We start from the raw sequence: 144,179 nt of genomic DNA, 5'->3' as shown, positions 1-144,179 counted from the left end.
TATGTCCAAACTTCTCCTTAACTGTAGTCATAACCCTTATTTAGTCCATCAGCCAGTTCCATACGTCAAATAACTTTAAAAAGTGCCAGTGCAGAGTGAAATTTTAAAGTGCTAAACAAAAAAAGAGTAGACTTTTTGTTTTGCACATTATTGAATGGAATTAAATTGTATGGAATTAAATTTATATTTTTGCATCTCGGCCTCCTTAGCTCCTTTTTATGCGTTTTTGTTTGTGTGAGTGTTCAACTATTGTGGAACCTATAACTTACCTATCTATATCTATCTATTTCTTATTTTAACTAATTTAAAAGAAACATGAGTTAAAGTATTTTTTTTCAATAAAAAAAATCGATTTTCTTTTGCAAAATAGTCTGAACAGCTGCCAGTAAGGCAGGCAGCAGTTTTCCCGGGCCTTGACCCTGGAGGTCTGATCTGAGGAAGATCTCACCTTCTATCTCAGGTAGCTGTGAAACGCCTTCCAGTCTGAGACCTTTGGCTTTGTCTCAGCAATAGCCTTGCAGCCCTTACTCAGGGGGGAGGCCACGGTCGCTGTCTGTACCTCGTCTTTGCTACTACCATGATGCTGGAGGTAGGCCCCGATAACGGGACTCTTCCCTGCAGGGAGAACTCCTCTTTGCATATGGGGAAAATAGTAAAAGGCGAGTAGTCTCCACAATAAGAGCAGGGATCATCAGCACTGGCGTACTGGGGGCCCATGCGCCTGTCATCGATGTAAAAAAAAAAATGTATACATTATTTTGACAGTAACCCTCCAAAAAGTAATTCATAAACCTTTTTAATTTCCATATGTACTTGGAAGTTATGTGTTTATTTCTTGGGCTTCAAAAATGTGACTGAAAAAGTACCTCAGGCCTTGAAAATTAAAAAATGTAACTGATTGAAAGTATAAGGGGATATTGGTGAACATGCAGTGCATTTAGACCCCTTGACTTTTTCCACATTTTGTTAAGTTACAACCTTACTCTTAAATGGATTAAATAAATGTTTTCCCTCAACAATCTACACACAATACCCCATAATGACAAAGTGAAAACAGGTTTTTAAACATTTTTGCAAATTTACTAAAAATAAAAAACAGAAATAACTTATTAACATAAGTATTCAGACCCTTTGCTTTGAGACTCGAAATTGAGCTCAGGTGCATCCTGTTTCCATTGATCATCCTTGAGATGTTTCTACAACTTGGAGTCCACCTGTGGTTAATTCAATTGATTGGACATGATTTGAAAAGGCGTACACCTGTCTACATAAGGTCCCACAGTTGACAGTGCATGTCAGAGCAAAAGCCAAGCCATGAGGTCAAAGGAATTGTTCGCAGAGCTCCGAGACAGGATTGTGTCGAGGCACAGATCTGGGGAAGGGTACCAAGAAGGTCCCCAAGAACACAAAGGCCTCCATCATTCTTAAATGGAAGAAGTTAGGAAACTGAGCAATCGTGGGAGAAGGGCCGTGGTCAGGGAGGTGTCTCTGAATGTCCTTGAGTGGCCCCGTCAGAGCCCGGATTTGAGCCTGATCGAACATCTCTGGAGAGATTTAAAAATAGCTGTGCAGCAACGCTCTCCATCCAACCTGACAAAGCTTGAGAGGATCTGCAGAGAAGAATGGGAGAAACTCCCCAAATACAGGTTTGCCAAGTTTGTAGCGTCAACCCAAGATGACTCGAGGCAGTAATCGCTGCCAAATGTGCTTCAACAAAGTATTGAGTAAAGGGTACTTATGTACTTATGTAAATGTCATAAAAAAAACTGTTTTGGGTTAGTCATTATGGGGTATTGTATGTAGATTGATGAGGGGGAAAAAACAATTGAACTGTAACGTAACAAAATATGGAAAAAGTAAAATGATCTGAATACTTTCCGAATGCACTGTATGCCGTGGTTAAGGCTACGACGGCATACAGTGCAATGAGTGGAGCTTACTCAGGTGTTCAAAAGTGCATATAAGACCAGTATAGGTTGCTCTGGGGACAGGTCATCTGGATACTGGACAGCCAATAAATTGTCCAATGCATACAGATTATCATCTTTATCGGACAACAGTTTTTGAGGGCTTGAAGATTTCATTCATAGGATAGTGGAGAAACCGGTGTTTGAGTTGTGTGGTTGCAATATCAACAGTCCCTTATCTCTGCTATATACTGGCATGCATCATTCAAGACTAAGTTTAAATTGTGTGCAGCGCAATCGACATATACTGAACAAAAATATACATGCAACAATTTCAACAATTTTACTGAGTTACAGTTCATACAGTGGTTCCTCCTTTAAAAGTTGTGTCATACTGCAGCACACCTTGCGGGCTGCTGCAGCATTCTGTGGCACGTTATCTATTTGTCAGCCATTTTTTTCTGTTAATGCAAGTTATTGCTAGTTTGACCACCAGAGGGCATCTTTGAGAAGCATTTGATAGTCTTCCGTATTGGCATTAGCAGAGAATTTAAAATATTTTTTGTAATAACATAGTATATGGGATTGATTTTAAGAAATTTTGCTTAATTAATTTGATTAATATGTTGTTTCTATTTAGAGAAAAACAGAAAACAAAACCATCAGGGTTTCCGTTAGGTTGGGAATGGAGAATATGGCGCTGTACAACGGGAGGAAGGAGTAGGCTGTCCTTGTAAATAAGAATTTGTTCATAACTGACTTGCCTAGTTAAATGAAGGTTACACTAAGAGCATAATATTTCTGCACCCTAATTTTCGTCTAACCAATACCCAAATGGAGATGAAGTGAAAATTAAAATCTCATTGATTTATCAAGACCAGTCCCCATGCTTGTGTCAGAGCAGAGCGAAACGGTGCTAAAATAGTTGTAGGCTTTTGCTTCAATATGCTCTTTAACCTCTACTTAGTACCGATCCCGGATCCGGGTTTGAAAATAGACAACATACGGTGATCGCCACAAATAGTCATATTAAACATTCCTGAAAATAAAAGTGTAAGACCTACACCATTTTTAACAGAATATCTAAAAATATTTTTTTCAATGATGTGACTCTCCATCAATAATTACATTTTGAGGATGGAGGACTCTATATTAATACCTAAGGGGCATTTTCCGTTAGGATCTGTGAGAATATCTGACAATATCTAAGGGGCTTTTTTATCATTCTAAATTCTAAATTAATTAATAATAATCGCTTTGTTTAAAAAGTGTTACGTTCGTCGTTGAAAGAACGAGACCAAAGCGCAGCGTGGAAAGTGTTTATGATATTTAATACTGAAACATTGACAAAATAACAAAATATAAACGAACGTAAAGTTCTGCAGGGCTAGACAGCTACTGTGCAAAAATCAAGATCCCACAAACTAGGGTGGAAAACAGGCTGCCTAAGTATGATTCCCAATCAGAGACAACGATACACAGCTGCCTCTGATTGGGAACCATACCCGGCGAACAAAGATAACTACAATGCCCACCCAAATCACACCCTGACCTAACCAAATAGAGAAATAAAAAGGCTCTCTAAGGTCAGGACGTGACAAAAAAGTTACGATATTTTGGAGATTTCGTTTTCATTGAACCTGGAGTGAGCGAGAAAAAGGCAATTCTTGAACGTGGGGTGAGTCATTCTCACTAATTGTCACGACTTCCACTGAAGTCGGCTCCTCTCCTTGTTCGGGGGGCGTTCGGCGATCGACGTCACCGGCTTTCTAGCCATCGCCGCTCCATTTTTCATATGTCCATTGGTCTTGTCTTGTTTCATACACACCTGGTTTTAATTTCCCCAATCAATCTACTTGTATTTAACCCTCTGTTTCCCATCATGTATTTGTGTGTAATTGTTTCATGTTATTGTGGTGTTTTGTTACGCGCCTTACTTTTGTTATGTTCCGTGTTTTGAGCGCGTTTGATTTATGTAGTGCACTCGTTTTGGAACAAAAATAAAAGTGCGCCTGTTGTCATTACTCTGCTCTCCTGCACCTGACTTCGCCTCTAGTACACCCCTTGACACTAATTTGTAAATAAAGCCAGTTTGTTACTTAGAATTATTTATTTCTGGAGAAACATAACTTGATTATTTAGCAGACATCACTTGCTTATATTCAGTCAACACATATCTTAAGAATATCATGGAATATTTGAACATTTTCGTTTCTCCATGCTTGTCTAAGAGCAGCGCGAAACGGTGCTGAAATAGACGTCCACAGTGGGAAGGCTATGTATTCTGTGCCCACTCGTGGTATCTCTCTTCGGTTACACATCCTTGGAACAGCAGAACGGTCCGGGCGGCCCTTGCTGTGCCTGGTGAGCAGTTGGTCAAGTTCTGTTGTCAGAAGAGGAATGGAAATGTCAGGGTGAACCGACGACCTGACGAACCCGCCACGTATGTTGACTCTGACTGTTGCAGGTGGAGTTCCTGAGCTCACAGGTGTGCCTGGCATGGATTGTGACTCCATCTCGTTCCTCGCCCTTTTCAACGCGTGAGTGAGTCAATGACTATTCAAGCCCTTGAATCACTGACGAATGAAGATGATGAGCGATCGGTAAAGGCCATCTGTAATCTGCTGGCATCACGGCACAACATCAACATCGCTCTAATCACAGTCAGAAGACAGTTGAAGAAACTTGCGTGGACTTATAGAAAGGCTCAGTAAGAAATGTTTTATAATATATATATATATAAACTCAGCAAAAAAAGAAACGTCCTCTCACTGTCAACTGCGTTTATTTTCAGCAAACTTAACATGTGTAAATATTTGTATGAACATAATAAGACTCAACAACTGAGACATAAACTGAACAAGTTCCAGAGACATGTGACTAACAGAAATGGAATAATGTGTCCCTGAACAAAGGGGGGGTCAAAATCAAAAGTAACAGTCCGTATCTGGTGTGGCCACGAGCTGCATTAAGTACTGCAGTGCATCTCCTCCTCATTGACTGCACCAGATTTGCCAGATCTTGCTGTGAGATGTTACCCCACTCTTCCACCAAGGCACCTGCAAGTTCCCAGATAGTACCCGGACAAGTTCCCGATGATGCTGTGACACACCGCCCCAGACCATGACGGACCCTCCACCTCCAAATCGATCCCGCTCCAGAGTACAGGCCTCGGTGTAACGCTCATTCCGTTGACGATAAACGAGAATCCGACCATCACCCCTGGTGAGAAAAAAACGCGACTTGTCAGTGAATAGCACTTTTTGCCAGTCCTGTCTCGTCCAGCGACGGTGGGTTTGTGCCCATAGGCAACGCAGTTGCCGTTGATGTCTGGTGACTTTACATGTTGCGTTTATATTTTTGTTCTGCTAGTCTCAAGAAAGACTGTCCGGCAGTGGCGACCCGTCATTCAGAGAAGTTGGGGCAGAGCCCCAACAGTTTTGAGCCCCATATTTTTAGCAACAAAAAAAAAGATCCCAGAAATGTTTGGGCTTGCCTGTTTTGCGTGTTATTTTGGCATTAATACGTGTTACATATCAGTTCGCTACCAATGTAAAAAATATATATATCATTGAGTCTCCAAAATGCAGGTGTTTCAGCTTAGCTTAGTGCTTTCTGTGGTGGTGGGGCAAGCCAGCAGAAAATACAGAGCGTTGCGCCGTGATTGGCTCAGTGTTCTGTCACTCATGGGGACCAGTGGAGGCTGGTGACTTGAAATATTGAGGAGGCTACTTACACCGTGTGGGAAAGGGATCACAGCAGTGATTGAATGAGGGTATGAGGCATGCGTTGAGGTGTTCAGAGGCTTGACCAGTGCAAGACAGGATTTGACTGGGAAGACAAAAAACAATAACACAACACAGTTAGACAACAGAGCTAAGAATGAGTTAGTCCAAGCAAGGAGTAAAATCATTGATGTGTAATAATGTGATTGTGTATGTGATTGACTACATACAGGAATGAGAGAAAATGTATAGGGGTACTCACAGTGCATGGAGGGTAAACATTCAATGTGCCAGTGGATGAGCGGGCACATGAGACGTCATGGCTTCAGTTTATGTCAGGAGAAAGTTGACAATGGTAGTGGAGTAGTCATCACCTCTTAATCAGGGAACTGGAGGGGACTTAGCTGTAAAATACAAATAGCAGATACATTCCATTACAGCTGCACCATCGTAGGTTTGGACAATGAGTTTCTCTATGAACTTAAACTCAGAAATTTAAACTTAATCTCAAAATTCATAAAGTCAAACACAGACTGCGCATCTCGCCCACTTGACACATCAAAGTATCCCAAGAAACGTTCCCGAATAAAGCTCTGATCATCCACATACCTGACGATGACTGACAAATGCAAGCAGACTGGTGCCACCATAGGTCCCAGAGCGGCGGGGCAATTTTTACCCCTGGGGCCTGGAGTTTTTCCTTATATGTTAACCTAACTAGGAAAACTCTGAACTCTGAACTAAGGTATGACAGTGATTAATCAGTTGTAAAAAGTTTTTATATGGGCTATGATGGGACCAGTTTTTAATAATCAGGTCACATGGTTTTAAACTCCTGTCAAACTGCATCTACCTTATATTTATTCATATAAATTATATTTAGACTAGATTAGGAGGGGGATTTCCTCTACCCAGACACATAGACAACAACTGATAGACAATATAACTCACAGGGCTCAGCTTGCTTTATGCATGTTCGTGATGTCGCCAGAGGGGATGGCTGCGTCTTATCGGTTCTTAACCAACCATGCTATTTTGTGTGTTTTCGCATTGTTCGTAACTAGTTTTGTACATAATGTTGCTGCTACCGTCTCTTATGACCGAAAAGAGCTTCTGGACAACTGTGATTACTCACCTCAGATTAGACAAAGAGTTTTTCTTCAAAGAGTCGGACAGGAGGGATATACTACTACAGACACCCGACCAGGCCCAGATCCCCGTCATTCGCTGGAGAAGGAAATTTAGATTTTTGCGGAAAAAGACCAGGGTGCCTTGTGAGGATCAGGCGACAAGTGGCTAATCAGCCTTTGCCATCCGTCCTGTAAACAACAGCTGGTGCACGATATCTAAGGAAGTCTCAAGGTTTTGCTCACCTGAGATAGTGTGGTCTACAGCTTATCATGAGATACTCTATCTACCTAGAGAGTTTCCTCTGTATTTTTCATAGCTGTCTACATACCACCACAGACCGATGCTGGCACTAAAACCGCACTCAATGAGCTGTATACCGCCATAAGCAAACAGGAAAATGCTCATCCAGAGGCGCTCCTAGTGGCCCGGGGACTTTAATCAGTTTAGCCTCATTTCTATCACCATGTTAAATGTGCAATCAGAGGGAAAATTATTCTAGACCACCTTTACTCCACACACAGAGATGCGCACAAAGCTCTCCCTCGCCCTCCTTTTGGCAAATCTGACCATAATTCTATCCTCCTGATTCCTGCTTACAAGCTAAAATTAAAGCAGGAAGCACAAGTGACTCGGTCTATAAAAAAGTGGTCAGATGAAGCAGATGCTAAACTACAGACTGGAATATGTTCCGGGATTCTTCCGATGGCACTAAGGAGTACACCACATCAGTCACTGGCTTTATCAATAAATGTATCGAGGACGACATCCCCACAGTGACTGTACGTACATACGCCAACCAGAAGCCATGGATTACAGGCAACATTCGCACTGAGCTAAAGGGTAGAGCTGCCACTTTCAAGGAGCGGAACTCTAACCTGGAAACATATAAGAAATCCCGCTATGCCCTCCGATGAACCATCAAACAGGGAAAGCGTCGATACAGGACTAAGATCGAATTCCTAAGATCGACGCTCGTCGGATGTGGCAGGGCTTGCAAACTATTACAGACTACAAAGGGAAGCACAGCCGAGAGCTGCCCAGTGACACGAGCCTACCAGACCAGCTAAATAACTTCTGTGCTCGCTTTGAGCCAAGTTAAACTGAAACATGCATGAGAGCACCAGCTGTTCTGGACGACTGTGGGATCACGCTCTCCGCCCAGTGATTTCCAGGACGTGTACTCCAAATATGCGTTGACCAACTGGCAAGTGCCTTCACTGACATTTTCAAACTCTCCCTGACTGAGTCTGTAATACCAACATGTTTCAAGCAGACCACCACCCTGTGCCCAAGAACACTAAGGTAACCTGCCTAAATGACTACTGACCCGTAGCACTCACGTCTGTAGCCATAAAATGCTTTGAAAGGCTGGTCATGGCTCACATCAACACCATCATCCCAGAAACACTAGACTCATTCCAATTTGCATACCGCATCAACAGATCCACAGACGATGCAATCTCTATTGCACGCCATACTGCTCTTTCACACCTTGGACAAAAGAAACACCTATGTGAGAATGCTATTCATTGACTACAGCTCAGCGTTCAACACCATAGTGCCCTCAAATCTCATCACTAAGCTAAGGATCCTGGGACTAAACACCTCCCTCTGCAACTGGATCCTGGACTTCCTGACGGGCCGCCTCCAGGTGGTAAGGATAGGTAACAACACATCTGCCACGCTGATCCTCAACACGGGCGCTCCTCAGGGGTGCGTGCTCAATCCCCTCCTGTATTCCCTGTTCACTCAAGACTGCACGGCCAGGCACGACTCCAACACCATCATTAAGTTTGCTGATGACACAACAGTGGTAGGCCTGATCACCAACAACGATGAGACCTATTTGGAGGAGGTAAGAGACCTGGCTGTGTGGTGCAAGGACAACAACCTCTCCCTCAACGTGAAAAAGACAAGGGAGATGGTCGTGGACTACAGGAAAAGGAGGACCGAGCACGCCCCCATTCTCATCGAAGGTGCTGTAGTGGAGCAGGTTGAGAGCTTCAAGTTCCTTGGCGTCCACATCACCAACAAACTAACATGGTCCAAGCACACCAAGACAGTCGTGAAGAAGGCACGAAAAACCCTATTCCCCCTCAGGAGACTGAAAATGTTTGTCATGGGTCCTCAGATCCTCAAAAGGTTTTACAGCTGCACCATCGAGAGCATCCTGACGGGTTGCATCACTGCCTGATATGGCAACTGCTCGGCCTCCGACCGCAAGGCACTACAGAGGGTAGTGTGTACGGCCCATCATTGGGGTCAAGCTTCCTGTCGTCCAGGACCTCTATACGAGGAGGTGTCAGTGGAAGGCCCTAAAATGTGTCAAAGACTCCAGCCACCCTAGTCATAAACTGTTCTCTCTGCTACCGCACAGCAAGCGGTGCCGGAGTGCCAAGTCTAGGTCCAAGAGGCTTCTAAACAGCTTCTACCCCCAAGCCATAAGACTCCTGAACAGCTAATCAAATGGCAACCCGGACTATTTGCATTGCCCCCCCCCCCCCCTCCCCCCACCCTCTTCTACGCTACTGCTACTTTCTGTTATTATCTATGCATAGTCACTTTAATAACTCTACCTACATGTAAATATTACCTCAATTACCTCGACACAATGACTCTGTACTGGTAAACCCTGTATATAGCCCCGCTATTGTTATTTAATGCTGCTCTTTAATTACTTGTTATTCTTAACTCTTAATTTTTTTGTATTTTATTTGTGATTTTTGGGGGTATTTTCTTAAAACTGCATTGTTGGTTAAGGGCTTGTAAGTAAGCATTTCACAACACCTGTTGTATTTGGCGCATGTGACAAATAAAATGTGATTTGATTTGATCATGCAGGTCTATGCAACTGTAGGCCCTACAAAACATTTACTCACATCCGTCATCACTACTATGTTGATTGGTTAATTCCAGTTAATCATTATGGATTAAAAACGTATAGGCTGCCTAGCCAGCCCAATTTTGAATATAAACTAAATTTGATCACATTGACATTTTCTCCTTACACACAAATGGTCTATAAATACATAACGTTACCAATTACTTTACCCTGACCAGATGGACCAGGCGCATAAGCTGTATGGAGCTGCTATTGTTAGTAGCTGACAGTTGATCACACGGGAAAAAATGCTAGTTTTCATCCCATACAGAATGTCAGATTTCTAATGTTTAGGTGTAGCCTAAGCTGCTGCAACATTTATATCATGAGTTTTTGCTCCAGCGACGATCTCCAGTCCGGAGCCTCTGGCGACTGTCCCCAGTCCAGAGCCTCCGGCGGCGGTCCGCAGTCCAGAGCCTCCGGCGGCGGTCCGCAGTCCAGAGCCTCCGGCGGCGGTCCGCAATCTAGAGTTTCCGACGGCGGTCTGCAGTCCAGAGTCTCCGGCGGCGGTCTGCAGTCCAGAGCCTCTGGCGACGATCCGCGATCCGGTTCCTCCGGCAACAATTCGCGGTCCGGAGTCTCCGGCGATGATCCACGGTCCGGTTCCATGGAAGCGGAGGGATCAGCTTGCGGAGTGGGGGCTACGTCTAGCCTTTTTATTTCTCTATTTGGTTAGGTCAGGGTGTGATTTGGGTGGGCATTCTATGTTTTCTGTTTCTTTGTTTTTGGCCGAGTGTGGTTCCCAATCAGAGGCAGCTGTCTATCGTTGTCTCTGATTGGGGATCATACTTAGGCAGCCCTTTTTCCCACCATTAGGTTGTGGGATCTTGTTTTCTGTTTAGTGTTTCTGCCTGACAGAACTGTGCGCTTTCGTTTTCACGTTTGTTATTTTGTTTGAGTGTTTTTGAAATAACAGAATCATGAACACTTACTACGCTGCGCCTTGGTCCACTCTTCATACCACCAACGAGAGCCGTTACAACAAGGTGGTATTGAACGCCCTCACCCTTTCATCCTTCTTCATGAAACTGACCTCAGGCAGAGGTCAACCCTCACTTTTAATTCACAACCTTTCCGTGTACCCCAGAGAATGAAAGGGGTTCTTCAAAAAAAGACCACAACATTTTCGGCAGTGTTGGTCATTCTGGTGCAGAAAACTGCACACTCACGTTAGTGCAATTGATTAACATTTTCCTTGCTAACTGGGCACAAAAATAAAGTTCTAAAACAATTTATAATATACCTCTTCAGTCTCCTGTAATTTGAAAAAACAAATTTGAATTGAATAATATCAAAACAATTCTCAACTATCACGTTTCACTCAGTATCGCCAAGCTTCTCAACACATAGAACCCCCATAATGCTCTGTGGCACAATCCCAATATAACTCAATATGTTAATTATCTGATCCTAATTCTATGATTGGATGGACAACATGTCAGTTCATACTGCAAAAGCTTTGATTGGTTGGAGGACATCCTCCGGAAGTGGTCATAATTACCATGTCTGTCTATGGAAGGGGGTGAGACCATCAAGCCTCCTAGGTTTTGTATTGAAGTGAATGTAGCCAGAGGAGGACGGAAGCTAGCTGTCTTCCGGCTGCACCATTGTACTACCCCAGACAGTGCTGTTGAAGTTACTGTGGACCATCATTGCAAAAAAGCTTTATATAATCAATTATTTGGTGACATATGAATATATTTAATATAGTTTTATCTAAAAAGGATCACTTTTTTAATGTTTCAATATTTTTATTTTTATGAAATTTCACTAAGGAGGATGGTCCTCCCCTTCCTCCTCAGAGGACCCTCCACTGATGGGGGACACTACATCACCGCCAAGTCTAAGGGTAGAGCTAGAAGATTCTAGCCCTGTGGGTGCTGCCATAGAGTTACATTAGAAGTGCCCATCCAAGAAAGCTCAAGGTCATTGGCGTCATACTTTCAAAATCTTAGCTAGCAGTCATCATCATGAATCAAGTTGACAATCTACTGGCAAATCCTTTTTAATCCTTGTCACATGAAGAGAAATAATGAAGAGAAATTATAGATAAAATGTGTAATGTGTAATGTGCTCACCGGCCATTGGACATAAACATTACACAACAAGTTGGAAATCGCAAACTCAATAATGAGTGGTTTGGAAGGAATCAGTGACAGTGGAGTGGCTGTGTGGTCCCAAATCTGCGATTAAGGGGCTCTTTTCCAAGTTTGAAATGATAAACATTCAACATTGGCCATGCTGTCAATGAAGCATCATTTGTGCCACGCTCAAAACCACTGTGTCATGATTGTCGTCGGGAGAAGGAGAAGAGGACCAAAGTGCAGCGTGATAAGTATTCATAACACTTTTAATAAATATGAACACTCGAACAAAAACAACAAAACGACAAAACAAACAGTTCTGAAAGGTGCAACAAAAACACTAAACAGAAAATAACCACCCACAACTAAAAGTGGGAAAACAGGCTACCTAAGTATGGTTCTCAATCAGAGACAACGATTGACAGCTGCCTCTGATTGGGAACCATACCAGGCCAAACACAATAGAAATAGAATTAGAAAACATAGACATACAAACATAGAATGCCCACCCACATCACACCCTGACCAAACAAAAAATAGAAACATACAAAGCAATCTACGGTCAGGGCGTGACACACTGTTAACTCGGAACTGCTTTGAAAGTACCACAAATCCAGAGAATGCCAGACAGAAATATCGCCATGCCACCTTCCTGTTCAAGTGAGCACAGCACAACAAGGTGAGTCTAAAAATGTATTGTATGCTGCTGCATAAATTATTTAATATGCCAGGAAGATATGTATACTCACCCTAATAATTTGGTCTGTTTTCCCCTCTTAATTTCACGTACTGTTCTGATTTGGTGGTGCACACGTAGCCTATAACCTGTTTTAGATAAATGTAATCATTGAATATTGTAAGAGCTTATATGCCCCCTTTTTATCCTATGGTTCTGACTTGGTGTACAGGGAGAACACCGTAAGAACGGCCCATGTTCTGAATTCTGTTGCTGTACATTTCGTGCTAAACTAATGCTAAACTAATATTGTGCTAAACTAATATTTATATTGACTACGTCCATCCTAGCGGATTGCCACTTATCCGCTTATCGTCCCCTTATGCCATAGTTTGTGCATCTCAGTTGTCATCAGAAACCACATTTGTTTAAGCAAGTCAGCCATTTCAGTTATGTTTTCTAAGGCAGTAAATGAGGCTGTGTCACGGATTCCTCCAGTACTGCTGCTGCTCATTCCATGCACCAGTTCCGGAGGTCTACGTCACCGGCCTCTAGGCGTCACTGAACTGTCTCATTATGCACACCTGATTCCAATTCCCCTGATGAGTAATTGTATACATGTGCCCTCTGTTCACCATTGTCTGGTCGGTTATTGTTCCCAAGTCCGTTGGTCTGTGAGTACCTGTGCTTTGTTATTTTGGCTTTTGTGCTGCGTGTATTGTGAACTTGTTTTTACGTGTCTCACCCCGTGTAAAATATTGCGGGTCTCATCCTGTGTATTTACTAGAGGTTTTACCTCGCTCTTTTGTTTGGGTTACATCCCTGTGTTTTTGTATGCGTGTTTGTTTTGTGCATCGTCCCCGTGCCATTTCATGGCATGTTGTATATTTTGGGTGGAGTGTTAAACCCCCCTATTATGAATTCCTGCACCTGTCTCTAATCATTTATACAATGTGACAAAATAACCGACCCTACATGGAGAGAGCGGGAATGGCCCATCCGACACCACTGCGACTTTGACTTTGACTTCGACGCAGCTGCAACTGGCCCGTCCGATGCCGCCGCAATTTCGGCAGCTGCAACTGGCCCGTCCGACGCCGTCGCAACTTCTGCAACTGGTCCGTCCGACGCCGCTGCAACTTCGGCAACTGGCCCGTCCAACGCCGCCGCAACTTCTGCAACTGGTCCGTCCGACGCCGCTGCAACTTCGGCAGCTGCAACTGGCCCGTCCAACGCCGCCGCAACTTCAGCAGCTGCAACTGGTCCGTCCAAAGCCGGCGCAACTTCGGCAGCTGCAACTGGCCCTGACCAACCAACACCGCGTTCCTGTGGTCCTCCTCAAGGCCGGTGTCGTCCCGCTGCTGGTGCAGCGCATCAGGGGAGGATGCTTCACTGACCAGGGATTTTCACCATCGGCGCCCTGACCGACCCGCAACGCATCCCTGTGGTCGTCCCCGAGGCTGGTGTCATTCCACTGCAACAAGGGGGGTACGGTCACGGATGCCCTGGTACTGCTGCTCATTCCATGCACCAGTTTCGGAGGTCTACGTCACCGAATTCCTGTGCCTGTTTTCAATCATTTAAACAACGTGACAGGCTGAATGAACTGTTTCGCTGCCAGACAAGGCTCCGCTGATAGCCAGGTGTAGCAGTGCTTTAGGTAGGCCGTTTGTCACCGTTATAGTGCAATTAATGTATTGTTTAGTGTTGTGTTGTGTAGTGGCTTTGCTGGCATGCTTTCGACTTGTTTAATTTTTTTGCACCCCCCCCATGATTTACATGCTAAAATCGCCACTGGTGTCTGGGTTGGCAATACTCAGTATAGAAAACAGTTTGGGTCGCAACCTGGACGTTGTCTTACGGGCATGATACACTAGCACAGGATGCTGCGTGATGAAACACCGCTTCCCATTCATTTCAATGGAAGGAAAGCGGTGAGAAGCGGAGAAAGCGGGAGACTTTTGGGCGGTGCGAAGGTGGTGTGGGAGGCGGTGAAAAGAAACTTAGCCCACTATATATAGCTACATATTGAACTTCTATCCTCTCAGGTAAGAGGCACAATGTATGAATTTATTGTTGAATCAGAATCTCCGTTATAATCATTGGCCAGTACAGAGAATTAAGTAGTCACAAATCCAAATCCCTATCTCAATCCATGGGTTAATTTAGGAAAGGGCATCACTTTCCTCTGAGGCATTTTACTAGTGACCATATGTTGGCTGCAAGCTGAGGGTCTAGTGGACTGGCACACATAATTATTAGATTTATAATAACTATCAAGGTGCTACCAACAACTGTAGAAGTTGCAACAGATGTTGAATGACCTTAACCCAGTTTCAGGCCCTATTTAAATTGCGAAACGTCATAGGCCAAAATTAATGACAATAATGCATGTGTTACAAAACCATAGAGATCCTATTAAATTATTCTAATTCTATGAGGAAAACATGCCTTTTCAATAGCGTGACGTCAAATGCCAAAATGAATGACTAACTTAACTTGCATACTTTTTTTTTAAAGCAACACATGTAGCTTACCGGAATGCCGAAATAATACGGGAGAAACTGTTACATGCGAAGGGAATTTTGTTTAACATATCAGACCAACTTTATTTAACTCCCGGGAGGTTAATGTTTTAAGAGCTGTATTCGCAATTTAAGCTGTCCAGCAGGTGAAATAAATGATGGTAATTTTAAGCAAAATACAGCTAGTCTAATGTGTATATATATTTTTAAACAGTTCATGGTCATTTTTCATCGTTTCGGGGTTCATTTGGATCATTGGGGGTAATATGTTTGGGTTGATGAAATAGATTCACCCCGAACGCTCAAATAGTTATGTGCGCCAGTGTCTCCAACAAGCCTAACCAATGTAACAAAATTGCAACCTAACGATCAACGAAAAAAATGTTGACGCGATGATCCAGCAAGGTTTTGTAAAACTTTTTGCAGCCTATGCTTCGTCATATGAACATTACTTCATGCGTTACATCAATCATCAGACATGTTTTGCATCACATTCACGAAACACGTTGAAGTAGCTCTAAGACTTTTTTGAATGAGGAATCTCAGTGAGAATATGAAAAATAAAAGTATTCAATAATCGAAGCAGGATATTAATGAATGCAATATTAATCGCAAATATAATGATTTCATTATGTTGAAATTTGACTGAGGATATTTGGTCTTCTTGTAATGTGCATTTCCCCCAGTAGAGGGCAGAGTTGTCCTATCAGACATTCACACATATCTAAAGTATCAGCACATGTCAGAGCCGCTGTTTAAACAGAAGTACATGCCTCATTAATTGGAGAATTCTGGCTAATGGCAAAATAACAGTATCTTGTTTGTATACGATATTGTGTGCATTTTCATGACTTCATGAGACATAGCCATAATGAAAATGCTTATGTCTCATGAGTAGTATTAACGTAGGGGCTGAGGTAGAAAGAAATGAAAGACTTTCCATTTCTAAATGTCTTACTCATAGCCACTGACCAACCAAACACTTGAGTCATTCTGTGTCCTGGTGTGCCCTAATTGGAACACACACACACAGAGACAGACAGACACACACATACACACAGACACTGTTTTCTTCCGGGTATTACATCACCATGCAATTCCACTTACCCTTTAACATTGTTACCGGGCACAGTATAATATTCCACACAGACACATGATAACTCTTTGCATAATACTAAAACCATCACTCTATACCACCAGCCCTCCAATCACAGTGTTCGCTAACCCGATTAACCCTTTGAGTGGGTGGCAAGAGAGGGCATGGAAACAAATGCTCGGCCAAAACACCTTTCACTTCTGCTGACGTAATGCCAAGCACAGCAAGAGACAAGCTATGGCCAAATCTGCTATCGATGAGGCAGGTGGTTACCATGGCAACTCCTCATACATCATCTGTCATGGCAAGCTGATGTACTGTGTGCGTTGGTGAGAGTAGCAAACGACAGCAGGGAAGCTTGAGATGTGTGGAGGACAACGTACACGAATCATTCTAGCAGAGGACAACTGAATATCAACTCAGCTTTTTCAGCTGCTCGGTCAATAATATGAGTGAGACTCCATACCCTCCTCATTAAGCAAATGTCATGAGTAACATTGACCTAAGCCTATGATAGGATTCGCTTACATCAACCCATAGCCATAGGATCATGTGATGTATAGTTGGTGCTCTGCTAGGCATTCCCTTAGGCTTGTACTACTGTCGCAGTGCACAGTACGTTAAGTAGAGAAGCTCAAAATCGTAAGTTGATTTGCCTTTCGGATAAGATTTCCAGTCATCCCGGACCCGGGAGAAACAGAGATGCGACAGAGATAAGTCTACAGCATTAGGAGCCCTTAGCCCAGCTCTTCGTTTCAGACATATCTCTTTGTTTGAATGGGGTCAGAGGACGGATGGATGGAGGAGAAGGAGAGAGAGCTGCCTCCACCGCCTCTGTCTGTGTGGACTATCCAGTTAACGTGGCTTGTCCAGTCACTTAGACTTCAATAGAGGAAGAACTTACCAAGGACACAGTCAGTGCATCATGAATTGAACAGATCCTGTCTCCCATGTTTTACAAGCAGGTGACACAGCAGCGCTGCTGTGAGTGAATGGTATCGAGGTATCACTCTCGGCCACTGCGTTCTCATGTCACAGACGCGTAGTCGCTGGTGAATTCACCGCCTAGCAGCTAGCCACATTGACAGACAGACTAACTTCACCTCCCTCGCCTCTCTTCCTTCTTTCCATCTCTCCCTCCCTCATTTTCTCCACGAGGCCGGCTCAGTCTAACTTTATTACAGAGGCGTGAATGGTGCACTGTGAGACGACGGAGCTAGGGCGACCGGGGAAGAATCGATTAGACGCGGCCAGGCCACTGAGGCACAGTCTGGGTTGAGGGCTGCTCTGTATTGAATCTCATTTGCTGCATGGCTTTTTGATTTGAAAAATAGAACAGAGCAGGCCTGCAGGTTATTCTGACTACGAATCATGAGCCGACTGTTTTAATAGAAACCTGGAAGAGCCTCGAATGAACCTCTACAATCCTACACTTTGTGTCATTGTGGGACATAACATGACACATTCCTTCACTGTCAGTAAAGGAAAGATGGAGGAGAGTCAGAGGAAAGGTGAAGGAAAAGTGGGGGTGAAGGGTTCACTCATGTATTGTGTCTTTACTATGTAGGATTCTCTTCCAACTATAGAATAGCCTGAAGGGGCCTCCTTGTGGCCACTTACTATTATGAGTTCCTAATACAGGTCACCACTCCAATAGAATACACTTGCACACACATTGTTTCCTGGCTCCTGCAGTCATCTTTGTTTCATTACAGTCAATACACTCTCACTAACAACCTTGCTTCCACCTCTTGCTAACAATCAGCTTTGTAACATACTACTGATTATATGTCTGAGGTCATTTACGTGTTCGCTGACAATGCTATCATTCATTCACTTTCTTTTTCTGTATCATTGACATTGACTTTAGGGTGAAATTTGACCTTAAAGCCATGCAGTCTTTGTAAATGTATTTTTAAATCATCACTGTGTGTGTTTACTTAATGAAAATAGAATATGCATTAATTTGATATGCATTAATTTGGCCATTGAAATGCTCAGTCTGTGTGGGGATTAGGAAACAAATTTGAAGATATTTAGATACACAGTCCTGATTGGCTGACAGAATGGTCTTAGAGCCCACCCCCTTACCCAAATGAACAGTCATTGGTCTATTATAAACAGATCACATTATGATGTGGGCCAAAAGTTCCATCCCACCTGAACAGGCCAAAGTTCCAGCAATTGTTTCAAACAGCGCTTACACAAAAAATGTAAAGATGTTGACCTCATGGTGTGGAATTATCATTTAAAAAACAGAAAAATCACGTTTTTAACTGCACTGCCCCTTTAAAGCCAACATGGAACCTGTTTGGATAATTCGTCATCATGGTTGATGTAACTAACTAATATTAGAAAATAATATTGCTGCCAGAATATTGCCGTCTAGTTTTGGAGGTGTCACCCAAGTAACATCCCATAAATCTGTTGTTTTTCAAATGAAATGGCATGCTTTGCCCGCTCAAGAATCTCAGAGTGAAGCTATTCGTCAGCCGAGACAGCTTGGAAATTGGGAGGCACACTTGTTTTCTACATCTGAATCATATTTTTTTGTCTGTGGGATGATATTAGGCCAAGTTCAACTGTTTTTCACGTGTACCATTTCTCATTCTTGAATGGCAGGCTATCAACCTCAAGAGGCATCTCATGGGGAGCAGCTAGGAGCAGTTCCCATCTATAACGCAGCCAGGGAGCTTGTTGAAGAGGCAGCCATGCTTTTAGGAAGTAAAAACACAGCATCCCCTTCAGGGGCTGACATATACTGCTAAACAACTGATGTCTTTGTTATTCTCAGGTAGATGTGAGTATGTGCATGATGAGCTGTTTGTTCTCTCTGAGCCAGAACTTTCTCCAAGTTTTTACAGTTAAGTATCTCAATGGGACTGGAAAGGTTGCATCTATTGTGCAGATCCAGCTGTATGCCTCAACCACAAATTGAAAAGATAAGATCGTCTAAGATCTGGAAATTATATGTTGCTTACCGCTTTCATTAATTTGGGTTTGTGGCATACAACTGGATCTACACAATAGATTGCCTGGGATGTGGACGTATCTCACCAAAATGCCACTTTTGAGGTCTGACAAGCTTTGTTTCTTAATTGTAATGTCCCTTAATAATAGTAATAATTTATTACATTTGTAAAGTGCTTCTCATTATACAGAATTATTTCTAAGTCTACAAAATAAATGCTTCAAGGGACAAGGACACCAAGGAGCACAGCTATCAACAGAAAGGCTTCATAAAGAGAAAGATATTTAGGCTCGTTTTTAAAGGAGGCCAGAGTCCGTGGTGACTTTCACATTCCAGAGGCGTCTTCCTACGCTCTTAAAAAATAGGTGCTGTCTAGAACAGAAGTGTTATTCGGCTGTCCTCATAGGAGAGCCCTTTGAATAACTAGTTTTGGTTCCAGGTGAAATCCTCTCCACAGAGGGTTCTACATGGAACCCAAAGGGTTATATCTGAAACCAATGGGTTCTACCAGGTACCCTTTTGGAATCTTTTTTTCCCAAGAGTGTAAAGTACTCCTAACTAACATTACCTTTTTTTCTTGGATGATTGATATATTGCAAGAATATCTTGGCATGTTGCGCAAGCCAGAGTCCATAGTCTCACATTGTCTGCCTTCTACTACTTACAGTGCTGTAAATCTGGCCAAGTGAGACTATAGTCAATGTGACACTCTCAGGCATACACACTTTCAGAGCAAATGTCACCCCTTGCCAGGGTTAAGACAGTTGATACCCACATATTAACACCAGAGCTAATTTGGCTTCCTGCCCCCTTCAACACCACTTTGCATAACCAAAAGCTGTCTGTGTTAAAAGGAAATGAACAACGCTTTGGTGAAATTGGATTAATATTACGTTGCCATAGAAACACGGTTTAATAGAGCAATTATGCAGGTGCCTTTTAATAACACTTTTATTTATTTTTAACTTATTGCTACTTTTGTAATACAGGATTGGTCAGAATACAGAGATATACTGTTTCAATTTCACCTAGTAGGTCTATTCTCCACTTGTGATTGTGATGCACAGCCGCATATGATGTGCTGTTCCTGAGGTTGTAGCACTGTTAGAATAGGTAGAGCTCAACAGAGTCATTGCATGCATGTTCCTGAGTAATGGGCTACTGTTTAGCCCATTACATTGTTAAAAGTCCCTGCTTTCACACAGAAACATTTAAAGGGTTTCTAACTCTGTTTGCAACATTGTAGTGCTTGTAAAACAAGAGAAATATTCTGTTAAAAAGACTCAAAATAATAAACTAGACGACCGGATCTCTTGAAAAGCAATGGAGACAAAACATCCTGTCTCTGTGTTTTTACATGCAAGTGATGTTTGTCAAGTTATTATCATTTTGATATTATCATTTGGTAAGTTGCTAACCTTGGCTTTTCTGTAGCTTTTTTTTTTAGCTTTCATTGTAATGCAGATGGGCAAGGCAAGTGGTTATTAATGCTGGAACTTGATGTGCTTGCTTTTCTGATTCCTCTTGATTTCCATCCTGTATAACAGACTGTGCCACCAGATTAAGCTCTGCACTACAATTCACACTATCTGCATGAAATTGGATGCAGCATTAAAAAGCACATTGCAAAATACGTGTTTCTCAGAACTGCGGCATTGAGGAAGGTATTCCGCGACTTGCCTCAGCTTACATAACAAGAAGAAGCACAATTGTGAGTGGTTTGAGATGATTGGAGGCCTACTGTGTGAAACCCCGACAAATTGCTTGAGCCGACGCATGGAATGGGACTCCAATGCTCTCAGACAGACATGTCTGTTTCAAAGACCCATTTGGATGGTATTGTGGTACCACGAGCAGGCCTCTTTACCTTCTCAACCTCAGAGCAGACACTGCGTATCCCTTATGACCCAACAGACACATGGATGATTATGACTGTTTTCAACCTGATGTTGCTCACTACCGATGACTGTGAATTTTTGTACTTTGCTTAAGAGCCTTGGGAAAAGGGGGCCTTTTCCCCCTTTTTCTACCTATTTTTGTACACTTGTGAGCCATGACAAATAAGTTATGAACCTCAGATTGTTTACTAGATTTGAAGTCCCCGACCCGCCATCTTGAATCTTTGTATGCTAGGCCTTTGCTGAGTAAGCACCTGCAGACTATCTCTGTCTCGCGGCGTGCCTCTTTTTAAAGAACTCACGAAAGCCAGTCAACAAGGAGCCATGAAAGACAGAGAAGAACAAACAGACACTCGCGGCTCTCTCTCTCAGGAGACCGAAGCAAGTGAATCTGCCATGCCCAGCCTACATCTGCATCCAAAGCAGCTCGTTTTCATCTGGGCTGTGACAATGGATGCCATTGAAACTATCTTCACGGCATTGTTTTCCATTGGTTCAAAGGTCACACTTTCAGGATTTTTTTGGAGGGTAATGTGCCTGTTGTGGAATATGCAGGCATTCGTGATGAATGAGAGACATTGTCTCTGGCTGAATTCCTCCCCTTGGCTCTGAGTTGCAGCAATAGCACACATATGCAGTGGTTTGTCTGTGTATTATGGACCTAATCTGATTCTGGTTTACCTGCAAGGCATCACACCATCACTCTTTCTTTCATCCTTCATCTGCTTCTCTTTATCCCCCTCTTATCTCTGTCTCCATCATCTCTCTATCCAGGCCCAACGTTAAGCTGGCCCAAAGCTTCAATTACCCACCAATGTTCCACTATGAATATTCTTCCCATTTTCTATGTGACCCAATGGTACTGTACATCTGTACATTGACTGTGAAAGTTGATAGCCTTGTTTATGGTACTGGTGTGTTATACCACACTGAGGCAACACAGATGTTGCATTGTCGGGAAGTGAGTTGAATAAAACCATATTTTAGATAGGGTTATCTATTTCATTCTGTTCATATCACATTCTTCATAACATCTATTCATATTCAAGGTTTCCGAAGATCACTTTTCAAAAATGTGTATTCAATGACCCTGTTTTTCATAGGAAAGCTACTTCATTCTTTTTCAGGGTAAAATGCAGTGAGGAGAAATTTTCAAGGGCAAGGAATCTGTGTAGGTTGGCTTGAAGGATGTACCTAATATAGATATAACAGCCAAGTACGCAACAGATGCTGTATTCCAGCAACGTGTCAAGAATACCTTTTTTATTTGTATTTATGTCAGTTGAATACAACGTGGTGTGCATTGTAGTAATAAGTACTGTTATAATACCCACATTAGTTTTCCCTCCAGGGATGTAAACTGCCCATGAGTCTTTTGTGTCTCATGGAACATATTGTGATGAATGTGTTTGATATTGCACACACAAATACATGTGGCAGAATCCAATATTATAGCATTTCAATCAACCAATCATTCAATCTATTGATTTCCAATCAATTGTATCACAGTCAATTAAACAACTCACCCATTTCCTCTGTTGATGCCTGCATATCTAAATAGCACAGAATAAAAGCTGCAAACTGTACTATCCAGAGAACAACTATACCTAGGTTACACAATGATTTATGGTGTACTTTTGTCTTTGCTGGGGGACAAATAGTGAGGAGAACACATACATCTTTATTAATACCCATGCCTCAGCAGAGAACCTCCAAGGGCAATAGAAATATCACTTCACATTAAAATTATTCATCTTCACAATCGCAGTCTCTCTCCTGTCGACAAGACAACCCACCCATTCCATTCTCAGAGTCAGGGACAGGTATCATGCAACTACTTTATGTGCAGCTTGGCCAACATTGGAATCACGATCAAATCCACACAGTAAATAATTAAAGAAACAACAATTACTCATTTTTAAGCGGATATAAAAATTATATTGTAGCCCCTGTAATAAATTCATTTCCAGGATTTCAACGTGCATATGTAGGTTCTGACATTCCATTGGTAGATAAATCGGTCTGTCATCGTAGTACTTGCGCGGGATTGGTTTTTTAACATCCAACGGCTCAGCAGTCTTTGGCTCCTGTTGTACCTGTCGTTCTGTGAGAGGCTGTCGGTGTTTCCTGTTGTTCCGCCCATTCCCTCCCATCACCAATCAGTCAGATCGACTGTTGCGAGAGCGTGCTGTATGTAATGGTGGTTGTCACTGACAAATGTGAATAAAAAGCCGGTGGATTTTACAGCGAAGATAAGGAGAGAAAACCACGTCAAAATATAGGGAGTTGAACTGGAGTAAAAGGAGATAGGGAAGCGTGCTCTTTCAAACCACGCAGAATATGGCGGAGCACCACACAGCCACTGACGGCAAGCACAAAGCGTCCTTGAATGCCGGGGGCTCGCTGCATGGTAACAGCCGACCTAACGCCGCGTGTGGAGGAGGGGGAAAAGGAGGCCTCTCTGGCGGACTGGCACAGCCAGCAGGGTGGCAGTCCTTACTCTCCTTTACCATTCTTTTTCTGGCCTGGTTGGCAGGCTTCAGTTCAAGACTTTTTGCAGTGATCCGGTTCGAGAGCATCATCCACGAGTTTGATCCATGGTAAGTAGTTAGCTAACTCATTTCCAGTATTAACTAGCTAGCCCAAAACTATCTTTGGTTGCGTTGTAGTAAATAGGCTCGCTAGCCACGAGCGACTCTTGCTTGCTGCTGTTCTAGATGGGTTGGTGCCTCGTTTTATTGACTGCACGGTGATGTCTAGATTTGTCTCCCTGGCCGCATAATGCAGTTTTCTTAGTCATCTACGGCATCATGCACAACTTCACCGGTTGTAAAACTTTTACCGGATGGTTTTTCAAATATGATGAGTAACTTTAGCTAGCCAATCGAATAGCTAACTAGCTAGCGTTGTAAAACTAACACCGGTCAACCTGCAAAGCAACAATATGCTCAGTGTTATAAATAGGCTGACTACTGTAACGTTAGCTAGGCAAGCAATGCCCCGACGTCAAAACACCCTTGACATTTCCTCATGGGGAATAGGCCTAGAACTTTATTGTTCTAGTTGATGGGCTCTCCAACCCTGGTCCTGGAGAGCTGCCGCCCTGAAGGTTCACTCCGACTCTAATCTAGCACACCTTATTCTAATAATTAGCTGGTTGATAAATTTAATAAGGTTAGTTACAACTGGGGTTGGGGAGCTCCGTTCTAGTCATTCATTCATCGATTCACTCACTCATCCAAGTTGAGTATCTTAGCCAAAGTCAGTTATCGTGGCTCCAAGAGGACAGTCAGTGCCACTTCACTTTGGGTAGGACATGGTCAACTATGTTCTGCATCTCAGGTTTTAGAGTATAATTTACAATCCCCAAAACATCCAAGGTTGTGGAAATGATTAATACTATAGAATAGGCATGTAAGTGCTGCTCTACACAATGTGTATTGTCCTCCTAACATTAATGTGGCCACTGGACAGCTTGAATGTAGTTGGACACTGCCAATTTCTAATACAAATCAAATAGACGTGGCATTTCTTATGACGGCAGGATTAAAAACCGGAAGCCAGGGGCCATGTCTCCCCTCGATTTGTTCTTGGCCATTCCTTCACACCGTACACAGGCTTATTCTGCTATTGTTTATCTGTCAAAATGGTTCACACTGTACTGGCCGACTGGCTGCACTGCCATTCGTTCTTGGGACTGTTATCAAATCAGTATGGCAGTGTCCCATTCAAACAGCACTGCTGATGTGCTGTTACTGGAGTGACACCATTAAGTATTGGCTAGTAGTGTGCATGATTGCACAAGGTGCTAGCAAGGCTGTCCCTGCAGTTAAACATCTGAAATTGGTGCATTATCATCAATAAAGTGCATCTTAATCTGCCCAGGCAGTTGTTGGTGTGCACTCATTTTTTAAAGGGACGTTTTGGCAATGAGGCCCTTCATCTACATCCCCAGAGGCAGGTGAACTTGTCGATACCATTTTCATGTCTGTGTCCAGTATGAAGGAAATTTTGCTAGCCAATGCTAACAGACGTTAGTGCAATGATTGGAAGTCTGAGTGTTTGCTAGCGTGCTATGTTAACGAGCAGGGATAATTGGTAGATCCTGGGCTGACGTTGCACTTTTCACACAACTACTAATGGTCCTCTCCTGTTCTAAGCACCAAGCTTTGCCCAGACCTAAGTGCGTTGTCTGTATGAAGTGCCTTCAAGTAGAGCACCAGAGAGCCTCCTCAGCAAAATTACAAGGAGACTCGATGCAGAATTGCACTGTGTGAGTCCCAAATGACACCCAATGGGCCCTGGTCAAAAGTATTGCACCATATAATCAATGGCACCCTTTTCCCTATTTTGGCCTATGTCTGATATGCTGCCTAACAGACTACCTTGGGTGGTCACATGGTTTCCCAGCCGTTCTGTAAGGTAAATCGTTTGTTAGCTGTGTGATGTACTAGGTGACCTGAGGAATGTGGGAAGCTCATTCACCCATCTATCAAGCTCTCCCAGATGCATTAACCAGGTGTGTCATATTTGATGCAGCAGGTGATTTGTAACTCGTGCTGCGGTTCGGATTATATTCAAAGAGCGTTCCTCAAATCAATTCTCTTTCATGACATTGAGTTTGTGTTGAGCCTTGGTCTGTTTAAAAAAATATGTTAATTCAATCGCTGTTAATAACGTCCAAATGCTTGTGATCAATGAATCAAGGGTTTTACTTGCCAGCGAGAATAGAATAGGCTAGATGATGGCTATAAACAAATGTCATGCTGATCTGAGGACTGAGTTGGTTATCTTGGTGAGCCTCCTCTCTATGAAACTAACCATTATGTTGAACAAGCAGGCAATTTGAAAATGCGAGATTGGCTCTGTCGGCAGTATGCCAAGCTAATATTGAAATAGGCAAACATTTGTCTGTGATGGAACAGTGAGTGGCATGACAAGCCTGTTATCTTTAGCACTGCTCTCTACGATTGTATTCTCCCCACCTCTTGGACTTTTGGAGAACAGTTGGGGGTATTACAGTAATAATATAGCCATTTTGATTTGCCTTATTTGGTCGGTGGTCTGTAGGTTACTCGTTTCAAACACAAGGCTAAGGTAAGGTTTTGTGTAGAAACTCATGTCTAACTTTAGCATTGATCACCATGGCCAAAACATCACTTGGATCATTTAAACAATTACAGCACATCTCATTCGTCAAGATGCTGCATTGACTGACTGAAGGGATTGCAAACACGTCATTGAGATGACAGAAATTCATACCACAAGCTTGAAATCCAAGCGATAGCCTACACACCTTTTTGGGGGGAAGTGACCCCCTAAATCCCCTCTGGCAAATTTCTCTCTCTTTGTTCAATATTTGCGAAGCTGCTGATGGAGCCATTCAATATAACTCAAAGGAGTTGATTTCCACCCATGTATGCAGTAACATCTGTCTGGGTTATTGACTGAGAAGAAAGTGGATTCCATCCAGACAGTGCACATCTAGGGAACTTGGACTCAGTCTATCCTCCAGTTATCCCTGGTCTATCGCACATGTACCTTGAACATGTATCAAGGCAGATTACTTGAAGCAAGGAAAGTGCAACTCACTGCACTTACTCCAAAGCAGGATGTGGAAAAGCTCCAATTCTCATAGATATCTCTAACAGCGGCTTGGCTGAGGAGTATCCCAAAACCTAAGTTTATTCCCTGCAGCATCTGTCGCAGCCATCTGTCCAACAGCTAATGAAATATTCAGTGCAGTCTGGTGTCCAATTACCTGCAGTGGGTGGCAAACTTTGTAAAACAGAGTCCCTATAATGCATTGCTCGGCACACACAGCACAGGGCACAAGGCTCGATTTGATCCAATCCCCCGCAATGAATTGTGCTTACCAGTGCTTTGGCTCCATAGTTCCAATTGCATTTAACCTATGTCATCAAATGCAGGCCCAGGCCAGAATTGCAAGTACCTCAAATGGGTAATTAACCAAGGAGATGGAATGTTTGTGTGATTATTTTTTTTTTTAAACAAACAAAAGCAGCATTTTAAATGTACTCTGGCTAGTGAGTGCTCATGTTGAAAGAATCTTTATCTCGTTAGTGTTCTCTCATTGGATCACTCTACCCACCCTCTTGGAAGTGACTCATCGATTAGAATCACAGATTCATCCTGATGATCATTGAATTGACATGTAAAAAGGAACCTTTGTTGGGCTCCTGCAGATGAGGAAAGGCAGCTGTACGATGATGGCTCCTGCTAATTAGCCAAGCGTCGAGGAGACCCGTGAGATGAGACCAATCATTGTGCATTTCTTTTGAAGCACATTTTCAATACCAAAGACGCTGATTGTGTTCGGTTAGACTCCGGTTAGACTCCGCTCTCCAGTCCCAGGCGTAACAGATTTCGTATCACGCCCAATACAGAGGGAACGATCACTCGCACCACTTTATTCTCCTGTTGTCTTCAATCAAGGTTGTTGATGCTAAGCTCACGATTATCTTCCATTTCCCGCGTGCCCATCCCCAGGGTGCAGAGGCAGTGGTGGAGGCGATATGGCCGCCGCGTGCTGTTCCTACCCTGGGCACCTGCAGCACGCGTAGGAGCCGAGCTGGCAGGAAGGAGCTTAGAGCCGAGGGGCCTCTTTTTATAACCGCTGTGAAAATGTTACACTAAATATCTGTGTGCCATTTCTGAAAATACTTATTTATAAACTTGGGGCATACCATACATATGCACGTTTCCCCGTTATAAATCAGACCGCTAAAACTGCGTGCGTGAACGAGAATTATAACTGCGCCTGAGTGCCCATCCTTCGCCTTCTATGATGACAACGTCCTTTTTTGCTGTATAATTCAGAACTATTATCATTAGGCCACGGCATACGGAAGACATTGTTGTTCAATATTTAGTTTATCAATAGTTTGGATTTCTATGTCCTGGTATAGTCTGAGATTAAATAGGCAATGATGTCGCGCTCATATCGCACAGTAATACTGTGGCCTAAGCCTTCCCATACTGTCTAATATTTTACATAAGTTACCTGTCTATTTACTGTGTTGGCTAGCTAAATGTGCAAACAAAAATAAACTAATTGCAATCTAGCTCAAAGTTATACATGCTGTATATAGGTAGGAGCTACCGAAATGTAATTTCTGGTGAGTTTGGACGTTTACAATCAAACGTGAGAGACTGTACAAATGAACAAAGTTTTGACTCATGCTTGTCTGAAGGAAGAATGGTAATGGCTCTGGAGCAGTATGTGTACATGCTGTGTCTGTGGAGTCTGGAGTCACTCGGGCAACAGGCCTGCCTGCTCTGAGAAGATTGGGTAAGAGCAGATGGGCTGAGAACGGAGAGGAGAATGCAGCCAATATGCATATTAAAAACTGCAACAGTCATGATTGTCGTGGGGGTAGAGTAAAAGTCAGTTGGTCAGGTCTGTACAGCATTGGTCCGACCAATCAGAATTCACGCTCCAAGACTGTTTTGATCACGTGGGCTGGAGTATGTTATGGGTTGCCTCTGGAGATAACATCAATGAATATGGTGACTCAGTCAAAAAAATGATGTGATACCGTTAGTTTTTTCAACATGTTCCTGACTCATCGTGGATTGATGGAAACCTTGTAGGAAAACTTCAAGCGAGTGATGCTGCTTATAAACAGGGCAAGGTTGCCGGGGACAATAGGTTGGTTAAACAGTACAAATACGACCTATGCAGATCGATCAAGATGGCGAAACACAAGTATAGGGGAAAAGTGCAGGAGCAATTCAGGTGTCTGTGGCAGGGAAAAATACAATTTTTCTCATGATTCGAGCACAATGACCATGAGCTGTCAAGGAGAGCCCCCGACGACAACGTAGGCTACACACACTCCATTGAGGACGTATGTAAGTCATTCAAACTTGTTAACCCTCACAAAGCTGCCAGCCTAGACGTCATCCCTAGCCGTGCCTTCAGAGCATGTGCAGACCAGCTTACTGTTGTTAGGAAATGTATCTGGCTACATTCTTTCTATGATAAACATTATAAATATGATGGCCATGCATCGTTTTTTCCCCCAAAATGCCTTTTCATTGTACGCACATTTTCTTGTGGCTGCCAGCCAAATAGTGTTGCACTTCTGTCATCTGATGAAAATGAAGCTATTTACTGCCGGATGTGTTGCAGTAATGTATTTCCTGAGAAGGGAAAACTATAGTTGCATGTCCCTCTGATCACTCTATTGAAGCCAAAAAACACTGACTTTCAATATAAAACGTGACCCCTGTCAATACACAGCTCAAGCTTTCTCCCGTCGTGCTATTCCCAAACCTTGTCTCATTGCTGCAACAGGCTTGGGAGACGTCACGCGTCCTCTGAAAAATTACCCGCCAAACCGTGCTTCGTAGCACCTGCTCGCTTAATCCGGAAGCCAACTGCACCAATATGTCAGAGGAAACACTGTTCAACTGACAACTGAAGTCAGCCTGCAGGTGCCCGTCCCACCACAAGGAGTTGCTAGAGCTTGATGAGCCAAGTAAAGCCCCCCCCCCCCCCCAGGCTTTACAAACCCTCACCTAACCCGGACAACGCTGGGCTAATTGGCCGGTAATGACATCGAACTCTAGGCTGTAGTGCTTTAGACCACTGTGCCACTCGGGAGGCCCTACGGTAGGTTTCTTAATGTGCCAGGTGAAGTGAACACGATCTGCTTGATCTCCCAACGTATTGCACAAATTGACTTCAGGTATTTACTTAAGTAGCTACAATTCTAAACATTTTTATATAGTTTTGACAGTATTGAAAAACCATCCCGTGGCTATTCCCAAATACGTCGGTATACTGTTTACCGGTTAAGGGGAGGGGGGGGGGTGTGTTTATATACACTCGCACTGTAGAAATAAGCACACCTAAGACTATAAAGCACCTGCATTCCTGTTTATTTATTTCAATCGGTTTCATTGAGATGGACATTTTCTTATTTTTGAATTATGAATGTGAATGGTGTTCGAGCAGGTTTTGCAGAGTCGTTGGCGTCTGCAGCAAAGCGCAAGGCCCTCCTATACAAACGGCCCTCATTTCATGAGGATGGACAAAGCTATGCACAGCTGGGAAGAGGAATGTGGTTGAGTTTACTCGCACGGAATTGGCAATTGCTGACGTTCCCCTTTTCAGCCCAAATTAATTCTACATCGGTGTGATTCTGAAAGTGTGCTACGAGGCTGCCTAACGAGAGGTTCTTCCTGTCAGCAGCCCAGAGGCCATGCAGCAGCACCGTGATAAAGGGCGACAGCGCGCTGGAGTATTTGTTCATGTGATTAATTGCTTACCGCTAAGACCCCAGTGGCCTTAAATATCAATGTCTTCCTGAAGGAGGCCAGCATCCTGGGGAGTGGGAGATAAAGCCTAATGATTTTTTAGAGGTCTCTGTGTGAGGCTGTGTATGCAGGGGGATGTTTGAACTAGCGGAATGGTATAAAACGTATCACTTGCTAAACCTGTAGGGTAGTATTCTGCCAATAAACCCTAAGGCTTTTAAAAAAAATGTTATTTTACATCCTCTCCCTCGGACTACACACAATTGCTGCACTCAGCCTACCACTTTTAACTGACATTAAAACAGCCCACAATTGCTGTTCTCAGTCAGTTCTTTCTCCCGCTCTCTCTCTGTATAGTCTGCCTACCCACATGCACTTGGATGCGGTTGTTGTTCCATGACCGGCAGAACCTATCCATCTTGCAATAACAGACGGAACAGTGACCTCATCGTAGGTATCATCTCAGAATGATTTCTTTGTTTCGGCAGTGTGAGCACCCGCCTGGCTGTCAATGTTACGCTTCAACTTTCGCCACCCCCCTCGCTTTGGCGTTCCATCTCGGTGAACAGAAACGTCAGGAGTCTAGGGCGAGAATGTTGGTCAGAAATCTAAGGGAACTAATCTGCTGATGCACAAAAAAAGCAAGCCCCTCGTTGCCAGGTCCTGAGATTTCATTCTCACTTCCCTCCCCGAGAGGATGGTTAGTATATACGCAGTGCTGAATAACTAATGTAGTGGTGGATTGATGGCCACAACCTCCTTTTCCCCCTCTTTTTTTCTCCCCCCCGTTTTTCTTGTCAACTTTTAGTTGGCCTTTGATCTCTGGGATATCGCCTATCTTTCTGGGATGGATATCAGGGGCGGAGGCTGGATGATGCTAGAAGCTGACAGCAAATGGTCGGTGGGAGCCAAAGGGGGGGGGGGGGGCAAACCTTCACTTATCTCACACCATGGCCTCTCATGAGCGAGAGAATCAATTGTCCAAAAAATGCATTAGCCTCTCAGTTTTTCATTGGGCAGGGAATCTTGTGGGGGTTATTTTCCATTTATAAGACTAATGTTGAATTTATTGTGAGCCAGATGGGGTTGCTTAGTGGGAGCAGAGCTGCTTTAATAAGATCAACTGCTTAATATATTTTAGTGGAGAAGTTCAAATAGCCGAGCGCTTGAGTGTCAGTTTTTTTGTTTCTGTCTTTCAACTATTTCCATATTAGCCTACCCAAGCTCTTCTGTAACTTGTTTTTACAAACTTGATAGTGGAAGTCCTTAACTTCTTCGTGATCCCTTCGCGCTCGGATTGATTTGACAACACCCAGTGAACATAGCAAAAACAGAAATACTCATAATAATAAATCATACATAAATCATGTTATGCATCGGTTTAAAGATGAACTTCTTGTCAATCCAGCCACAGTGTCAGATTTGAAGAAGGCGTTACGGCGAAAGCAAACCATGCGATTATCTGAGGACAGCGCCCAGCATACCGACACATGAAAATCAGATTTCAAACCGCCAGGCGGGACACAAAAGTCAGACATAACGATATAATTCATGCCTTTTGAAGATCTTCTGTTGGCACTCCAATATGTCCATTAAACATCACAAATGTTCCTTTTGTTCGATAAATTCTGTCGTTATACCCCCAAAATGTCAAATTTTTGGGCGCGTTTGATTCAGAAAATACACTGGTTCCAACTCGCGCAACATGACTACAAAGTATCTAATAAGTTACCTGTTTGGATCAAGTTTACATTTCAAACAACTTTCCTAATCCAACTTTAGGTATTTTTAAAAGTAAATAATCGATAAAATTTAAGACTGAATAAACTATATTCAATGGCGGATAAAATGAAAGTGGAGCGAGCTTCAGGTTGCGTGCCCCAACCACCACAGTACACTTAGCCATTTCCTTTCTGGGAGTAGAGCCACTTCATTCCTCAAAGGAAAAACGTGTAACCAACTTCTAAAGACTGACATCTAGTGGAAGCCATAAGAACTGCAACCAGGTCCCTCATAAATCTAGTTCCCCATAGAAAACCAATTGAAAAGAGTGACCTCAAACATTTTTTCCCCCTGGATGGTTTGTCCTTGGGGTTTCACCTGCCAAATAAGTTCTGTTATACTCACAGACATAATTTTAACAGTTTTAGAAACTTTAGAGTTTTGTATCCAAATCTACCAATTATATGCATATCCTAGCTTCTGGGCCTGAGTAGCAGGCAGTTTACTTTGGGTACGCTTTTCATCCGGACGTGAAAATAGTGCCCCCTAGCCTTAAGAAGTCAAGCAATCAAAGGGCTGTGAAAGCAAGGGCTATTGTGAAGGTTGGCCCATAGTCTGCCTCTTGTGGGTTGGAAGAATCATTTACTAGATGGCTACTGATCGGTGTTTCCAGTGAGCTCATCTGGCATATTCTGTTACTGGTGTATTTTGCTAGCAGATTGGCTGGCTGATTCTTTGGGGTTGTTAGTCCCTTTTGGCTGGTTACCTGGCAAGCTGATTGGCCAGCTGGCCACTTGGTGTATCTGGTCCTGCCGTCCAAGGCAGGGCAGAGACGGGGAGTTTTATTTTAATGGGTCCTGATGTATTGTTCTCTCTGGACATGGGCACCGTCTCAGTTTCTGCTGCTGTCTGTTGTAAGCACACAGTGTCCTCTTGGCACGGCTATAGAGGCGCCTTGCCCATTTTTAGATATGCTGCTAGCTTGTGTTCAGTCCGACTGCCCCCATGTTTGCCTGCTGCAGATGCTGCTATTGTTCAAGCAGTGTGTTCCAGTTCATCCCCCATTGCAATGAAAAAGAGATGGCTTCATCGCAACCCGTGACATTATAGAACGGCGGCTCTCGGGCCACATTTTGTTTCAGGTTGGCAAATCATCGACAGCCACTCAAGGACACGGTTACCCAGGGTAGTCACCGTAGTGCAGCGACATTCAGGCGGAAGGCGAGGTGAAGGGCAGTGGGTAAAGGATGAAGGGAGAGAGGGGTGTCTAAGAGTGACAGCTGGAATGGATTGGCATTCGGTGACAGCCAGAGAAAGACGGGCCTGTCAGATTACTGTCAAATCCCCTCACTCATCACGCCTTGCAGTTGCTAGTGCTCTGACAGGTAGTCTGCGCAGGGTAGCCATGGAGAACCACAGGAGGGGACGAGAGGGGCAGTCTTAGCCCCCTGAGAATCAAGTGAGCCTGACGTTAGGACAGCCCCTGAACTAAGCCTGATGGAGGTAAAAACCTGAGGTACAGCAGTATGATTGACGGGTGCAGAGCATACTGATCATGCATGCATTCAGCATAGTCAGGAAGCCTGTTTTGGCAACAAGTAGATGAAGGTTGACCACAGGGTCCTTCTGTGAGGAGTGGAAGTTATTGGACATTAAAATGGTAGTGCTTTTTTTTGATGTGACGCAAGCAAGCGAATCAAACATGCAGATTAGGCCTAGTCGAAGTAATGGGTTATTCTAGCATCTGCTTCTATCGTTCGTCTTTGTGTAGTGAACTTTTATATTTTAGTGTACTTAAGTGCAGAGCTGGTCATGATCATTAACACTGAAGGCGAGCGCCTCAAATCCATTAGAGGCTATTTAATATCCAATTTGAACGTATTCTTTGATAAAAAATGTAATAGCATACCCTCAAGGATATATCAATTTTTTTTCCCCCCCATGCAGTTTTGTACATTTTACTATCGGTTAGTTCAGACTGCTGTATAAACATTTTTATTTCTCCTTTGATTTTCATCGGCCTCTTTCTTGGCCTTTTTGAAATTGTGTAGGTTTAATCATAGGCCTGCCCTGCCACGTTTTCTCTTCTCCAGTCCTTTGAAAAGTAAACAAAGTAAATTTTGCGAGATGTGACTTGCTGCTAATGATTGTCAGTGCTACTGAGTTCAAGGATCTTCCATAGTGTTTACAGCATGCTGTGTTAGGCTAATTATCACCAAATATGACCACAAATCAAATAGTCTAGCTTTCAATCAAAAAAATGATTTGTTCTATTTTTCTCTAGGTTTATTTATCATAACTGAGTTTCCCATGACAGAACCCTTTAAAATCCAAGAGATTTCATTCTAACAGTCTTAGTATTAAAAGCAGAGATTCCTTTATCCTCTTGCCCCTTCCTCTCCTTGGCCTCAAATTGTTTTTCAGAAATTAATATATAATATGAATTTTTGTTTTCAGCAGCTCTTGAATTTAATTTGTCCTTGATGTGAAGCTTGGTGGTTGAGGAAGTGAGTGGCCTTCCAAAATGCAAATCAATGTCCCACGTTTCATAATACCCCCTGTCTGCATTGATCCCTTTAGTCTCCAACTCCATAGGACGGACTGACCCTTTCGGTTTGCTGAGGGGGGGGGGGGTTCAAGTGACTTCTATGTATTGTGGAGTCATTCTATAAGTCATTTGTGTTTCCATTAGTTAGCCTAATATTTGGTCTAACATAGGCTATATACTATTTATCAGTTAACTGTGTGCCATACCACAAGCTGTAGCAGTGTCACTTAGTACATGTCAGTAAATATTTTTTATTTTGAACCTTTTTGTTTTAACTAGGAAAGTCAGTTATGAACAATTTCTTGTTCATTTTACAATGACGGCCTACACCGGCCAAACCCAGACGACGCTGGGCCAGTTGTCTGCCGCCCTATGGGAGTCCCATTCAAACCAGGGTGTCTAGCACTGAGATGCAGTGCCTTAGACCGCTGCACTCGGGAGCTCACTCGTTAGTGGGTACGGCACTGATGGAGCACTTTTCACCAGTATTTGCCATGATACCATCCATTCTGACAATATTGAGAGATCTGGATTTGTAAAGATATTGCTGATACGCCTCACCAGTAGCAGGAACAGGAATTCCCTCAGTACCATTGCTATGCTAGTGGGATCAAAGCACTCTGCAGAAGCCACGGTACGCTAACCAATTGCAGGGTGTGGCTACTGTATCACACGGTTGTGCCCTCAGAATTTAAAGCCTGACACCTCTGACCTGACCGGTAGAAGGATGCCCTTGTCTCTTCTCGTTCTTTTGAGGGATAGTAAGCATTTTGTTAACGTGCTCCGTCATGCATTATTATTTTTTTATCAGTGAAAGACTCAAATAGAAAGGATAGCGATAGGACTCGCATTCAAGGTTAAAGGTCAGGTGCTTTATCCTTCAGCACTGTTGCTGCTAAGTCACAGTAACAGTCTGGTGACTGGACACCTAACAAAACATTGACAATTGCTTCTGACTTACAAGCATCGTGGAGGTAATGGAGATGCCATGTCCTTACTCTCGCATCCCATCAGTTTCTCAGTTACTGGGGTTATTGAGTTTGAGTTGTCCACTTTTCAATTGGATCATAAATCTGTCACTAGATTCCTTACCTATTTCCCTCCCCCTGCAAATGGGGAAACAAATGAAGATTTGTTTAATGAAGCTGGGGATGCACATCCTAACAGACATGCATGCACAGTGAACAGAACACCACAGGCTTTCTGGAGTTGTGCCAAGCCCATTAATGTTCTCTCGTACTATTGCTCCACAACTGGGGGCCAGTGAATAATTACCTCGCAAAGAACACTTTGCGGTTTATTTTGATAGAATGTTGGTTGTTAGGGTCTAGAGTTTTACAAAGAACAGCTTGAAATAAGAATCCATGATAAAACTGTGTACACTTTATTATTTGTGAAGTAAAAATTAGTTGGCATCTGTTTTTGCACCCATGGACCAGGAAATGATTTGTTATTCCAGAAAGCCAAAATGACGGATGGATCAACATTGCCTTAAGACAGGGTAGGGATTCGGCAAGAGGTTGTGCTCGTCTCACCACCCTGGACCCCAACATGTCACGAACAGTTCCTCAGATAGACGGGACAGAAATACAAATCCCAGAGTCCATTGTGTCGTCTAGTGTTCGCTCTTTTGGTTGAGTCTGTTATCAAATCGACTTTGATTCTTTAGAGAGCCAATTTCAAGACTAGATTTTGGTTAAGTTTGGTCTCGATGTAGGGCCAAGGCTAGCCTAAGCTTTAAAGTGTTCTTTGCATTCTCAGTCTAGACACTATTTCAGAAAAACCTGTCATACCGTCATTATTGACAATCGTTTAGCAAGAAACATGATGCTGGGATTGGTTTGTACCGATATCTTCCCCACTGACAGTGTTCTTTTGTTAAGTAACTCAGCCAAAACAGATGCTGCCGCAGTGTCTTTGCCCTGTGCGCTAACCGGGTTGACAGCAGAGGTGAGCTGAACTTGGTGAGTGTCTTTGGAACGACCTTCATTTCCTCAAAGGCTCTCTAAACGATTTCGAAGACTGTTCCCGAAATGACCAACGAAGACAGCAGTAGTTTACGTGGTTTCTTTTCCCCACTCATGTCATCCCTGCATTTCTGCCTAACTGATTATCTAATCAAGTATGGTTTAATCTGATCTGACCATACTAAAGCGCTGCTCTGCCTTAACAACAATATCAACAAGGCAGGTCCTTCAGGCCCTAGTTCTGTTGCAACTGGACTACTGCCCAGTCATGTGGTCAGGTTCCACAAAGAGGGACTTGGGAAAAATGTACAACTGGCCCAGAACAGGGCGCCACGGCTGGCCCTTAAATGTACACGTAGGGCTAACAATAATAACATGCATATCAATCATTCATGGCTCAAAAGTGAGATTGACTTCACTACTTGTTTTTGTAAGAAGTATTGACATGCTGAATGTACTGAGCTGTCTCTTTTTTTAAACTATTGGCACACAGCACAGACACCCCTGCATACACCAGAAGACATGCCACCGGAGGTCTCTTCAGTCCCCTAGTCAAGAACAGACACACAGTACTATAGAGAGAGGCACACAGTACTATATAGAGGGGCACACAGTACTATATAGAGGGGCACACAGTACTATATAGAGGGGCACACAGTACTATATAGAGGGGCACACAGTACTACATAGAGCCATGACTACATGAAACTCTATTCCACATCAAATCATGCAAGCAGTAAAATCAGATTTAAGAGGTAAATACACCTTATGGAACAGCGACAACTGACGAGTCACACACAGGTACACACACACACTGGTACACACACACAGGTACACCTGAATTGTGTTTTGTAGTGGCTCAAAGGGCACACCCTTAATTTATTGTGTAATCTGTTGTAAAATGTATTTTAGTGTTTTAAAAGTGGTATTATATATATATATTACTGCCCTAATATTTGATGGACCCCCAGGAAGAGTGGGTATCCATAATAAATAGGAATAGTCCAAGTCAACTCTGTCTCCTGAATTATGTGGTATAAAGCCCCATTGAAACCTTAGTTATTATTAATTTGTATGATCCTTGATTACATAATCTCGTGTTACGTTTTCAAAAGCAACATTTCCCCTGGTTTCCTTTTGTTGTTTTGTTGGTGGCTCCCTCCTCCCCCTAGCCCTTGTAAAAAAAAAAAAATTGCTGCATTCAAAGGCTGAAAAGCCCCTGTGGCAGTATTATCTTCTCATCCCATTGTTTTTATCCCAAGTGAAGCTGCGACCTTCAAAGTATATTTCTTGAGCGACTGATGTGGTGCTTTTTTTTTCTCCGAGATCAAGGGAGATGTTACAGCCACTTAGGAATTAACTCCTCTCAGATGATGACGGACCACTTTCATTATTAAAAAGAACTCCTCTGCTTTATTGGAATATACACTGTGTTCAAAACATTATGATCAACTGCTCTTTCCATGACAGACTGACCAGGCGGTTCTAGGTGAAAGCTATTGACGTCGATCAGTGTAGATGAAGGGGAGACGAGTTAAATACGTTTTTTATTTATTTTTAAGCCTTGAGACATGGATTATGTAGGTGTGCCATTCAGAGGGTGAATGGGAAAGGCAAAAGATTTAAGTGCCTTCTGAACGGGGTATAGTAATAGGTGCCAGGCGCACCGGTCTGTGTCAATGCTGCTGGGTCTTTCACGCTCAACAGTTGCCTGCGCGTATCAAGAATGGTCCACCACCCGAAGGACATCCAGCCAACTTGACAAACCTGTGGGAATTACTGGAGTCAACATGGGCCAGCATCCCTATGGAATGCTTTTTGACACCTTGTAGAGTCCATGCCATGACGAATTGAGGCTGTTCAGAGGTTAAAATGGGGGGGTGCAACAAATGTCACCGTTTCACTTTACTGTGGGAATCAACTGAATATTAGCCACTTTCAATGCAATAAACCGAAACAAAACTAACTATGCAAGACTTGGTTGTAGGCAGAATGCATCAGAGTAGGATTCTATTGCATTGACAGGCACGCCTCAGGCCTGTACTCTACACAGACCGGTGCGCCATAACCAATCAGAGCTGCAGTAGGCCTATATGCAGATGGCGACGTGTGCACATTTGTTAATTTTTTCATATCCTTTGCTAGTTAGTGAGTTATTAGCCCAGTTCTAGATCATTTGTAGTCAGCAATGGAGCAGTGATTGCTTCCTACAAGAGCACAAAACGTAAAGCTTTAAGAGGCAGTGTTATATTTTGAGACGGGCTTGAATAAACTAAGTGGTCAGAGGGTAGCTTCATTTGTCTGCTTCTCTGTAATAATGCTATGGGAATAATCCTGCATTTTATTTTGTAAAGTGCTTTCTTGCATCAAACATTTTCAGTCACCTCGTCTGAAGGACAAGTGGATAAACAGGTTAAAGTCTCGTGGAATGTAGGCACTGAGCACCACACATTGTAGGCTGAATGATAGAACAGCTACTTCCATGTTAAAATGCTACGGGGTGCATTTTCTACATAGTTTTTTGATTGTAGGACTACATTATGATCAAATAGCCACAGGGTAATTGACCACTGTTCAAAATAAATTAAAGCGGGTACAGCCTCAGTGTTCACAGTAAACGTGCGCTGGAAGTTGTACAGAATTTTCGCAACGCTCCAGTATGCGCTCAGCAAATCTGAAATTTGCTCAGTGATGAAAAACATTTACGGGAACTTTGGGTGCACCTCAATATTAAGGTGTTTCTAATATTAGGCACTATTTATTTTCTTTTGATGGGAAGAAGTAACTTCAGACTCTACGTTTCCCTTTCGATATAAGTCTTTTCAATAATCAAATGTATTTATATAGCCCTTCTTACATCAGCTGATATATCAAAGTGCCGTACAGAAACCCAGCTTAAAACCCCAAACAGCAAGCAATGCAGGTGTAGAAGCACAGTGGCTAGGGAAAAACTCCCTAGAAAGGCCAAAACCTAGGAAGAAACCTAGAGAGGAACCAGGCTATGAGGGGTGGCCAGTCCTCTTCTGGCTGTGCCGGGTGGAGATTATAACAGAACATGGCCAAGATGTTCATAAATGACCAGCATGGTCAAATACTAATGATCACAGTGAACAGGTCAGGGTTCCATAGCCGCAGGCAGAACAGTTGAAACTGGAGCAGCAGCACGGCCAGGTGGACTGGGGACAACGAGTCCTCATGCCAGGTAGTCCTGAGGCATGGTCCTAGGGCTCAGGTCCACCGAGAGAGACAATTAGAGAGAGCATACTTCAATTCAGACAGGACACCGGATAAGACAGGAGAAATACTCCAGATATGACTGACCCTAGCCCCCCGACACAAACTACTGCAGCATAAATACTGGAGAGGTCAGGAGACACTGTGTCCCCATCCGATGATACCCCAAGACAGGGCCAAACAGGCAGGATATAACCCCACCCACTTTGCCAAAGCACAGCCCCCACACCACTAGAGGGATATCTTCAACCACCAACTTACCATCCTGAGACAAGGCCGACTATAGCCCACAAAGATCTCCGCCACGGCACAACCGAAGGGGGGGGGCGCCAACCCAGACAGGAAGACCACGTCAGTGACTCAACCCACTCAAGTGACGCATCCCTCCTAGGGACGGCATGGAAGGGCACCAGTAAGCCAGTGACTCAGCCCCTGTAATAGGGTTAGAGGCAGAGAATCCCAGTGGAGAGAGGGGAACCGGCCAGGCAGAGACAGCAAGGGCGGTTTGATGCTCCAGTGCCTTTCCGTTCACCTTCACACTCCTCGGCCAGACTACACTCAATCATAGGACCTACTGAAGAGATGAGTCTTCAATAAAGACAAAGGTTGAGACCGAGTCTGCGTCTCTCACATGGGTAGGCAGACCATTCCATAAATGGAGCTCTATAGGAGAAAGACCTGCCTCCAGCTGTTTGCTTAGAAATTCTAGGGACAATTAGGAGGCCTGCATCTTGTGACCGTAGCGTATGTGTAGGTATGTACGGCAGGACCAAATCGGAAAGATCGGTAGGAGCAAGCCCATGTAATGCTTTGTAGGTTAGCAGTAAAACCTTGATCAGCCCTTGCCTTAACAGGAAGCCAGTGTAGGGAGGCTAGCACTGGAGTAATATGATCCATTTTTTGGTTCTAGTCAGGATTCTAGCAGCCGTATTGAGCACTAACTGAAGTTTGTTTAGTGCTTTATCCGGGTAGCCGGAAAGTAGAGCATTGCAGTAGTCTAACCTAGAAGTAACAAAAGCATGGATACATTTTTCTGCATCGTTTTTGGACAGTTCTGAATTTTGCAATGTTACGTAGATGGAAAAAAGCTGTCCTTGAAACAGTCTTGATATGTTCGTCAAAAGAGAGATCAGGGTCCAGAGTAACGCCGAGGTCCATCAGTTTTATTTGAGACGGCTGTACAACCATCAAGATTAATTGTCAGATTCAACAGAAGATCTCTTTGTTTCTTGGGACCTAGAACTAGCATCTCTGTTTTTGTCCGAGTTTAAAAGTAGAAAGTTTGCAGCCATCCACTTCCTTATGTCTGAAACACAGGCTTCCAGCTAGGGCAATTTTGGGGCTTCACCATGTTTCATTGAAATGTACAGCTGTGTGTCATCGACATAGCAGTGAAAGATAACATTATGTTTTCGAATGACATCCCCAAGAGGTAAAATATATTTAGTCCGACTGATAAGATCTAAACCAGGCCAGAACTTGTCCGTGTAGACCAATTTGGGTTTCCAATCTTTCCAAAAGAATGTGGTGATTAATGGTATCAAAAGCAGCACTACGGTCTAGGAGCACGAGGACAGATGCAGATCCTCGATCTGACGCCATTAGAAGGTCATTTACCACCTTCACAAGTGCAGTCTCAGTGCTATGATGGGGTCTAAAACCAGACTGAAGCATTTCGTATACATTGTTTGTCTTCAGGAAGGCAGTGAGTTGCTGCGCAACAGCTTTTTCTAAAATTTGAGAGGAATGGGAGATTCGATATAGGCCGATTTCTTTCTTCTTTTTTTTTGTAAAAAAATAAAAATATTCTAGGTCAAGATTTGGCTTTTTCAAGAGAGGCTTTATTTCTGCCACTTTTAGTGAGTTTGGTTCACATCCGGTGGCTAGAGAGCCGTTTATGTTCAACATAGGAGGGCCAAGCACAGGAAGCAGCTCTTTCAGTAGTTTAGTTGGAATAGGGTCCAGTATGCAGCTTGAAGGTTTAGAGGCCATGATTATTTTCATCATTGTGTCAAGAGATATAGTACTAAAACACTTGACAATTATCATTGTCATTACTCATTTACCACGACTGCTTATCATACTTGGTTGATCTTATTTAATGTGAAGTCCACTTAATTCAGTCATGTTAGCTTTTGCAATTATCAGTCTGTTGCTTTCAACATTGTCTTTCAAAAAAGGCTTTTTAACTCCAAGTGAGTCTCCTCTTGAACTTTGATATGACTGATGGCTGGCCCTCACTTCTTTCCATTCTTTTGAAAGGAGATGGAATTGTAAAGGCTCTTTATTGCTCTGTCACCTGGCATCCCGCTGGTTTCTGAGAACCCTGTCGCCCTTCTGTTGTAGTTGAATACGAGTGTCTGGCACCTTATTAGACCTCTGTGCCCTATTACATGCCGAGGTACATGACTGTATGCGCGTGTGTCTGGGTGCGTGTGTGTGCGTTTTGTTTGAGCTTGGCCTCAATCACAAAAACCAACAGACCAGGCCACTACGGTCATGGGATCCCATTAAAAATAACCCCATTTGAGGTGGAATGAAACACTCTCACTCTGTTGTAAATTCAATTGCTTCGTCTTCCTCTGCCTTTTGTAAGCTCCCTAATAAAATGTCACTTTTGATAAGACACTTAAATTGTGTCATAGTTTTACTTACTATGCCTTCAGAAAGTATTCAGACCCCTTGACTTTTCCCTCATTTTGTTACGGTACAGCCTTGTTCTATAATGAGTTAAATAAAACAATTTCCTCAAATCAATGCACAATATCCCATAATGACAAAGCAAAAACAGGTTTTTAGAATTTTTATCTTGCAAATTTAAAAAAACTAACATTTTATTTACAACCGTTGGAGTCCACCTGTGGTAAATTCAATTGATTGGACATGATTTGGAAAAGCACACGCCTGTCCATAAGGTCCCACAGTTGACAGTGCATGTCAGAGCAGAAACCAAGCCATGAGGTCGGAGGAATTGTCCGTAGAGCTCCGAGACAGGATTGTGTCGGGGCACAGATCTGGGGAAGGGTACCAAAACATTTCTGCAACATTTGAAGCTTTTCAAGAACACATTGGCCTCCATCATTCTTAAATGTAAGAAGTTTGGAACCATCGACACTCTTCCTAGAGCTGGCATCCTGTCCGAACTGAGCAATTGCAGGTGAAGGGCCTTGGTCAGGGAGGTGACCCTGACAGAGCTCCAGAGTTCCTATGTGGAGATGGGAGAACCTTCTAGAAGGACAAGCATCTCTGCAGCACTCCACCAATCAGGCCTTTATGGTAGAGTGGCCAGACGGAAGCCACTCCTCAGTAAAAGGCACATGACAGCCCACTTGGTGTTTACCAAAAGGCACCTAAAGGACTCTCAGACCATGAGAAACAAGATTATCTGGTCTGATGAAACCAAGATTGAACTCTTTGGCCTGAATGACAAGCGTCACGTCTGGATGAAACCTGGCACCATTACGGTGAATCATGGTTGTGGCAAAGTGCTGTGGGGATGTTTCTCAGCGGCAGGGACTGGGAGACTTGTCTTGATTGAGGCAAAATGAATGGAGCAAAGTACCGAGCTCCTTGATGAAAACCCCCTTAGGACCTCAGACTGGGGCGAAAGTTCACCTTCCAACAGGACAATGACTCTAAGCACACAGCCAAGACTATACAGTAGTGGCTTCGGGACAAGTCTCTGAATGTCCTTGAGTGGCCCAGTCAGAGCCTGGACTTAAACCCGATCGAACATCTCTGGAGAGAACTGAAAATAGTTTTGCAGCAATGCTCCCAATCCAACCTGACAGAGCTTGACAGGATCTGTGGAGAAGAATGGGTTGAAACTCCCCAAATACTAGTGTGCCAAGCTTGTAGCGTCATACCCAAGGAGAATCGAGGCTGTAATCGCTGCCAAAAGTGCTTCAACAAAGTACTGAGTAAAGGGTCTGAATACTTATTAAATGTGATCCATTTTTTTTTTATATTTCTTTTTATAAATTAGCAAAAATGTTTAAACCTGTTTTTGCTTTGTCATTATAGGGTATTGTGTGTCGTTCGGGGGGGGGGGGTGGGCGCGCGTGTTGATCAATTTTAGAATAAGGCTGTAACAATGTGGAAGGTCAAGGGGTCTGAATTCTTTCTGAAGGCACTGGATACTACATTTTCTTCTAAAATGGCAAGTGAGGGTGGAAAAGCTATTTGAATGCCTGACATTTTGGCCTTATTAGAAGAAACGCAACCGATCGGAATGAGTCAGACATGAATGTCAGTCTGAGAATGCCTAAATGGCATCTTGGTGCCATTTTCCCTTTGTATAGGGGTTGTTTGTGGAGCTGTGTTTATTTTGGCGCTAGTTTTTAGATGTAGTCATCTCGGTCATTTTGACAATAACCACTAATTATTCACTTGACAAAAATGTGACTAACCATGTGCTTTTAGTCAACAAAATGCCATTTAATTTTAGTCACATTTTTGTCACATCACCTTTGTATTGCCCCAGGCTACCTAGTGGTTAGTGTTGGGCCGGTAACTAAAAGGTTGCTGGATCGAATCCCCGAGCTGACAAGGTAAAGAGATCTGTCATTCTGCCCCCGAACAAGGAAGTTAACCCACTGTTCCCCGGTAGGCCGTCATTGTAAATAAGAATTTGTTCTTAAAGATATACTTCTCCTTAATGCAACCGCTATGTCAGATTTCAAAAAAGCTTTACGGAAAAAGCACACCATGCAATAATCTGAGTACAGCGCTCAGGCACCAAAACAAGCCATACAGATACCCGCCATGTTGTGGAGTCAACAGAAGTCAGAAATAGCATTATAAATATTCACTTACCTTTGATCTTCAAATACTTATTTTCCACCATAATTTGCAAATAAATTCATTAAAAATCCTACAATGTGATTTTCTGGATTTTTCCCCCTCATTTTGTCTGTCATAGTTGAAGTGTACCGATGATGAAAATTACAGGCCTCATCTTTTTAAGTGGGAGAACTTGCACAATTGGTGGCTGACTAAATACTTTTTTGCCCCACTGTACCTATAAATAGTAAAACCAGAGAAACTGTTAATTTTGCAGTGGTATTTAAATTTTTCCCAGAGCTGTATGCTGAGCACTTTGTTTTGCTGCTGTTCCTTCACTCTGCTGTCCAACTTATCCCAAACCATCTCAATTGGGTTGAGGTCGGGTGATTGTGGAGACCAGGTCATCTGATGCAGCATTCCACCTTCTTGGTCAAATAGCCCTTACACAGCCTGGAGGTGTGTTGGGTCATTGTTCTGTTGAAAAACAAATGAGCGCAATCCAGGTGGGATGGCGTATCGCTCCAAAATGCCCAGGTAGCCATGCTGTCATTTTAGGCGCAGATGTTTAAAAAAAAAAAAATAATGAAAGGGGAGAAGAGAAGGGGGCGGATCCTTAAGAGGTTTAATTGCGCCTTGAATGCTAAATAAATCACTGACAATGTCACCAGCAAAGCACTCACACCACCACCTCCAAGCTTCACGGTGGGAACCACACATGCAGAGATCATCTGTTCACCTACTCTGTGTCTCACAAAGACACGGAGGTTGGAACAAAAAATCTTACATTTGGATTCATCAGACCAAAGGAAAGATTTCCACCGATCTAATGTCCATTGCTTGTGTTTCTTGGCCCATGCAAGTCTGTTGTTATTGTCCTTTAGTAGTAGTTTCTTTGCCGAAATCGACCATGAATGCCTGACTCAGTCTCCTCTGAACAGTTGATGTTGAGATGGGTCTGTTTACTTGAACTCTGAAGCATTTATTTGGGCTGCAATCTGAGGCTGGTAACTCTAATGAACTTATCCTCTGCAGCAGAGGTAACTCTGGGTCTTCCTTTCCTGTGGCGGTCCTCATGAGACCGTTTCATCATAGCCCTTGGTTTTTGCTACTGCAAGTTCTTGAAATGTTCCGAATTGACTGACCTTCATGTCTTAAAGTAATGATGGACTGTCATTTTGTCTTTGCTTATTTGAGCTGTTCTTGCCATGATATGGACTTGGTCTTTTACCAAATAGGGCGATCTTCTTTATACCACCCCTACCGTGTTAGTTTGTGGAATTGCATTCCTAACTTTGAACAAGGCACACCTGTTAATTGAAATGCATTCCAGGTGACTACCTCATGAAGCTGGTTGAGAGAGTGCCAATAGTGTGCAAAGCTGTCATCAATATATTTAGATTTTAACACTTTTGGTTATTACATGATTCCATATGTTAATAGTTGATGTCTTTTTATTATTCTACAATGTAGAAAATAGTACAAAAATTAAGAAACCCTTGAATGAGTAGGTGTCCAAAGTTTTGACTGGTATTGTGAATATATGAGAATTCTGGCCATGTAAATTCCTAAGTCAGCCAACATGGATATTGCATATTAAGTACCAAACAGACACACAAGCGCAGGGAGAGGGGGGGGGGGGGGGAGCGTAGCACAATCACCAGATGGGTCCACAAAGTATTCTGGGTTGCACCTTCATTACGCTGTCGTGTCATTGTTGTCAAGGTTCCACAGAAGTCACAGCCACACTAGTGCCCAAAAATAGAATGTGGGGCTAATGACGTTGAACGGGAGCTAATGACTGACCTCACGCAGTGATGTAGTCGAGTCACTAAACCAAGAGGCCGAGTCGCGTTCCCTGTGCTCGAGTCACCAATGATCGAGTCAAGTCCCTATGGCTAAAGCCTGTGTCCCAGTGCTCGAGTCCTGGTCCAAGTGTCCCTAGTCTGAGTCACTGCGTCCCCGTTAACTCAAAATAACTTGATTTACTCTGTCAGATCGTATAGTGGTAAGAGGAATTTGGTCAAATTGTTTGTTTTTCCTTTCTGTGCCACCAAAGGTTTGTATATATGCTATTGGTAATGTTACCAGGCCCACTTTCATTTCCAAAACGTTCACAAACGTTGCAGATAGAAATTCCATGAATAGAACCAACGTTATTCCTTAATCAACATGTCAGAGGCATGTTATTTTTTACATGGCATATTTCTATCTGAATGTTCCAAAAAGTCGCATCCTGCTGTATGCGCTCCCCAGCTTGTAAGCTATAGCTAGCTAATGAGGTAACATAACTGAACAAGGTGTAGCCTAAACAAATGGTTAACGGTCCGGTTGGCAAAGAGCCTAGTTGATATCATTGGCCACTTAATACATGGAACACTAGTCACTTTAATAATGTCACTTTAAGGATGTTTACATATCTCACATTACTCATCTCATGTGAATATACTGTATCCTTCACCATCTATACTTTACTATTTATTTCATCTTAGCTGCTCATCCATATTTTATACTTATATATTCTCATTCCTTTACTAGATTGTAAAGGAATGGGATTCTTCTGTGGTCTCCAACTGCTAGTAAAACGCATGCTCTTCAACCGATCGCTACCCGCCCGACTAGCATCACTACTATGGACGGTTCTGACTTAGAATATGTGGACAACTTTAAATACCTAGGTGTCTGGTTAGACTAAACTCTCCTTCCAGACTCACATTAAGCATCTCCAATCCAAAATTAAATCTAGAATCGGCTTCCTATTTCGCAACAAAGCCTCCTTCACGCGGTGTTGTTGTTTACAAAATAGCCTCCAACACTCAAATTAGCAAATTGGATGTAGTCCATCACAGTGCCATCCGTTTTGTCACCAAAACCCCATATACTACCCACCACTGCGACCTGTATGCTCTCGTTGGCTGGTCCTTGCTACATATTCGTCGCCAAACCCACTGGCTCCAGGTCATCTAAGTCTTTGCTAGGTAAGGCGGGGCTTTATCTCAGCTCACTGGTCACCATAGCAACACCGACCCGTAGCACGTGCTCCAGCAGGTATATTTCACTGGTCATCCCCAAAGCCAATTCCTCCTTTGGCCGCCTTTCCTTCCAGTTCTCTGCTGCCAATGACTGGAACGAATTTAAAAAATGATTGAAGCTGAGACATCTCCCTCACTAACTTTAAGCGTCAGCTGTCAGAGCAGCTTACAGATCGGTGCAGCTGTACACAGCCCATCTGTAAATAGCCCATCTGTCACGTTCCTGACCTGTTTTCTGTTTTGTATGTGTTTAGTTGGTCAGGGCGTGAGTTGCGGTGGGTAGTCTATGTTATGTGTTTTCTATGTTGGGTTAATGTGTTGCCTGGTATGGTTCTCAATTAGAGGCAGGTGTTGGACGTTTCCTCTGAGAACCATATTAAGGTAGGTTGTTCTCACTGTTTGTTTGTGGGTGATTGTTCCTGTGTCTGTGTATACCACATGGGACTGTTTCGTTTGTTCGTTCGTTTTAGGTAGTCTGTTCCTGTTCGTGCGTTCTTCGTCTATATTATGTATTCATCACCCGCTGCGCCTTGGTCCGTTCATTCACCACAAGACGAACGTTACACCATCCAACCAACTACCTACCTCAGCCCCGTTTTTGTTTTTCTGCTCTTTTACACACCAGTATTTTCTACTTGCACATCCTCATCTGCACATGTATCACTCCAGTGTAAATTGCTAAATTGTAATTACTTTGCCACTATTGGCCTATTTATTGCCTTTCCTCACTTAATTTTGCACACACTGTATTAGAGGTTGACCGATTATGATTTTTCAACGCCGATACCAATTATTGGAGTACCAAAAAAAGCCGATACCGATTAATCGTCCGTTTTCTTAAAAAATATATATATATTTGTAATGGTAATTACAACAATAAGTGTTCATTCAGTATTAACTTAATATAATACATCAATCAAATCAATTTAGCTTCAAATAAATAATGAAACTGGTTTAAATAATGCAAAAACAAAGTGTTGGCGAATAAAGTAAAAGTGCAATATTTGCCATGTAAAAAAGCTAACGTTTAAGTTCCTTGCTCAGAACATATGAAAGCTGGTGGTTCCTTTTAACATGAGTCTTCAATATTCCCAGGTAAGAAGTTTTAGGTTGTAGGAATTATAGGACTATTTCTCTCTACCATTTGTATTTCATATACCTTTGACTATTGGATGTTCTTATAGGCACTATAGTATTGCCAGCCTAATCTCGGGAGTTGATAGGCTTGAAGTCATAAACAGCGCCATGCTTGATGCACAGCGACGAGCTGCTGGCAAATGCACGAAAGTTCTGTTTGAATGAATGCTTACGAGCCTGCTGCTCAGACTGCTCTATCAAATCATACACTTAATTATAATAACACATGTCATTAATATGGTCAAATCCGGAAACTATCATTTCGAAAAATATGTTTATTCTTTCAGTGAATACGGAACCGTTCCGTATTTTATCTAACGGGTGGCATCCCTAAGTCTAAATATAGCTGTTACATTGCACAACCTTCAATGTTATGTCATAATTATGTACAATTCTGGCAAATTAATTACGGTCTTTGTTAGGAAGAAATGGTCTTCACACAGTTCAGCCCAAACTGCTGCATATACCCTGACTCTGCTTGCACAGAACGCAAGAGAAGTGACACAATTTCCCTAGTTAAAATAAATTCATGTTGGCAGGCAATATTAACTAAATATGCAGGTTTAAAAATATATACTTGTGTATTGATTTTAAGAAAGGCATTGATGTTTATGGTTAGGTACACATTGGTGCAACGACAGTGCTTTTTTCACAAATGCGCTTGTTAAATCATCACCTGTTTGGCGAAGTAAGCTGTGATTCGATGATAAATTAACCGCAACGATTATACCGCAACGATTATATGCAACGCAGGATAAGCTAGATAAACTAGTAATATCATCTTCCATGTGTAGTTAACTAGTGATTATGTTAAGATTGATTTGTTTGTTATAAGATAAGTTTAATGCTAGCTAGCAACTTACCTTGGCTCCTTGCTGTACTCGCGTAACAGGTAGTCAGTCTGCCACGCAGCCTCCTCGTGGAGTGCAATGTAATCGGCCATAATCGGTGTCCAAAAATGCCGATTACCGATTATGAAAACTTGAAATCGGCCATTCTGATTAATCGGTCGACCTCTACACTGTATACATATTTTTTTATTGAGTTATTGACTGTACGTTTGTACGTTTTTGTCGCACTGCTTTGCTTTATCTTGGCCAGATCACAGTTGTAAATGAGAACTTGTTCTCTACTGGCCTACCTGGTTAAATAAATAAAATATTGTATTAGGTTTTGTTGTGGAATTGTTAAATACTGCTGCACTGTTGGATATAGAAGCATAAGCATTTCGCTACACTCGCAATAACATCTGCTAACCATGTGTATGTGACCAATTAAAAATATATTTGAAAGTGTTAAGCTTTAATTTTCCTGAATATGTAAATAGTCCAGGTGGCCGGTTGCTACATTTTTCAGCAGTCTTATGGCTTTGGGGTAGAAGCTGTTAAGGAGCCTTTTGGTCCTAGACTTGGCGCTCAGGTACTGCTTGCCATGCGGTAGCAGAGCGAACAGTCTATGACTTAGGTGACACTAGTCTTTCACAATTTTTTGGGGGCCTTCCTCTAACACTGCCTAATGTATATGTGTGTCCTGAATGTCAAGAAGCTTTAGAACTATTTGAGGACCTGGAGACCCATGCCAAATCTTTTCAGTCTCCTGAGGGGCAAAGGCATTGTCGTGCCCTCTTCACAACTCTTGGTATGTTTGGACCATGAACGTTTGATGTTGACACCAAGGATCTGAACTCTCGACCTGCTCCACTACAGCCTCATGAATGGGGGTGTGTTAGGCCATCCTTTTCCGGTAGTCCACTATCATCTCCTTTTGTCTTGCTCACATTGAGGCACAGGTTGTTGTCCTGGCACCACACGGCCAGGTCTCTGCCCTCCTCGCTATATGCTGTTTCATCGTTGTCGGTTAATAGGCCTATTCTATTGAGGATCTTTGAATGTCCTTTGAGTTGGCTAGCTAACAAGCTTGTGTGTGCGCAGAGCTGCACAATAATTAGCACACCTTACCTTTTTGTAGTTAATTAATCTGGTGTTAAGTGATCTAGGCCTATAGCATCCTTAACTAGCATAATTTTAATCCGTTCTTCTCTAGCTAATAACAAATCTTGCTCCCTATCTTCTGAATCACGATTCTGTCAGTACAGTAGCCTATGCTTTGGAGGGGCAGGTAGCTTAAACACTCGCGCAGAGACACTGGCAAAGCTTTTCAGCTTCCAGGCAGACACTGGAATAAGTTTGAGTGGCAGCCTGAGGGCTTTGCATATGCATTTTTTTTTTTGTGGACTAGAAAAATTGCCTGGAATGTAAAATAACGTTATTAACTTCTTATGGCTGGGGGCAGTATTGAGTAGCTTGGGTGAATAAGGTGCCCAGAGTAAACTTGTAGTTTCACTGACTGTTGACGAGGTGAGACGCTACCGTCCCACATACCCTAGAGAAGTTAAAAGCATAGGATGCTGGTTAACTTCTTATGGCTGGGATCCCATTAACGGGATCGATATGATCGAAATCTCATAATTAAATTTCCTCAAACATACAAGTATTTTACACATTAATCCCACCACAGTGTCCGATTTCAAATAGGCTTTACGACGAAAGCACGACATATCATTATGTTAGGTCAGCACCTACTCACAGAAAAACACAGCCATTTTTCCAGCCAAAGAGATGGGTCACAAAAAGCAGAAATAGAGAATTAATCACTAACTTTTGATCTTCATCAGATGACACATAGGACTTCATGTTACATGTATGTTTTGTTTGATAAAGTTCATATTTATATCCAAAATCTCAGTTTACATTGGCGTGTTACGTTCATTAATATTTTGCAGAGAGCCACATCAATTTACAGAAATACTCATAATAAACATTGATAAAAGATACAATTGTTATACATGGAACTGTAGATAAACCTCTCCTTAATGCAACCGCTGTGTCAGATTTAAAAAAAACTTTATGGGAAAAGCACACCATGCTATAATCTGAGTACAGCGCTCAGAGCCCAAACAAGCCATGAAGATATCTGCCATGTTGTGGAGTCAACAGATGTCAGAATAGCATTATAAATATTCACTTACCTTTGATCTTCATCAGAATGCACTCCCAGGAATCCCAGTTCCACAAATGTTTGATTAGTTCGATAAAGTCCATAATTTGTCCAAATACCTCCTTTCTGTTTGTGTGTTCAGTACACAATCCAAACTCACGAGGCGCGGGCAAGTCCATGCGACAGTTCAGACAAAGTCATATTACAATTCGTAGAAACATGTCAAACGATGTATAGAATCCATCTTTAGGATGTTTTTAACAAATCTTCAATAATGTTCCAACCGGAGAATTCCTTTGTCTTCAGAAATGCAATGGAATGCAAGCTAACTCTCTCACTTGAACGCTCCTGGTCAGCTCATGGCTCAAAGAGCCCTCATTCCCCCCTCCTTCACAGTAGAAGCATCAAACAAGGTTCTAAAGACTGACATCTAGTGGAAGTCTTAGGAAGTGCAACATGACCAATATCGCACTGTATATTCGATAGGCAAAGACTTGAAATCCTACAAACCTCAGATTTTCCACTTCCTGGTTGGATTTTTTCTCAGGTTTTTGCCTGCCATATGAGTTCTGTTATACTCACAGACATCATTCAAACAGTTTTAGAAACTTCAGAGTGTTTTCTATCCAAATCTACTAATAATATGCATATCCTAGCCTCTGGGCCTGAGTAGCAGGCAGTTTACTCTGGGCACGCTTTTTATTCGAACGTGATAATACTGCCCCCTACCCAAGAGGTTAAAATAACGGTTCTGTTTCCGGAACAGTATGGATGACTTTTGTTCCAGGTCCGTTTCTTTTCCTTAACGTTATTTTCTGTTCCCTGAACCGGTTCCAACCCCTGGTTTAAGGTAAAATGAGTTTGAAATAAAAGATTTCTACATGGTTGCTTATCTTTTAAACATGTCCTGCGTGATGATAAAAGGAGTCTTATGACACTAAACCTTCCAAAAAGATTCCATCTTTACTAGGGGGTCACTTTTTGAATTCAGAATAAACCCTTTCTTTTAAATTTTGCTGGTTGTACCAGTTTTTACATTTTGTCTCAATCTGCATTGGCATCTGTTTGTAGGGGGATATCGGAGGGAAGATTCCACTCTGATTTAGAGGGTTTGGGTTAAATGCGGAAGACACATTTCAGTTGAATACATTGTTGGACAACTGACTAGGTATCCCCCTTTCCCCCCATTTCCCTATCCACTGGTTTTTGGGGCTTTAGTTCTTTGAGGATACTGGGGTTGAGAAAGGGAGTAAAAAAATGTCTTCCTCCATTTTGCCGCAGCACAGAGCTGGCATAATGTTATTATGGAAGTCACAGCCGAAGCCCTGGCCTGTTTGATGGGCCTTGTCAGGGAACAGCTGAATTTCAGCCGTGACTGATCCCCAGTCCCTCACTGCTAGTCCCTTTGACGGGCCTCTGCGCACCCCCTGGCTGGGATTTGGGGATTTGCCTAACCAGAGAAGAGTGCTCTTGTTCACGACACCAAATCCATCCACCCCAAATCTGGTGTATGACAGCAGGGAGACTTCCGTTATCCAGGATGAGCATGTGCAGCCCTAGTCTTTCATGTGTTCTCTTTGCCCGCAGCTCTGCTTTCCACTAAGATGTTATCACTTCATATTTCACAGATCTTTTATCTGGAGTGATAACGTGCATGTTTTTTATCTAATTTGGAAGTTGAGATGAGGCCTAACTCTGTTTGTGTGGCTGGCTTCTTGTATTTCTTTTTACATTCGGTGGTGCTGTGAGCCTATCACCCCATACCACTGTGACTGCGTCGGTGGAGAATTTATGACTTTCATAAGCAGAACCGTGACTATTGTTAGTTCTCATTTTAGGTAGGCCTATTTATTGCTTATCAGATTAACAACATTGTTTTTGCGTAGGGATGTTGCACTCAGTCATTGATGTAGTAGGGTAGGATGAATAATGAATGACGGGTGGACAATGTGCTGTTGAAAAAGCCCTTTATCCCTGTGGCTCCGCTGTAGAGTAAGGGCCAGTCAGGTCTCCAGGTTAGGTGCTCATGTCAGGGTTTCTCTTAACTTCTACTTGCACACAATCCCGGATCCGGGAGCACCCCCATCAGTAAAAAAGCTGACTAGCATAGCCTAGCATAGCGTCACAAGTAAATACGAGCATCTAAATATCATTAAATCACAAGTCCAAGACACCAGATGAAAGATGCACATCTTGTGAATCCAGCCATCATTTCTGATTTTTAAAATGTTTTACAGGGAAGACACAATATGTAAATCTATTAGCTAACCACGATAGCAAAAGACACCACTTTCTTACTCCACCATTTTTTTACTCCATCAGTAGCTATCACAAATTCGACCAAATAAAGATAAATAGCCACTAACCAAGAAACAACTTCATCAGATGACAGTCTGATAAAACATATGCTATACAATAAATATGTTAGAAAAATGTGCATATTTCAGGTATAAATCATAGTTTACCATTGCAGCCACCATCACAACTCTCACCAAAGCAACTAGAATAACTACAGAGACCAACGTGAATTACCTAAATACTCATCATAAAACATTTATGAAAAATACACAGCGTACAGCAAATGAAACACAAAGATCTTGTGAATCCAGCCAATATTTCAGATTTTTTAAGTGTTTTACAGCAAACACAATATTGCATTATATTAGCTTACTACAATAGCCAACCACACAACAGCATTGATTCAAGCCAACAATGGCGATAACGAATAAACCAGCAAAAGATATAAATTTTTTCACTAACCTTCTCAAACTTCTTCAGATGACAGTCCTATAACATCATATTACACAATACATATAGAGTTTGTTCGAAAATGTGCATATTTAGCGGCACAAATCGTGGTTATACAATGAGAATAGTAGCCAAGCTGCCAACAATATGTCGGGAGAAATCTTGGGAGGCACCTAATCTAATCAGTAACTAATCATAAACTTGACTAAAAAAAACAGGTTGGACAGCAAATGAAAGATACATTAGTTCTTAATGCAATCGCTGTGTTAGATTTTTAAAATTAACGTTACTACGACATACAGCGTGCGTTAAAGCGAGACTGCACCGAAATTAATGGCGGAATATGAGTTTTACATTTTTCAACAGAACAACGAATTAACATCATAAATAGTTCTTACTTTTTGATGAGCTCCCATCAGAATCTTGGGCAAGTTGTCCTTTGTCCAAAATAATCGTTGCTCGGTTGTAGAGTGTCGCCTTCAACTTTGGAATTAGCAGTAAACATTAGCCATGTGGCCCAGACGTGCCCAACTCACTAGAACGTAGCACAAATAAATACCCGAAAATCGCAATATACTGATCTAAACTGATATAACTCGGTTTAAAATAACAACATTATGATGTCTTTAACACCTATATCGAATAAAATCAGAGCCGGATATATCTAAGGGCTATAACGGGAGCTTTCTAGAACGCCATCCTGAGGTCTGTCTTTCGTCATGGCGAACGAAGGAAAGAGAGGAACCCACGTTGCCAGCCCATTTATAAGGCCTCAGATCTGCCTAACAACTCCATTCCAATTCTCACTATTTGCTGACATCCAGGGGAAGGTGTATGCAGTGCATCTCAACCAATAGAAGACATGCAAATTAATAAACTGACCTCAGAACAGCCTGCAGATTTCAGATTTCTCACTTCCTCATAGGAAAATTGCTCCAACTCGAGTTCTGTTTTACTCACAGATATAATTCAAACGGTTTTAGAAACTAGAGTGTTTTCTATCCAATAGTAATAATAATATGCATATTGTACGAGCAAGAATTGAGTACGAGGCAGTTTAATTTGGGAACGGAATTTTTACAAAGTGCAAACAGCACCCCCTATTGAAGGTTAAGCCAAATATGGGTCTGGCACATTAGTGGTTTCTTGTTCATTGAGCACATAGTGGATCCTCCTGCAGCACAGAGTGATGGCACGATCTTTCATTTCTGCAGTGATGACACTGAGCTGTGGATGCTGAGGCACGTCTGGGGTGATATTTAATTGGAGGGGGGACAAAAGGCCCATTTGTCTCAACTCTCCTGAAAATTAGAGCAGCAATTAAGGCCAAATCTTACTTTTGGTTATTTAATTATGCATGCACAGTCACATCCAGTAAAATGTATTGGCTTTTTTTGTTTTTCAAGGTCTACTACCTCCCGTAGTCATTTCTGTATCCTACATTGGCTACTCATTAAATTGTATGGATCATTAAAGGATAACTCCACAACAATATTTTGGTATTTGTTTCATTAGTCACTGGTTGATATAGTCCCAATATGTCTTACATGTTAGCAATCAAGTTTTCGAGATCTACAACTTTCAAAATACATAGTAATATAGCTGGTATGATGTATTTTGATAGTTGTAGATCTCAAACTTGATTGCTAACATGTAAGACATATTGGGACTATATCAACCAGTGACTAATGAAACAAATACCAAAATATTGTTTTTGGGTGGAATCTTCCTTTTTAAGAAGAGCTGGTACATCAAACAAATGCTACTCTGCATGGTGCATAGAGGTCTTTGTCTAAGTAGAGGCATACCCCTCTCTAGCCCAGCAAGAATACAGTGACTCTCTCACCTTCCAGCTTGTACAAAGGGGCCTTAAATGGCAGTTGGTTGTTGCCAGGGTCTTCGACGAGGTTTGAACATCACATACCTTATTTAGGACAGGCAAGGGAATTGTGCTAGTTGAACCAAATCAATTGAGCAATTTGTGAGCATTTTTCTCCATTTGATTTAGCCTAATTTCCCTTCCATCTGTATTCAAATGCAGAGCCGTGTCCTCAAGTTTGTGCACTCATTTCCCACATAACACTCTAAATGGCTTTTAAGTGTTGAAGTTGTTTACTTTCTGTCAGTTGCACAGTAAGATCTATAGTCTGGTAGACATTTTTAGAGGGAGGGAATAATGTACTTCATTGGGTGCACACTCAATCAAATGATGTTTATGTAGTAGCTAAGTGCTCAGTATTCAGAGAGCATTTGAGTTGTCTGCCAATTTATAAATGCCTCAAGTCTCTCCTTATTGTACTCTAAACTAAGTATTTGCGTCCATAACGATTGCCAAGGTCAATCAGATGTTTTTTCCCTAGTCTTTTTTTTTATTTATTTTTTTATTTTTTTTATATCTCTGGTTAAAAGTGGTACCAATGGTTGTGGCTAGGAACAATTGAGTACGCGGAGAGCTGTTGAACCTTAGCATTTGAGAATGCTACAAATCAAGTGTCATTGTCTGGTAAAGATTGGATAGAAACAAAGGTATAATCCCACACATTACTATGCTGAGTTTCCCTCCCTCTTAACCATCAAGGAATTCTTGTGACGTAAAGAAAGATAATAGCTACTTTCAATCTGTTGACTGAAATGAGGCAGGGAGTGTTGTAGGATTGAAGCTGGAAATGTCAATGACATTGTATTGACCTTTTTTTTTTAATGCCGTATAAACAATGATAAAGTCAATGCTACTGTATGCTAGTATTAATTCAGACAGGAAACTCTCTTATTATAATACTCAGTAGGATACTCATTTAACATTTTATAGGTACTAGGGCTGTTCCCGACCACAAAAAATCTTGGTCGACCGAGAGTTGTCTGTTCTAGATAGAAATTTTAAAACGTGTATTTTATCCATATACAGTACCATTGAAAAGTTTGGACACACCTACTCATTCAAGGGTTTTTCTTTATTTGTGACCGTCTCAAATCAGTCTTATGTAGCAAAATTTAAAATGTTGTTTGGATAAAAGTAGAGACTCCGAGCTACAAAATGGTGTATCATACACTACAATTGATGAACAATGGGAAAGTACAAGTTTATCAACTTTCAAAGCAAAATTAAACTCACTTGTGAGAAAATGGCCTTTGTTTTGGTACTAGCATGAATCTGCAGGTAGCTAACCAACCAGGTTGAATGTTAGCTATTTAACATTATGCTATAGCTAGCCAAGTAAATGGCTCTTTCGGTCAAAATTAGAATCGTGTAATATCTGATAGTCTGGCTGGCTACATTATCTTACCCGTATACATCATTCATGGTTGGACGCGTCTCCTGTCGGATGCCATGGTTGCCCTTAGCTTCCGGATTACATCTTCAAACTATCATACTCGAATTCCACTGATTTCAAAACCCAGTCCTCCAGAAAGTGGAGAGCAACACTTATGCAGTTTTACTACACGATACATAAAAAAGCAGTGTTAGACAGGATTACCTAGACATACTGACCAGCTCAAATAGACAGAAGCGTGCTATATGGCAGACCAATCCAAACATCTCTCAGCATGTCCAGCCCACTTATTTTAGCCAATCAAGGCTAGTGGGAAGGTTGCTCTTTTTTCTTTGGCTAAACAAACTAGGCTCGTAATTGTATTTTAAAGATGACATATGTTAACCTCTAACGAGCCTCAACCCCGGATCCGGGATCACCCCCCACCCCCCCCACACTGATTAGCATCGCTAGCATAGCGTCACAATTAAATAGTAGCATCTAAATATCATTAAATCACAAGTCCAAGCCACCTAATGAAAGATACAGATCTTGTGAATAAAGCCACCATTTCAGATTTTTAAAATGTTTTACAGGGAAGACACAATATGTAAATCTATTAGCTAACCACGTTAGCAAAGGACACGATTTTTTTACTCCCAACAGCTTTTTCCTGCGTCAGTAGCTATCACTAATTCGACTAAATAAAAATATATATAGCCACTAACCAAGAAACAACTTCATAATATGACAGTCTGATAACATATTTATGGTATAGCATAGTTTTTTTTTTGGAAAAATGTGCATTTTTCAGGTATAAATCACAGTTCTACATTGCAGCTGCAATCTGAAATAGTGCTGACCCAGCCAGAACAATTACAGAGACCAACGTCATATAACGAATTACTCATCTTAAAACATTTCAGAAAAATACACAGCGTACAGATATTGAAAGCCCAACATCTGGTGAATCCAAACAATATTTCAGATTTATTAAATGTTTTATAACGAAAACAAAATGTAGCGCTAAATTAGCATAGCTATACCAGGCAGATTCGGCTAGGCGCCCACGGCCAGTTCACATGCACAACAGATATGATATAACATCGTAAATTGGGTCTTACTATGGCTGATCTTTCATCAGAATGTTGATCAAAGTGTCCTTTGTCAAGATGAGTCGTTGGTTCCGTTCAGAAATCTTCCTTTCCCACTCCATTTAGCACAGGTACCGGTCGAGTGGCACGGATCTCTCAAATGTAAATAAATTGTGACAACGGAACACCGCAAAACTCCCAAAAAAATTCAAATAATCTGATTAAACTATATTGAAAAAACATACATTACGATGATATGGTCACATGTATCAAACAAAATTCGACACGGAGATAGTTTTCATCCATAACGCCAGCAAAACAGTACACAATCGCAGCTCCAACTCGTGCGAATCAGCAAACCGGAAGTTGTCGGTCACGCCAAAGAAATAGGTCTTATTTCACGTCAGTACCAGATAAACAAAGAATTTCTCCTCTGACGTCCTCTTGACACCCAGAGGAAGGCGAATGAGGTGTGTTTCGGGTCATAGGGGGCACGACCATATATAGGCAGAGCTTTGAAGCCAGCATAACACATCTTGATTTTATGTTCTTGGTCATGGAAAGTGCTGTGAAATGACTTCTGTATCACTCAGAGACAAAATTGAAACGGTTTTAGAAACTAGAGATTGTTTTCTTTCCAATGGTATTATTTATATGCATGTAGTAAGAGCAATAATTGAATAAGAGGCAGTTTAATCTGTAGAGCAAATTATGCTAATGGGAAAATAGCACCCCCTGTATTCTCAAGAAGTTAAGACACATGAAAGTTCACATGTTCGAGAAGGCATTTCTGCTATTAAAAAAAACGCATTTTGATAAAAATAAAAAGTTTATATTAAAATGGCTCTCCTGTGAAGTAGTGACCCGTGACATAGTTTCCTGAAACGGGTCACATTTTTTTACTAATTTCTACATTGTGGAATAATAGTGAAGACATCAAAACAATGAAATAACACATGTAATCATGTAATTTTTCAATTAACAGGATTACCTTGTTTAAAGTACATTTGTGGAATTTCTTTCCTCAATGCGTTTGAGCCAATTGTGTTGTGACAAGGTAGGGGTGGTATACAGAAGATGCCCCTATTATTTGAAAGTCCACATTATGGCAAGAACAGCTCAAATAATCAAAAGTGCAGTCGCAAAAACCATCAAGCGCTATGATAAAACTGGCTCTCATGAGGACCGCCACAGGAAAGGAAAACCCAGAGTTACCTCTGCTGCAGAGAAACCATTACTAAAGGACAACAATGAGAAGAAGACTTGCTTGGGCCAAGAAACACGAGCAATGGACAAAATGTAGTCCAAATTTGAGATGTTTGGTTCCAACCGCCGTGTCTTTGTGCGACGCAGAGTTGGTGAACGGCTGATCTCTGCATGTGTGGTTCCCACCATGATGCATGGATGTGTGATGGTTTGGGGGTGCTTTGCTGGTGACACTGTCTGGGATTTATTTACAATACAAGGCACACTTAACCAGCATGGCTACCACAGCATTCTGCAGTGATACACCATCCCATCTGGTTTGCGCTTAGTGCCACTATCATTTGTTTTTCAACAGAACAATGACCCAAAACACACCTCTGGCTTTGTAAGGGCTATTTGACCAAGAACGAGAGTGATGGAGTGCTGCATCAGATGACCTGGCCTCCACAATCACCCGACCTCAACCCAATTGAGATGGTTTGGGATGAGTTGGACCGAAGAGTGTAGGAAAAGCAGCCAACAAGTGCTCAGCATATGTGGAACTCCTTCAAGACGGTTGGAAAAGCATTCCTCATGAAGCTGGTTAAGAGAATGCCAAGAGTGTGCAAAGCTGTCAAGGCAAATGGTGGCTACTTTGAAGAATTTCAAATATAACATATTTTTATTTGTTTAACTTCTTATGGGCGTCCCACCTGGCCAACATCCGGTGAAATTGCAGAGCGCAAAATTCTAACTAACTTTCATAAAATCACAAGTGTAATACATCAAAATAAAGCTTAACCTCTTTGGGCTGCAGGGGCAGTATTGAGTAGCCTGGATAAAAGGTGCCCATTTCAAACGGCCTCGTACTCAATTCTTGCTCGTACAATATGCATATTACTATTGGATAGAAAACACTCTCTAGTTTCTAAAACCGTTTGAATTATATCTGTGAGTAAAACAGAACTCATTTTGCAGCAAACTTCCTGACAGGAAGTGGAAAATCTGAAATCGATGCTCTGTTCTAGGGCCTGCCTATAAATATGCTTGATATTTATTAGTATACATGCACTTCATACGCCTTCCACTAGATGTCACCAGGCAGTGAGAGAAGAAATGGAGGGTATAACATGATCTGAGGTCGAATAAAAGCTCTTGGCATGACGTGACCCCAATTTCCTGTTTTCTGGAACACGCGAGAAGTGACCTGGTATTGCCTTCTGTAAAGCTGTCGTTATAGACGACTAATATCTCCGGCTTTGATTTTATTTGATACATGTGACAATATCATCGTAAAGTATGTTTTTTCAATATAGTTTTATTAGATTATTGAAATTCTTTCGGGACGTTAGGCGTGTTGCTTTGTCTGCGTATGTTCAGGAAGGAGAGCTTCGCGCCACTTTGCTAGCTTTCCGTACTAATTGACTGGAGAAGAGGACATTCTAAATCCAAACAACGATTGTTCTGGACAAAGGACCCCTTGTACAACATTCTGATGGAAGATCATCAAAAGTAGGACCCATTTTATGATGCTATTTCATATATCTGTCGAACATGTGAACTAGTAGTTTGCGCCCAGATTTTGGGCACGCTCTCGCCATAACGTAAACTGCATGTCGTAATGAAGTTATTTTTAGAATTCTAACACGGCGATTGCATTAAGAACTAGTGTATCTATCATTTCCTATACAACATGTATTTTTTAGTAATGTTTATGAATAGTTATTTGGTCAGAATATGTGAGTCAGAAAAATATCCGGACGTTGTGGGAAAAAGATGCTATGTTAGCACAATGTATAACCACTGATTTCAGCTCTAAATATGCACATTTTCGAACAAAACATAAGTGTATGTATAACCTGATGTTATAGGACTGTCATCTGATGAAGCTTATCAAGGTTAGTCAAAAATGATATCTTTTGCTGGTTTGTTACGATCGCTATCTTTTGCTGCTGGTAAATGGCTTGTGTTTCTGGCTATTGTGGTAAGCTAATATAATGCTATATTGTGTTTTCGCTGTAAAACACTTAAGAAATCTGAAATATTGGCTGGATTCACAAGAGCTGTGTCTTTCATCTGCTGTACGCTGTGTATTTTTAAGAAATGTTTTATGATGAGTAATTAGCTAATTCACGTTGCTCTCTGTAGTTATTCTAGTCGCTTTGGTGAGAGTTGTGATGGTGGCTGCAATGGTAAACTATGATTTATACCTGAAATATGCACATTTTTCTAACAAAACATATGCTATACAATAAATATGTTATCAGACTGTCATCTGATGAAGTTGTTTCTTGGTTAGTGGCTATTTATCTTTATTTGGTCGAATTTGTGATAGCTACTGATGGAGTAAAAAAATGGTGGAGTAAGAAAGTGGTGTCTTTTGCTAACGTGGTTAGCTAATAGATTTACATATTGTGTCTTCCCTGTAAAACATTTTACAAATCAGAAATGATGGCTGGATTCACAAGATGTGTATCTTTCATCTGGTGTCTTGGACTTGTGATTTAATGATATTTAGATGCTAGTATTTACTTGTGACGCTATGCTAGGCTATGCTAGTCAGCTTTTTTACTGATGGGGGTGCTCCCGGATCCGGGTTTGGGAGGAACTAGAAGTTAACACTTTTTTTGGTTACTACATGATTCCATATGTTATTTAATAGTTTCATGTCTTTACTATTGTACAATATAGAAAATGGTAAAAATGAACTTTTGACTGGTACTGTAGACACCCTATGCGTTTTAATAAAATACCCTTTAAGGCAGGGATGTGCCTGAGTACTTGAACGGATGTCAAAACTATCTTTAACCAGATATCACTTTTTTTTTTTTTATATATATATATTGGGAAAAAAATTAATTGTCGTGACTACTATGTTAATTTGGCATCACACAGTTCTTTTACATTAACTAGAGCTGGGACCATAAACCAAAAATTACACCGACATTGCCCTCTTACGAAGCAATTTTGATTGGCGGTAATTTCAGAGATTAGGCTGCACAACGTTGTCTGCTAATTTTAGTTTTTTTCTAAAACCATTATTTGGTCAACAGTATTGTGTATTAACTTGCTTCCTGCAATGAAAATATCTTCCCTGTTTTGCTGTTGGCTCTTATTCCCGCTTCCCCCCCCTCTGCACACAGAGTAAAGGGAGAGATGCATACTGACAGTGGAGCAACATTCTAAATATGCGTCTCGGCTTTGTGAGTAACAACAATTTTCCAATGATCAAATAACATCACTTTACAAGCACAGTATGTAATTAGATGGTGCATCAACGGATTGACTAAATGGGGTCAGCCCAAATAGGTACCCTACGGAGATTATTGAGTTTAACATGGCAAATCATGTAATTGAATTTGAGTGTGATATTAAAAAGGTTTGCGTTGGTTTGTACTGATGTTAGTGTTTGGAAGTCAGCGCCTGACTGTGCTGGTTTGCCCACTTGGATGTCACGCCCCATTAAAAGTTATGGTCCACTTGATTCATTCTGTGCAATTTATTTTCAACCATACATTTTAATTTCCTCGTATTCATATTCAAGATCCTTGTTAAGTCTTAATGACTCCATTACATTGAACTCAGTCTGGCGTCTGGAGTCTTTGCCAGGCCTCTGAGGGCGGATCAGCTCTCATACTTTCCTCTTAAGTTTAATCATGCTAGTTAAGCAACAAAAAATGCTTCAAACTTCTCAGTATTTGAAGTTTGCACATTTCTTGACAGAACTGAAATATCTTAGATTTGATATTTTGCTCTTTCCAGTCCCCCTGGACTACCTTGTCATCTTAATTGTTTTCTTAGCCTCGTTATTAGTATGCACATTGGCGCAGGGAGAGATTTGAGCCCCACAGATGGCCCGTGCCCTGCCTGACTCATTCAGAGATATACAGTCACAGGGTGCTGAGGCCAGGAAAGATGGGGATTTATGCCTGCAGAGTCTTCCTTCGGAAGGATGAATCATCTCCTTTCAGCAGAGTGGCGACACCCCCCTCCATTTGCCAATTCATCTCACAGCTATAGGATATGTAGTAGCAGCTGTGTGTTTGGAAATAATGATGAAGGGTTGAGGGTGTACAGAGACGGTGTAATTACCGGGGCCCTGGCAGTAAATTCTCTGACCCCAGGATTGTCGAATTTGTGGCGCTCCGCTCATCCGGATGTGGTCTCTTTGGGCCAAGGATAGCTTGTTTCAATGGTAGCTTTACTGTCTCTGATTTTAGCGAGCTTACCAGGGAGCGCGTACTCTGCTCGCTGTGAAGTGTGTACCGTCTTGGCGGGGGCTTTATTGAGCGCCGTCGCCTGGTTGACGTTTGAGCCAATGAGGCGTGCGTGTCTTAGACTGTCTTTGCTATCGGTCTCAGTGACTCCTGGGGTCGGCTAGTCATTCTGCTGTACGGCGGTATGATAGTGATGCTTTGTCTGGGGGGGAAATAATTGCAGCTCCAAGCTTTACCAGCGTACTCGGAAAGCTCAGGGCCTTTTCTGCTCACTTGCACCTTCAGACCCGAGAGCACCCCCTCAGAGTCCAACGGTTGACCTCCCACTGAAGTCAAGTTATGATAAACTGCCACATCAGGGGACGACTGAGCGAGAAGGAATTTCATGCATAATTGTGTTTTGGGTGGTTGAACCAGAAGAGTGGGGGAGATATGAAGTCCTCATGAGCAGGCTGTCTACCCCCCCCAATTGGATAACGAGGAGGAAGACTGGAAGTTTGATCCAAATCACAGAGATGTTGTTTGCCTATTCATTGAGTGGCGTCAATGGGTATTAAACATGTTGATTTTAAATATGATGGTGATTACATATGATTGTAATTACCACTGACGTTGTCCTTACTGTTTTGATATCTCCCGTTGATTACCGAGCAGTTATGACAGGACGCTTTTTGTCAAAGTAATTGCGCCACTTCTCTGAGCATTCACTTTAGGGCTGGGACAGTACCAGTATTGCGACGCTCCTTAGTATTGTGGCGTGGAAACAAAACCCAAAGGGGATTTGAACTTCTTTAGGAAAACAGCCCTAGTGTTGGAAACAAACATGTTATCATCCAGAGTCACATTTCTTTCTTTCTCTCCCCTCTGGATGTCTTGGTTAGGCGTCGCATCTATTTTCTCCTTTGCGCGCCACAAAACAGGCTCTTATGATCGCTTTTGTGTGGTGCAAACAGCTCAATTCATCATCTAACACGCGGGGTCATACACTGACATAGCTTCCAAGATGTCGCTTCAGCAACAGCCTGTAAGCAGGTAGCAGTTGATATGATCCTCCTTTTAACGTAATCTTATAGATGATCCTTTCATCCAGATGGATCTGGCTACCCGTGGAGCAGTATAATATTGAAAGGGGAGTTGTAGGGATGAACAGTTAAGTCATGCAAAAGCTATGAGATGGCGAGGGGCCCCATGCAGCTTCTCATCATGGTCAGCGCACGAACTCTCAAAATATCCAATGGCTTGACATCGATGCTTCCCCACTGTGCACTTCACTGTTTGCAGACGGTCGTCAAATCTGCATTTTAATAAGGCGCCTCTAGGTTTGGTATTATGGGCTCAGTTTGTCTTTTAGGATTTTATATAGTATTTGGCAGGGTGTTGTGATGTGTAAAAAGCCTATTTTTTTTTGAATAATTAGGCGTAGTGAGTTTTAAAACCCCAGCTCCGTTTCACTGGCCAAGCGTGGTGTGTTTGTCTGCAGTGCTGTTGCTGTACCGCCATTCTCATGTTCCCCCACAGATTGTTGTCATAAACACCCATAACCAATATTTGTTTCCTTTCTGCCCCCATAAGTCTAACACTCCCTCTCTTCTGGGAGACAGCTCAGCTCCTCTGAGGCAAGAATGCCTCTGGTGTGCTCCTCAAAAGAAGCCGCTTTAAGTTGGAGGATTTGACTGCCGACTCAAGCTTTTATTTTGTTATGGGGAAGGGTTCCTGTGCCAAACTGGAAATGTTCCTTCTCAGCTTGGTTGTGTTTGTTCACTGGCTCCTTCAGCAGAGTGCTGTAGGTGTTTTTCTATTTGATTGTTTACTATCCACGGGGAGGCTTCTCTGTTTACTTTCCCCTGCTTTGTTCAAATGTCACATCCGCTTAGATGGGGAGACTCTGGGGAGGTGGAGGCTAAGCTCTACTTGATCGGTCTAGTTCTGCAGCTCCACTGTGAGAAGAAGCCTGCTCTTAAAGCTGGAAGTCTTAAATAAGAAAGGAGCATAGCAGTTTGCTTTGACCTTTTTAACCTAGACAGAATCCTGCAATCATCTTGTTGAACTCCATCTCTGCCTCTACAGTCATTGTTTATAGGTTGGTAAAGTTGGATTATAGCTTCCCTGTAGTGGTTATTTGAAGACTGAACAAAACTATAAAACTATTACTGAATTACAGTTCATATACGGAAATCAGTCAATTTACATTAATTAGGTCCTAATCTATGGATTTCACATGACTGGGAAGACAGATATACATCTGTTGGTCACAGATGCCTTTAAAACAATGGTAGGTGCGTGGATTAGAAAACCAGTCTATCTGGTGTGACCACCATTTGCCTCATGCAGCGTGACACATCTCCTTCACATAGAGTTCAGGCTGTTGATTGTGGCCCGTGAAAAGGTGTCCCACTCCTGTTCAATGGCTCTGCGAAGTTGCTGGATATTGGCGGTAACTGAAACATGCTGTCGTACACGTCGATCCAGAGCACCCCAAACATTTATTTTGAGTATGCAAGCCATAGATTAACTGGGATATTTTCAGCTTCCAGGAATTGTGTACAGATCCATGCGACATGGGCCGACATGCTGAAACATGAGGACATGGCGGCGGATGAATGACACGACAATGACTCAAAAAGCCATTGATAAGATGCATTTGTTTTTCGTTGTCCGCTCTGCCATTTGCCTGTTACAGTTGAAACTGGTATTCCGCTGTGAAGAGCACACTTCTCCAGCATGCCAGTGGCCATCGAAAGTGAACATTTGCCTACGGAAGTCAGTTACGTCGCCAAACTGCAGTCAGGTCACGACCCTGGTGAGGACAACGAGCATGCAGATGAGCTTCCCTGAAACGGTTTCTGACAGTTTGTGCAGATATTCTTCAGTTGTGCGAAGCCAGATGTGGAGTTCCTGGGCTGGCAAGGTTACATGTGGTCTGCGGTTGTGAGGCCGGTTAGACATACTACCAAATTCTCTAAAACAACGTTGGAGGCAGCTTATGGTAGAGAAATTCTTTCAATTGTCTTACAACAGCTCTGGTGGACATTCCTGCAGTCAGCATGCCAATTGCACGCATTGTGTTGTGTGACAACTGCACATTTTAGTGGCCTTTGTCTCCAGCACAAGGTGCACCTGTGTAATGATCATGCTGTTTAATCAGCTTCTTGATATGCCACTCCTGTCAGGCGGATGTATTATCTTGGCAAAAGAGACATGCTCACTAACAGGAATGTAAACACATTTGGGTCTGACATTTTAGAAAAATAGGCTTTTTGTGTGTGTGGACAATTTCAGCTCATGGGACCAACACTTTACATTGCGTTTATATTTTTGTTGAGTGTAAATAAATTCTGTGCTAACAGGTCTGCATGCATAAGCAGGTTAAAGTGAAACAATCGCATATGTCATTTTGCATGTTTTTATAGACTGACTTAATATCTCAGACAACCTTTTCCCACTGACTTAAATGCTGAGGAGTGGAATTAATTGACATTTTTTTAGTCTCTGTCATTCATTGTTCACAAGGGCTTACTTTCATCTCAAATGGATGAATCTAGTTTTCGTCATTCCCCATTTCATGCTAATTTCAAAACTGCCCCTTGAAGTCTAGGGGGAGGTTTGCCAGGAAGGCTTTTATTGATAGTCCTTTGTTACTAAATTATAAAATGTGACAAAAATTTTTGAAAAACATTTAATTGGAGGCAATCTGCATAAAGCATAGGTCAAACATTGTAATAATCAAAATGGCGGGCGGTAAAGTTGTTTCTATCGCAGAGCATGCTACTGACTGCTTCTACCCTGATATTGCGCATCTGTAATAAAAATACCTCTGTGAAAATGACGACTTGTTTTCTTAGACTGGCTCAGTGCAATTTCTCGGGAATGACTGTTCTTATGGGGACTTTTGAGATCAGGGATTTAGAATTGCTTCCAAACTGTCCTCTGGTTCCTAAGAGTATGGCTTTGTTTCAGGAATGCCTCGCATTCACAAACTTGTACCAATTTATTGTATGTAGCCGTGTCCTTAGTGTTTGGTCAATGTGGTTCCTTGATCAGTGTTTGGCTACTTTCAAATGAGCTATGAGTTTGTTGGTGCCCAAGCTCCTTGATGTGTCCCTGTGATTGATTTCTGGTTTCATTGAGTGTCAGGAAAGAGTCTAGATGAGCTGGCCTCATTTGAGAGGGACTGGCTGCTCACGTCACTCTGCTTCACCCTCTCAAAGGAAGGGCCACAACACATTTGGCAACGGCTTTATTCATGAGCTCGTTTTTGTTTTGTTTCTAAAACTGCAATCTATCGAGTGTGAAATGTTTTTATTTTTTTATTTTTTAAATAGAATTTGCCCGCTCTGCATGCTCCACCGCCAGCCATTGATGCCTGTACCATGAGGCTAAACAACCATTTTTATTTTTCAGAAGCCGCGTACACACTTGTTTTAAAGTTTGGTCATGCAGTGCAGGGACTTGCTGAGCGACGTTCTGAAACTCTTGTAAGGCTATGCGTTTTCTTTTGTTTTAGAACTGCGGCTGACCTCCGGAGGTCCTGAACATGCTTGGCGAACACTCTGACCCGCTCAATCTGTGTCTCATTGGGCCAGGCTGCTGTTAAACTGTTCCATGTGTGCATCGTCCATGACTGAGCTCAAAGTTCTGTTTCTGCTGAGCGCCAGAAAGCAAAACCATGCATATCTAATTGAGCCAAATACAACAAGTGTAGCCTTTACGGTGAACCGCAATAAGGCCCGAGAGGGTGTGGTATATGGCCAATATACCACGGCTAAGGACTGTTCATAAGCACGACGCAACGCGGAGTGCCTGGACACATCCCTTAGCTGTGGTATATTGGCCATATGCCTCAAACCCCCAAGGTGCCTTATTGTTATTATAAACTGGTTACCAAGGTAATTAGAGCAGTAAAAATTAATTGTCATAGCCATGGCCGTATACCACGGGTGTCAGCCAATCGGCATTCAAGGCTTGAAACACTCAGTTTATAATTAGTTTCAAACCTTTCCTTTTTAAGACAGTCTTACATGTCCATTACTTTCGTTACTTGCCTTGGGGCTACAGCAATAAGAATCCAGGGAAGGCTTTTATCAGACTTTGCCCTAGTGTCCTTTTACAGGAATACTGTTTTATTTGCTCTGGAGCAAATAAGCCGAGCAAATAAACCAGACCGATTTTTAGTCTTCTCTCCCCAGGCTAGGCCCAAACATAGCAGAACTAGGCTATATGCTATTGAACAGCTCTTGAAAATATGGTATTGCGGGAGCTCCATTCAAAAGACAATTTTAGAAGCACTAACGATTTTGGCAAACTTGACAGTTGGGATTCAGAAATGTTTCAATGCCGTTTCAAATGGCTTTAATTCCGTTGTTCCCATGAACAGGGTTGGAAATTAACACCCGCCAAATGCAGATAGACTTTGTCATTCACGGATAGGAATGCATTTTTCACCAGCCACGTTGCCGGGTGGTCACACAGAGCAATTGGTAACTTTTTAAAAACTGATTAATTTTTTTATATCCAAAGCTCACAGAAGTTGGTCGAAACGCAACTAAAGTGTGACTTTGTCCTCGTGTTTCTTGACTACGAAGACATTGCAGTCTGAGATAAAAATAAATAAAAATAATAATAATCAGACAAGTGAGGGTCAGTGTAATGGCCCATCCCTTAAAGGGCCAACTGAACATCTCACGTAATGATTGTGCTTGATTGAGCATGGATCACTCCTGAAAAAACGTTTATTAACAAACTTTTTAGTCATTGTTCACCTAGATGTATTTGTGTGCTTCTACATTTCTACTTAGGCGCGCAGCGTAGAGCCCTAAACTATAATCATAAATAAGCCCTTTCACTCAGCATTTTGTGGCAGGGCAGGCGCTTTTAACCAAATCCATTTGGTTAAAAGAAGCAGGTCACAAACATGTTATGAATAGAGTAGATTTAAAATCTGCCTGTCACAGTGGCTGGTAGACCAAAAAGTTAATTTCCCACCTTGCCCATGAACTATCAATATGGATATCATAATTGTGTCTGTGCTCTGCAGATGGCTTTACATAGCTTGTCATTTTTCATGTGTTGATTTGACTTGACAGTTGCTAAGATCCTTGCTTATTGACATGATGGCAGTATGCCCCACCTAGGAACTAGAGCAGAAGCCATCTGTTATTGTTTCCCAACAACTACAGCCAGCTGGCTTGTTTTGAAAAGTAAAAAATTGTGACATTTTGAGTTAGACATTAATTAGTTTTGTTCATAATTTGACAGATTTTTCATGGTGTTATGATTTAACGACGTTCCGCGGATGCTGGTTTGTCTCTGGAAGCCATGCGCATGATCAGATACAAGTTCTTTGCTGTTTCAGCAAGTGTTTACACACTGAAATTATGCAGATTTTTTTTTTATTGCTCATTCCGTAATCCCCGAAATGGTTGACTTGGCGGAATCATTAGCTCAATTTGGTATTCATCACATACTGATCTTATGAGCATATAGTTTTTCTTTCCCGCTCTTGTTCATGCAAACACCACTAAATCAGCGGTGACAGAACCTCATGAAGCCTGTATACTGGTGAGCAAGTAATTACAGCTAACATTTAAATCTAGAATGATCAACAAATTTCCTGTAGCATTTGCACAATATTGCCATCAAACATCCACAAAATGCAATTACTTGACGGATCGCTCAGTAATTTAACCGTGTCACGTGAATAGGAATACAGCCCATTCGCCAAAACGTCTTCTCGTCCAGCTTCTGTCTCTGTTGGACACTGCAGTATTATAGTAAACCAGTGTCACTCTTTTCCGCCATATGTGACTTGTTTCAGGAAACTAGGCGTATGTCGCACGTCACTACTTCACAGGAGAGCCATTTGAACGTAAACATAATTTAAAAAAATAAAAATGCATTTTTTGTGCCTTCTGGAACATGTGAACTTTCATGTGCCTTAACTACCTTGTATTCCATCCTTAAATACGAAGACAATTTTTAAATGACGAGCCTAGTTGGTTTAGCCATGGAAAAAGAGAGGGACCTTCCCACTAGCCATGATTGGCTGACATAATGGATGGACATGTGGCGATGAGTTTGGATTGGTCTGCCATGTAGCATGCTTCTGTCTATAACGTGAGCTGCTCAGTATGTGTTGAAAGTTTTTCAACTTTCAAAGCAGAATTACTTCCCATTTTCTTTTTCAACTGCAGTGTCTGATATACCATTTTGTAGTTCGAGTCTCTACTTTTATCCAACGTAAAAAAAATAAAAATTCAAATTTTGGTACATAAGTCACATATGAGCATGCGGTGAGAAGGGGAATAGGCTGTGTTTGCACAGTCCTGCCTAGTGGGTGGGTCCTCCCCCCGAGTGCCATTGAGTCGTATGGAAAGTAGCCAAGACTGGGTCTTGGTAGAGCCTTGGCTGACGGTCCTTAATCTCCCATGGGTCTCCTAAAGCCTGCTGTAATGCTTCATCTCCAAGTAATTCAACTGGAACATCCCATAAGTGACCATTATCAAGCTAGTTCTGGTGTATGTATTTGTAATCCTGTTATTCAAATGTTTCATTTAGGTGGCAACTCAGAATATTACTCCTAACCTCTCCTCTTCTAGAGTTGACACTTGCATTTGTTCTCTCCCATACCTGCTTTTGAAGGAGTTTCACTCTTAGGCAGGAGTCGCGACTCCAGTATGGATTTGTTGCTAGTTGGGCCCCATAGACTTCATTTGGCATTTATTCGCAATACTTTTCCAATTTAAAAAAAAATCTGAAATGGCAATAAGACATGCTATAGCTGTGTAAAGTCGGGCAGTTGGGAATTTTTTTTACTTGCTTTTACCGAAGTCAAAGGCAGAACCAAATGTATGCTACTTATTGTGACTGGCTTTTTGAAAAGGTCACCGCTCTGCAGATGGGTCTGCTCCCAACCTGTGCGTTCTTGGTTTGTTTGCGACTTGTGTGGGCTTTTGTGTGCAAATTCTACGAAATCACCAAACGCCCGTGTTAAACATTGAGCTGTTGTGTTTCAGGCAGCCCCAGCTTAATATTTGGTACCGCTGCGTGGTTAATTCCCTGAACTCTAACACTTACAGGTAATCTATCCATAGTGTGAAGACAGCGGGCAATTAGGCTTAGTCAAGGTGGAAAGTGCACTCCGGGACAAAAGTCCATTTGGACATTTATCCAAACAGCAGGAGCAGGGCAGGAAAACCAATGATGCATTTGATTATGTGGTTACCAAGGTGCAAGACGTTACCGGCCCATAAACCACAAAGGAATCCCTTTTTTTTTAATGCACTGAATGAGGGCTTTGTAACAATGGAGAACTCATATCTGTAACGGACATGATCGAAATTAGTTGTGATGCCTGAGGGCATCCCCAACCAATTTCAAATGTATAAGATGCTGTGAATAATTTGCATTTCGCAGTGAAATTTGCTCCAGAGTTGACACGTAAAGCCACATTTAGTTCATTTCCATGCTTCCGAGGCCAGACGTGATTTAAACGGCAGGGGTTTGTCGCTTGAAGCTCACCTGCTCACTACTTGATGGTGCAGTGATGTTCTGTCGGCTGGGACCGACTAGGCAGTTATGCATTAAATTGCTAATGCACTTGGCAGGCCACATTATCCGCCCCATCAAAGTGACAAGTGCAAGGATAAAACACTCTGCTCTGCTGTCCATGAGATCATTGGAAAATGTTGAGACAGCGGGTGAAGTTTCTTAAAATATTTTTTACAAGTGCTTTCTGCGGTTCTCTTTATTTCCGCCTCTGCTTTGACAGTTGGCGAACAATAGCTTCCCTGTGTAGGGTATGAGAGGTTAGGTTGTGGCAGTAAGTGCTGGGCACCTCTTATACCTTTCTCGTCTCTCCATGCTCCAGAGTTTGAAAGAAACACTGGTGTTGCTGGCTCATGCTCAAACTTGTGAAAGTGTCCAGTCTCAGGTTCTAAAATAATGTGATCTGACTGCATGAGGAGCCACAGGGATACACCGTCCTAGTTCCATCTCCGTGGAAGAGCCAGCTTGTCTGTGCTCATCATGTGCACTGCAATATAAGGTGTGTGTGTGTGTGCGCATTTTGTGCTCAACAGTAGCTTGGTCTCCTCTAGACGTGTCAGTCAGTGAATAATGAATGAGCCATAACGAAAGCATGTGTCGTATTCTACTTGAACGTGAACTGCAACAGTAAGTGCACCAGACGTGTGCAAGTGTTTGTTTACATCCTTTAATTCTTTGTTCCTCGCTGGCTTTTGTCACTGTTCAAAGCCTACTTCCTCGATACCAGAAATCCTTTTAAAAGCGCCAGAACTTGAAATCTCCCGTGTGTACCCGCCGATATAAAATAACGTAAGCCTAGAAAAGACCGTCATTGACTAGAATTTGTCCCCCAAAACACTTTTCATCGAAGGATTTTTGGCCATCCCCTTTCCCCACCTGCACATACGAGTCCTTCGGGTGAGTTGTGTAGAAGAAAAAGCACCATGCAGTGAGTAATGAGCTTGCCACCCATTTTGGGATGTGTGTGTGTGTGTGTGTGTGTGTGTGTGTGTGTGTGTGTGTGTGTGTGTGTGTGTGTGTGTGTGTGTGTGTGTGTGTGTGTGTGTGTGTGTGTGTGTGTGTGTGTGTGTGTGTGTGTGTGTGTGTGAGCTGCTTGTCTCCCAGCAGCTCAGTGACAGTGTGCTGGCTGGCTCGAATCTCTTGAATCATCTGCTATGAAGCCAAAGTATGAGGGAAGGATGCTGCTATTGTCCTTAGGGGTTGCTGACATACCAGCGTCGGGATGGTTTCTGCAGACAAACGTGGTCTGTCCCAAGGATGGATGTCCTTATTTCAGAGCCACAGGTGCATCACATTGATTACACAACTCTCATGAAGTGTGTTATATTACTCTGGTTACGTCAACTGCCCCCTACATATAAACTTTCTTAGTTTTTTTTCACTGCCTCGCGCTGAGCCATATGAAGATTTGAGATCTTAATCGAACTCACGGCCTAGCGTGGAATCTAAGCAAAGCAAGCAACCACTTGTGAATCTGTATGCAAAGCGTTTACAGTGGCTTCTGGCAGACGTTTCACAATCTTTCGAGAGAATGAAATGAAAGCTTGCCGTTTTCAGAGCGGCGACGTCGCGCAAACCAAGCGGACTCTGTTCGGGTTGGAAGTTTGGGATGTCTCCGTATTGTCAGATGAAGTTGGTAATTGTCTTTCAAACTTGCAGTAGACTCTTTTTCCAAGGATGTGTTAACACGCAGGCCTACGCATATATGGGCATTCTACAGAGGACCCGCACGGAATGAGGCGAGGAGATAATGTGCCCGTGAATTGTACTTAATGGTTGCTTTTTCTCTGGCAGTTGTCTTCCTAGTGTCTGCTTTTCTTAGTGTTTGTGGCTTGATAGCAGTCCAACCCGTTAAATATCTTCGGTTGCATTAACCTCACTAGGGTATGTGCCATTTTTCCAGCCAAAGAGGGGAGTCACAAAAAGCAGAAATAGAGAGAAAATGAATCACTAACCTTTGATCTTCATCAGATGACACTCATAGGACTTCATGTTACACAATACATGTATGTTTTGTTCGATAAAGTTCATATTTATATCCAAAAATCTGTTTACATTGGCGCGTTATGTTCAGTAGTTCCAAAACAACCGGTGATTTTGCAGAGAGCCACATCAATTTACAGTAATACTCATAATAAACATTGCTAAAAGGTACAACTGTTATGCATGGAATTTTAGATCCACTTCTCCTTAATGCAACCGCTGTGTCAGATTTCAAAAAAACTTTACGGAAAAAGCACACCATGCAATAATCTGAGTACAGCGCTCAGACACAAAACCAAGCCATACAGATATCCGCCATGTTGTGGAGTCAACAGAAGCCAGAAATAGCATTATAAATATTCACTTACCTTTGATCTTCATCAGAATGCACTCCCAGGAATCCCAGTTCCACAAATGTTTGATTTGTTCGATAAAGTCCATAATTTATGTCCTAATACCTCCTTTTTGTTCGCGCGTTTAGTTCACAATCCAAACTCACGAGGCGCGGGCAAGTCCAGGCAAAAGTTCAGACAAAGTCATATTACAATTCGTAGAAACATGTCAAACGAAGTATAGAATCAATCTTAGGATGTTTTTATCATAAATCTTCAATAATGTTCCAACCGGAGAATTCCTTTGTCTGTAGAAATGCAATGGAGCGCAAGCTAACTCTCATGTGAACGCGCGTGGTCAGCTCATGCCACTGACTCATTCAGCACCCATTCCCCCCTCCTTCACAGTAGAAGCATCAAACAAGGTTCTAAAGACTGTTGACATCTAGTGGAAGCCGTAGGAAGTGCAATATGACCCCATAGACACTGTATATTCGATAGGCAATGACTTGAAAACCTACAAACCTCAGATTTCCCACTTCCTGGTTGGATTTTTTCTTAGGTTTTTGCCTGCCATATGAGTTCTGTTATACTCAGACATCATTCAAACAGTTTTAGAAACTTCAGAGTATTTTCTATCCAAATCTACTAATTATATGCATATTCTAGCTTTTATGGCTGAGTAGCAGGCAGTTTAATTTGAGCACGTTTTTCATCCAAAATTACGAATGCTGCCCCCTACCCTAGTGAAGTTAATTTAGCCAATTGATTATTTCTTGAAGACACCATTTTTTTGGTCAACCTGTGCTGGCTGGGACATTGTTAGAAGTGAGGCTTTGTGAGAGTGCAGAATTATGAATGTGATTGAACTTGCAGTTGATCCGAGTCTTATTGGCTCCATTGCTGAAGGGAAGCCAACTCTCTCAAATGATACAAAGCATGTGCAGCAACACTGGCCGCCTTATTATTTACTGATTCTACAAAAAAAAAAGGCTATTCTTTCCAAATAATATTTGTTTGCACATTCAACAATATCTTAACAAGATATTTGTATTAGCTATCTGCTTTTGTGTGCCACTGTTTATTTTTGCCTTGTACCAAACAAAGCCATCTTCTCCATCTTCCCACAGGTTCAACTACAGGTCGACACATCATCTGACCACAAATGGGTTTTACGAGTTCCTCAACTGGTTCGACGAGAGGTCGTGGTACCCCTTGGGGAGGATCGTGGGGGGCACAGTAAGTTTAACACGTTCCCTTCTGTGATCAAGCTTAAGTCATCCCAATGAAAAACGAGCGTGTTGGATGAACACATTACATATAAATAAATATAGGCCTAGACTCCCTGTGTGGTTGTAGTGGGGGGGGGGGGGGGGGTTAGCTGAGGAAGCACCATGACCGTACCTTTTCATAAGCCTCCCCCAGGACTCTTTGGTCTTAGTCACACTCCGGAAGCAACCAGTGAGCTGTGTTAACTTGGCGGATTCCCCATGACTGTTTACCAACAAGAGCAGATGTTGGGAAATCGCAACCTTTTCCACCGTGAGTTAAAGCCTGCAGAGCCAGCAGGTAGTATCTTCCATTCTCCTCCTTCGGCGGAGCCTCGTATTTTTGGGCGGACCTGTAAAATGTGCACTGAGCACTGTGAATAAAATACGACCCCGCTCTTCCTCCCCAGCTCCCGGCATGTCTCTCTGAACTGTGAGCACAGTAGCTAATGGGGCGACGGTTTTCGCCAGCCTTGGTAGTGCATACCTTTCGAAATGGCTCCCTCTGTTACCTCCGTCACTTTCTCCACCTAGGTTGGCAGCTGAAGTTTCTCTCTTTTGTTCCCTGCTGTGTACAGTGTATTTACTTCAGGGTGGTGGGAGACGAGCGCCGAGCAGTTAAGACAGCCAGACATGTCAGCACTCAGTACTACTGTCAGTCGTTTTAGCAGCAGCAGATATTGCAGCTATGGAATATAGGCTAGTAGCAATGGCAGGTGTTGCTGTTTAGTAGCAATGGATTGTCATCCTGCACAAGGGATCCGAACATCCTAACCTGCGGATAACAGGTCTATGTGTAGGCAATGGACCATACTGGTGCTCAGCGCGCCAGGTTACCGGTCACGGTCAGCGCTGAGAGTGCAGCAGGGTTTAAACCACAGGTGGGTCTGACGCTGGGTACACAAAATGCAAATGCCCAGCAACATGCAAATTCATGCAAACTGGCTGTAGATCCAGGTTCAATACCTCTGACAGATAACTCTGCCGCTGTTAACTTGTTTTTGCTGCATGTCGGCTACCTGGCTCAATAAGCTCTGTTTTTCTCCCCCGACACACGATTGCACTATGAAGGTGAGAAGTGTTTCCCTCGGCTGTCCTGATGGTACTTACACGCAGTCTACGAGGTATGAAGGGCCTTTGAATTTTGTCAGGCAGCCTTCGGGAATGTTACAAATCACCTGTTCTGAAAACAGTGCTTCCATGAAGTCCTTCTCAGAAATCACACCAGTTGTGGGAATACTGTAGTGTGAAAGCAAATGAGCTCGTACTCTCTGACAGTCAACAGAGTGGAGGGAATGCAGTCCTACACAATGCATGACTAACTAGGGCTGTTGCAGTGGCCGTATTAATGTCGCTCATGACCGCGTTCAAATTCCACGTGGCCGATGAGTCCTAATCAATTGTGCATACAATTGGCCCAGCGTTGGCCGGGGGTAGGCCGTCATTGTAAATAAGAATGTTCTTGCCTTGTTAAAATACCATTAAAAAAAAAAAAAAAAAAAAAAAAAAAAAAAATGCACCTCATGTACACTTCAGAATGGGGAAAAATATCCATCCCATTTTATTCAGCTAAAGTTAAATGATATTCTTCTTCCTATAAACTCGTATAATATAAAATAATGGCACGGGACTTATGAGCATGCACTGTCTCGCAACCATTTCCATGACATAGGCTGACCAGGTGAATCCAGGTCAAAGCTATGATCCCTTATTGATGTCACCTGTTAAACCCTCTTCGATCCGTGTGGCTGAAGGGGTGGAGACCGGTTTTTAAGCTCTGAGACATGGATTGTGTGCGTGTGCCATTCAGAGGGTGGATGGAAAAGACGAAAGTGCCTTTGAACGGGGTTTGGTAGTAGGTGCCAGGCGCACCGGTTTGAGTGTGTCAAGAACTGCAACGCAGATGGGTTTTTCACGCTCAACAGTTTCCCCGTATGTATCAAGAATGGTCCACCACCCAAAGGACATCCAGCCAATTTGACACAACTGTGGGAAGCATTAGAGTCAACATGGGCCAAAATCCCCGTGGAACACTACTCCTTGTAGAGTCCATGCCACGACAAATTGAGGATTTTCTGAGAGCAAAAGGGGGTGCAACTCAATATTAGGAAGGTGGTCCTAATGTGTTGTGCCCTCAGTGTATGTTGTCTGTGAAATGAGCTATGCTATAACCTATGGCATTGTGCGTAGCCAGATAACATACGGTAGGCCAACACATTCTGTTCTGAAATACATTTTCTTCATATCATGTTTTCTTTGGAGCTGCCTAAAATAAATCATGGATTCGTTGTGATGGTGTATATTTACATGGATTTATTAGGCTTGCGTAAATGTGCGCCTTTGGAACATCTGTATGCGGCGTGTATGCACGGAGGCCTGGAGATAATTAACAAACACGTTTAGCAACGGTCAATTACCTTGAGACCGGAAGTAATTTGCGTGACAACCGACGGACAATATTCCATGACCGCCGCAGCAAATCTAATGATCAAATCAACGTTTATTTGTCACGTGCGCCGAATACAACAGGTGTAGACACCTTACAGCGAAATGCTTACTTACAGGCTCTAACCAACAGTGCAAAACGGGTATTAGGTGAACAATGAGTAAGTAAAGAAATAAAACAACAGTAAAAAGACAGTGAAAAATAACAGTAGCGAGGCTATAAAAGTAGCCTACCAATTGAGGTAGTATGTACATGAATGTATAGTTAGTGACTATGCATGTATGATAAACAGAGTAGCAGCAGCGTAAAAGAGGGGTGGGGGGGGACGCACAATGCAAATAGTCCGGGTAGCCATTTGATGACCTGTTCAGGATTCTTATGGCTTGGGGGTAAACACTGTTCAGAAGCCTTTTTGTCCTACCCTTGGCACTCCGGTACCGCTTGCCATGCGGTAGTAGAGAGAACAGTCTATGACTGGGCTAGCTGGGGTCTGACAATTTTTAGGGCCTTCCTCTGACACCGCCTGGTGTAGAGGTCCTGGATGGCAGGCAACTTAGCCCCAGTGATGTACTGGGCCGTACGCACTACCCTCTGTAGTGCCTTGCGGTCAGAGGCCGAGCAGTTGCCATACCAGGCAGTGATGCAACCAGTCAGGATGCTCTCGATGTTGCAGCTGTAGAACCTTTTGAGGATCTCAGGACCCATGCCAAATCTTTTTAGTTTCCTGAGGGGGAATAGGCTTTGTCGTGCCCTCTTCACGACTGTCATGGTGTGTTTGGACCATTGATGTGGACACCAAGGAACTTGAAGCTCTCAACCTGCTCCACTACAGCCCCGCCAATGAGAATGGGGGCGTGCTCAGTCCTCCTTTTCCTGTACCTCTTGAAGTGCAGCTTGACTGTATCAAATGCAATCCATCCCATGCAGATTGTGAAGTACACCCAAGAGTTGCCTGACTTTTTTTCAGGCATTACTTTAACACCTGAACGGTGTCACTCTGCCATTTCTTCAGAGTGGTATTCCCCAAAACCCTTTGTTGCTAGTCTGCATACTAGCACCTCTCCCATCTCCGAACAGGGACCTAAAGCAGTGTGCCGCAGCCCACCCCTGCATCCTTCCTCCTTTATCCCGCCCCGCCATTAGCTCTCCTTCTCTCCCCTCTCTGTATTCAAACTGCTGCAGATGAGTCTGACAGCCCTCGTTCATTGTGCATGCTAACGCGAATGGTCACGCCTTTAGTCGACGGACGAGCAGATACCAGTTAATGTGACACTGACTGCGTCTCTGCAGATCCCTCTTTTCTCTCCCACTCAAGGGGGACATCGGCCAGCCGCTCCCCCCTCCAGAGTCGTAGATAAGATTTGCGGGCTGAAGAAATGTGACACTCTTTAACAATAGGGCTCTGCCAAGCCAATAAACCGCCCTTTGTTACTGTAAAGAAATGGACCGGGTACATTTTCAAGCTGAAGGGCACAAATTCAAAGGAATATGGGGGTAATACAGACTACAGAGAGCCGAGCATCTGTTCTGGGGGCAAACAAACAGTGATTATTTCAGCAGTTGCTAGGCTCACTCCTGACAGGGCGACTGGGTTGGATGATTTGGGAGAGAGGTGCAATAAGACCCTGTTTGATAGTTTAGACCTCCTAGGCTATGACTAGCTATTTGGAAATGAGAATCACTGCAGGCAGAGACTTGCCAAAGTACCCTGGGCTCCTCTGCCTGGCATGGCATAGCATACCTCAAGGCATCACTCACACTGAAACACAGCCCCCCACAAGCCTAATTAGGACCAGTGTCATGTATTATAGACCGAGTCTTAAGGTTTGGCTGTTTGAGGCCTCAGCCTTGAATTAGGCAATTAGTCAGTATTTCGGTGGAGAATATCGCCTTACTTGGGTTTCCACAAGTGTAAATCCAGAGCAGATTCAATTAACTTGACTCACTCTTGTGGTATGTCAAGCAAGTGGACACAGCAAGCCGTCCCTTTCTTGATGTATCACTCTCCTGCCTGACCTGTGGAGTTCCGACGAACTGCTCAGTGGATAAAGTTACAGTACGTTAGGGTTAATTTAAAAGGCAGTCAGCATTTTATATCCAGGATAAGACTGGTATCCCCATCCATTTGCATGACGGTGCCATACATGTTCCCATTCCACTCCCTCTAGCTCATCTCTTTTCTCTCTCCAGGTATATCCAGGTTTGATGGTCACCGCAGGCCTTATCCACTACGTGCTGAACCTGCTGCACTTGACGGTGCACATCAGGGACGTCTGCGTCTTCCTGGCGCCGGTCTTCAGCGGCCTGACGTCCATCTCCACCTTCCTGCTGACGCGGGAGCTGTGGAACCAGGGGGCGGGGCTTCTGGCTGCCTGCTTTATCGCCATCGTGCCCGGGTACATCTCCCGCTCTGTGGCCGGCTCCTTCGACAACGAGGGCATCGCCATCTTCGCCCTGCAGTTCACCTACTACCTATGGGTAAGCCTGCCCCTTCCAGTCAGAACTTTATTATTTAAATATCCTTTTAAGGTCCTGTATTTGATGTTTTAACACAACATTTTAGGGGTGGTTTCCCAGACACAGATTAAGCCTAGTCCTGGACTAAAAATCAAGCTCAATGGGGAATCTCCATCAAAATAGCTTTTTAGTCCAGGACCAGACTACGTCTTTTCAACCGACTATTGACGCTGTAACACTCTGAAGTACCAGTTGGATGTTATTTTTCAGTGTGTTTACCGATCGTATACTCATGCCCTGTTGAAGGGAGGGACATGTACTTTTTGAAGAGATTTGCAGTCCTTAATGTTCTAATATCTACGGTGCATTCGGAAAGTATTCAGACCCCTTGACTTTTTCCACATTTTGTTACGTTACAGCCTTATTCTTAAATTAAGTAGTTTTCCCCCCCTCATCAATCTACATACAATACCCCATAATGACAAAGCAAAAACAGGTTTTTATAAATTTTTGCAAATGTATTAAAAAAAAATGTTAAACAGTAATCTCACATTTACCCAAGTATTCAGACCCTTTACTCAGTACTTTGTTGAAGCACCTTTAGCAGCGATTACAGCCTCAATTCTTCTTAGGTATGACGATACAAGCTTGGCACACCTGTATTTGGGGAGTTTCTCACATTCTTCTCTGCAGAACCTCTCAAGCTCTGTCAGGTTGGATGGGGAGCATCGCTGCACAGCTATTTTCAGGTCTCTCCAGAGATGTTCGATCGGGTTCAAGTCTGGGCTCTGGCTGGGCCGCTTAAGGACGTTGAGACTTGTCCTGAAGCCACTCCTGTGTTGTCTTGGCTGTGTGCTTAGGGTCGTTGTCCTGTTGGAAGGGGAACCTTCACCCCAGTCTAAGGTCCTGAGAGCTCTGGAGCAGGTTTTCATCAAGGATCTCTTTGTACTTTGCTCCGTTTGTCTTTCCCTCGATCCTGACTAGTCTCCCAGTCCCTGCCGCTGAAGAATATCCCACAGCATGATGCTGCCACCACCATGCTTCACCTTAGGAATGGTGCCAGGTTTCCTGCAGACTCTTTGGTATTCAGGCCAAAGAGTTCACTCTTGTTTCTCATAGTCCTTTAGGTGCCTTTTTGCAAACTCCAAGTGCCTTTTACTGAAGAGTGGCTTCCGTCTGAATACTTTCCGAATGCACTGTAATGCTCTAATAGCTGCTTTGGTGTGGTTAAATGATTGATACACTGACTAAATCATAAACTTCGCTCAGTCTGCTGACTGTCTGGGACATTGTGTGCTGCTTTGTATGTTTCAGTCGCTGCTGGTGACCTTTTAAAAATCGACTAATCAAAAATATCTCCGGTTGGAGGTGAAACGGGTTTCTTATTTACCACACTTGAACAGTTCGATGAATTGAACAGTGACCCTTTTTTCTGTTAATGCTACAAACTGCCCTGATGGGCCTAGCAGAATGACAGCTCTGACCAGACATTGGATAAGCTAACATAGACATGGTGGAAGTATTATCTATGCGCGCAATGGCTTACAATACAGTGGAAATGGACCATATGCTGTAGAAGTAGGATTCGTGGCAAAATAAACAGACATTTCCCCACACTTTATGCCACCAGTGTGTCTCCTCCTTTCAATCGCATTAGTGTCTCAGGCTCGCACGCACTGCTCTACTCCTTCCCACATTTTGTACATTATGCTTCCTGATGACTTGAGGCAGGTGCATGCAATGTATTCACATGGCTAGATGAAATTGAAGTGCATTGTAAAATGGACAAATCAAAGGTGACCTTGGCAGGGGGCGCCAGGCTCCCCATCAGCTCCCCGGTATTCATTTCACTTGTCTCGAGGGGCTTAGATGCCAGCCAAGCTGATAATCGCCAGGACCGCTCCACACTAAGGCATCCTATTTCTTTTTTTCAGGAGTAAAACTGAACAGCGCTCAGGTAGATTTATTTTTCCTCCTCCCGGCTTTGTCCTCCTTTTCAACCCAAGCCCAAGGACACACCGGCATTCAAGCAGGTAAACGTGACGCGGGCTCTCGCCCACCACGCTTCACATGTTAGTCAGCCATGGCGAGCACTGCGGGACAGTGACTGTAGAAAGGACCTTGTGTGCGTCTGTCAGCGTACGTTTGTCCAGTTGTGCGTTGTGCCTGAACTTGTTTCTCTTTCAATCTATCAGTCAGTGGACGTCGTTCAACTCGACACTTGACCCGTTAAGTACGAACATATCGAACTACTGCGGGGGCTTGAGACGCCTTCAACGGTTGCTTCCATAGCTTGAAGACCCATATCAGCACTATGGAGTGCTCTGTGTCATGTTAACTCGGGCGAGTGTGACTGAGCTGATGACGACACTCGGTTCGACGAGCCTCTGCTTTCATCAACTAGCCACACACACGCACACCCTGGAGCTGCCGGAGTTGTGGAAGTGTTTAACCTCTCGCCCAGAGTGTCGCAGAGAACCTCCCACGCTATGAGCGAATGTCAGAGTCAGTGGCTGGCTCCAGACCCAGGGGGATCCGCTATCTGCTCTCCACCACTGTTGTGACATGAAATGCAGACGGCCAACGTATAATTTGCTCGACGCAGTGCATGTTACGTTGACTCGAGTGCCGCTAAAACGCTACCAGGGACGTTCTCCGATTGTGGTAAGCCGCCTTCTCTGTCATGATCGTTGCACAATGATTTGATACGTATCATTTCAATATTTGGTTTTGTCAGAGGAGCAGCTGTTGCAGCTTCATAGGAACTTTTCATTGTCATTCCACATAGACCATACATGTCTTAGAATGAACCAAAACAACGAGCGTGCCCCAAATGGCATCTTACTTCCTATATAGTGCGCCTTATGGGCCCTGGGCAAAAGTAGTGCACTATATTGGGATTAGTGTGCCATGATTTGGAATGCAGACAATGCGTGTTCCAGGTGACACGGGTGGCCATTGCTTATCGTCGCATCTTTAAGTGGCGTGTCATCAGTGTAGTGGAACCATCGGTTGGGAAAAATTAAACTTGCACACGTGGTCTTTCCAGTTTGGCGAGAGCCCTGGAAAAACAATTATCCCGGCCATGCGTCACTGCTTTTCATTATCAGTCTCATTTACCCACGTTTGTCTCGGCACTTTCCCCCTCGTCTGCTCTCTTTCTCTCTCATTCTCCAGCCCTTTCCTCAAATGCTAAAACGGGAACCTCTCTCAGGCTTCTTCTCCCCAAACTTCATTATCCGTCTCCTTCATTTTATCTGCTAATAACCCATTCAACTCGAGCCGCTTAATCTGCCTGGGTCGGCCCCACCTCATCCCCTCCCTAATCTATAATTGAATCCTCTCGCACCCCAGAGAGCTGCCCCTTTTAACACTAGCACTCCCCGCTACCCCTCCTCTCCACCGTGCTTCCATTGTTGTCCCGCTAATTCCCCAGTTTCTCTAGGCTCACATTTAATTAGCCCTGCTCGTATTGCTGTGTGGTGTGTGTGGGGGGTGGGGGGGGGACTTATTTCAACATGACCGTGCACATTCTCTGCATAGTAGTCTCCAGCCCTGGTAGATTGTAGGCTAGCTCCCTGTTAATTGTCTGTGGCACAGGGAAAGCTATAGGTTTCCGGTGTTCTGCAGTGACCTACATCTTTGTCAGCTCCCTCAGTATTACCTGTGAGGAATTCTGTTTCACCAGTGTCAAAACCAGATAGCGCCGCTTTGGTGAGGCCTCATCGGAGGGGAACGCGCATGACATGGAGACCATTTAGGGTTGGATTTAAAATAGATGGGAGGTTAGAGGTTTTTGCTGCTCGACTGAGGCTCTGGTGGATATTCAGACCAGGCCTGCTTTCCACCGCTAATCAATCCTCATCAGCAGATCAGGTGAAGCGTGACTGATGTGTACCGCAGACGTCGTTCGATAAAACAGTCTGTGCTCCTGCCGCTGCCTGTCCTGCTCCCCTGCCATCACTTTCGCCCAGTAGTCTTTCAGACATGGTCCCTTTTTTAATGTGTTGACTCAGGCTGTGGGGTGAGACCAGGTAACCGGCAGTCCCAGCTAGTGTTAGGAGCATACTAATATGCCAGGCAGCCCTCACTTTTAACACTAGCAAGGCCGCTGGGCCAGACGCCCACTAGGGCGCGTTTTCATAGCATGTGCAGACCAGCTGGCAAGTGTCTTCAGACATTTTCAGTCTCTCCTTGTCCCAGTCTGTAATACCAACACTGTTCAAGCTGGCCACTATTGTCCCTGTTACCAAGAACTCCGAGGTAACCTTCCTCATTGTCTTATCATCCCCAGTAGCACTCACATCTGTAATTATGAATTGCTTTGAAAGGCTGGTCATGACATATCAACACCATCATCCCAAACACCCTAGAACCACTCCAATGCGCATATCGCCCCGACAGATCCACAGATGACGCAATGTCAATTGCACTTCACAGGGAGGTGGTCAGACTTGGTGCCAGGACAACAGCCTCTCCCTCAACATCAGTAAGACCAATGAGCTGATTGTGGACTACTGGAAAAAGAGAGGGCATGCCCCCATCCACATCTACAGGGCTGTAGGGAAGCAGGTCAAGAGATTCCACCCCCCCGGGAGGCTGAAAAGATTTGTCATGGGCCCTCGGATCCTCAAAATATTCTGCACCTGCACCATTGAGAGCAATTTGTTAACACCGCTTGTTATGGCAAATGCACCGCCCTCAAATTTCCAAAGTCTTCAACCACCCAAGCCATAGACTGTTCACTCTGCTGCTGTCCGGCAAACGGTACTGGAACATCGAATCTCGGACCAACCGGCTCTGAGACGGCTTCACCTCCCGAGCCATAAGACTGCTAATTAATTAGTCCGGGTAACCATTTAATTATCTGCATTGACACTCTTGCACTGACTCTATACACACTACACGAAAACCCACGCGCGCACACAACATGCATACAGACGTCACAGACTTTCACACATCATATGCTGCTGCTACTCTGTTCTTCATTTTACTCTTATGTATCCTGATGCCTAGTCACTTTACCCTGCTTTTATGTACATACACTATATATACAAAAGTATGTGGACACCCCTTCAAATGGCTATTTCAGCCACACTCGTTGCTGATAGTTGTATAAAATCGAGCACACCGCCATGTAATCTCCATAGACAAACATTGGCTGTAGAATGGCCTTACTGAAGAGCTGTGACTTTCAACGTGGCATTGTCATAGGATGCCACCTTGGCAACGAGTCAGTTCATCAAAGCAAGAACGGCTCGGCCGTGAAGTGGTAGGCCACACAAGCTCCCAGAACAGGACTGCCGCAGGCTGTAGTGCGTAAAAAATCATCTGTCCTCGGTTGCAACACTCATCGCGGAGTTCCAAACTGCCCCTGGAAGCAACGTCAGCACATGAAATGGGTTTCCATGCCGACTAGCCGCACACAAGCCTAAGATCACCATGCGCTATGCCAAGCGTCGGCTGGAGTGGTGTAAAGCTCGCCGCAATTGGACTCTGGAGCAGTGGAAATGCGTTCTCCGGAGTGATGAATCACGCTTCACCATTAGGCAGGCCGACAGACTAATCTGGGTTTGGCGCCTGTTTTGGTTTCACTGGTATTATATGGTGTTTCACTAGCACCTTTTCCCACTGTTCCATCAAGTGAATGTAGGCTGTTAGAGCATACTGTGGGAGTTAGAAAGTGCTATTAACGTTGTTGTCCTGGATGACATGTTTGACAGAATGACCGAACACGTTTACTAGTCCTTAACCCTTTGTGTCTGTTCTCCCCCTCACAGGTGAAGTCAATAAAGACCGGTTCGGTGTTCTGGTCCATTGGCTGCTGCCTCTCCTACTTCTACATGGTGAGTGTCAAAGAGCCTTAGTTATTGGCCGGAAACACACAGAAAACATTGTCATTGATTTCCACCGACGTAGCATTCCATCTCTGGGAATTGGAAGCCACGATTACATTAAGATAGCCCCATGGGTAGTTGAGAGCGATCGCCGGTGTCAAAAGTGGCGTGAAAAAGTAGTCTGTACCGGACGCGTTAAACATTATTTATGAATCCCCCGACCTGTCAGGGGGTCGATGGAGCGATAAGATAAAAGATGAACAGAGCCGACTGCCTCCCAGAGCGCTCTTTGTGTACAATTGGTGATTTTGAGCATCTGCAAAGATCTCCTGCTTCCAGCTTCTTCAGTTAAATCTCCCCTCAGCCCGGGAAGAGACAGATGTCAAACGAAACGCATTGGAGAGATCCAGCTCCCGTCGATTTCTCAGGATCCAAGCTACTGCAGGAAGAGAGAAGGGGAAAGCCTCTAATGACTACATTTGAAGAGCAGGGAGATTTTCCACTGAGACACCACTGCAATTTTTATAAGCCCCTCATTCTGCGTGTCTCACTCATACGCCTCCAGAGATCTGGAGTGTGATTATATTTTGGCTTCCCCCGCTCTATGATTCTGACTAGAGGGAGTACAGCTACGATCGGAATTGACTTTTTCATAGCAGGTTAGCGGAGCATACGCAGAAGGTTTCTATAATTAGGTCCGGAGAAGCGTTAGGGTTACGGTTAGCAAAAATGCTCTCCTAACTAAAAATGCTCTCCTAACTTGCTACAAAAAGTCACTTTCAGTCATAGCTGTACTCCCTCTAGTCACAACGCTGCTCTACCCATCCTCCCACCAGCATCCTGTGGTCTGATGTCTGACTGATGCCTCTCCTGTTGCAGGGTTTGTTTGCAACACGACAAGCCTGTGTCTCCCTTGTCACTCTCTCACGCCCCTCTAGTGGGAGTGGCTTGCAGGTGCAGCCCGCCATGCTGCAATATCTACCCTTCCACCTCTTCTTCCCATCCCGCTGTTGATTTAAGGATGCTCACCAATGAGGCTTAATCGAAGATGACACATCTGCGATGGCCAGCGAGAGATTCCGTGCTCAGCTCTGTCCTAATCAGCCCGGGGGAGGGAGAGGAGAAGCTCAGTTGAGATGTCACGATGGACAAGAACTGCAAAAACCACTACTGTGAGATGCGTGACAGTCGATCTGTCTCCTGGGAGAGATCTTGTGTTCCCAATGTTCCTGTGACGGCTCACTCCTACCTTGACAGCAGCCCTCGAGTTCTTTTCCTCATAAAGTATTTATGAGGCGTTCTCAGCAGCACATCTCAGCTCTTCAGGTGATTGTTTGTAAGATGTGCTGCGTTCTGGAGGTTATTATTAGAAGTCAAGCAATAATCACAACTCTTGAGGCCCCTTTTTACAGTGGACAAATCGATCCAGAGCTTTGCAGCACTGCAGTGTTTTGGCCTACCTCCCCAGGCCCCACCTGACTTTCATCAAAACAACTTTCTCCCACAGCCCCAGTTTATCTACTCCACTAATGCTGTCTCATACCCCCATTGGTGACCCAACAGCGTATCCGGTTATTCTGTTTCCAGCATCCTACCCCCCCCCCCCCACAGAGGTGCCTGAGCCTCTTCAGCCCCCTTCTGAGCCAATCTAGCCCCATAGAAAGACCCCTACCCTCCCGTTTACCACTACAATACCCTCCGTCTCCCCGTGCTTCTTCATAGTGGCCCCTGGGTGGTCAGATAAGCAGTGGAGTGTGGGTAAAGATAATGGCTTAAGGCTAGGCTCTAACGGTGTCTGGTTCTTTGCTGACCCCATTATGACTGCAATAAGACCTGTCGATTAGGGTCACATGCTAGCTTGAGGTGCACACACTAACAGGTTAGCATTGGGCCCATAGGACGCCCTAACATAGTGTAACAGCCCTTCCCCCTGCGTGTATTGTAACCTACAGAAACAGTTCTTCCTCATTCAAATCTAATTTTAATACAACCGGTGTAGACCTTAAAGTGAAATGCATACTTACATACTTAACATGCAGTTAAGGAAAATACGTGGTAAGTGAAAAATAGATAAGATAAAAAAAATAACAAATAATTAAAGAGCAGCAGTAAAATAACAATAGCGACGCTATATACAGGAGGTACCGGTACAGAGTCAATGTGCGGGGGCACCGGTTAGTCGAGGTAATATGTACATGTAGGTGGAGTTGAAGTTACTATGCACAGATAATAAACAGAGAATAGCAGCAGTGTAAACGAGGGGGGAAGGGGGCAATGCAAATAGTCTGGGTAGCCATTTGATTAGCTGTTGAGCAGTCTTATGGCTTGGGGGTAGAAGCTGTTGGGAAGCCTTTTGGACCTAGACTTGGCGCTCCGGTACCACTTGCCGTGCGGTAGCAGAGAGAAGAGTCTGTGACACGGGTGGCTGGAGGCTTTGACAATTTTTAGGGCCTTCCTCTGACACCACCTGGTATAGAGGTCCTGGATGGCAGGAAGCTTGTCCCCAGTGATGTAGTGCCTTGCAGTCGTAGGCCGAGCAGTTGCCATACCAGGCAGTGATGCAACCAGTCAGGATGCTCTCGATGGTGCAGCTGTAGAACTCTTAGGACCCATGCAAAATCTTTTCAGTCTCCTGAGGGGGAATAGGTTTTGTCGTGCCCTCTTCATGACTGTCTTATTGTGCTTGGACCATGATAGTTTGTTGGTGATGAGCCTCTTCAGCCCTACCGATGAGAATGGGGGTGTGCTCGGTCCTCCTTTTCCTGTAGTCCACAATCATCTCCTTTGTCTTGATCACGTTGAGGGAGAGGTTGTTGTCCTGGCACCACACGGCCAGGTCTCTGACCACATCCCTATAGGCTGTCTCAACGTTGTCGGTGATCAGGCCTACCACTGTTGTCATCAGCAAACTTAATGATGGTGTCGGAGTCGTGCCTGACCGTGCAGTCATGAGTGAACAGGGAGTACAGGAGTGGACTGAGCACACACCCCTGAGGGCCCCCCGTGTTGAGGATCAGCATCGTCGGATGTGTTGTTACCTACCCGTATCACCTGGGGGCGGCCCGTCGAAGTCCAGGATCCAGTTGGAAACGGATGTGTTTAGTCCCAGGGTCCTAAGCTTAGTGATGAGCATTGAGGGCGCTATGGTGTACGCTAAGCAGTAGTCAATTCTCACATAGATGTTCCTTTTGTCCAGGTGAGAAAGGGCAGTGTGGAGTGCAATAGATTGCATCATCTGGGGCGGTATGCAAATTGGAGTGGTTTCTGGGATAATGGTGACGATGTGGGCTATGACCGACCTTTCAAAGTACTTCATGGCTACAGACGTGAGTGTTACGGGTCGGTAGTCATTTAGGCAGGTTGCCTTGGTGTTCTTGGGCCTGGGACTATGGGGGTGTGCTTGAAACATGTTGGTATTACAGACTCGGACAGGGAGAGGTTGAAAATGTCAGTGAAGACACTTGCCAGTTGGTCAGCGCATGCCTCGTAATCTGTCTGGCCCTGCGGCCTTGTGAATGTTGACCTGTTTAAAGGTCTTACATCGGCTACGGAGAGCGTGATCACACAGTCGTCTGGAACAGCTGATGCTCTCATGCATGTTTCAGTGTTACTTGCCTCGACGTGAGTATAGAAGTAATTTAGCTCGTCTGGTAGGGTCGTGTCACTGGGCAGCTGGAGGCTGTGCTTCCCTTTGTAGTCTGTAATAGTTTGCAAGCCCTGCCATATCTGACTAGCGTCGGAGCTGGTGTAGTACAATTCGATCTTAGTCCTGTATTGACGCTTTGATGGTTCGTTGGAGGGCATAGCGGGATTTCTTATTTCATTATATTGTAAGGGAAGCTTCTCCAAGGACAAGTGCTCTTCTCATAGAACTACTGTCACAACATTGCATGAAAGCCTTACAGGGATGTCACTAGGATGTTTCAATACCCCCAAATGATATCATGAGGATGAGGGATGATCAGGGAATCTACTAACTACATTATCTCCAGCTTATAAAGTTCCTGAAAGTTATTATTGCCGGAAGGATATTTGCTTGACTATATCCTAGCGGCCTAACCAGGAAAAACATTGTTTCGATCGAGGTTTTTCTCAAGGGAAGTGTGATCAGTTTTTCAATAAAAAACATTGGTTTTGTTCGTTTCTTAATTTAGGACTGCGCTATATCGATAACTGCATTGTTTACTCTTACAGGCATATTGATTGTGTGCGCACCATCTCTTTCAGCTACCTCACTGTCTCTTAGCAGACTTTTTTTTGGTGGTAATCAATATATTTTGTGCTAGGTGGTTGGGTTTTGGACTGTACTCTCCTCAAAGAATCTCAGCCTCCAGAAGATTTCTGCCTGCTTATTTGACCCTCAAAACCATGGGGGTGGGTGGGTGTAATGCAGGAAAGGTTTCTCTCATACACACAACGGCGAGGTCATTAGCAGTAGATTTGCGAGATGTTTAGTCAAATTACGTTCCGGAGGCTGCGGGATGTGACCCTCCGAGCGAGACACTAGCCTCACTTTCTCCTCTCCTCACCAACACCCCCCCCCCCCCCCCCACCCCCACCCCCCACCCCCCCCAGCACTTCCTCTGGGTCGGTGTTGTTTTCAATTAGAAACCTCATCTCTCACAGAACTGCTGTGTCAAAAAAAAAAAAAAACATTAAAGTTACGGTTCAGCTGTACCTAATTAGCTCTTACCATCTGAAGCTAAAGCTAAAGATACAAATGGCTGTGAAAAGGTAATTACGTTTAACCACTCCAGAAGGAACTTGAGGCGATTCATCTCCTTCTAGGGTGACTCTTCTGTTTTTCGTAATTAGGGGTAATTTAAAAAAACTTATTTTAACCATCGATGAGTGACTTGTGAATGCAGTGTGTGATTGTGTGGCTAAGCAGGTTTGTGTCAGTTTGAGCATTTATCCCAAAAGGCTGTCCTAAACAGAGGATAAAACATTTTACTACTGTCCCTCGCCGTCTGTGCTCTGTACCCCCTACACAGTGTGATTTTCAATGGCGCCGTTTGAAGTACTGCAGCTGACGTTTTTGTAGAGTGTTTTATAAGCCCCTCTCATTTCACACTGCGTCTCTCTGACATTGTTGCTGCATAATTTCATGGCGCTTTTAAAGTTGAAGCATTTTACTTCAGTCATAGTGTTAAATATGATTGAATTGGTTTTATATGGTGCCACTGCAAATTTCCATGTATTACTGTTGCAGGTGTCTGTGGTTTACTGTTTTGTGTTGCAGGTGTCAGCATGGGGAGGATATGTCTTCATCATCAACCTGATCCCGCTGCATGTGTTTGTGCTGCTGCTCATGCAGCGCTACAGCAAGAGGGTCTATATCGGTGAGTGACCACAAAGACATCTGACCGTCAACCCCCTCTTCATAGGTTGTCACTCGGTCGCGTCATGCCATTGTTATGAACGTTCTTAAGCCGCCCTCTTCGGCGGCGCCTTAGCTTATCACGACTTTAGGGCACCACTAACTACTGTTTAGTCTAAACTACACTATAGTGCCTGGAAATACGATGACATTGCTAAAGTAGTCAAATGTTTAGTAGGAAAGAGCTTTGCCAGCTTTATCATGTCGTCAAATTTCCTTTAGACAGATAGCAATGTTGTCATTAGCTAGTAAAGTTCGTCAAAAATACCTAGCAATGCTAACGGTAGCTAGCTAAAATCCGGTGTCCTTCCCTCAATCTTAGCTAATGTTATACTGCATCTAAAGTCAATCTAGCGACATCAAAATGATGACAAAATGTTTTCCTACTAAGTATTTGCCTCCTTTTGAATGTCATTGTATTTCCAAGCCACTGTAATGCACTTTTGGTGAAATCCTCATCGGCGCTCATTGACGATGCATTGAGTAGAATGCTCAGTCGGGCCTCCAAAAATAACGTTTAAAACAATATTGTGACGAAACATGCAACCCATGAATGTGACCGCAAACCTTCTCTATCTGCTAAAGAGATGTGACCGCACGCACCTGTTTTCCTCGAACCACTAACACCGGTTTGCTCTTTTGAATGCGACTGCAAACAGAACTTTTTTGGGGGGGGGTTAAATATTCTGAATTTGACTGCGAGACAAAACGTTGCAGAAATGCTGCAGCATCGTAAGCAGTACATATTTAGCTGAGCTGAAGGAACAGCTGGGTCAAGATAAATGGGCTAGCATCAGTTAGTCTTGATTGTCCGTATTACTCACAGTAAACCGTACCCCATTCTTGGGTGATGTGAAAATAAATTACGACCCTATTTAAAGAGGGCTTCGACCCCGCTGTACTCAATCTCTGCATTTTCCCCAACAAGGGATTCCACCCTTCGACAATAACCATTTGTTAATGCAGACTATCTTTGCATTGTTGAGACATTTATGGCTTGGAACGCAGAGGCTGTCAACCTTAAGCACCCTTTTTAATAGAAGAGAGCTTTGCATAGTTATTCAAGCATCCATCTTGTGCAAGGTCTTGCTCCTTAAAGTGCTTCATAACCATCTCGTTCTGATCTAGTTTTAACCTTCCTCCTTCATCTACAATAGAGAAAGCTCTTCTAAAAACTAGTTGTCTCTTTGGCATCGGAGCTTGCCACAATGAGAGTCCCTCTTGACCAAAAATGCAGTTCTGTTTCACACAGTTCATTACTTAGCTCCATCAGTCAACAGGCGATAATGAATCATAGTCGGGCATGCTCAGGGCTAGTCACAGCCACTTCAAAAAGCTCCAGTGTTCAGGAAAGTATAAAATCTTAATTAGGGCACACTACTTAGAATCAGCTCTCCTCCCCCCAGCTACAAAGGTGGGAGTTCTACTGCCGGCTCATGTTAGGCCCCCCGCTGCACTTTTCTTTTCCCACGTCTATGTAAATTACTCCAGATAAGACGTTATTGTATTTACGCCAACTCAGGAGTTGCATTGAGAAAATCAGTTCACAAGAAATACCTCTAACTGACGTGATAGTGGGTATTGAATAGAACAGTATCTGTTTGACCTTTTTTGTTTGATCTCATCTCTCGCTCGATCCCTTTTCTTTGTCTGTTTCTCTTTCTCCCTCAGCTTACAGCACTTTCTACATTGTGGGCCTGGTGCTATCCATGCAGATCCCCTTTGTGGGCTTCCAGCCAATCAGAACCAGCGAGCACACGGCGGCAGCAGGTAAGCCTCACCACTTTTTTATTTATTTTTTTTGGTCTCCTGAGCGCACAAAACAACTCGCCATTAGACACACACACCGCTTTTTCATATCACCAGGTATGTCTCGTTGAGAATCTATTTTTCAACCGAGACCTTGGACCATGACCAAGCAGTTGTGTTCTCTTGTATGGGCAGTGCCTTTACTATTTCGTTGATGCAACGTAAGTGTTCCTGTCTCGCCAACGGTCCCAGCTACTCCCAGACAACATTTAGGTGGCATTCCTTAATTCCGGAGGGTAGGAACAGCTAGGGGTGTGAGCATTTTAAACGTTAAAATGAAAACTGACTATAACACGGCAAATAATGTAACTAGACAATAGGCTATAATGGCCCGGGGAAAGTTGTGTAATTTAAATAAAACCTGAGAGAAAGAGGCAGACAATGTTAATTTGGTGAGTTTGCATGGCAGGAAAGACGAGACATTGCGAGAGAGATTACGGTTCTTTCTGCCTGCCCCCTCCCCTCTCTCCCTTGCACTGACTTGCCTGGTCTTTCTCTTCTCTAATGATGCGAGTGTGTGTGTTCAGTCTTCGGTCTGTTGCGTGTAGAATATCCTAGCCTATTCATTGATAGGCCCTGCTTTACTGAAATTGCGAGACATTGCAAGCCAATATATTGCAAGATACAGCATTCCAATTACGAGAAAGCTTTGGATTACCAATAGATAGGCCTAGTGCACGGTTCTGACTCAGTCTGCCTGGTGTCCGACCTGCCTATACTGTACACCTCCCCTCTCGCTATGAAATCGAATATTGACCCCAAGAAGCTACGTGCAAGGGGTTGAGGAATCAATTATTTTGGAGTCGACTCCACTATGTCATCGCTAAGTTGGAAAATTGGAAGAAAAAGGTCAGAGTCCTGTATGGCAATACTTTGCAAAGTTAAATGAGAAGGTGATGAAATGCAAACTTTGCGAGGTGGAATATAGGTACAGTATTGGTAGTACAGGTGCAATGCTTAACCATCTGAAAGGGACTCATTGTGAGACCCAAACCGTTGCTGTCAGCAGCGCAGCTGCGTTGTGAATTAATGTGGATTTTTTCCCTTATCGTTTTAACGGAGAGCCACTTTTTTCCCCCTCTGTTTTGAACGTTAAGAATGTCCATTTGTCAACATCCCTAGTAACAGGATGACATGGCTCTACAGCATCCATTTCAGCTTCCTCTTAGTCCAATGTAGCTTCAGTCTGATTTCTGATGTGGTGTTTGTTACGGGGGTGACCAGAGCAGCACAGCATGTCAGCGTCATGGGCTTCGAGGAAGGCACCAAGGCTCTCTCAAAGGACGGGCTTGTTTGGTGTCGGGCAACAGCTGCTCGTAACATCTGGCGGCGTGTCTACAGCAGCAGAGTGACGGGCGTTGTTAGTGTCACCCGCTCTCTGGGTTCTGGAGGAGTTATGACCTTGGAATGCTCCCGGGGGGTCGGAACTTGGAAGTGCTCCTCTGTTTTGCTAAGAGGACGGACGTGAAGAAAGGAAGTGAAACGGGGCTCTGTTCAGTCAGTAGTTCCACAAGAGAGAAAAAACAGATCCCGTTTAGCCTGAACTGTTCCTGTTATTCAAATGTTTAAAAAAAATAAAAATAATATTTAACCAGTTAGGCCAGTTGAGAACAAGTTCTCATTTACAACTGCGACCTGGCCAAGATAAGGCAAAACAGTGCGACAGAGTTACACATGGGATAAACAAACGTACAGTCAAATAACACAATAGAAAAAATCTATATATATAGTGTGCGCCAATGTAGTAAGATTAGGGAGGTAAGGCAATAATTAGGCCATAGTGGCGAAATAATTACAATTTAGCATTAACACTGGAGTGATAGATGTGCAGATGATGATGTGCAAGTAGAGATACTGGGGTGCAAAATTCAATAACAATATGGGGATGAGGTAGTTGGGTGGGCTATTTACAGATGGGTTGTGTACAGGTGCAGTGATCGGTAAGCTGCACTGGCAGCTGATGTTTAAAATTAGTGAGGGAAATGTAAGTCTCCAGCTTCAGTGATTTTTGCAATTCGTTCCAGTCATTGGCAGCAGAGAACTGTAAGGAAAGGCGGCCAAAGGAGGAGTTGGCTTTGGGGATGACCCGTGAAATATACCTGCTGGAGCACGTGCTATGGGTGGGTGTTGCTGTGGTGATCAGTGAGCTTAGTTAATAAGGCGGGACTTTACCTAGCAAAGACTTATAGATGACCTGGAGCCAGTGGCGACGAATATGAAGAGAGGGCCAGCCAACGAGAGCATACAGGTCGCAGTATGCGTATATGGGGCTTTGGTGACAAAACGGATGGCATTGTGATAGACTACATCCAGTTTGCCGAGTTGAGTGTTGGAGGCTATTTTGTAAATGACATCGCCAAAGTCCAGGATCTGTAGGATAGTCAGTTTTACGAGGGTATGTTTAGCAGCATGAGTGAAGGAGGCTTTGTTGTGAAATAGGAAGCCAATTCTAGATTTAATTTAGAATTGGAGATGCTTAATGTGAGTCTGGAAGGACAGTTTACAGTCTAACCAGTCACCTAGGTATTTGTAGTTGTCCACATATTCTAAGTCAGAACCTTGGGCTAGTTGCTGCGGGGGGTGCAGAGCTGTTGGCCGCGGTAGGGGTAGCCAGGTGGAAGTATGTTGTCATGTATTATTACAGCGTCAGTTTGTAGCACATCTAGAGTAATACTACCATCAAATGATAGTCCTTCTGATTCAACATGTTTGTATATAAACCTGCTTGCATGAGAGCTTAAGGTTACTGTTTTTAACGTGCATACGCCAACATTCTGTGATTTGCGTGCGTGTCCTGCCACAGGTGTGTTTGCGCTGCTCCAGGCATATGCTTTGCTGCAGTACCTGAAGAACAGGCTCACCAAGCAGGAGTTCCAGACCCTTTTCTTCCTGGGGGTGTCGCTAGCTGCTGGGGTGGTGTTCCTCACCGTCATCTATCTCACGTACACTGGTGAGTCACTATACCTTACCATTACACGTACAGTGCCTTGAGAAAGTATCCACACCCCTTGACTTCTTCCACATTTTGTTGTGTTACAGCCTGAATATAACATTTATAAAATGTAGAGTTTTTGTCACAGGCCTACACACAATACCCCATAATGTCAGTGGAATTATGTTTTTAGATTATTTATTTTCATTTTTTTTCATTTTTTTTTATTTTTTTTATTTTTTTACAAATCAGTAATAGGTATTCAACCCGTTTGTTATGGCAAGCTGAAATAAGTTCAGGAGTACAAATTGCTTAAGAAGTTGCATGTACTCACTCTGTGTGCAATAATAGTGTTTTAACATGATTTTTGAGTTGGCTACCTCATTTCTGTACACCACACATACAATTGTCTGGAAGGTCCCTCAGTCGAGCAGCGATTTTCAAACAAATACCTGAGGTTTTCCAATGGCTCACAGAGAAGAGCACCTATTGGTAGATAAAAATAGATTTAAAAAAAGCAGACATTGAATTTCCCTTTGAGGGTGGGGAAGTTATTAATTACACTTTGGATGGTGTATCAATCCAGTCACTACAAAGACACGGGCGTCCGTCCTAACTCGGTTGCGAGAGAGGAAGCAAATCGCTCAGGGATTTCACCATGGTGACTTTAAAACAGTTAGTTTAATGGCTGTGATAGAACTGAGGATGGATCCACAACATTGTAGTTACTCCACAATACTAACCTAATTGACAAAGTGAATAGAAGGAAGCGTGGCCAGTATACATGCATTCTGTTTACAGCAAGGCAATAAAGTAATACGGAAAGAAATGTGGCAAAGCAATTCACTTTTTGTTCTGAATACAAAGTGTTATGTTTGGGGCAAATCCAATACAACACATTACTGAGAACCACTCGCATATTTTCAAGCATATAGTGGTGACTGCTTCATGTTATGGGTATGCTTCTAATCAATAAGGACTGGGGAGTTTTTCAGAAATAAATAAATGCAATGGAGCTAAGCACAGGCAAAATCCTAGAGGAAAACCTGGTTCAGTCTGCTTTCCACCAGACACTGGGAGATGAATTCCCCTTTCAACAGGACAATAACCTACAACACAAGGCCAGATATACACTGGAGGTGCTTACCAAGAAGATTAAAGAACGATGTTAGTTATGCATATTCTTAACCGCCACTGCTCAACATTCCTCTCGAGTCCCGACCCACATATGCCCTACTACTGAACAGACACCTGACCCACTAAAGCAGGGCGCTTTAGTTATTGTCCTGTGGGGCTAAAACGGGTCAGTGTTTTTTTTGTTTCTACCTCGTAGTTAATTGCACTCATCTAGTGTCTCTGGTTGGAATCAGTCCCTGGTTAGAATGGGCGACAGTGAAAACCTGAAGTGTTTCGGCTCTTGAGGACCCGAATTGAAAAGCCCTGAACCAAAGGGTCTCTTAACTTTGTCATTTTTATTTAACCTTTATTTAATGACGGCCTACTCCGGCCAGACGCTGGGCCAATTGTGCCACGCCTTTATGGGACTCCCAATCACGGCCCGGTGTGAAACAGCCTGGATTATATCTGTACACTACCCATACACACCCGTGTCAACCATATGCCAAAAAGTCCTCATAATAACCACTAATGATTGCGTGTTCAAGTTTCCAGTCCTGTCTATTCATTGTTTGTTCATTTAGGTTACATCGCACCGTGGAGTGGACGGTTCTACTCGCTGTGGGACACCGGGTAAGCGTTGCTAACCTTCATTCACTTTCCTATCGATGAAACACTTGTTTAATTGAATGTGTCTGCGAAAGGGCTTACGCCATCCGTAGTTTCAAAGGAAATGCCAGAATAGTATTTTTCTTCTCAAACACGCTTAGACTACATTCTGTACATAAACTGCAGCGTGTCTGCATTAAGCATCGATCAATCGGTTTGTTTGCTGACCGCAGCGCTTTGGCTCTCTCTTTACATTCCCTTTTTGAGGCGGTTTCTTGAGTCTTCGTCTTCCCTGAAGTACCAGCTGTTTCTCTTCTATCCTCATCACTCTTTCCCTCCCTCCTGCTCACCCTCTCCAGCTACGCTAAGATCCATATCCCCATCATCGCGTCGGTGTCGGAGCACCAGCCCACCACCTGGGTGTCGTTCTTCTTCGACCTCCACATCCTGGTCTGCACCTTCCCGGCAGGCCTCTGGTTCTGCATCAAGAATGTCAACGACGAGCGCGTCTTCGGTAAGCCGGGGCTCGTTAAAACACACACATCATTTGAATGAATTTGAATATTTAGAGGGGGATATGGTAATTTGAGAAGAATATGCATTATAGCAAGGACATCATGTTTTTGATATACTGTACAAACCTGTTCTTAGATGGTGTACTGGAGGAAATGCTGAACAGTTTCACACAGCTCCAGTGCAGGAGACGCTACACTTGAGCTGGTTTCTGTTTTTCCCTTGTACTTAGTTGATCAATTAATGCCATTGTTAGTCCCAAAACTGCACATCTGTTCACCCAGCTCTAAATCAGTTTGTCTCAGATGAAAAAAACACCCTTGAGGTATCTGAGTTGTGCACCATGCACTTTTGACATAAATGATCCTGCCTTTAACCTTTCCTGCCTCTCTGCCGCCCCCCAGTGGCTCTCTATGCCATCAGCGCAGTCTACTTTGCCGGGGTGATGGTGCGCCTGATGCTGACCTTGACGCCGGTGGTGTGCATGCTGTCGGCCATAGCCTTTTCCAGCGTGTTCGAGCACTACCTGGGCGACGACATGAAGAGGGAGAACCCTCCCATAGAGGACAGCAGCGACGAGGATGACAAAAGGAGCTCAGGGAACCTCTATGACAAGGTCGGTAGGAGTCAGTCCAGGGCCCTTATTCATAAAGCAGCTCAGAGTAGGCGTGCAGATCAAGGATCAGGTTCCCACTGTCTATCTTATGATCAGTAGGGCTCTAATTTAACAAAACTAACGCAATGGTGAACCTAAGTGCTGGCGGTACCGCTATACGTTCAGGGGTGTCGGAAATAATTTAGCTATTTTCACAACCAAGAGTGATGGTCGCTGGCAGTGGCATGAAAGGGCTGGGTTTTTATGATTAAATAAGTTGTAGGTGTGTCGACGCTTGACCCCTCACTGGCCAATCAGAACATCCTCCATGGCTAAATATGTGACCTACCACCTGGATTCGGTCTGCTTTGAAGTTGATACACTTGTAACGCCACTTTTGAGAAAATGGCCCGTGAATGTTTTTGTACACCTACTGGAGAGCTCTTTGTCTACACACATTCAGCATCATTCACACCCGCTTAACCTCTCTAGGGTACGTGGGACGGTAGCGTCCCACCTGTCAACAGCCAGTGAAACTGCAGGGCGCCAAATAAAAAAAAAACAGAAATCCCATAATTGAAATTCCTCAAACATACATGTATTTTACACCATTTTAAAGATACACTTGTTGTAAATCCAGCCACAGTGTCCGATTTCAAAAAGGCTTTACGACGAAAGCAAACCAAATGATTATGTTAGGTCAGACCCAAGTCAGAGAAAAACACAGCCATTTTTCCAGCCAAAGAGAGGAGTCAGAAAAAGCAGAAATATAGATAAAATTAATCAAAATGAAATTGTATGTGTGAGGTACAGAGATGAGGTAGTCATTCAAAAATCATGTTAAACACTATTGCATACAGAGTGAGTCCATGCAACTTATTATGTGACTTAAGCACATTTTTACTCCTGAACCTATTTAGGCTTGCCATAAGCGGTTGAATACTTATTGACTCAACATTTCTACAAAAAAGTCAAGGGGTGTGAATGCTTTGACATTTTTGTATAAAATAAAAACTGAAATATCACATTTTATTCAGACCCTTTACTCAGTACTTTGTTTTAGCACTTTTGGCAGCGATTACAGCTTGAGTCTTCTTGGGAATGATGCTACAAGCTTGGCACACCTGAATTTCTCCCATTCTTCTCTGCAGATCCTCTCAAGCTCTGTCAGATTGAATGGGGAGCGTTGTTGCACAGCTATTTTCAGGTCTCTCCAGAGATGTTCGATCGGGTTCAAGTCTGGGCTCTGGCTGGGCCACTCAAGGACATTCAGAGACATGTCCCCAAGCTACTCCTGCCTTGTCTTGGCTGTGTGCTTAGGCTTGTTGTCCTGTTGGAAGGTGAACCTAAGTCCTGAGCACTCTGGAGCAGGTTTTCATCAAGGATTTCTCTGTACTTTGCCCCGTTCATCTTTCCCTCGATCCGGACTAGTCTCCCAGTCTCTGCCGCTCAAAAACATCCCCACAGCATGATCCTGCCACCACCATGCGTCACCGTAGGAATGGTGCCAGGTTTCCTCCAGACACTTGGCATTCAGGCCAAAGAGTTGGTTTGGAATTTTGGTTTCATCAGACCAGAGAATCATGTTTCTCATGGTCAGAGTCCTTTAGGTGCCTTTTGGCAAACTCCAAGTGGGCTGTCATGCCTTTTACTGATTGGTGGAGTGTTCCAGAGATGGTTGTCCTTCTGGAAGGTTCTCCCTTCTCCACAGAGGAACTCTGGAGCTCTGTCAGTGACCATCAGGTTCTTGGTAACCACCCTGACCAATATCCTTCTCATGGCTTGGTTTTTGCTCTGACATGCACTGTCAACTGTGGGGCCTTTTATATAGACAGGTGTGTGCTTTTCCAAATCAAGTCCAATCAATTACATTTACCACAGGTGGACTCCAAGTTGTAGAAACATCCCAAGGATGATCAATGGAAACAGTATGCATCTGAGCTCAGTTTCGAGTCTCATTGCAAAGGGTCTGAATACAGATGTAAATAAGGTATTAAACTTTATTTATTTTAATTTGCGAACATTTCTAAACTTATTTTTGCTTTGTCATTGTGGGGTATTGTGTGAAGATTGAGGTGGGGAAATGATTTAATCCATTTTAGAATAAGGCTGTAATGTAACAAAATGTGGAAAAGCCAGGGGTTCTGAATACTTCGACTGCACCATACATGGCGGAGGCTCAATCAAGCTTGTCGTATTGACGATATTCTTATGTCATTCTCGCTGGCACCAAAAGTTTAAAAAGTGTTGATAGGGGACAATGTGATCGGACCATCAAATAATTGGCATATACATTACTCTTACAGAATTTCCATGTGGGAGAGGATATTGGAAATGTCTTCAAAGCCTATTGGATGATAACTTGTTTTTAATTGGGACAGAATAATTTATGACTGCGTTTTTCCGATATAGGTATAGCAGATCCCCTTATTGTATGGGACACTTAAATGTGCCTTTTAGAGGCTATGCAGTTCAATACTCATCTTTAAAACAAGCAATTTAGGTCAAAGTTCATATTAACAAAGGAAATAGGACAAATAATACAGATAGCAATTAAAAAATAAAAATAAATCTACCATGGAGGCACAAAATAAGTTAGAGGAACAAGAAATGGAGGATCTTAAGATCAAGTGTTATATATATATATTATTTATTATGAATAATAAAGCAAACTGGATGGAATACGGGGGAAAATGCACCAAATAATAATCTTCAACATAAATGCTACCAAAAATGATTTACTGAAACTTGTTACAAATGACGGAGTCACTTATGATTCACCAAACGATATTTTGAAAATGGAAGCAATGTAATTTAAGCATATGTTTCAGTCTCATCCATTTCCGCTAACCAAAGTTATTTATATGGATTTTTTTCTATTAATAATGTAAAATTAACAGCTGTACTGCAAGACTCATGTGAAGGCCAAATTATAGAGGAGTAACTTCTTGACGCAGTTAAAGCCTTTAAGTCCGGGAAAACTCCAGGGATGGATAGCATACCAGTTGAGGTATACCAAAACAAGGTTGTCCGCTATTGGCATATCTGTTTATTATGGCCATCGCAGTGTTAGCTATTAAAATCAGATCCAACAATAATATCAAGGGGGTAGAAATCAGGGCTTAAAAACAAAGGCGTCATTGTACGTTGATTCATGTTTTCTTTTAAATCCACAATTCGGATCCCTCAACAGCCTCATAGAGGATCTAGATACTTTTTCTAACCTCTCTGGATTACAGCCAAATTATGTGTACTACAACTTTTACATTACTGTGTAGTTTACCAATAAAATGGCTTGACATTGATGTGGATATACTCTGTTATCATATGCCGAAAGAAAGACATGGTCTCACACTAATCAATTTTTATAGAAATTTAGCAAAAATAGATCTTGCTACCATGGAAAGGAAAATACCTGTCTATTTCTGTAAAAATCAACCTGACTAACTCTTTAGTCATGACCCATTTTACCTATTTGCTTATGGCCTTTCCTACACCTAGCGACTTGTTTTTTTAAATTATATGAGCAAAAAATATTACATTTTATTTGGAATAGCTTGCTAGACAATTTTAACGGGCATATTTATATAATGAATTCGGCGGGCAGAAGCTATTAAATATAAAAGCATTGGACTTCTCACTAAAGGCTTCAATCATAACAAAAGTTATACTTACTGTACATCCAAACTGGTTCTCTAGCAGATTACTAAGAAGGTCTCACCCATTGTTCACAATGGCCTTTTTCTCTTTATTCAGATTACAACCTCTCACTTTTGGTTATTTGAAAATGAAACAATCTCCAATATCTCTATTTTTAAAAACAAGCCCTAGAAAGTTGGTTACAATTTCAGTTTAATCCACCAGAAAAGAAACAGAACAAATAATACAAGACATGTTATGGCTTAACTAAAATATACTAATTGATTTAAAAAAAATAAAAAAAGTTTAATCTTTGTAAATTATATCATAAAAAGGACTGGTAGTGTTATGTCACATGCAGCTAACAAAAATATATGGAAATGTCTGCTTAACCAACTAATTGCAGCATTACTGCAAAAATTTGGAAGAGGCAAGTGGAAGGTGGGAAAAGTAAGGACTTGTCTGTCGGCCCTGCATTAGTCCAAAATTGGTTAAAGAAAATTCTGAAAAATAAACTATACCAGTTTAATTTAAGGACCAAAAAATTGACATGTGCCATATAGTTGGAAAGAGATTTTCGATGTACCGATTCGATGGCACATGGTTTATGAGCTGATACACTAAACAACACTGGATTAAAAAAAAAAAAAAAAAAATCCAAAACCAATTGAGATTCTCCAACTGCCCTCACCTCATAGGCCTACCTTTAGTGGGATTTTGCATTCCCCTTTTACACCTCTTTAGTGTACTCTGCTCTCACAATGTGAACCCTTATCCGGTAGTTCCAGTTAACACCTACAGGTAACTGCCAAAATAAAGAGGGATGCAAAGTACATTAAAAGCATTTGCTACCACACAGACTGGGTTCCTGAGTTACTTAACATCCCATCATGCTTAGGTTATGTATAAAAATGCTTGGCAGGCATTTATTTTTGCTACCATGGCTGAGCCCCCATAGGATTACAATGCCCCCATCCACAGGCCACGAGTGGTGACTGAATGGTTTGATGAGCATGAAAACGATGTCACCACCATATGCCACGGCCGTCTGTCACCACATTTCAACCCAATTGAACACTTATACGAGTTTCTGGAGCGGCGCCTGAGACAGTTTTCCACCACCAATAAAACACAAAATAATGGAATTTTTAATGTAGGAAGGGTGTCGCATCCCTCCAATAGAGTTCCAGACACTTGTAGAATCTATGCCAAGGAGCATTCGAATGAGTTCTGGCTCGTGGTGGCCCAACGCCCTATTAAGACACTTTATGTTGGCTGTGTTCAACCCATAGACATAAGGAGTTACAAAATAATGTCCAATTGTACTCTGTATGTATTGCAACTCACTGATACTGTCTGTTTAGTTGGCCAGTTTGATGTGTGTTGGTCTCCCTCTGCAGGCAGGAAAGGTGCGCAAGCATGTGTCTGAGCAGGAGAAGACAGAGGAAGGTCTGGGACCCAACATTAAGAGTATCGTCACCATGCTGATGCTGATGCTGCTCATGATGTTCGCTGTCCACTGCACCTGGGTTACCAGTAACGCCTACTCCAGCCCTAGTGTTGTACTGGCCTCTTATAACAACGATGGGTAAGGACAAATAATAATATATGCCAGACGCTGTTATCCAACGCATCTTTTAGTCGGTCGTGCGTGCATACATTTTTACATATGGGTGGCCCCAGCGGGAATTGAACCCATGACCTTTGGGGCCGCGAGCACCATGCTCTACTGATTTGAGCTACACCGGACAATCTACCATATAGATAAATGTCTACTTGTAGAATGTACACACACACATATATATATATATACACTGCTCAAAAAAATAAAGGGAACACTAAAATAACACATCCTAGATCTGAATGAATGAAATATTCTTATTAAATACTTTTTTCTTTACATAGTTGAATGTGCTGACAACAAAATCACACAAATTATCAATGGAAATCAAATTTATCAACCCATGGAGGTCTGGATTTGGAGTCACACTCAAAATTAAAGTGGAAAACCACACTACAGGCTGATCCAACTTTGATGTAATGTCCTTAAAACAAGTCAAAATGAGGCTCAGCAGTGTGTGTGGCCTCCACGTGCCTGTATGACCTCCCTACAACGCCTGGGCATGCTCCTGATGAGGTGGCGGATGGTCTCCTGAGGGATCTCCTCCCAGACCTGGACTAAAGCATCCGCCAACTCCTGGACAGTCTGTGGTGCAAAGTGGCGTTGGTGGATGGAGCGAGACATGATGTCCCAGATGTGCTCAATTGGATTCAGGTCTGGGGAACGGGCGGGCCAGTCCATAGCATCAATGCCTTCCTCTTGCAGGAACTGCTGACACACTCCAGCCACATGAGGTCTAGCATTGTCTTGCATTAGGAGGAACCCAGGGCCAACCGCACCAGCATATGGTATCACAAGGGGTCTGAGGATCTCATCTCGGTACCTAATGGCAGTCAGGCTACCTCTGGCGAGCCCATGTAGGGCTGTGCGGCCCCCCAAAGAAATGCCACCCCACACCGTGACTGACCCACCGCCAAACCGGTCATGCTGGAGGATGTTGCAGGCAGCAGAACGTTCTCCACGGCGTCTCCAGACTGTCACGTCTGTCACATGTGCTCAGTGTGAACCTGCTTTCATCTGTGAAGAGCACAGGGCGCCAGTGGCAAATTTGCCAATCTTGGTGTTCTCTGGCAAATGCCAAACCTCCTGCACGGTGTTGGGCTGTAAGCACAACCCCCACCTGTGGACGTCGGGCCCTCATACCACCCTCATGGAGTCTGTTTCTGACTGTTTGAGCAGACACATGCACATTTGTGGCCTGCTGGAGGTCATTTTGCAGGGATCTGGCAGTGCTCCTCCTTGCACAAAGGCGGAGGTAGCGGTCCTGCTGCTGGGTTGTTGCCCTCCTATGGCCTCCTCCACGTCTCCTGATGTACTGGCCTGTCTCCTGGTAGCGCCTCCATGCTCTGGACACTAAGCTGACAGACACAGCAAACCTTCTTGCCACAGCTCGCATTGATGTGCCATCCTGGATGAGCTGCACTACCTGAGCCACTTGTGGGTTGTAGACTCCGTCTCATGCTACCACTAGAGTGAAAGCACCGCCAGCATTCAAAAGTGACCAAAACATCAGCCAGGAAGCATAGGAACTGAGAAGTGGTCTGTGGTCACCACCTGCAGAACCACTCCTTTATTGGGGGTGTCTTGCTAATTGCCTATAATTTCCATCTGTTGTCTATTCCATTTGCACAACAGCATGTGAAATGTATTGTCAATCAGTGTTGCTTCCTAAGTGGACAGTTTGATTTCACAGAAGTGTGATTGACTTGGAGTTACATTGTGTTGTTTAAGTGTTCCCTTTATTTTTTTGAGCAGTGTATATATATATACGGCCTAACTGATGAGCTCAGTGTCTTTCTATATAGATATATATATATATATATACACGTCAGCACAAGATCTATCTATCTCTATCTATACTCCATGCATACAAGCGTAGCTCAAAAGTATGTGGACACTTGCTAGTCGAACATCTTATTCCAAAATCATGGGCATTAATATGGAATTTGTCCCCCTTTTGCTGCTATAACAGCCTCTACTCTTCTGGGAAAGGTTTCCACTCTATTGCTGTGTGGACTTGCTTCCATTCAGCCATGAGCATTAGTCAGGTCGGGCACTGATGTTGGGCGATTAGACTCGCAGTCAGCGTTCCAATTGATCTTAGGCTTGTGTACCGCTGCTCGGCCACGGAAACCCATTTCGTGAAGCTCCCGACGAACAGATCTTGTGCTGACGTTGCTTCCAGAGGCAGTTTGGAACTCAGTGTTGCATCCGAGGACAGACGATTTCCATTCGCTACGCGCTTCAGCACTCGGTGGTCCCGTTCTGTGAGGTTGTGTGGCCTACCACTTTGCGGCTGAGCCGTTGTTGCCCCTAGATGTTTCCACTTCACAATAACCGCACCGGGGCAGCTCTAGCAGGGCAGAAATTTGACGAACTGACTTGTTGGAAAGGTGGCATCCTATGACGGTGCCACGTTGAAAGACACTGAGCTCATCAGTTAGGCCGTTCTCCTGCCAATGTTCATCTATAGCGATTGCATGGCTGTGTGCTCGGTTTTGTACGTCTATCAGCAACGGGTGTGGCTGAAATAGCCGAATCCACTAATTGGAAGGGGTGTCCACATACATATAGTGTGTTCACACGCGCACATACATTTACACACACTCGCATACAATCATAAAAGGGCATGTTCATATTTCATCAAAGTTGTGATGTTGATGCGCTCAGTGTTAACCTGATTATTGTATCTCTTGTCCCATGGCTCTTAACAGTGGTATTCAATAGTTTACCATGTGTAATGTACTACGCTCTCCATGTACTATTCTTTCAATGCGTGGATGACGTGTGCTGCTTATTTTCCAGGTCCAGATTTCGAACTATGGTAAACTAGAAAGTCAAACTATTCGACTCTAACTCCTCGTACATATATTTATGTGGTTACAATATTGGTTCGTCATTGCCGTGACTCGACATCCCCGTCTCATAGGATCCCGTAATAATAAGTTACCGAACATGTGGTTGCCTGGCTGTCATTCCCGTAACTCCTCAACTCTGTCACTCCCCATAGGACGAGGAACATCCTGGATGACTTCAGGGAGGCCTACTATTGGCTGAGGCAGAACACAGACGAGCACGTGAGGGTTATGTCTTGGTGGGACTATGGCTACCAGATAGCAGGCATGGCTAATCGAACCACCCTAGTGGACAACAACACATGGAATAACAGTCATATAGCACTGGTGAGTCACACAACACAACATCAAAAGGGGGAATTGGGGATTTCAACTCAACTCCAGACCTCATGCGCCAAAGTAAAGTAGACACGTTTCTTGACTTTAACTTGCATCAATGAATTCAATACATTCACTTGTAGGAGCTGCAATAATGTGTGTGTGGGATTCTTTTTGCTCTTATGACTTGATTGATTTTCGCAGGGCCAGCACAACTTTGAGACGCGAGTATTGTCTATTTTTGGAGTCTTATACCTCCCTCTCACTTTCCCACCACGTCTCATCTCGATCTGCCTCTTCTTTCCTCTGCTATTTCGCTCTCCTCTGCTCAAACTCCCTCGTCTTCCCTCTGTAGGTGGGCAAAGCCATGTCGTCCAATGAGAGCGCAGCGTACGAGATCATGAGGAGTCTGGACGTGGACTACGTGCTGATCATCTTCGGGGGCGTGATTGGTTACTCGGGCGACGACATCAACAAGTTCCTGTGGATGGTCAGGATTGCGGAGGGAGAGCATCCCAAGGACATTCGGGTGAGTGCCCGGTTCCTTGAGACTGCGCCTGGTTGGGTTCACCCACGCCTCACAATTCAGAAGGACCTTCGTTCAGTCTTCTATTTAATCATTGTTGCGCTGCCGGTGAACCTGGGTCAACACTTAGGTTTGAGCCATCCAGTAATCTGTCAGTCTGGGAAAACCCAAGGACATTGCTGTTCCTAGCTATGTTTGTTTTCTCCACTGACACTTGGCCGTAGGACAAAGTATCCCATGCAGATTTGTAAAAAGAAAATGTGCATGTTAATTTGAGTATCAAAGACATGAACCGAACAATTGGTGGCTGTAAGACGACGTCATATCGTAGATGGCGAAGTTATTTCAGTTTCTGCGTCCTTGATGGTTTGGACCAAATTCATCTTCTCTTTCTTCCCCTCATGCCCTTCAGGAGAGTGACTACTTCACCCCTCAGGGAGAGTTCCGCGTGGACAAGGCCGGCTCGCCCGTCCTGCTCAACTGCCTCATGTACAAGATGTCCTACTACCGCTTCGGCGAGATGCAGGTGAGCGGTGGTGAAGTACTTGAAGCAACAGCAGACTACAGTAAGCACTGAGCGACGGGCAACAGAGCGGCTTGTGGGGGGAAGGATGAAGGTGGGAGGGGAAGCGCTCAGAAATGCACAGGCGAGATGTGAGAGCGAAGAGCTGCCAGGTACTTATAGCGAGCCGCGTGTTGCCTGGCCAGCAGCTCAGTGAAGAGGAAGGATCAGTGGGCTGCTTCAGTAGGGTCCACAGACATGCAGCCGAGCAGAGCTGTCTCTTAGCTGTCTTAACCCGTAAAGGAGATGGAGAGACACGTTAAGAGAACGATAAAGGCAAGGGAACAGAGATTGGTTTTGTGGAAGAGGCAAGGACAAAAGCGATCAGGAGGTGGGAGAGACGGGTAAAGTGTAGAGGGAGGGATAGATGAAGTGATGTACAGATTTAAAAGAGCAGGGGAAGAGCCTAAAACTGAATTAAGATGAAAAAAAAACGCAACACTTGTGTGAAGGTACTGTCAACCACCATACTCACTTTAGCTCAGCTCAGTCACTAGCCGCCAACACCCTCAACCCCATCTACTGCCGTCCTTATCTCTCAGCTGGACTTCCGGACACCACCTGGGTTCGACCGCACCCGCAACGCCGAGATCGGCAACAAGGACATCAAGTTCAAGCACCTTGAGGAGGCGTTCACGTCGGAGCACTGGCTAGTGCGCATCTACAAGGTGAAGAAGCTGGAGAACAGGGAGCCGCTGGAGCACAAGCTCCGCAGCGTCGTGCCCAGGCAGAAGTACACCTCCAAAAAGGTACACGGCTTCCATGTCTCAGCATTCATTGTGCTAGTGAATGTAAGACGTTACATGATACTGTTGTAGTGAGTTCACATATTATTTCTTCTCAAATTTTAGCCACCAAAAGGAAATGTTCATAAAATGTGAGCCAACTCACTTTTTATTTCCTACAGTGAATGTGTGTGCGCTCAAATTCAGATTTTGTATAGGAGAAAATTGGTTTGAAAAAATCACGCTTGTTTCTTTACAGACTTCTAAGAGGAAGCGAGGACACGTCAGGAATAAGCTGGTCCTGAAGAAAGGCAAGAAACTAAACAAGAAATAATGAAGACTGACAACATAAAAAAACATACAAAAAAAATGCAACTAGCAAAGAACTCTACCAATGAAGAAGAACAACGGCCATTGTCTGGAATGTTAGCCCTTAGCCTCGAGGGCTAGTCCTCTGAGCGCAGCATCCGGTGTTGGGGAGGGTGGAGTGTCATATCTGGCTAGCCCCAGAACTTTTGTCCGTTTTAGCCAGAGGACTTTTTGTCTTGCTCTTTCTTTCTTTTTTTGTACTTGAATGTGTGGCAAGGCACAGAGCTGCTGAAACCGGGGTGAGCGTACATTTTAACTGTTATTTCTAGAGGGGGGGACAAAATAAAGAGAAAGGAAACCGAGGGGGCTGGGAGCAATTGCACCAAAGAGCCCTTGATCTTGCTCCTTGGCACATGTCAATGTGTTGCCGTTGAGTGAGGAACCATTTGGAATTGAGGACATGTTCCTGATGCGTGTACAAGACAACGAATGGTATGCGGTAAGGAACAATTCCATTGTCTAGGCACAGCTGATCTGTAATTATTTTTTTTAATCATTTTTGTTTGGCTCTAATTTGTCGTTACGGAGACAATTATTTCGGAAATAAAAGGCCTAATGTGTAAATATGTTATGTAAAGAAAGTGTCAAAGGGTTCTAATATATTGGATTATTGTGGTGGTTTAAATCTGCAGATTTCTCTTTACTTTGTGATGTTTTTAATGGCAGCAGGTGGAACGGTGAATGCATAATTGTCATTAGGAGTTCCTTGAGATTTTGTTTGAAAAGAATGTGAATTTAATTTCCCCCCCTGAAATTGCTTAGATTGTATATTCTGCTGATAGGTTTAAAAAATATATAATAAGCAATTCTTTGTAAAAATGTAGTGATTATTAATTAGGCCTTCAACCTGCAGGGGGGCACGTTCTAGTCCGGTCTGTGAGCCTAGTGCCTCATTGCTGGTCTCTTCATCACCACCTGTCCATCTGTCTACTCAGTCATTTTTGCCGGTCCACGTACACCACGTACACACATGTTAATGCTGCTGAGTAGATGTGTAGAGCAGAGTATGGTAATGCAGGAAAACTAGTGTTGAATCTCAAGATGGCTGTCGGCGCCGTCTTAAAACACAGGGGTGCACCCCCTGGCATTGTACTGGGCCTGTTGTGAATTATACATGTGTGCATGCGTGGGGGGGGGGGGGAAGGTGAGAGTCTACATATCATAAACTTATTTTTTAATCCTTGACAGTTTACTTCACTTGCTTTTCCTTTCTTTGTTCTGTCCCTTGATCTTCTCTGCGTTCACTTCATGGCCCTTCACACAATATCGACCTTGCTCAAACACAAACTTGAGAAACTCGTATTTATTTTCATAACGTTAAATGCTCCGTTTCTTTTTGTCAATCTTTGTGGAGACAAAGGGTTTGGGGACTAAGCCTTAATGTGATATAGAAAAGTGTACAGGTTGTTTGCCCTCATTGTTTGTTTTTTGTTGGGGATGGCGGACGTTCTCCAACTTTCAGCAGTGCAACGCCTCTTCCTCTGCTTCACCACATTGATTTCATTTGACGACCCCTACCCCTGGTCCCCCTCAACTTCCAAGTTAGATTTTTTACATTGTTGTTCAGTCATGTTTTAAATGTAGACAAAATAAAAGGTTCAAGTTTGTAAGAAGTGATGTGTGTATCAATTTATCAGTGTAAGGTGTTTGCCTGAAGAAGTGTCTTTGGAAGAAAAATTAAAATGTAGGTTTGCAGGCAGGGTGCTTTTACTAAGTTGCTTCAGTCAATTCCAGGAACGTACATGTGAGACTGGGGAATACAAGGCTGCTTTTTAGGTGCAAAGCAATTACATTCCATGAAAATATCTTTATCCTATAAAAGTTAGACACTGGTATAAACTGAGGCTTCAGAGAATTACAAAATGTACCACAAGATGGCAGCACTAGCATTCAAATTACAGCTGTTCTCCATTTTCCGCACCGACAACAGGCAGTGATTGCCAGGGCACATTTATTAGAACAAAACAATTATACCTTCAACCTATGTTATAACAAATGGGGTGTTGCATAGGTTTTTATCAAAGTGAATGAGGAGTTTGGTTCAAGCTCTTGGGTACATCAGTGTTCTACAAAACCCAAATACATTCAGAATATCTTAGTTTGACACATATGGGGAATAAAATGTCATCTTTGTGGACCGATCTTTCCAAATAACCCACAATGTGTATCTGCACTCGTCTTGATTACCGAGTGCTGGAGACATGGTAATCAAATTCATGCATTATTGCCAGATGTCAAGGTCACTAATTCAAGAACACACTTGAGTGCTGCAAGAAACGGGACAGCTTTGTGACGGCTAATTTTTTTCACTGCAAGATGATCCTGCCCGTTAGTATAGGTACTGTAATGCAGCAAGCCCCTCAGTCTATAATCATGGATGGTTGAAATTACTTAACCAGAGAATATAGATAGCAGTGATCACTTTTCTAAGAACAAAAATGATTTTCCATTAGATGTTTGGCTAAATAAAGGCAATCCGATATAGTATTTGGGAAAACGTAAATATATAATGGCTATGTATAACCAAAAACATCCCCTTTACCACCACATGTCATTCAGGATATGAGGTAGAGAGACAGTGCCCCTCTGTGAGAATGGGGTTGTGACTTATCCATATTAGACGCAGAGGCAGCCCACTGAGATATTAGCATGAGTCGTGAGCTGGGTACAGCTCCAGCTTAATTATGTTATATCAATGCCAACCTAAGGACACGTCCCTGGAAGGAGGAAACACCTCTCGGGAAGATGGGATCCAATGGAGTGTTGACTGTGTAAAGTAAAAGGGTGATGGGAAATCTGTATTGCATGGAAGAACAGAGTCATTTCAGGAATGGTCAAAGGGCTGCATGGATAGAATAGCAACAAAGTGATGAGAGACTGCTCCTAGTCAACAGCATTTGTTGGGAACTAATGTAACACAAGCATATTTGCCATCTTCCTATCATTGCATTCTGATGCTGCGTGACAAATAAAGGCGTTTGAACCGAAAAGGATCATGTATGTGTCAGCACAACCAGAAAGAAATACCAGTGGCAAATCACGTCATACTGTGCATTTGCAAAAGGCCCTGGCAAAGTAAGAAATTCAAATTCTCTACCTCGAACACTATAAAAAAGCTACATCGGTCTCTCCCACCCTCGTAGTTCAAGTGGAAACCACTTGATTCCCATGAGTGGGACCGTGGTCCATGTCATTAAGAGTCAGTATCTCTGGTCCCAATGGAGAGCGAGTGGCAGTTCCATCCTTATCCTGGCCTGGCCCCTCGTTTAGGGGGATAGAGGCTCTCTTAGTGTCCATTAGAGCAGTCTGGTTCTTGTGTCAGTGAGATTTCCACAGGGGGTTGTGGTAGATCCAATCTTCTCCCTGAAGGCAAGAACAAAGACACAAAACCAGATGAGCATCAGTGGTTCAATTGAGCCGGATTCACCTGGAGCCGGTCTCCTGCACCTTGGGACAAAGCACCCTTAGTGGAGGTACCAACAACCGGATGTATCCGGTTTTAAGGGACACAGCTAATTCAACCTAGCTTCCTCTGAAAACCCCGCTCTTTAAAACGCCGGCAACGTTAGGTTAAGTCAAAGGGAGAGCCAGGTGGAGCCGAGCTCCAGCACCTCATGGGTCCAAAGAGAAAACTAGGATCAACTAAGTTTTTTGGGATAGGGTTGAACATAATAGCCCCGGCTCTAACCCTGGTTTTATATTGAACCCTGGCTCAACTCCCTCCTGTAGCCGTACCTTTTTACTGAAATATTTGGGTGTCCAGGGCGAGTTGACTGCAGCTCTCTGCCTCTCCTCCCCTCGCTGGCGCTCCTCCAGACGCCGCTTTTGTTCCGTGGCCTCGTCAATGTTCCCCTCCTTCAGTGACTTGGTGACATGCTGCCATAACCGCCTACACAAACACAAAGAACATGTATATAACAAACCCGCCACGCAGCTGACAAGATAGCTACTGTTCTGTATACGCCAAGTCCAGGGAGTCCCGCCTTGTTTCAGTCCTGTTTACTTCCGTTTGGTGCGTGATAAACACCACCCTGGTCCATTAAGGGGCCAAAAACACAGCACCTAGGACCTAGGAGCATCTTACCTGGACTCGTTCCGTCCCTGCTTCTCCACAGGCCGGAGCTTCTTCTTGATGATTGGCAGTTTGGTTGTGTCAATCACTTTGGTCTCCCCGCTGCTATAGGTGAAGTCCAGGGTTCCGTTCCACTCCCCCTGGGCCTTGCACACAATGGTGTTGGTCGGGTTGTGTTTGACCTCTGCAGTCACCCTGAGAGGAACACACAGCAGGCATGTTCAGAAGATGTACTTAGTGGCCGCCCATCATTGCTCAACATTACTCTTATGATACCTTGTACAGCCATAGCAATATCGAATATTGAGACTGAGGTTAAAGTGCAGACTGTCAGCTTTAATTTTAGGGTATTTTCATACGTAATCGGGTGAACCGTTTAAAGATTACAGCACTTTTTGTACATTGTACAAAAAGTTTCCCCCCCAAAAAATTCACTTATACAGTATATGTCTCATATTCGTAGCACACAATGATTACATCAAGTTTGTGACTCTACACACTTGTTGGATGCATTTGCAGTTTGTTTTGGTTGTGTTTCAGATTATTTTATGTCCAATAGAAATTAATGGTACATTTGAGCCACTTAGTGTAAATAAGAATAGAATATGTTTGATATTTATGCCTCTAACTTTCTCACTCATCATTTATTCACGATTCATTCATGATTATCCATAATCATGGTAGTATCCCCATTAATATAGTAGAAGTATTTAAAAACATTCTATTGTTAATTACAATAAAAGTACAGCAAAATGACAATCTATTATTCACCATTCAATTATATTGGGCACAAATAACATTCGAAATTACGACATTCAAATAATTTCAATACAGAGCATTCAAATCCTCTCAATTCAATGGGCTTTATTGGCATGGGAAACATACAGTATGTTCACATTGCCAAAGCAATCTCTCCCTCGCTCTCACACACACATATTCAGAGACCCACCTGTGTACCTTCCCTCCATAGAAAGGCTTGGTGTGGAACGTGACGGTGGCTGAGTAGCCACTCTTGGCACAGCTGATGGTGACTTTGCCACCCAGCTCCACCCATGGCACGGTGAGGATGGAGCGGGCGTAGGCACAGGGCAGTGTGAACACATACTCCTCGTCATGCTCCAGGAGGCACAAGGTCCCTGGGCAGCAGAGGGGAAAATATCAAATCGCATTTTTGTCACATGCTGCCGAATACAACAGGTGTAGTAGACCTTACCGTGAAATGCTTACTTACAAGCCCCTAACAAACAATGCAGTTCAAGAAATAGAGTTAAGAAAATATTTACTAAATAAAGTAAAAAATGAAATAAAAAGTAACAAAATTACATAACGAAGCTGTATACAGGGGGTACTGGTGCCGAGTCAATGTGGGGGTACAGGTTAGTCGAGGTAATTTGTACATGTAGGTAGGGGTAAAGTGACTCAAAGAGTCAGACCAGATAAAGGTCAGCATCTCACTGGTTCAAGTCTGGTTCCAGGCTGTTTCTACTGTTGCCACCTCTTCCAACCATTGTTCATGTTTGGTTAAGACAATGAGTGACAACTGACAAGAAGTTGACATGATAGCACAAACAGATCTGGGACCTGGCTATACTAGTGTAGCCAAGCGCCAGTCACTAATTTACACCAATGTCTAATAAAACTGTACATTCCGTAGAATAATGCAGAAGATTTTGCAGAGACTAGAAGGGAAATACTGTACGTGGAAAAAAATCCTTTGCAAGATACAGTATCTCCATACCATAAATATACTCCTCTAGGATGAATATTTTCGCTGGGTAGAAGAATGCCTGTGAAATGTTCACTCTTCATTAGTGTTTGAGTTGAACAGAAAAAAGTGCCTCATTAACAACATATGGTGGGCATCATCAACCAAGGTTTTCCCAGTTACTCTGGCAGAACGGCGGACACCCACTGTGCACGACCCCGCGTCGCCCCATGCATTGATTTCTCTCCCTTTGTGATGTTCACAGACACATCTCTGCTCAGACCCCAACCAAGGAGCATCAAAAGTCGTGCTATAAATTCTCAGACAACCCAAAGATTCCTTGATGCCTGTCCAGACTCCCTCTGCCTACCCAAGGACGTCAGAGGACAAAAATCAGTTTACCACCTAACTGAGGAACTCAATTTAACCTTGCGCAATACCCTAGATACAGTTGCAACCCTAAAAACATTTGTCATAAGAAACTAGCTCCCTGGTATACAGAAAATACTCGAGCTCTGAAGCAAGCTTCCAGAAAATTGGAACGGAAATAGCGCCACAACAAACTGGAAGTCTTCCGACTAGCTTGGAAAGACAGTACCGTGCAGTATCGAAGAGCCCTCACTGCTGCTCGATCATCCTACTTTTCCAACTTAATTGAGGTAAAAATAAGAACAATCCTAAATTTATTTTTGATACGGTCGCAAAGCTAACTAAAAAGCAGCATTCCCCAAGAGAGGATGGCTTTCACTTCAGCAGTAATAAATTCATGACCTTTTTTGAGGAAAAGATGGGTTTCTGTCCAAAAATGTGGCAGAAAAAGCAGCCAGGGTTCATGTGGCAGAAAAATGTATCCGGTTAGACTACTGCAATGCTCTACTTTCCGGCTACCCGGATAAAGCACGAAACAAACTTCAGTTAGTGCTAAACACGGCTGCTAGAATCCTGACTAGAACCAAAAATGTGATCATATTACTCCAGTGCTAGCCTCCCTACACTGGCTTCCTGTTAAGGCAAGGGCTGATTTCAAGGTTTTACTGCTAACCTACAAAGCATTACATGGGCTTGCTCCTACCGATCTTTCCGATTTGGTCCTGCCGTACATACCTACACGTACGCTACGGTCACAAGATGCAGGCCTCCTAATTGTCCCTAGAATTTCTAATCAAACAGCTGGAGGCAGGGCTTTCTCCTATAGTGCTCAACCCCCCTTGGGTTGTGCCGTGGCTGAGATCTTTTTGAGGTATACTCGGCCTTGTCTCAGGATGGTAAGTTGGTGGTTGAAGATATCCCTCTAGGGGTGTGGGGGCTGTGCTTTGGCAAAGTGGGTGGGGTTATATCCTGCCTGTTTGGCCCTGTCCGGGGGTCTCATCGGATGGGGCCACAGTGTCTCCTGGCCCCTCCTGTCTCAGCCTCCAGTATTTATGCTGCAGTAGTTTACGTGTTGGGGGGCTAGGGTCAGTCTGTTATATCTGGAGTACTTCTCCTGTCTTATCCGGTGTCCTATGTGAATTTAAGTATGCTCTCTCTAATTCTCTTTCTCTCGGAGGACCTGAGCCCTAGGACCATGCCTCAGGACTTACCTGGCATGATGACTCCTTGCTGTCCCCAGTCCACCTGGCCGTGCTGCTGCTCCAGTTTCAACTGTTCTGCCTGCGGCTATGGAACCCTGACCTGTTCACCGGACGTGCTACCTGTCCCAGACCTGCTGTTTTCAACTCTCTAGAGACAGCAGGAGCGGTAGAGATATTCTCAATGATCGGCTATGAAAAGCCAACTGACATTTTACTCCTGAGGTGCTGACTTGTTGCACCCTCGACAACTACTGTGATTATTATTTGACCATGCTGGTCATTTATGAACATTTGAACATCTTGGCCATGTTCTGTTATAATCTCCACCCGGCACAGCCAGAAGAGGACTGGCCACCCCTCATAGCCTGGTTCCTCTCTAGGGTTCATTCCTAGGTTTTGGCCTTTCTAGGGAGTTTTTCCTAGCCACCATGCTTCTACACCTGCATTGCTTGCTGTTTGGGGTTTTAGGCTGGGTTTCTGTACAGCACTTTGAGATATCAGCTGATGTAAGAAGGGCTATATAAATACATTTGATTTGGGATTCATGGACATGATGAATCCCCGTAAGGGAGGACGTTAAAGTGAACTCTGATCTACAACATCTCTTCACCTACATCACCGTCCAGTCTGTTTGGTCATAAGGCCATATAGGACAAATGAATAATCCCACCAGCTACTGCTCCTCTGTGGGTTGACCTATTGCTTTCATGTCTTACTCATGAAATCAATCATCTTCCACTACAAAAAAAACCTATGGGGGTTATCACTTTAAACCCTATAGTGAACCATAGGGAAGCATAGACAATGGATTCAGCATCCATTCAATGCCATTGCCCTCTACTGTTAACTATCTTATGAGCAGTCTAACTCTTCCGGAATGGGACGGATTAAACGTGTTGCCTGACTCTCTGTGGTCACTAAAGATCCCATGGCACTTATCGTAAGAGTAGGGGTGTTAACCCCGGTGTCCTGGCTACATTCCTAATCTTGACCCTCATACCATCACGGTCACCTAATCATCCCCAGTTTACAATTGGCTCCTTCACCACCCCCCCCCCCTCCTCCTCAACCCTGTAACTTTCCCCCAGGTCGTTGCTGTAAATTACACTGTGTTCTCAGTCAACTTACTTGGTAAAATAAGGGTTAAATAAATACAATAAAATACATATTATTGCTAACTAGTATAAGGGTGTTTTCTTTAAGCCAATTTTTGTGAACTCAAATTGGTTTCGCTTAATTTTTTTGTGCAGTTTGAATACTGCAAAGAAACTCAGACCCCCTCAAAAGAGCCCCGAAAGCGAACCAAACGGAGACCATCTCAAGAGGTGGTCTGAGTTCGGTTCGCTTGAATTTCACAGTCCGGTTTGCTTGTCATTATTCCTGCACCGCCCATTAGACTACTGCAATAAACCCTCTGACATTAGTGCCAAAATAGAGAGATGACATTTGTGCAGGTACGCAAAAAGAAAAAACTTGCTGTTTTTGGTTAGTCCTGTTGATTAGTGATTGTCAAGGATGCACAGAAATTCCAAGAGCGCTTCATAAGCTGTTTATTCGATTGTGGGGTTGGAATAGGGTGAAAAGACGACAGCATATTTGGTGACAATCACAACATAGGGTACAAAATCCATTCCAGCTCTTAAAGGGACGGTAGCCTACATTGGGTGTACAATTTCCGATTACAGCATTATTTAATCTGCAGTTTATTCTGTTACCAATAACATTTACATGTTAAATAGTAACTTCTGATTACAATGATTATGTCTCATCTTTTAACTAAATGCAATCTATTAGCGTCCAATATGTAAGTCGGTATATCTAGCTGTGTGATAACACATTCTGATGGAATGGCTTGTCCAGCATTTTATAAAAACCCAGAGTGCATTGAGTGAATGTTGGAAAAAGATCTTGGTTCCATTCTAAACAGAGCAATGTGAACGCAAAGATGACTCGGATCACAAAATCGGTGAAGTGGACTGGTAAAAGAGGTGAGTCCTCATTCAAAGGCAGTGTGAACACAACGAGAACTTAGTTGTTTTGCTTGGTTTTACCCCAGAGTTCACTTTAACGAGGAATGAGATCTGTATGTGACTATATGTGAAAACACCCTAATTGAGTCAGGAGAGAAATCATGTGGAAGGTCATCACATGACTGGCTGGCATATACTCGTTTGGCTATATTACAAGTGGGAAACACTTCCTTCACAAATCGAGCCCTCTCCTCGACCCTTTGGTCTTACCTTGTCCACCTCTTCATACTGTGTATGCAATGTACTGTACTATATGTCCAATGTCACTGAATGAATACTGTCTTTGGTCGAGAGCATAGAGGCACAACATAATAATTTAGCATGTATAATACCGTCAGTAAAGACACAATTGATCCTCTTTTTAGCTATACCCTCACAATGACCAACCGTGCAGTCCACGACAACCCACCATGCTGTCCACGACAAACCCACCGCCACCGCAAATCACAGCAGGAGCTGATTGACACATGCTTATCTCGCCATCTGACATCATCTTAATCAGCACCAATCAATGCAGCACAAAATATCGTCCGCTTAAAAATATATATTCTATTTTCATTAGAGGCACAGTACTCAAAGATGCCAAACCACACAGGCCTCTACATGTGAGAGGGTCACCATTGCGCTTCAAAAGCAATCCCAAAGTGAATGCACAAATCCTGTGGTATGACTCACCAGGCATTAAAAAAAGGTACGCCTGAGAATATTTTCTGGCCGTGGTGAATCAGTATAACATGTTTACAGATTCAGTCTATTCTGTTCCAAGGGGTTCCTGTTGTATTCCATCAGTGTGACTCATTCAGAAAAGCCTACATTGTGGCATCATGAGGGCAGATAGAGGACTCACGTATTGATTGTCATCAGAGAACTTGCATACTCTTCCATAGGACTATGCACAATGGATAAGTACAGTACGAGAGTAAAAACTGGCTGCAGTAATCAAAATTGTTGAAAGGTTTTAAAAACAATTCTAATACATGCAACAGTTGGACAATGGATGAAGATACTCCAAACTTTTACAAAGAAAAAACTCCATCAGATATGGACTTAAATATAAACATTTTCCTGGCAGGGGCAAATCATTTATGGAGCTCAGGGATTTTGGTGGGAATTCAGGTATTACAGTTATTGTAAAAATCTCACTTATTTCCTCTAAAGGTACCAGGTATTTTTTTAAATATTGTGTTAAAATAAAAAATAGTAGTACTCTAATTTGCATAAATACATGGGGGTATTCTTTTTGCATATATTAACATAAAGGAGTGGAACAAGGCTGCACTCGCCTGCTCTGTCTAGGCCTGCCTGCACTCGCCTGCTCTGTCTAGGCCTGCCTGCACTCGCCTGCTCTGTCTAGGCCTGCCTGCACTCGCCTGCTCTGTCTAGGCCTGCCTGCACTCGCCTGCTCTGTCTAGGCCTTCCTGCACTCGCCTGCTCTGTCTAGGCCTTCCTGCACTCGCCTGCTCTGTCTAGGCCTTCCTGCACTCGCCTGCTCTGTCTAGGCCTTCCTGCACTCGCCTGCTCTGTCTAGGCCTTCCTGCACTCGCCAGCTCTGTCTAGGCCTGCCTGCACTCGCCTGCTCTGTCTAGGCCTTCCTGCACTCGCCTGCTCTGTCTAGGCCTTCCTGCACTCGCCTGCTCTGTCTAGGCCTTCCTGCACTCGCCTGCTCTGTCTAGGCCTTCCTGCACTCGCCTGCTCTGTCTAGGCCTTCCTGCACTCGCCTGCTCTGTCTAGGCCTTCCTGCACTCGCCTGCTCTGTCTAGGCCTTCCTGCACTCGCCTGCTCTGTCTAGGCCTTCCTGCACTCGCCTGCTCTGTCTAGGCCTTCCTGCACTCGCCTGCTCTGTCTAGGCCTTCCTGCACTCGCCTGCTCTGTCTAGGCCTTCCTGCACTCGCCTGCTCTGTCTAGGCCTTCCTGCACTCGCCTGCTCTGTCTAGGCCTTCCTGCACTCGCCTGCTCTGTCTAGGCCTTCCTGCACTCGCCTGCTCTGTCTAGGCCTGCCTGCACTCGCCTGCTCTGTCTAGGCCTGCCTGCACTCGCCTGCTCTGTCTAGGCCTGCCTGCACTCGCCTGCTCTGTCTAGGCCTTCCTGCACTCGCCTGCTCTGTCTAGGCCTTCCTGCACTCGCCTGCTCTGTCTAGGCCTTCCTGCACTCGCCTGCTCTGTCTAGGCCTTCCTGCACTCGCCTGCTCTGTCTAGGCCTTCCTGCACTCGCCTGCTCTGTCTAGGCCTTCCTGCACTCGCCAGCTCTGTCTAGGCCTTCCTGCACTCGCCTGCTCTGTCTAGGCCTTCCTGCACTCGCCTGCTCTGTCTAGGCCTTCCTGCACTCGCCTGCTCTGTCTAGGCCTTCCTGCACTCGCCTGCTCTGTCTAGGCCTTCCTGCACTCGCCTGCTCTGTCTAGGCCTTCCTGCACTCGCCAGCTCTGTCTAGGCCTGCCTGCACTCGCCTGCTCTGTCTAGGCCTTCCTGCACTCGCCTGCTCTGTCTAGGCCTTCCTGCACTCGCCTGCTCTGTCTAGGCCTTCCTGCACTCGCCTGCTCTGTCTAGGCCTTCCTGCACTCGCCTGCTCTGTCTAGGCCTTCCTGCACTCGCCTGCTCTGTCTAGGCCTTCCTGCACTCGCCTGCTCTGTCTAGGCCTTCCTGCACTCGCCTGCTCTGTCTAGGCCTTCCTGCACTCGCCTGCTCTGTCTAGGCCTTCCTGCACTCGCCTGCTCTGTCTAGGCCTTCCTGCACTCGCCTGCTCTGTCTAGGCCTTCCTGCACTCGCCTGCTCTGTCTAGGCCTTCCTGCACTCGCCTGCTCTGTCTAGGCCTTCCTGCACTCGCCTGCTCTGTCTAGGCCTTCCTGCACTCGCCTGCTCTGTCTAGGCCTTCCTGCACTCGCCTGCTCTGTCTAGGCCTTCCTGCACTCGCCTGCTCTGTCTAGGCCTTCCTGCACTCGCCTGCTCTGTCTAGGCCTTCCTGCACTCGCCTGCTCTGTCTAGGCCTTCCTGCACTCGCCTGCTCTGTCTAGGCCTTCCTGCACTCGCCTGCTCTGTCTAGGCCTTCCTGCACTCGCCTGCTCTGTCTAGGCCTTCCTGCACTCGCCTGCTCTGTCTAGGCCTTCCTGCACTCGCCTGCTCTGTCTAGGCCTTCCTGCACTCGCCTGCTCTGTCTAGGCCTTCCTGCACTCGCCTGCTCTGTCTAGGCTTTCCTGCACTCGCCTGCTCTGTCTAGGCCTTCCTGCACTCGCCTGCTCTGTCTAGGCCTGCCTGCACTCGCCTGCTCTGTCTAGGCCTTCCTGCACTCGCCTGCTCTGTCTAGGCCTTCCTGCACTCGCCTGCTCTGTCTAGGCCTTCCTGCACTGGCCTGCTCTGTCTAGGCCTTCCTGCACTGGCCTGCTCTGTCTAGGCCTGCCTGCACTCACCTGCTCTGTCTAGGCCTTCCTGCACTCACCTGCTCTGTCTAGGCCTTCCTGCACTCGCCTGCTCTGTCTAGGCCTGCCTGCACTCGCCTGCTCTATCTAGGCCTGCCTGCACTCGCCTGCTCTGTCTAGGCCTGCCTGCACTCACCTGCTCTGTCTAGACTGCCTCGTTAATTACTGTTGTTGTCACCTTCTGTTGCATAATTCAACAAGTGCAGGATACCCTCGGATTGAAAATCAACACGCTTGGCTCTAGATTACTCCTCTCCATACATACTTTACACTGTATGCGATTTGAGAAATAATATAACTATAATTCGAGTCTTCATTTTCAGAAGTTTTTTTCATTTTAGCGCATCTAATTTGTAAAATAATTACTTTTTTCAATTCCACAAAAAATTGACATCCATCAAAATAAAGTTGTCTGTCTTCTCTTTCTTGTGATGTAAGTGTGGAGACGATGCGTTTAATCCCAGACTAAGCTTTAGCGTTCTCGTAGCTGCAACGGGACGACAATGTATGTATTCCATTGAGACCATTTCATGGGTGTGTTTGACAGGTTACATGGGGAAAATAACGACAGGCAAGAATATGAAAGTAAAATGAAAGCAATCAAACCAGCGATATTTAAGTGACAAGACTTTTGCACCCCTCAAACACAGGAAATGGATGGCTGAAAAACACAGATCCTCAGGTGGGCGGGACATGCGCGTTGCTAATGCCATTTCAAACTGCCACCAACTGTATCTCCATGTATATTCCAAAACATGAGCATAAGCTTAAGAAAAGTATATGATTTGAACTCAGTCATGTACTTATGGTGTCAGCTTTTAGCTGAGCCTCAACGAACCGGAAGCGCATATTTTCACTCACCTTCTCCTATCATGGACACACCAATGGACATGCCCATGAACTTGCTTCTCGTCCACACGTGGGCATTGACACACATCCTCCTCTCTGGGCACTCGCAGTAGAACCCCGAGACAGGCGGGTGGTGGGACACCTGCTCGGCCATGAAGCGAACGCGGTAACACTCGGCGCCCGACGGTCCGTCCTGCTGTTGGGTGTTGTTGGGGCCCCTGGAGGCTGGTTCCCTGGGGCCCTGAGACCTGAGGGGCCTCACTCTGTCCCGAGGCACCTCCCAGGAACAGTGGAAGGTCTCGCCCAGCGCCGGGTTGTAGGGCTTCTTGGCCACAGCTCCTTTGCGGCCCTCGTGGAAAGCGGTAAGGTAGTACTCGACGAAGCGTACGATGCGGTCCTCCGCCGTGGCACCAGCCGTGATGGACAGGAACATGTCCGGGTGGGCCATGAAATTAGCATACATCTCCAGCAAGGAGCGCTTCTCCAGGATGAACGTGGGCAGCACCACCTGGTAAACAGGGCGGGAGGCGACCGTTAAACTACATGAGGGAGACACTTCACTAGAGTGCTGATAGGGAACAGTAATAAAGAGGAGCAATAGCCATCATTTGAACTAAAAGCTTTTTAATTGTCATTCCATGACTGTTTTGATGCCATTGATGATCATATTCAACTGAGCAGGCTAGTGAAATGGACATACCAGCACATAACTGTAATCTGTACTTCCTAAAACAGGAATCAAGACATTCCTATTCAGTCAGTGAACCAGTAAACATTGTGTTGGCTATACCAGCTCTAACATTCCGAGGGAAAACTATGACGAGAGAGCAGGCCGTCTTACCCGGGTGAGGTCCATGCCCAGTTTGAGCTGGGAGAGGAGGTGCAGGATGATGCTCCGCTGGTCGTCCAACACTCCCAGGTCCTCTTCCTCATTGTCCTCCATGTCAGTCACCTCCTCACTGGGGCTGATGGCCTCCAACCCTGCTGGGTGCTGCCGGAACAGAGAAACACTTGGCTTGTTCATTTAGCTGACAAGATATGCTTATAAGTCCCATGCCATTATTTTATAGTAAGAAGAATATAAATTAACTTAGCTGGGAAAAAATGTAAAGGATTTTTTCCCATTACGGTACACATATGACGTGGCTATATTGAGCATAAAGTGATCACTTGAAACCAGCGGCGTAGCCACGGGTAGGCCTGCAGTTTGATCTCAGGCCTACCCCAAGTAATTATTACTATTATTATTCAATATACTTTTTTTTGTATTTATTTTATTATACTTTAAAAAAAGAAATGCATGTGAGATTTATTTTCTATAGGTCATTTTAATATAATGTAACAAAGAAATAGTCCGCGACAATCAAGTTGGCCTCCAACGGTTGGTTAAAAATGGTTTTAAATCATACGGTGGTTTACCTGAACAACGTCACGTGAATAAACTTTGTAGCGCAGAAGCTAGCAAGCTCTACCACGCTAGCTTACTGGAATTGACACACCAGCTAAACTCATTTAGTAGTTCTAGCTATGGCAAACCAAATGTCGATCGCTAGGTTTTTCCACAAAAAAAAGACACCTGGAGGAAAAAGAGTGTGTGCCAGAAAATAATTTGGATCAATCTACCGATAGCTTCCAGAATGAGACATTAACAGGTGGCGCCAGGATAGAAACAACCGCAATCACAACCGCCAATGCCACGTTGAGCCAGGCATGCTTGCCTACCCCACCGTCTCCTCTCGTTGTTGATGCTGCGGGCGGGGGTGAACCTGCAGTCGGTCCACCGACAGATGTCTGCCGTTGATGAACCAGCCTGTCAACCAAAGCTAGCAAAGTTCCCTTCGAGTATGATAAATGGCAAATCACGCTGCTTCTCTTCAAGGTGGTATGACCACTTCGTGTGGATTGAGTATGGTAAAGCAAAATATGCAATTTATTGTAAGTTTTGTAGGCACTTTCCTGGGGAACATGTCGAATTCAGATTTGTACGAGATGGATTTAATAACTGGAAACTCACAAGAAATGCTTGCTGCAAACACGAGAATAGCAAATGACATGCTAGTGCCCTTGCAAAACGTGAATCCTACAAGGCGACCCATGGGCCTAGAAGTCATGGGACTGAGTTGAACCAAATACATGGTGATGCAAACATGGATTTTATAGAAAGAAACCGTGCACATGTTAAAGTGGTCATAGATATTGTTCTAATGTGTGCAAAGCAGGATATTCCACTCAGAGGGCATATAGAAACCGATGAGGCAATCAACAAAGGTAACTTTTTAGAAATCTTCAATTTCATCTCAACGTATGACTCAGAAATACAAAACAGGCTTAATGAGCTACCTCACAATACCACGCTTATGAGCCCTGAAATTCAGAACGAGTTGCAGGAGTGTGCAGCGTCATTGTTACTGTGGAGGATAAAAGATGAACGTTCACTCTGCGCCTCCCACGTATTTTGCCATACTAGAGGATGAATATAAAGATCAATCTAAACGAGAACTTCTTGCTGTGTGCATCCGATACATTCATGCTGGAATGATTAAAGAAAAGAGCTGTTGGGTTTACGGAAACCGCTGATTTGTCTGCACAAGGAATTTCTCAGAAAATACTTGAAGTGTTGCAACCCCCTGGAGTTGGATCCCACTCTGTGCGTGGGTTTTTGTTTCGATGGCGCTTCAGTCATGTCGGGGAACAGAGGAGTACATGTCCTACTAAAGCAAACATTTAAGCAAGCGGTATATGTGCATTGCAACTCCCACCGTTTTGAATTTGGTTCTGTGCACCGTGGCAAAAGTGTCGGGACATGTCAGTAGTTTGTTTGACACAGTAAACCAGCGACACGCATGTATGAGTGGATCCCACAGACATGCTCGATTCATAGAAGTACAGAAAGAGTTGCATCCCGATAGACCGTGTATCGAGCTAGAAACATCCACGGATGTACGGTGGAGTTCAAAATCAGGGTCTGTGACTAAAGTGCTGTTACTGCTAACGTTAGATGTCATTTTAGACGTTCTTGCAGATTTTTCCAGAGGCTTGTGGACAAACCAAATTAGAAGCCGATGCCCTCTTACAACAAATCCAGAACAAGACGTTTGTATTCCTGTTAAGTCACGTTTAGTAAATTGTTTGACACTAGTGATTTTGCTACGAAGGGATTACAAAGCTCTACATTATCTGTGACGGACTGTATTGGTTTAATTGAAATCCTCAAAAGCAGCTTTTCTACATTCAGAGATAACTCAGGGGAGACTTTGATAAAGTTCTCAAGCTAATTGAAGAGATTATGATTAATCGTGATATTAGTAATTGGGATGTGAGCGCATCACGGCAGCAAAAACTGCCTGTAAAATTGGCAGACTGTAGTCACAACTTCATTAGGGAAAACATCCAGCATTAAGAATGACAGGGACCCGAGGCAACTTTGGAACAGTATTCTAGACAGACAGATTACTGAGTTCAACTCATGATTTCAATTAGACACATATGGGATCATGTGTGCGGCAAACTCCTTTTCCAAAGAATCCCAAACCTGCGGCCTTAAAGAGCAGCTGAAGAGCACATGCGATCATTATATAATATAAATTGAGGATGCTGAATTCACTGTTTTTATTCAGCAGTTGAGTCGCAAAATGAACATGGGAAAGCTTGACTTTTCCGCCATAATGAGTGTACTTGACAGCTGCCCTGATGATACTTTCCCTAATATAAACTCTCTGTTAAGGATCATTGTCACACTTCCAATGACATCATGCAGTGTGGAGAGACTTTTCTCAACCACAACTAGGATACAAAAATAATCTTCGCACATCAATGACAAGCGCCCGGCTGAACCACTTCAGTTTGCTGTCTTTTGAGCGTGAACAGACAGATCCATTGGATTATGATGAAATCATCACCATATTCGATTTAAAGCCTCGCCGTCTGCGCCTTGTGATGTAGGTCACGCCTTATGATACGTCTACTAAAAGGTAAGGTACCTTTTTATAGTACTACTGCCCGCTGTGGTATACATGGTAACATCAAATATAGGCTTGTTAGCCCATCGAGATTAAAGTGCGCCTGAAGATGAGTTTTATGTTGTTGGCAACTGGTCTAAAGTTGCTGTCTTATTTTAATATGCTGGGATAGGTCATTATTTGTATATGTAACGAGGTTGCCGCAAGTACTATGCACTAGTATAACACGATTGTGTTACGAAATAATATACGGTGCACATCGCAAAATAAACGTAATAAACAAGTAGAAAAAAATGCCTATCCAAATTTTTCGGGGCCTATCCCCACCAAAAAAAATCTGTCTACGCCCCTGCTTGAAACGGGTTCAGAGTTATTTGGCAACTTTAGTTGTGAATGATACAATCCTTAGACTGTCGTAGAAATCAAAACGGGTATGGGCTGCGTGATGCGACTTTAGGCTACTGATGATTTGATAAAGAAGCTAAAATAAAAGCCTGCGCTCTTTTCCTTGCCTCAGTTCTCTCGTCAAGTGATTTTCACCCATCAGACTATTCTCAATTTAATCTCGTTTTTACTAATATGTACAATTTGTTTCAGGGGGGGGGAAAGTAATGTCATCTCTACGCACTTGAATAGGGAATTGGAGGCCGCGAGCTCTCCCGCTGGCCGGTTTTGTAGGCTACTTCGGTCTTATAGCGGAGCATGTGTTTAACATGAGCAGCTGATAAATAAAATTCAATAACACTTATTTCACTTCAATCATCAACCTCTGTTTGGGGAGCATGCTCTCGCTGCCCGACAGGTGATATTCCACCCAAACTCCGTATGCCAGGGGCTCTCCAACCTTGTTCCTGCAGCTACCCAGTGCTTCATTTGGGAAACCAAATGAAATCTGTTCGGGAACATTGATAGTGACATGTTTCCGCATCGAAACACATTTCACTAAACTGTTGGCATCCCATCTGTGCGCTCGAGAAAGGAATAAAGGAGATATATATATACACTGCTCAAAAAAATAAAGGGAACACTTAAACAACACAATGTAACTCCAAGTCAATCACACTTCTGTGAAATCAAACTGTCCACTTAGGAAGCAACACTGATTGACAATAAATTTCACATGCTGTTGTGCAAATGGAATAGACAAAAGGTGGAAATTATAGGCAATTAGCAAGACACCCCCAATAAAGGAGTGGTTCTGCAGGTGGTGACCACAGACCACTTCTCAGTTCCTATGCTTCCTGGCTGACGTTTTGGTCACTTTTGAATGCTGGCGGTGCTTTCACTCTAGTGGTAGCATGAGACGGAGTCTACAACCCACACAAGTGGCTCAGGTAGTGCAGCTCATCCAGGATGGCACATCAATGCGAGCTGTGGCAAGAAGGTTTGCTGTGTCTGTCAGCGTAGTGTCCAGAGCATGGAGGCGCTACCAGGAGACAGGCCAGTACATCAGGAGACGTGGAGGAGGCCGTAGGAGGGCAACAACCCAGCAGCAGGACCGCTACCTCCGCCTTTGTGCAAGGAGGAGCACTGCCAGAGCCCTGCAAAATGACCTCCAGCAGGCCACAAATGTGCATGTGTCAGCATATGGTCTCACAAGGGGTCTGAGGATCTCATCTCGGTACCTAATGGCAGTCAGGCTACCTCTGGCGAGCACATGGAGGGCTGTGCGGCCCCACAAAGAAATGCCACCCCACACCATGACTGACCCACCGCCAAACCGGTCGTGCTGGAGGATGTTGCAGGCAGCAGAACGTTCTCCACGGCGTCTCCAGACTCTGTCACATGTGCTCAGTGTGAACCTGCTTTCATCTGTGAAGAGCACAGGGCGCCAGTGGCGAATTTGCCAATCTTGGTGTTCTCTGGCAAATGCCAAACGTCCTGCACGGTGTTGGGCTGTAAGCACAACCCCCACCTGTGGACGTCAGGCCCTCATACCACCCTCATGGAGTCTGTTTCTGACTGTTTGAGCAGACACATGCACATTTGTGGCCTGCTGGAGGTCATTTTGCAGGGCTCTGGCAGTGCTCCTCCTTGCGCGGAGGTAGCGGTCCTGCTGCTGGGTTGTTGGCCTCCTCCACGTCTCCTGATGTACTGGCCTGTCTCCTGGTAGCGCCTCCATGCTCTGGACACTACGCTGACAGACACAGCAAACCTTCTTGCCACAGCTCGCATTGATGTGCCATCCTGGATGAGCTGCACTACCTGAGCCACTTGTGTGGGTTGTAGACTCCGTCTCATGCTACCACTAGAGTGAAAGCACCGCCAGCATTCAAAAGTGACCAAAACATCAGCCAGGAAGCATAGGAACTGAGAAGTGGTCTGTGGTCACCACCTGCAGAACCACTCCTTTATTGGGGGTGTCTTGCTAATTGCCTATAATTTCCACCTTTTGTCTTTTCCATTTGCACAACAGCATGTGACATTTATTGTCAATCAGTGTTGCTTCCTAAGTGGACAGTTTGATTTCACAGAAGTGTGATTGACTTGGAGTTACATTGTGTTGTTTAAGTGTTCCCTTTATTTTTTTGAGCAGTGTATATATATATATATATACGCACACAGTTGAAGTCGGAAGTTTACATACACTTAGGTTGGAATCATTAAAACTCGTTTTTCAACCACTCCACAAATTTCTTGTTAACAAACTATAGTTTTGGCAAGTCGGTTAGGACATCTACTTTGTGCATGACACAAGTCATTTTTCCAACAATTGTTTAGAGACAGATTATTTCACTTATAATTCACTGTATCACAATTTCAGTCAATTGGAGGTGTACCTGTTGATGTATTTCAAGGCCTACCTTCAAACTCAAAATTGTAGACCTCCACAAGTCTGGTTCATCCTTGGGAGCAATTTCCAAACGCCTGAAGGTACCACGTTCATCTGTACAAACAACAGTATGCAAGTAGAAACCATGGGACCACACAGCCGTCATACCGCTCAGGAAGGAGACGCGTTCTGTCTCCTATAGATGAACGTACGTTGGTGCGAAAAGTGCAAATCAATCCAAGAACAACAGCAAAGGACCTTGTGAAGATGCTGGAGGAAACAGGTACAAACGTATCTATGTCCACAGTAAAACAAGTCCTATATTGACATAACCTGAAAGGCTGCTCAGCAAGGAAGAAGCCACTGCTCCAAAACCAGCATTAAAAAAGCCAGACTACGGTTTGCAACTGCACATGGGGACAAAGATCGTACTTTTGGAGAAATTTCCGCTGGTCTGATGAAACAAATTAGAACTTTTTGGCCATAATGACCATCGTTATGTTTGGAGGAGAAAGGGGGATGCTTGCAAGACGAAGAACACCATCCCAACCGTGAAGCACGGGGGTGGCAGCATCATGTTGTGGGGGTGCTTTGCTGCAGGAGGGACTGGTGCACTTCACAAAATAGATGGCATCATGAGGGAGGAAATGTATGTGGATATGTTGAAGCAACCGCTCAAGACATCAGTCAGGAAGTAAAGCTTGGTCGCAAATGGTTCTTCCAAATGGACAATGACACCAAGCATACTTCCAAAGTTGTGGCAAAATGGCTTAAGAACAACAAAGTCAAGGTATTGGAGTGGCCATCACAAAGCCCTGACCTCAATCCTATCCTAAAATTTGTGGGCAGAACTGAGAAAGCGTGTGCGAGCAAGGAGGCTTACAAACCTGACTCAGTTACACCAGCTCTGTCAGGAGGAATGGGCCAAAATTCACCCAACTTATTGTGGGAAGCTTGTGGAAGGATACCCAAAACATTTGACCCAAGTTAAACAATTTAAAGGCAATGCTACCAAATACTAATTGAGTGTATGTAAACTTCTGACCCACTGGGAATGTGATGAAATAAATCATTCTCTCTACTATTATTCTGACATTTCACATTCTTAAAATAAAGTGGTGATCCTAACTGACCTAAGACAGGGAATTTGTACTAGGATTAAATGTCAGGAATTGTGAAAAACTGAGTTTAAATGTATTTGGCTAAGGTGTATGTAAACCTCCGACTTCAACTGTAGGTCTATGGGCTAGGCTACATGAGGTGTGCAACTAGGATTTGAAAATGTTGCTAAAAAAAGGCAAGCTGTTTCTTTGCTTACTGCACAAGCTGGGCATAATTCACACGTGATAATACATCATTCACAAGTGATAAACTAATATTGTCACACATCAGACTATTCTTAATTTAGTGTTGTCTTTACATATACATTTACATTTAAGTCATTTAGCAGACGCTCTTATCCAGAGCGACTTACAAGTACATACATTCATACTTTTTTTTTTTTTTTTTACTTTTTTTACATATACTATATGGGTGAAATTACTTATGATTTAGAATGGACCATTATCATGCACCTGTTTCAAAACAGGGTCATGGGAAACAAAATACATGTTGTCTGCGTACTTAAATAGCGAATGGAGGACGCTTTTCCCCGTGGTTTATTTTCATGCCAGCCAGGTAGGCTATACTCCTGTTGTAAAGATAAACAATGTGCTTAAAGGTCAAGTGGAATCAGACTGCCTTCATGACTGGTGACCGCAGGTGTGACGGTAATACAGTCACCCGAACAGTCCTACTCCTGACCTCAATGGGACTTCCTGGATAAACAAAATATTCAAAAACTATTGTACCTACATGGATGTGATACCATCTATCACTGAAGGGTGTTATGCCTGACAGTCTGGAGAACTCAAATGATCAGTGTCCATCTTCTTATAGCGATCCCCTCCTTATTGTGACAACATTAGACACATCCGCAACTAGAAGAGGACACCATTTTGTGCTTTGCTTTTGCATCGTCTTATTTTCATTGCAAATCCAAGCACTACACAAAGTCACATTCATTATTCAGAGAGTAGATACGGACCCATAAGAGCAGAGCCAATAGGACATAAGGACCCATTAAATAGGAATATGTAAATACCTGGCAGGGAACGCAACCAACTCCATTGTTCCATGCTCTGGTTTACGTTTCCTTCCCTGTAATGATGGTTCAGCAACACGCAGGGGGTCGAGGTATGCCTCGGAGAATTTCCCTGAGAGTGCACCGCCTGATTCCTCCCAACAGCTTAGTGCCTACAGCGCTGCCCGGACTCACAATGCCTTGACAAGGCTTTGATATAGTTGATACGTTGCAGTGAACGTGGACAGGGGTTGTGTCCTCCGTTAAAAGGTGAAAAAGAAGAGCCCTAGTGCCTTTGATATCTCCCGCAGTAACTCAGGGAAGAAAAAAAAGAGCCCATTGTGTAATGCAAGAAAGTGCTCCAGTGGGCAACAAAAAATGTCTTCTCCTCCTCCTCCCTCTTTTTCTTTCCTTCTCTAACAATGTACAGTATGCGTATGCATCGGACATGTGACAGACTGCAACCTAACGTCACCAAAAATGTCACCGAACGTGGAACATAATACGGTTGTTAGTAGCAGTAAAGTTCAGCCTGTAATGCATTATACAAACAGGACGAACCATTACTTGGTAAATGCATACGTGACCTAACTCGAATATCAGGAGCTTAATTCTTGCCACTATAGGGGGTGCTGTTTCACATTAGCATAATTTCCTCTACAGATTAAACGGCTTCCTACTCAATTCTTGCTCGTACAATATGCATATTATTATTATTATTGGATAGAAAACACTCTCTAGTTTCTATAGCCGTTGGAATTTTGTCTCTGAGTGAAACAGAACTCAATCTACAGCACTTTTCATTATAGGGAGTCAGATTTCAAACATTTTGGCCACTGATCTGGAGTCAGTTTAAAGGTCCGTGTAAATGCTATGGAGAAACAGACACGTCTTACGTCTTCCCCTGGATGTCAGTGCGTGATCACGCTTTGAATGGAGTCGATTGCGCAATCAGGGGCTGTATAAAACAGAAAATACCGGAAGTAGCTTCCCTTTGCTGCCTGCGCCTTGCGCGCGAAGGACATCGGACTCGCCTCCTTCCAAGCGTTAGTTTAGCAAGTAATATTTCTCCGGTCATGTTTTTACCCGTTATAGGTGTTAACAGCATCATAAGGTAGTTAATTTGAACCGTTGTATAGCAATTTATATCCTTTTAGTGCGATTTTGAGGCATTGCTTTGTTGTGCACTTTGAAGCGCTGGGCACGTTTGGGGGTCCCGGTCGTACGTTAGTGGGCATTTCGACGGACAAGTGGACATCTTTCGACCAAAAGAAGATTAGACCCAAGAAAGGATTCTTTGCCCAAGATTCTGATGGAAGAACAGCTCACAGTAAGAACAATTTATGATGATAAATCGTGTTTCTGTCGAAAAATGTTACACGCTTACGCCGCCATTTTGTTTTGTATAGCTTCGCTCGGCGCAACCTGTATTGAAAAGTAAGGATAATTTAAAAAATGTAAATCAGCGATTGCATTAAGAACTAGTTTGTCTTTCGATTCCTGTCAACCCTGTATTTTTTAGTCAAGTATATGATTAGCTTTTGATTAAACTAGATCACTCAAAGATGGCGACCGACATTTCCAGGCTTGTTTTGCTACTATTTTCATTGTATAACCACGTTTTTTTATGGCTAAATATGCACATTTTCGAACAAACTGTATATGTATGTTGTAATATGATGTTACAGGAGTGTCATCTGAAGAATTCTGAGAAGGTTAGTGAAAAAATTAATATATTTTGGCGATGATACGATATCGCTCTCTTTGGCCTAGAATCAGTGCTCGGGTAACGTTTGCGTATGTGGTATGCTAATATAACGATTTATTGTGTTTTCGCCGTAAAACACTTAGAAAATCTGAAATGTTGTCTGAATTCACAAGATCTGTGTCTTTCCATTGCTATGTGCTGTGTATTTTTAAGAAATGTTTTATGATGAGTAAATTGGTAATACACGTTGCTGTCTGTAGTAATTCTAGGAGCTTTGGTGAGATTTGTGATGCTGGCTGCAATGGCAAACTATGATTTATACCTGAAATATGCACATTTTTCTAACAAAACCTATCCTATACCATAAATATGTTATCAGACTGTCATCTGATGAGGTTTTTTCTTGGTTAGTGGCTATCAATATCTTAGTTTAGCCGAATTGGTGATAGCTACTGGTGTTGAGAGAAAATGGTGGACAAAGAAAAATGGTGATTTTTGCTAACGTGTTTAGCTAATAGATTTACATATTGTGTCTTCCCTGTAAAACATTTTAAAAATCTGAAATGGTGGCTTTATTCACAAGATCTGTATCTTTCATTAGGTGTCTTGGACTTGTGATTTAATGATATTTAGATGCTACTATTTAATTGTGACGCTATGCTAGCGATGCTAATCAGTGTGGGGGGGGGGTGGGGGGTGATCCCGGATCCGGGGTTGAGGCTCGTTAGAGGTTAATGTACTTGTGTCAAGAATAGAGAACAGAGTTACTCCTAGAGTGATGTGTAACGGAGTGAGAAAAGAAACCGACCGAGGGAAGAAAGAGAAACATCTCCAGGAGGAATCTGCCTCTCTGTCACCTGAATATTTCATTCCATGCCACCAGCCGAGCTCCACATCTCACACACAGTCCCAGGAGCTAGCAGGCTCCAGAAGCAGGGGGATATAAATAGCTAGGAAAAAGGAGAAGGGAGGTCTGTTGTGATTCCAACACACAAATTAAAAATGCCTTTTTACAAATGACAGGATATTGCTTAAGAGGTCAGCTCAGGTCTGCACCTCTATCCCTTTGAGTTATACAAGCAGGTCTACTCTCATCAACACTGTCGACATGTTGCTAACAAGGAACATACGCTGGGAGAGAAGATAAACAATGGTGTCTACATGTCTACTTTAATTCTCCTCTGCTATTGTACAACAGAAGCAGCCAAAGCATTCAGGTATATATGCATACATTGTTGGCCGCCAATACCACTTGACTACCAAAAATCACCAAATTGCTCACTTGTTTTCATGGAATTGGAGGTTTTATACATATGATTGGGGTTGGCACAAAGTTTTTCGGGTTTCTGCCTTCACTGTTACAGGGTCTGACAGGTAGTTACTCGTTAGAATGGACCATATTCTAGGTCATCTGGTTAGAGAAGACAGAATACACATCAACTAGCTTCGATTTTTATCAGCGCAACAAAACCTTTTGTGGTCAAATGGAAGCAGAGTAGACACCCCATTGGCCAATAGAACAGAGACAGACAAACCAATGTACAGTATGTCAGGATAATGGATTGTCATAATCCATTTGAATGACGACACTTAAAAGAAACACACTGAGCATTACTCGTCATTCTAGGCGGCAGGTATCCTGGCGGGTAAGAGCGTTGGGCCAGTAACCGAAAGGTTGCTGGATCGAAACCCCGAGCTGACGAGGTAAAAATCTGTCGTTCTGCCCCTGAGCAAGGCAGTTAACCCGCTGTTTCCCGGGCGCCGATGACGTGGATGTCGATTAAGGCAGCCCCCCGCACCTCTCTGATTCAGAGGGGTTGGGTTAAATGAGGAAGACACATTTCAGTTGAATGCATTCGGTTATACAACTGACTAGGTCTCCCCTTTTCCCTTCCCCTATAAAACATTAGAACAGCTTCCGAGGTGCTGCAAAATGTACAAAGCACAGCGTTTACTCCTCTTGCTGCAACTTTCCTCTTTTTTACCTCAAAACACATCCATCACTCCCAGGCATATTACACACACACAGACTACCTTTAAACACCCTCACTTACGTTGCATGGTTCAGAAGATACAGGCTTGCTCTCAGCACAGCTGGATCTCATCTCCAGTAGGCTTTTGTGTGTGTGTGTGAAAGAGACACCGATTAGACGCGCACAGATCTACCCCCACCAGGTGTACACAAAGTCCTGGAGCAGAGTTTCTACCCACCGCGTCACCGTTGCAGAGAGAGTACTACAAATAGAAGAAAAAAAATAACACAATTATACCTTTGGAGCGATATTCAGTTAAAGCTCCTTCAGCTTCCTTTCCTGACGACTTGTTGTGCTGAGACAATGTTGTGCAGAGGCAGAGTTGTCCTGCTGAAGACGAGACATGCGCTGTGGTGTTGGTAAGACCCCAGTCTAGTGCATGACTAAGAGAGAGAGAGAGAGAGAGAGAGGAGTTCAAGTAAAGTGCTCTCTCTCGCTCTCCTCCCTACCTCTCCCCTACTCCCCCTCTCCTGGCTTTCACATGATACATGATGGTGTGTTTGATCTGCACCATCTCTATTGCTCTTTCTCCCTTTCCCTCTCTCCAGGCATCGGGGGAGTGTGTGGGCGGAGAGCTGGGATAGGGGGAAAGTTTGCTCATGCTCTCACTTCAAAAACTCTTTCTTTCCCTTGACTTGAGCAGACTAACCTTTCAGGCCCGTTCAACACCCACCTCCGTCCGTCTCATCCTCCACCAAATGCCACGACGTCCCCCGATCGCTGGTCCCATCCCTCGCCCGTTGGAGGTGAAGAGGGCCAACGTCACACTTCTACACTGACCTTTTGATATAATGGAAGTGTCCTTGTTTCACCTTTTCAGCACATAACTAGCCCAGGTGATTTTTCTGCTCTGTTCCCCTTGGTTTCACATGCTGACAAATGAGATCCTTGGAAACACAATGAGATGTCAACTTTGTTGTGGTAAATAAAATAACAATTAAATGTTGTTCAGTCAGCCGGAAAAAAACTTCTCCATTAGTCCTGAGCGAGTTCTTTTTGTTGTCTCGGGAATTGCTCACTTAAAAACAGCTGCTCCAGTTTCAACAAATTCCAAACAGAGAACGGATCAGCCTCGGAGCACACGACAGACACTGAAAACATACAGCAGAAACGTACAATCTGTTTGGATACTGACAGATGAAACAGAAGCGGTGTGAATTCACACCGTGGCATGTTGATCAGCACAGAGGGAAAAGAGCCGCGCCGTCTGCCTCGCCAACACTGAGAAATATCCATAGACAAGGATCCTGGATCAGATGTGAGCTGCTCATTGACCATATTCATAAAGCGTCTCAGAGTATTAGTGCTGATCACTACCCCCTTGTCCATGTAATCTTATACATTTTCTTTTTAAAAAGGCAAAGCTGATCCTAGATCAGCACTTCTGCTCTGAGATGCTATATAAATACGGGCCCTGAAACTATGTCACTCCTGAGCATATAAGGTAGGTAAAACAATGAGACATTTACTTGGATGGGCTCAAACAATTGATGACTATTAGACCCCATATTGTACTGTAGCTGTCAAACTGTCCAATAAGCCATTTTTATGTAAGGAGCCATCGACGTCTTCCAATGGAGAGGTCATGTCAGGACATACGGTCTACTTGTTTAACTATTAAAAAAAAACACACAAAAAAAAAACAGATAGCATTAGCAGTTACACTTCTCCCCAAGGTACCAGGAAGGAATTGCAACAACAACAAAAAAACAGACAAAATCGAAGACAAAAAAAAGCACAGATGAGCCCTCGAGGTTGATGCAAAAAAATTATCAAAAATAACCTGAGAAAAGCATCCAGACAGAGCGTGAAGGCGCGCACATCTCTCTTCATCCCATCTGGTCCCATCTTCTCCCCAAATTTGAAACTTAGACCATATGTGCATCTAAATCTACAGATCCAACGCCAAGACTAGACTGAGATCTATACAGATGCATTGACTGGATCAATGCCCATGTCAATTGAGCTTGCTAGTATCAGATCTCCTAAATATGTTCCTGCAGAAATGAGGCAAGTAAAAGCTGGGAGCAGAGCCTGGCTTCTTCACTTATAAATGATCATGGGGAGTTTCATCAGCGAGGCATTTAAGGAGGGGAGCGTTGCTCATGCACACATATACTTGTTGAACTGCACAATACATAAATACATACATACATACGAGAGAGACACAGAGACAGAGCGAGATCAAAGATATTACACTGGACTGAATCCCATGTTCTTACAGCACATCATTAGTTTCTCCCAACGTCACGACTCTAATTAATGTGGCCGATAGTTTGAGATAAATGGTTTTAGACTAGATTCCCTCATCAATACGTTATTTTTCATACAGTATCCTTATGTGCTGCTCTGTGTGGCTCCCATTGGAATCAAACGGCTCATCGTGACGAGTACGGCGACAGAGTTTAAGGACCCTGGACATCTCATGGCAGCTGAACTGACAATTAGTCAATTATTTCCATTTCGCTTGTCTCAGACAAGCCAACATTTATGTCAAGGTTAGTTTCACATTTTGATATTTCCAAAGTCTTAGTTGCTCTGACGTAAAAACCTGAGTAAAGCCACACGAGAGATTCATTAAAGTATAACGATGGCATTTCACACCACACACTTGTATCATGTATGTGTGAAACAGGACAACAATAAGCCCCCCATTTTTGAGCAACAACTCAATCCCGTAGCTAGAGGATTAGCATAGAAACATCTCCCCCTCAACCCCTTTGAAAACACAGGGCTGTCAAAACAAAACACAGAACCAAATCTCTAATGACTTTCTCTCAGAAGACAGACAAAACAGAGAGAGAACCTCGAAATTGAGACTCCGACAAAGTGGGTTTTGAGACCTCTGAAGTCTCAGAGCTGTCTCAGCCAAAGTAATGAGCATTCCAAACACAGAGAGGGACATGTTGTCAGAGCTTTGAAGTAAGACTGAAATGAGACAACTTTGAGGAAGTGTTTATATGCTGAACAAAAATATAAAATGAAACATGTAAAGTTTTGGTCCCATTTTCATGAGCTGAAAAAAAAAGATCCCAGAAATGTTCCATACACACATTTGTTTACATCCCTGTTAGTGAGTATTTCTCCTTTGCCAATATAATCCATCCACCTAACAGGTGTGGCATATTAAGAAGCTGATTAAACAGCATGATCATTACACAGGTGCACCTTGTTCTGGGGACAATAAAATGCCACAAAAATGTGCAGTTGTGTCACACAACACGTCTCAAGTTTTGAAGGAGTGTGTAATTGGCATGCTGACTGCAGGAATGTCCAACGGTGCTGTTACCAGAGAATTGAATGTTAATTTCTCGACCATAAGCTGCCTCCGTCGTTTTTAGAGAATTTGGCATTACATCCAAATGGCCTCACAATCACGCCAGCCCCTCCACATCCGGCTTCTTCACCTGCTCTGAGGAGGTGGAAAGGGGGTGCTGAGGATTATTTCTCTCAGAAATGAAAACCGATTAAGGCTCTGTTATTGTCACTCCCTTAATGATGGTATTTACAGTGTACACAAAACATTAGGAACACCTGCTCTTTCCATGACAGACTGACTAGGTGAATTCTCTTTTGACACCTTGTAAAGTCCATACTCTGAGGGCAAAAAGGGGTGCAATTCAATATTAGGTAGGTTGTGCCTAATGTTTTGTATCCTCTGTGTACGGTGGTATCCGTCATAGGATGCCCCCTTTCCAACAAGTCAGTTTGTCAAATATCTGCCCTGCTAGAGCTGCCACGGTCAACTGTAAGTGCTGTTATTGTGAAGTGGAAACGTCTAGGAGCAACAACGGCTCAGCCGCGAAGTGGTAGGTCACACAAGCGCACAGAACGGGACCGCCGAGTGCTGAAGCGCGTAGCGTCTGTCCTCGGTTGCAACACTCACTACCGAGTTCCAAACTGCCTCTGGGAGCAACGTCAGCACAATAACTGTTCGTCGGGAGCGTCATGAAATGGGTTTCCATGGCCAAGCAGCTGCACACAAGCCGAAGCTCATCATACGCAATGCCAAGTTTCGGCTGGAGTGGCGTAAAGCTCGCCCCCATTGGTCTCTGGAGCAGTGGTTTGTGATGTCTGGAGTGAAGAATCACTCGTCACATTTACATACATTTAAGTCATTTAGCAGACGCTCTTATCCAGAGCGACTTACATCTGGCAGTCCGACGGACGATTCTGGGTTTGGCGGATGCCAGGAGAACGCTACCTGCCCCAATGCATAGTCTGGGGCTGTTTTTCACAAAGCGAGGTCCATACAGATATGGTTTGTCGAGATTGGTGTGGAAGAACTTGACTGGTCTGAACAGATCCCGGACCTCAACCCTATCCGGACCTCAACTCTGTTCTGCCTGCGGTTATGGAACCCCTACCTGTCCCAGACCTGCTGTTTTCAACTCTTAATGATCGGCTATGAAAAGCCAACTGACATTTATTCCTGATTATTATTTGACCATGCTTGTCACTTATGAACATTTTGAACATCTTGGCCATGTTCTGTTATAATCTCCACCCGGCACAGCCAGAAGAGGACTGGCCACCCCTCATAGCCTGGTTCCTCTCTAGGTTTCTTCCTAGGTTTTGGCCTTTCTAGGGAGTTTTTCCTAGCCACCGTGCTTCTACACCTGCATTGCTTGCTGTTTGGGGTTTTAGGCTGGGTTTCTGTACAGCACTTCGAGATATTAGCTGATGTACGAAGGGCTATATAAAATAAACTTGATTTGATTTGATCAAACACCTTTGGGATGAATTGGAACGCTGACTGTGAGCCAGGCCTAATCACCAACATCAGTGTCTGACCTCACTAATGCTCTTGTGGCTGAATGAAAACAAGTCCCCGCAGCAATGTTCCAACATCTAGTGGAAAGCCTTCCCAGAAGAGAGGAGGCTGTTATAGCAGCAAAGGGGGGACCAACTCCGTATTAATACCCATGAGTTTGGAATGAGATGTTCGATGAGCAGGTGTCCACATACTATTGGTCATGTCGTGTCTGACATCACACATGTTTGCACTTGGCAGTATCCATTCATTCACATCACTATCTTCTGCTACCCTCTACTGGAGAGAGGAATGACCACTGAATGTATTGAAAGTGTGTACAGTATAGGTCCAAGTGCAATGTGTGAGGGAAGTGTGGGTTGGTGAATTGGACTGTAATTGGACTGTCAATGCAAGTGAAAAAAGTCAATGTATGCCTCAATGTATTCAGTAAAAAAAATTATATCTTATACCCTGTGGGTTGAAAGTCAATAAATGGGAAGATCACCCAAAATCACTTCTGGTCCCTTTATAGCACTTGCCTGGATATTTGTCAGTACCCCAGACAGTTTTTAGGTCCATTGCTTGACTATTTCGACATCTGTATTTTTATATCAAAATGCTACATTTCAGAAATTACCTAAAATGCATTAAAAATGATGTGTATTTATCGTTACATTAACAACAAATAGTGTCTCGGCATTGAATTGAAAAATAAGTGTTTTTTAATGTAAAAAGTATTAGACCTACTTAGTGCTTACATACACTCAGGTTGGAGTCATTAACTTGTTTTTCAACCAACTCCACAAAATTCTTGTTAACAAACTATAGTTTTGGCAAGTCGGTTAGTACATCTACTTTGTGCATGACACAAGTCATTTTTCCAACAATTGTTTACAGACAGATTATTTCACTTATAATTCACTGTATCACAATTCCAGTGGGTCAGAAGTTTACATACACTAAGTTGACTGTGCCTTTAAACAGCTTGGAAAATTCTAGAAAATGATGTCACAGCTTTAGAAGCTTCTGATAGGCTAATTGACATCATTTGAGTCAATTGGAGGTGTACCTGTGGATGTATTTCAAGGCCTACCTTCAAACTCAGTGCCTCTTTGCTTGACATCATGGGGAAATCAAAAGAAATCAGCCAAGATCTCAGAAAGAAACAAGTCTGGTTCTTCCTTGGAAGCAATTTCCAAACGCCTGAAGGTACCACGTTCATCTGTACAAACAATAGTACACAAGTATACACACCATGGGACCACGCAGCCGTCATACCGCTCAGGAAGGAGACACATTCTGTCTCCTATAGATGAATGTACTATGGTGGGAAAAGTGCAAATCAATCCAAGAACAACAGCAAAGGACATTGTGAAGATGCTGGAGGAAACCGGTACAAAAGTATCTATATCCACAGTAAAACGAGTTCTATATCGACATAACCTGAAAAGGCCACTCAGCAAGGAAGAAGCCACTGCTCGAAAACCACCATAAAAAAGCCAGACTATGGTTTCCAACTGCACATGGGGACAAAGATCGTACTTTTTGGAGAAATGTCCTCTGGTCTGATGAAACAAAAATAGAACTGTTTGGCAAGGGGGACGCTTGCAAGCCGAAGAACACCATCCCAACCGTGAAGCATGGGGGTGGCAGCATCATGTTGTGGGGGTGCTTTGCTGCAGGAGGGACTGGTGCGCTTCACAAAATAGATGGCATCATGAGGGAGAAGAATTCCGTGGATATGTTGAAGCAACCGCTCAAGACATCAGTCAGGAAGTTAAAGTTGGTCGCAAATGGTTCTTCCAAATGGACAATGACACCAAGCATACTTGCAAAATGGCTTAAGGACAACAAAGTCAAGGTATTGGAGTGGCCATCACAAAGCCCTGACCACAATCCTATAGAAAATGTGTGGGCAGAACTGAAAAGGCATGTGCAAGCAAGGAGGCCTACAAACCTGACTCAGTTACACCAGCTCTGTCAGGAGGAATGAGCCAAAATTCACCCATCTTATTGTGGGAATCTTGTGGTAGGCTACCCAAAACATTTCAACCTGGTTAAACAATTTAAAGGCAATGCTACCAAAATTCTAATTGAGTGTATGTAAACTTCTGACTCACTGGGAATTTGATGAAAGAAATAAAAGCTGAAATAAATCATTATTTTAAGAATGTGAAATGTCAGAATAATAGTAGAGATAAAGTGCTGATCCTAACTGGCCTAAGACAGGGAATTTTTACCAGGGTTAAATGTCAGGAATTGTGAAAAACAGTTTAAATGTATTTGGTTAAGGTGTATGTAAACTTCCGACTTCAACTGTACATCTAAAAACTCAAGCAAAACACCTACAAACTCTCTGGGGTACTAACAAATGGCCAGACAAGTGTTAAGACGGGCCCAGAAGTGTTTTTGGGTGAACTTCCCCTTTAAACAAAGTAAACATCACTAAAATATTGTATTCCGAATACTCTGTGATCCTTTGTTTTGATTTACAAAGCCCTGTCCAGATCATTTTGGACAGCAAATACATGTGTTGTTCAGCCATTATCCAAGTTTCAAAGTTACAGAAAATACAGATCAGTTTCTTTGCCTCTCTGGTATGAGGAATTGAATGAAATAGCTGTCATTCCTCTACTCGGAACCTACTCTGCATACAGAATAGT

General features: G+C 43.6%; 1 protein-coding gene and 1 long non-coding RNA gene across 2 annotated transcripts; one reads left to right on the top strand and one right to left on the bottom strand.

Moving 5' to 3' along the window:
* Window positions 1-23,234: 23,234 nt before the first annotated feature.
* Window positions 23,235-112,142, top strand: LOC120021979 (dolichyl-diphosphooligosaccharide--protein glycosyltransferase subunit STT3B). Its single transcript, XM_038965783.1, has 16 exons — window positions 23,235-23,494; window positions 76,083-76,191; window positions 80,857-81,144; window positions 86,904-86,969; window positions 92,203-92,302; window positions 94,012-94,110; window positions 96,953-97,099; window positions 98,782-98,830; window positions 99,166-99,320; window positions 99,724-99,935; window positions 104,954-105,141; window positions 108,185-108,356; window positions 108,703-108,876; window positions 109,286-109,399; window positions 109,978-110,184; window positions 110,420-112,142. Exons 1-16 carry the CDS (start codon window positions 23,235-23,237, stop codon window positions 110,492-110,494), a joined length of 2,415 nt encoding a protein of 804 aa, XP_038821711.1. The 3' UTR covers window positions 110,495-112,142.
* Window positions 112,143-112,383: 241 nt separating this feature from the next.
* Window positions 112,384-114,851, bottom strand: LOC120022611. Its single transcript, XR_005472619.1, has 3 exons — window positions 114,614-114,851; window positions 114,265-114,418; window positions 112,384-113,892 (listed from the first exon to the last, which is right to left on the bottom strand). It is a non-coding gene; the product is annotated as an uncharacterized LOC120022611 (long non-coding RNA).
* Window positions 114,852-144,179: the final 29,328 nt, after the last annotated feature.

This window comes from Salvelinus namaycush, chromosome 27 (genome assembly GCF_016432855.1).
Source record: "Salvelinus namaycush isolate Seneca chromosome 27, SaNama_1.0, whole genome shotgun sequence".
Classification (NCBI taxonomy): Eukaryota; Metazoa; Chordata; class Actinopteri; order Salmoniformes; family Salmonidae; genus Salvelinus; species Salvelinus namaycush.
This window is presented reverse-complemented; position numbering and strand designations above follow the sequence as displayed.

Coding starts and splice junctions, on each gene's coding strand:
- LOC120021979 (XM_038965783.1), top strand. CDS start 23,235: ATGGCGGAGCACCACACAGCCACTGACGGCAAGCACAAAGCGTCCTTG. Junction 76,192..80,856: donor GGAGGATCGTGGGGGGCACA/GTAAGTTTAACA, acceptor TTCTCTCTCCAG/GTATATCCAGGTTTGATGGT. Junction 94,111..96,952: donor CGAGCACACGGCGGCAGCAG/GTAAGCCTCACC, acceptor GTCCTGCCACAG/GTGTGTTTGCGCTGCTCCAG.